The following is a 117,013-nucleotide window of genomic DNA, read 5'->3' as shown; positions in this document are numbered from 1 at the left end:
TATTGAGGACTAGCAACATTTGCAAGATAAAATGAACTATCCTACAAACTCACCTTTGAGTGAATAAACCTAGGCATAAGGTCCAGGCATGCTGACCTCATGTAAAATCTCAGCCTACCTTTTTTGGGATTATAAAAATGGATATTGCTAACAATGTCCTCATTCAAAGCTAGAATAGGGAAGACACTCTATTGCCCTGCTGTAAAATGGATCCATCATTTAATGAGAGATAGTGATGATACTTCAAGGAGAATGTCTCTTCTGATGTCTTTAAAAATCAATCCCTATTATGTCTGGGGCAAAAAGTTTATTTCAATATATGTTCACCGATTTGAAGTCACATATGGAATAATATGTTTCATGGTCAATATTTAACTCAAGTGTGATCTGTATTTGGCATTAGTAGTGGTTCAGTTTGTAATTGGGGGCATATGTCATCCTTTTTTCCCAAAAATAATCTATAAAACCTAAAAGCAGCAGAGGGAGAAGTTATTTGCCTGTTAGTTATACCTGGAAAGATATACCTGGAAAGATGAGAGGCATCACTGTGAATAGTTAACACAAAATACCATCTACCAAAAACTTTACCCAATTCTCTCTTTCAACATCTTTTTTGAAATGCATATGGCGGATGGGAAGTACCTGTGGTTCATAGTGATTGAATAAGGGTCTCTTCAGCATATGTCACAATTATTATTGGGCTTTAGCCCCAGGTCCTTTTGGAACTTAGCAATGGACTCTTATTCAATGCCATAGATAAATCTATCTCTAGCAATCGAATTGAAATCACTGCATAAATTGCAATATGAATAATACGATAAAAAGAGCACTCTACACTTTATTCCTGAGAAATGTGAATAAAATCAGATTTCTGCAGTGTTACTCCCAGATGTGAGCAGTATGAGATAATTTAGACAGGCAACATAGTTGCTTGGCTTTAGTAACATGTGTCTGATCCGGGCTTATTAATCACATTCCAGTGGTGTGCCGTTTGGCAAAAATAACATTAGTTGTGTCATTCTTGCATAGTAAAATGCTGTGTTGATTTACTTGGAGAAAACAAGGCATTTCCTAACAGCTAATCTATTGCTTTGGGGGTCTTCAAAGTTTAACTTTCACATTCCCTAGTTTTAAACACGAGTTTGTGAAGAACAAATTAGATTATCCCCATGCATGGCATATTTAAACAGTGTAATTTTGTTTGGATAATCAAAATACAAAATCACATGCAAAAATACCAAAAGAGGAGCCCTGGAGCCGCATACAGTAGGTGTAAGAGCAGGAAGGAGCAGCCTTTAAGTGGATATTGGCAAAGAGTTATGACAGCAACAATTTAGAGGGGTAGTTGGGGGTCTGGGCTGAGTATTTAAGTTGGGATGTGCTCACCCTCTTTTTCACAGCATAAGCGAAACCGTTACTCTCTAGGCCTCCACCAAGAAAAGGGAGAATTGGACTTGGAGCATGGCGGGGGGGGATTCTTCCTTATATATTTTATTAATTTTATTAATTATGAGCTTGCGGTTAATAGGTAGTCTTGTCAAGGGTAGCTGATGTATAGTTAGAGATAAGGTAGGGTTTTAGAATAGCCAAACAATGAAAGGTTTATGTGAATATGAGGGTGATACTCACACTTTTGGATAATAAAAGCACCAGAAGGCATAATTTCTGGTGACTACATAAAATGAATGCATATGTTGGCCCTGAGACTACTGCTCCTTTACCACCTGCAAAATTCTATAAATATATTTGTATATGATAATCATTTCCCCACGTACACTTGATTTCTTCCCTTCATTACTTAAATAAGTTTTTTAATCCTTTCCAATCACCAATACACTTGTTCCCCTTCAAATACCAGATTACAAGATTTGCAGCAATTGCCTAAAAGGTATACTTTTCAGAAGTCTATTATCAACAAGTAACTCTCACATCCTTACATAATTTGTTGTCATCTCTAGATGCATGCGTTCCATTTTTTCAAAAATTCCATGTTCCATGTTATTGAAAAAAATACCTGTGAATTTAGAATGGATCTCATACTTTTGGTGCAAATAACACATAAACTAGAATATAGTCTTCTAGAAAAAAAAATATCCTGCTCTTTCATGTTAAGATATCTTCTCTAAGCTATTAAATAAACATACCCTAGACCAGGGCCGGACTGGAGGCATACCGGGAAAATGTCACTTTTCTGGGGCTGCCTTACACATTCTAGCGGCAATCCGCGAGCCGCAGGCTGTCAGGACCGCGGCCGCAACAATCAGGGCCATCAGGCAGCCTCCGGTCCGGCGTGTACTTTAGTATTACTCCCCGACTGCAAAGCAAGTTGCTTGATTGGTTTGCGGTCGCTGTCTGCTCCTAGTGGGAGCTGAATAAAGTTTTTCTCTGATTGCTCCTCCCCTCTTCCTGCTGCCCGCGGACAGCCTTTCCACTCCCTCATCTTTTCTGAGGTAAGTATATATTTTTTTAGTGTACTTATTATTTATATATATATATATATATATATATATATATATATATATATATATATATGTATATTGCTTCTTGAGAAAGGCTCATTGAGGGCCGAAACGTTGGACCGTCACCAAGTCAATACATTTTATAAAAAGAAGACCCGCTGAGTGCATCAACTTTATTTGGATTGTTAGCACCCGGGCATATTGCAACTGCTTCCAGTCAAGTGAGTGCGTTACATTCTATATCTTTTGTTTAATATATATATATATATATACATATATATAATCTGCTCTGCTGTTCCTATTGCCTCTGTCCCCCACTAGGACACAGCATCTGTTACCCCACCAAATCCTCTATTACCCCCACTACATCCCCAGTTACCCCCACCACAGCCCCTATCCACCATCACAGTCCCTGCCCCCCAACACAGTCCCTGTCCCCTACTCGCCACCACAGCTCCTATGCACCATCTCAGCCCATTACCCCACCACCACAGCCCCTGTGCACCATCTCAGCCCCAGTTACCCAGACACCACAACCCCTGTCTCCCTCACCCCCATTTTGCATAGACTGAAAAAAATCGAGGCTTTCAAAAAGAAAATGGCATTGTGGACAAGTCATGTGAAGTCATATGAAGCCATATGAACTCTGGTTCAGTTAAAGACAAAGCATAGAAACAGAATGGACATTGAACATGACCTCCTCAAAAGCATCCCCAGTTTTCCCATTAGTTCTACCTCACATGTTTCAATGACCATTTGTTTATTTATTTATTGGGTTTTGCCTCAATGGCACTTTCATTTCACTAGCGCTGTGATTATTGCACAATTAATTTTCACTAGCGCTGTGATTACTGCATTATTCATTGTGCAAAGTATCCATTTGTTTACTGTTTAAAAAGTGTATGTATATACCGTATTTGCTCGATTATAAGACGACCCTGATTATAAGACGACCCCCCAAAATCTGAATATTGACTTATGAAAAAAAGAAAAAGCCTGAATATAAGACGACCCTGTAGGAAAAAAGTTTTACCAGTAAATGTTAGTTCATGTAAACTATGTGAACAATTGTTTGTTAAGAAAAGCTATGATTGAGAAAAATATTTTGTTTTTATTTCCTTTTTTTTTTTCAACCTGCCCCCCAATTATGCACATCTGCCCCCAGGCTTGCCACTCTGCCCCAGAAATGCCTTATACCCCATATATGCCACTGTGCCCCATGATATGCCTTTTAACCCTCTAAATGCCACTGTGCCCCATGATACGCCTTTTAACCCTCTATATGCCACTGTGCCCCATGATATGCCTTTTGACCCCCTATGTGCCACTCTGCCTCCAGAAATGCCTTATACCCCTGTATGCCACTCTGGCATTTAGGGGGTTAAAAGGCATATTATGTGGCAGAGTGGCATATAGGGAGGTTTAAGGCATTTCAGGAGGCAGAGTGGCATTAAAGGGGTTAAAAGGCATTTCACAGAGCACTCTGCCTCCAGAAATGCCTCACACCCCCAATTTAACACCCCCCCTCCCTCCTCCAAACTTACCGGTGCTTCTGAGTTGGGGGGGCGCATACCACAGGAGGATCCAGGTCCCCTGCATCTGAGCCCCCGGTGCTTAGTCCGGGCAGCATGTAGAGCTCCACGCGAATCGCGTAGAGCTCTACACGCTGCCCGGACTAAGCACCGGGGACTCAGAAGCACCGGTAAGTTGGGGGGGGGCATAACACAGGAGGATGCAGGTCCCCTGCATCCTCCTGTGTTATGCCCCCCCTCCAACTTACCGGTGCTTCTGAGTCCCCAGTGCTTAGCCTGGGCAGCGTGTAGAGCTCTACGCGATTGTATCGTGTAGAGCTCTACGCGATTGTATCGTGTAGAGCTCTACGCGATTGTATCGTGTAGAGCTCTACGCGATTGTATCGTGTAGAGCTCTACACGCAGCCCGGACTAAGCACTGGGGACTCAGAAGCACCGGTAAGTTGGGGGGGGGTTAACACAGGAGGATCCAGGTCCCCTGCATCGCTGCGGGGGATCTGGATCTTAGTCTCATAATCAGACCTATTTTAGGTCTGATTATAAGACGACCCTGATTATAAGACGAGGGGTATTTTTCAGAAACCTGGAAATCTGGAAAAAACCTCGTCTTATAATCGAGCAAATACGGTATATATATACACATATATGTGGAATACTGCACAAGTTGTTTTATGGAATAAAATATAATGTTTCAGAAATGAAATTATTTTTGGGTTGCGACTTAATGACCAAAGACAAATGTGGGTACACGGGTTGAGAACCACTGCCCTAGACAACTCAGTTGATGAGTTCTTAACCGTGTATCCTCCTGGTTCTAATTGCAAAATTCATCCCCTTACATTTATTAGCATTTGACACTTTCAAATCTATTTTCCAAGAAGGCCATTATTTTACATTTACAATACAGGTACAATATAACTTTATGTCATTGTGCATTTTGCATAATCTGAATTTTTATACATTTCTGTTAACTTTGTGCATTTTATCATCTAAACAATTTGTTAGAGTACACAGTTTCCCTATAGATGATATCATGTTGTGCTATTGTCTTGAACATAATTACATTTCACAAGACTTTTGTTGTGTGTTTAGTAGCAGCTAGAACCTGGAATAATTTATAGGCAATGTATTATTTTTTTACAAGGCCAAAACAATGTTGTTGGAAAGCCAGAACATTAATCCTTTCTGACCCTTTAGACATACTATTACTTCTTCAGAAACAAGCCCTAGGTAACCCAGGTGGTTTTTGCAACACTGGGGGGTACGCAGGAGACCAGGCTCTCATTAGACAGCCTAGTGCCTCCCCTTTCAGCAGGAAGTAGCATCACTAGCTTCCTGCTTACTTATCTGATGTAACTGCATTCAACACGAGTTGAATAATAGCTGAGAAATTTCTGTTCCGACATTCTCTGTCGTGAAAGCCCTGACACCGCCGGAAAAAACATTCACAGTGAAAACCTCTGATGAGCTTCCCCTGCAGGCTGATCACACGTACTGTGATCAGCAAAGCAGTGCAATGAACCAGCAGCAGTGGTGATCAAAGTCAAAAGATATACTGTAAATATTTAAAAAGAGAACAAGGTAAAAATAGTTTAAAAAAATAAAAATTAAACAAAACATAAAGAGTAATAAAGACTCTAGTGACATCATAAGGGGTGTAAGGCCCCTGGGGGTCCCCTACCTCTTCCTGCCCCATCCAAGCAAGTTCAAGTGGCACAATGATCTGTAGCAAGAACTAGTTGGTAACTGCACGTGGACAGGTACCACAGCTTGGCAATCCACAAGCAAAGTAGTGAGGGTTAGCAGGGTTTAAATAAGTCTGCATGTAACAGGCTCCTCATAGTCATTAGAGGTGATTGACTACAGGCCTGATATGTCCATCCAAACTATCCACCATAGAGAATGTTCCTTGGACCGATTGAACACACCCATCCGCAGCTGCAGCCTATTCTGCAGCCTCCATGTGGAGTTTTAATGTACTCCAGGTCAAAGATGTGACATAAATTGCCCTCGTGTCACTGGATGCGGTGTACCATCTACTTGAGGCTGGTGATGTGGCCTGTTCCACAACTGCCTGGACGAAGCAGCAAGAGGTAGTGGACCTGCAGATACATGACAACGGGTACCATCCAAGAAAGATCCTTGATGTCTTTTTAAGACATTATTTAATAAATAATTAATAATATTAAAAACAACAATAAAATATACTATACAAAAAGTGGAAGCAAGAGAAAGCCTTATCTGTCCTTAAAAAAATATATATAAAATTTGTGTGGGAACACTAAACATTGAAAAGTGGAGTCATGAATGAACAAAAATAAGCTAAAAATGGCAAAAAACCTTTTTTTCTCTTTATTCATAGTTTTCTCCCAGTGTTTTTTTTTACACAATGACATAATCTGTAGCTTTATATACTAGGATGGATATACCGTATTTGCTCGATTATAAGACGAGGTTTTTTTCAGAGCAAATGCCCTGAAAAACACCCCTCGTCTTATAATCGAGGTCGTCTTCTAATCAGACCTCAAAATGTCCGCTGGGGCCATGCTGCTTACCGGGCTTTGGTCGCGTGCAACAGGAAGCTGGTAGAGTGTCACATAACTCTGCCTCCCCCCTCCTTCCTCTGGGGGCGGGGCCAGAGAAGTTGCTCGCACAGCCAGGCCCCTGCAGAAGTCTTCGAGTGAGAGATCTGCAGTTCAGGTAAGGGGGTGGGGGGTGGGGGGGTTTGTGATTAATGTGTCAAGTATGTGTGATTAATGGAATGAATGAGTATTTAAATGTTTGTGAATGAGTGTGTGTGTGTTAGTATGGATGTGTAAGGGGGGTGGTGGTGGTAGCATGGCATAGGGAGGCTGTACTCATCCCCAGGTTCCAGCATGCACTGGCTGCCTTGGCTTGATAGGAGTGTGATTGCTGTTAGCAGAGTGCAGGGGCAGAGTGGCAAATAGGGGGTATAAGGCATTTCTGGGGGCAGAGTGGCAACCCTGGGGGCAGATGTGCATAACTGGGGGGGCAGGTTGGCAAATAAAAGGAAATAAAAAAATATATATTTTTCTCAATCATAGCTTTTATTAAATATGAAAATATTGTTTACCTGAATTAATATTTACTAGTAAAACTTTTTTTCCTATAGGGTAGTCTTATATTCAGGCTTTTTGTTTTTTTCCTAAATTAATATTTAGATTTTGGGGGGTCGTCTTATAAGCGAAAAATACGGTATTTGTCTCAATAATCACATGGCAGTCTCATCTGCCCATTAATACCTTGCAACAAGTCTTACTATGACTTTTTTACCACTTACCTCGTTGTATTGTCCATAGCAGCCACTCACCCCACACAAAAGTCTTACACTAGAAGGTTTTAGGGTGGACTTTTTGTCATTGCTTCCTGCCAGCACACAAATCTTGCTATAGAATATTTCAACATCCACCCAAAGTCATTAGTGTTTATGAAACAATTTTGGTATGATTAACTTCAGTTGATTAAATATTCAATGCAGAGAAGTCAGTTTCTGTTTCCCTGTTTTTCAAATACGACATTTTACCAACCACAGCCTTTTGAAGGAAAAAAACACCAGATCTTAGATGCCAATTTTCCAAGCCACACACTTTAAAAAAAAAAAAAAAGTTTACGTCTGCAGAACACTAAGTATATAGCCAAGTGCAACACTCCTCAGATGAAGGGTTTTCTTTTTAAGTAGGATTTATAAAGTAGCTGCTTCAAACTCACTAGTAACACGTAAAGCAAGTAGCAGCCCATACCTCCCAAATATCCCTCTTTGGGTAATAGTCACTTTTGGCCCCAGATCTCTCTGTCTCTATCAGGAAATGTGGTTAAAATAAAATAAAACGAATATTCTAATGCCTTACTCAGATAAACGGGTGAAAAAGACAAACTAAAAGTCCCCTAACCATGCATCTGTCCTAAAATAAAAAATGTTCCCCCTTTGGCCACTTCAAATGTTGGGAGAAAGGCGTATTGTAAAAATGCTCGTAGTTTGTCCCTCAATAGACATAACTTTGTTAGAAGGTATCCCCCATTATAATGTAATATACATGTATAGAAACATGCACATAATTAAAAGGCTTGGCTTCCAAGGGTTGTATATTAATGTGCTCCTTTCTAAAATTTAGGCATAAATATTTTTTTTCCATAAATAACACCGGCTATTTTTTCTCCATGTGCCAAGTGCTTAGGACATGGTAAACTCCCACACTATTTTGGCATGAAGACAAAATGTCCAGGATATGTTGAATAAAAGTGTTCTGTGTGTAAACATGGCAGCTCTGCAAATGTCTGCAGTAGAAAATGTTAATGCCCTAGATATTGTCAACAGTAATTTAATGGCAATTTTGGCTTTGGAGAAGATATGATTCAATTTGATCCTTTAGTTTGAAGTATATCACTCCCAACTCCTTTGAGGAGCACATTATGAATTTACTCTGAGGGTGGGTGGTTTATGTGGCGGTGTTCACTAATCAGTGTTAAAAGGGACATTAAAGAGACAGTTTAGTGTCCAATGTAAAAACCTTAATATGCATTATTTAATCTGTTAAAAATAACCTTAGGATAAGATGTAACGCAATGCCCCCCCCTCGTGGTCCCATTTTCACACCACTCATTGGTGAACTAAGCCTCACCTTTTTTTTTGAAAGAATGTTATATATTAATATTAAACAAAAAAAATGACCAAATGTTAATTTGCACGCTTTACTGTGTTCAGTTGGATGGGACTTTTTATTTTATTTTATATCTATGGTGCACTATTTTTTCAGTAATTAGTTTTTTGTTGGTAACTGGAAGGAGTGTAGAATATAAGAACATGAAATCATGGCAACCAAAACCTTAAAGCTAAACTTAAACTGGTGTAGAGGTTTAAATATTAACATTTTCCGAGAGTCTGAGAAACCAAAGTTATGGTAACAATAATGAAGAATCGTTGTTATAATTCATCTCCTCTTACTGAGAGCTCATTTTGTCTTTAAACATCATCTGTGGTAAATGTTTCCTGAACTCTGGTAATTCGATTTTTATAGCCCTCAAAAATGTTGGATTACTGGACTAAGAATGGAATTGGAGAAAACGTGGAAATGACACCTAGAAAATGAGCATTTACGTCAGATTTTTAATGAAACTCTCTGTTGTGATTGTCATGGAAATGGGGCCAAACACAAATCAGGATTTTCTATGCGTCCATAAGGCCTTCTAAAATTACCTGCTGTTTTTGGCTACTCTAAATCACATGAGAGTTTAGAAACAAAAAAGTTACTGTGGATAGGTTCATCATACATCATTTTTAACGAGCTTCTTTTTTTATTTTTCTTATTGTTTAGAAAACTCTATATCCCAGTTTGGGCACCTACCATAAATAGGCGCAGGAACACTATGGCCAGACTTATACATATATATATATATATATATATATATATCTCTCAAAATCCTCATATATCTGAATATACATCCACAGATAGGAAGAAATTGGTTTTCAATCAATCGTGGCTATAAGCTTTGAAAATCAACCTTTATACTAGTTTTTGTTTATCTATAATATCTAGCTGTCTGACTATTATTATTATTTATTAATTGTTAATATAGCACCATCATATGCCACAACACTGTACAACCGACCAAGCTTTCCAATTATTTGTCTATCCATCATAACTGGAGATGTCATAATTTGGGAGAACAACTGTAGAATTTGCCCGCATGACTCTGATACAAAGGAATTCATAAGCAGGTATTTTTTAAGTGTTTAATGACCATGATAATACTACTTACTGGCATTGTTAACTAGGATGTAACCCCCTTGGTGTTAGACACAGGCCAGTAACCGTGTCATACAGAACAGTGTTTTGCAATAATTCGACATGGTAACAGCTGTACACTTTTATTCTCTGCACGTGTTTACAATATCTCACAGTTTACAAGAAAGGTTATGTATAGTGTAAGCCATAGGAGTTATTTTTGTCTTGGTAATATCATTGTTGCACAATGTTCTGAATAAGGGTTCACTTTAGTGCTTTATTTAAAATGAATACTTACTCTGTTTACCCAGTACAGCATTCATGGAATTTACTAATTGTAATACAGCATTATGGAGTCATTGCTAAGTAGAGCTGGACAAAAAGTTTTGCCCCAAATTTCCCTGGCTCTGTTTATTTCTGGGTTGTTGATTACACAACTAATGGGGAGTTTCCCTGGGGAGGCTTCACAAAGCAGAAACATAAAAAATGAAGTTTTTGCAGGAACACAGGAACATATTTTCAGCTTTGGCTATGCCCGCTACTCAGGAGGTTAAACAGTTAAGTGACTAGGCAAGCATTATGGGGAATGTAGGTCCACACTGAGCTCTCCATTTTCTTGGGCAGTAGTGTCCTAAAGTGGTGGGGCTAGCCTCATACAACCTTTAGTGGGTGGGCAGCGGGAGGAAAGTAGTTGAGGAGAAGGAAAAAACTCACTCAGAGACGTCAGGAAGCAGTACTTCACCCAGAGACTCCCAATCAAACCTGGAGAGTCCCATTATGTAGTTTGATATAGGTTACTTAACTCTGATCACAGCTGTAAGTATTCCATTGGGCAGAGATGGTCTCACACTGGTGCAGTCACACCTTTTCAGATACTGGACATCTTCTGATGGGCATGGGTGTAATATACTTTTGAGTCTACATATTGTCACCCTAGTTTAGTCATCCAGCAGTTCCTTCACAGAAATGTATGTCTTATGTCGGACAGGATTGGACATTTAGTATAATACGTGTTTTGGGCCCCTATTTATGTAGGCAATACGGGTGGGTTGGCCTCCAGACCTCTTCTACCTTAACATGAGAAACCTTATTATACTATTACAAAATACTGGTACAAAGCCCACGCTAATAACTTTTTTCTATTGTGAAACATTTCTTGAGCGATTAGACAGTTGCAAACTAAATGAACATTAATCTGTCTATATCGTAACATTTTGTTTTTTGCTAATACAACTTAAAGAATTTTGGGAAACTACATCTCCCTAAATAGTTTACAATAGTTAATAATGCAAATAACTCATGTTCTGGCATGATTTTACCCCAGCTGGATTTTACTGGAACATTCCCTAACACAAAAACAAAAATTATGCAATCTACTAACTTTTTTTAATCCCACAAGATTTAGCTTTTTATTTTTATTTTTAGAAATATACATCAAATAAGAGTGGTCGTTCAATGAAGGTCTTAATTATTTAATTATTCGTGTTTTTTTTTGCTTACAGAAAAGTCTTGTTCTTGTATTGCCAAATTACTGTTACTAGAAAAAAGAAAAAATATTTCATATTACAATGTATAAATCATCGTAATCTCATATGTCATGTTCCAGCAAAGCTCAACCCAAATTATTTTTTTATTCTAAAATATGAGTTTTCTCTTATAGGGAAGCCCATGTGCTAAAAGAAAATGTGCAAATGTATGTGATGGAAAAGTTCCTTTCCTTGGCAGATATTTTATATGCTGTTTAGGATGTATGAAGTGAAATTGATTCCTCTAGAGCTTTCTAAAATGTTAAGGAAATAATTTTTTAACATGCACTTCCTAAGCAGCATATATTGTAGCAGTTTGATGACTTACTATACTTAGGTGTAACTTTTCACCATTTTGCCACCCTTCAAACCTATAAAGCATAGGTATATCACGAAGTGCTCCAAATACACTATATGAACTGTTAATGGACGCCAACATGTCATTGTGTTTAAGGTATTAAAAATAAAATAAGGTTGGAAGATATGAGCAAAGAAACTGTATGTCTTCCAAGTCTTGACTGGATGACTGCCTGCCAGTGCCAAGATTCAAACAGCTAGGAGACTGAAATTAACATTAGGACAAGTCCACAGCATTATTAATAATAAGCATTATTAAGCATTAATTGGAGTCAGATGGCAGCTGCAGAAAGGAATACCTCCCAACATATGGAGTTACATTATAGGTTGGCAAAAAGTCCAAGCCCTGCCGAGTCATCAGCTGTGCACGCGGCCACCTCTCCCAAGCATGTCTTAAGACCACATCTGTGACAATAAACAAGGAAGGAAAACGAGAAGAAAGACAAAAAGATGAAAGACAAGATCCTTCATCTAACAATCTCAGATGAAATAGAAAATTCTAGAAAACCTAAGATTTTGACAACTCCTTTTCAGCCAATACCCATCCAACTTATAATGAGCAGAGTGAGCTTCTGCGGGTTGGCGGCCATTGCTAGAGGTCACACTTGTCTCTACATTACATTACACGTTTTTGTATAGCGCCAGCAGATTCTGTAGCTCTGTGACAACAGAGTCAGTAGAATATTTTAAAATCACACACAATAACAAACTGGTACAAAAGGAGACGGACCATGCTATAAATCAGTCTTGACTTATCACCACTTACATTTGTAATACAATATAAGCAAAAAGGAAACTACAAAATCTTTATTTAAAGGGACACTCTAGCCACCATGTGCACATTAATGCATGTTATGGATGAGCGATCCCTTTAAATTATACTTTCCCCCCATCTCTTAGGTTGCAGGTGATGAGTATACCTGAGCGAATGCTTGCCATGCTAACCATCAGCCAGCACCCATACTGGCTTGTGCAAGAGTCTAGGGTCTAATTAGATGTGCAGAAATCTTTAATAAATACTGTGCTTTTGTGACTTATGCCCAGGCAAACGTTTTACTAATGACCTGAAGACTGAATGGATTACACAAAAGGCAGAATTTCATCAATCAAAATGAGGCATTTGCTAATTCAATTTCCCTTGTTACTTTGCTGGACATATTCATTCTGTGATATAATCATACTCACCTAGGTAACAAGATTACTGTGATTTCACTGCCATACATGACCTTGTGTTCTCGGTAATACAAAAGTTATGGAGATTTATTAGGTTTCATTGTGTTGTTAACACGTATGGGGTTGTCATCAACCTATGGTAACGTAATATTAGCTTCAGCCTTAGAAAGTGAGTGAATGCCTAAAGCACTATACCGTGTATAAATGAAATAGTCTTGATCATTCTTTTTTTTTTCTTCCATTTGGTATGAGAATAAATTCCATATACCTGGCTCACAGCCAAACAAGTGACCATAATGGCTACATAAATTTATTTCTGCGGTGGTTCTGACCTATTCCTCTCCTTTTGTAGCACTTCTGCTGGTTGATAAGATTCACATTTATATTTCTTGATTTGTGAATCAACATGTAAAAAAAAAAACTTTTCCAAGCAATGTGTTTGCCAGTCAAATTATAGTATTTAATAATGAATCCTTCAGATGAGAGACATTATTTTCATACAACATACATATTATTAATTATGATAAGGTTGATGCATCATCCATTGCTTGTTATTCCTGTCTGGTAAATTCCAAATATTCTGCAACAGATGTATTCTACATCAGTATACTTTGGTACATAAAAAGTGGAAAAAAAATCTCCATGGAATCCTTGATGCATTCATGGCTTAGAACATAATATGGTGGTAAAGACAAAAGTTATAAACCACTTCCTCAATACAAAATTAAATCTACAAGTAAGGCATAGTGTACCTACACAGCAAAGGCTTATGAATACACACATTTTACCTCAGTAATTTACTTGTCTCTATAGCTATTTGTAATTGTAATTTTACAATCAGATTTCTCCTTGGATCAGGAAGCTCTAAAATAGTAATGTTTATTCTATTTGTAACCCTATATGTTCTTATTAAGGACCAGTGCCCAGAATTGCAATGCATATTGAAGGTGAGATCTCACCATTGACTTGTAAATAGGCAAAAGGATATCCTCCTCCTGTGAATCAATACCCTGTTTTATACATGCCAATATCTTACTGGCCTTTGCAGCTGCTGACTGGCATTGTGCACTGTTGCTTAATTTCTCATCTACAATTATACCTAAATCCTTCTCCTTAGTAGTTTCCCTGGTAGATACTATTTAAGGTATATGTTGCATTAGTATTATTTTTCCCATTATGCATAACTTTACATTTGTATTGAATTTAATTTGTCAATTGCATGCCCAGTCCCCTACTCTGTCTAAATCCTCCTACAGAGAAGCTACAGAGAATCTTAGTCTGTATTACCCTACCTAATTTTGTGTCATCACCGAAAGCCGAGACATGACTCTCAATGCACATAGGAGATCATTAAACAAAATAAAAACACGCAGGATAGACCCCTGAGATACTCAACTGAATACTTTGGTCCAGTTTGACAATTTTCCATTTATCATGCATAACATAATAATATAACTTAGCACAACTCTATAAAATTTTGAGTATTTGGCCAACTCCACAACTTGCAACTGCAAGTTGTGCTATGTAGTTGCTCTTCGGTAGATTTAATTTAACCGTAAATAGCTTTTCTGTGATCAACCCAATACATTCATCAGCCACACTTACTTTAACTCCTGCAAGTGACACTTTTGGCTGACTCCAGAATCATAATAAATACCATAAAAGTTAACCAGAAAGGACTGACATTTTACATTTTGCAGCATCCTGAAGATTTCACTGCTTTCCTTAAGTCTATATAAGGGTTTTGAGAATAAAGACTTATAAAGTTGCCTCCTACCTGTTCCTCTCTTCCTGATGAAAGAGTCAGTCTGACAAGAAGAAACATTAATCTTTCCGTCCTCCACAGGGTAATCATTGAATGGTACCTCTTATCTTTAAGTATCCCTCTCTTTCTCTATATAATAACAGTAGCACTGGCCATCTGAATATAGAAAGTGCAGCAATTTGCGTGTAATTGGACATATTGCAAACTGAAATAAAATGAAGGACACTGAAATTGTCTACCAAAGACAAGCAGAAACAAGCTCAGAGAAAAACAGCTATTTCAGCGTTATAGAGTGATCAGCAGGTTGGAGGTCAGTTTGGAGTCGCATCTTGTCATATTCAGGAACTGCAGGCTTGGTTTGAATGAATTTGACAGGTATTTATGTAATTATTATGGAATGGCAAGAGCTGGGAATTTTTGGCTTTCCAACAACTTCCAGACTTTATTTATGTCAAGGGTGAAGCTTTAAGTGGAGAAATGTGCAATGCTGACGCTATGTCAGTCAATAACTTTGCAGGCTTTTGGACTCACTAACACAAATACTGTTCCAAGCAATTTAGAACATATACATCTGCATTCCTTTTGTATTGCTAATTGAAAATGCTGACTGATATACTGGTGTTATTTATAAAGTGAGACCATCAAAACTAGTTATGCGCTGGCATATTACAGTTTACATGAACTATAAGATTTTCAGACATAGTAACTTTTTCAATATTCTCAAGTGTGAATTCACACTAGTGACCTATGAATTGTTTTTACCTTTGAAGAACTGTTGCAGAAATTCCCACCAAGGGAGAACTAAGATTCCTGCCCATTCTTACAATGGATTATTTTTAATCTGAGCTATGTCAAGGGGTCTATTACAATTGTCTCTTATACTTATACTCTTCAGAGGACACAGGGAAAAGAAGCAAGAGGCAGATGGCCAAAGTTAGCATGCTGGACATTAGTCCCACAAAAAGGCTATGCACGGTGAAATGGGCAGTAGAACCTAATTTGAAGGTCTATAACTTCCTTACATTAGCTTTTTGATCCTACCTGGTAAAAGTGGATGACCTAGTACTGGGGTCCCACAATGGTATCTCGGACATGGAGGCTCCTTCTAGTCCAGAGATAGGCCCTTCACTCATTTCTATTTTGGACCACTCACTACACAATATTAAATTCAAATTAGCAAACTCAGTGGACCCATTAGCCTTTATGTTAGATATTAGCAGAGCTACTCTATTGTTAGGACAGAAATTTTATGACGTCCAGGCTAGTAAAATCAGTGGGTCTGGCTGATCTAGCCCCTAAGGCCCCTAAGGCCCCTAAAGCTTCAGAGTTCTCAAACTTCTCCTCATCACACCTGTTTACCCCTCATTCTATAGTAGAGGATAAGGCTCATCACAAGGCTAGAAGAGCCTTTTCTGGGATCCTCCAGGTCCTACAGACCATTCTGTTCAACACAAGGCCAAACTTCCACATCCATACTTTACTGCAGTATTAGGCAGAGTTGCTGAATGGGAGTTGATTACCACAAACAAGAAGGTACTTTGGTTATGTGCTCCTGTGATTGATAGACATAGAGTCCCCTTGTGGATTGCAGTTAAAATAGTAATATAGGTCCTATTGGTCATTCCACCTCAGCCAAAAGCCTGATTAATTCTATTATTTGATGTTGAATTTATATGAATTGTAAATTTACCAAATTTAAATTAATCGATCTGTATGAAGCCACAACAACTAGGCCAGACCCCCCTATCTAAAATCTATTGGGTAATAAGGTTCCATGATATATAACATAACTATACAAAGCAGAACATTTTACCTAAGTAGTATATAATTAAGCTTTAATACATTGATTTAGAAAGTTTTATACCTAAGGTATGTTAGGTATTTCATTTCTGGCCAAGGGAGAAATATTACACAGCAAACTATATCATATTTGCTACTGTCATTTAACCTTAACTGCATCTTGTGTTCTCCAGAAGGAATAATATGTAGAAAAAATGACTTTCTATACTTTGAATGTGCTCTAGCAAAATATAAATTGAACTACCAGCTTGGCAATGATGGATCAGGAAAAAAAATTTGTAATAACTGTTAGGACCTAAGGCATCTTTCATTAAAAGAATTGTCAAAACACTTCATCAAAAGTATGACTGAAAACCATAGTATTTTGGCCTAATTCATATATAGAAAGCCTTATGTCAGAAACCGGTACTTGAGAGGGGAAGGAAATTTATTTCGGTGCTGCAATAAATGTCGTGGCTATAAATAAAGGAAGAAAAAACATTATAAAAATGATTTGTCTCCCCCAAGCTAGCATTTCAACCCATTCATAATAATTTTATAGTCACATTACAGGATTTATTGATGATTTGCTGAAATGATTCAGGTGCAGAGTTCACCTAGAAACACAGAAATGTAGTTGTTCCAAAAGTGAGATATTGCTTTTACGTGGTGGTATCTAGTGTTTTAAATGGGAAAGCAATATATAGGATTTAAAAGCATAGGCACGTGTAAGATGCCGGCTACTCTTAAATTAGTAATGAAATTAAGTTATTACGTATTTCTATGGAGGATGTAGGCATATGAGTCTTAACTGGATTGTTGTAATGAACTGAATAATATAGTTAATCATTTCCTTTTTCGTTATTATGGTGCATTGTTTACATTAAAACAAGTATCTCTTGCATTAAAATATTTGAAAATAACTTTTAAGTGTATGAATCAGTCACCATATAATAATGCAAAGGAGCTCTAAAAGATCATCTTCCTTCTAAACTTTAGAGAGTATGTGGATACTGAAAGGAAGTCACAACAGGGCGAGAGTGATGATGCCATGGCACTTTAAGGTGGCGGCTGCCTAATGACATCAGTGTGTCTGACAGCTGCTCCCGTAGCGTGGGGCAGAGAATATCCAGCAGCCAGCAGATAACCCGATCTGTCACTGGGTGAGTATGTGGTGATACCAGCCAACAGCCACTGGGCATTTGCCCTGTGTGCCAGATGGCCAGTTTGGGCCTGAATCTGTCAGCAACAATATATATATATTTACAACCTAAACAGGTTTTCTCCTAACTACCCTCATGCAGTGGATATAACATAATACAGGTGCTACAATAAAGTCTGTCGTCTGCAGGAATAATATGGAATCATTGTTTTGGGTTGTCAGACTTCGTTATACAATGCTGCCACTGCTTAATATAATGAAAATAATAAAAATGTTTAAACCTTGAAGTGCATATGATCGTTGGAGAGAAATTGAGCGTACAGTTAATGGAATGGAGAATATTAAGGACGTGGTGCTTTTCAGTACATTGAGGAAGTAAATCCAACCTTTAACTGTTTAACTGTACAAGACAGTGAGTTTTTTTCAAATTTTATACAGCCATTTGCTTTAAAAGCAATGCCAAAAATTAGAATCAAGCTAAAAATAAAAATGGCCTAAAGGAAAATAAATACAGTGCACAGTAACCTTTTCTAAAACTATACAGCCTTAAAACATTCAGTCGGGCAGATATTCACTTGCTCAGGTTTCACAGGAAGTTTCCATGAACTAGGAGAACATTTTAGGAACAGGTATGAAAACTTCGACCAAGGAAAAATGAAAATTTATGGCCATCCTTACAGCTGAGCACGGGATATGATCTTGCCTAGGAAGTTCATTCTGCATGGGGCAAGGGATACCACAGAGGCTGTTCTCGCTAGGCACAGACCTCCTTAATGTAAACAAGCTGGTTTCAAAGGTGGGGTCCCTGACCTCTCTAACTGACCCAGTGAATGGAGGGGGCCCTAAAAAGCACAATCTCTCAATAGTTCAATCAGTCCCTGGTAATTCAGCACAGGAGTTGATAATCCCTGACCTGCCGTCTTAAGTCTAGTCAGCTTCGGACACAATACACTGCTGGATAAGTAAAACCATGAGATAAAACATGGCACTTTTAATAATGTTATGAGGAAGCTATTATTTTATCAAATAATGGTAATAGGGTATTTTTGTAGTTTCTTCCTTCTTTTCTAGAAAGAACAATAGCTTGTACTCGCCATATGTTTTTGTTTTTACACCTGGATCACATTTTTTGGGTGGATAAAAAAAGAATTGTTGTGGAAACCCCAGTGGACAAAAACAACATAAGCCATCTTCTGTAGAAGGACTCATAGGGTACAATAACATCAGGCTGTGAGCAAGAATTCACTTGATGCTAAAATATGCTCTAGGGTCATTAGCAATAAAAGTCATGCCACTAAAAATATATTAATGTAGTGTTGAACAGGAGAAGAAATTCAGGGTTAAATCCCAATGTGAATTGTTAAAAAGTCAAATGCCCCGTTTCCATACTTTATTACATACTATTATTATTTATGATGGGGACATTTGGGTTTCTTTTCCCATTAAGATAGATAACAATACATGAAATGAAATATGGGAGCCCCTTTTCAATGAAAACAGTGAAGGAGATTAAACATTAAGGAAGATTAAAAGACTTGTAGACTTAATATCTGATAAGTTTGCAGAGAGCCATAGGTCTTGCATATGGCTGCTTCTTATCTACTTTATGGTCAAATGATCATTGGACGTGCTGCAACATAAGCAGCTTAAATGAAGAAATGTTGTATCTGGGATAAAACCATAATTGAATCCACACTTTTCACTCATCACACAATGCCAGTAACTGAAATAAAATAGTTTTCTCCCTGTAGGTTTGAGCTAATTGGGTGTGCAAGGGAATCCTGAAAATGTTAAATGTTATGTTGTCAATAATACTTGTTGGGCATCACCATGACATTTGGTTACGTCTACACTATGGAACTCAGAGCCCCAGGCTGGATGGAGAGATTCTTAGGATCACACAGACTGGAGTTGATTTAATTTTATCTAAACCCGATGCTTGTCTTAGTGGTGTATCTCAGAGCTGCTATAGTTCTGTAATTACCTTCAAAGCTGCCCTTGGTCTAACCCAGGGGTCACCAGCTGCCCCCTCTGCACTACTGCTGAGTGGCATGATATAAAGTCATCTCTTCTACAAAGTAAAGCATCTAAATGTATTTCTAAGTTCCATTCACTAGTTTCTATGAGTTGGAAAGTTGACGGGTTGAAACATTGAGAACGCAGAGATTTCTGATCCTGATTAGGAAGTATAATAGGTATATGACCTCTAATGGCTTGGAAGTTAAACTATGCTGTATATTTAAATGTGTAGTTATTTAAGGGGTTATGTCGCGGGTGTTTATTTAATGTTTCCAGAATTAAAGGAATCTGCTGCAACCACCCAGTCCATGTGGAAAATGATAAAGACTACATGTGTTTTTTTAATTTTCACATTTTGATTGACATTTCTGTGCTCCAGAGGAATTATCCCTAAATTTGTCTGTTACTAGACTTTGTAGTTGTTCAAAGCTAACACATATATGAAGTTGCTGTGTAGGAGCCATTCGTGTTTGAGCTGCATTTTCCCTTTTATTTTATTTTTTATTTGTTTCTGCATGTAATATGTTGTATATAACTCAAAATAGATTTGATTATTTCAGACTTAATTGCAAAATAATAATCTAAAGCAAAGCCAGGTTTTTGTTGGTTAAATAAAAGCAAGATGTTACATGACAGACGGAAACATGGGATTACTTTTCTATCTGCCACACATTCCTTAAAGGTCATGCCAATGTTAAGTGAGATAACTATGCAATGCAACGCAGTAAGGCAGAAGGTGTCATGTTATATAAGCAGGTAGTACATATGGTCACAATGTTCCAGACATTATAGCAGTAGACATACTAAAGTCGTCTATGCACACCAGTAATTCTTATTTATCTCCTAAAAAGAAATTGTGGTATGGCAGTATCCCTTTGTTTCCGAGATCTAAAATAATCCTGGCCTATACCAAACACTGTGATGTATAATATATATATATATATATATATATATATATATATATATATATATATATATATATATGCAAACTAGGTTTGGCTAGAATGTTAAGCTGGCTGTCTGAATAACTATGAGGTTCTTTCCTATGTTAGCAAGTAAATACTTGAAGGAAGGGGAGGCTGGACAGTTTGGCTAGGACATTAGAATGCTGAGGTTTAGTACACATTGCTGGAATTCTCACCCACTTAACCTCCTCTTTCTGTTCTTATGTTATTTCTTTATTGTCACAGCTGCAATGTATCCTGGATGCTCAAGATGGTGTTGGGATGGCTGCCCACTAGAAACAGTGAAACTACTGAGGCCACAGGTGGTGCAATTATGACCCCCTGCCCTCAATTTTAAAGGGTCAGGTGAGTGCAGGATATCTGTGGTCTCCCTCCTCCTGCTCAGTGCACAACACAGAGAACACTGAGTTATGATGTTACAAGCCTTAAAAAAGTGTCATGACGCCATATACACCATATGGATAAAACTATTGGGATGCTTAACCGTTATACCAACAGGGCCTTTTATGACATTGCATTCTAAATACATTGACATTAATATGAAGTTGGTCCCCCCTTTGCCTCTATAACAGCTTCCACTCTTCTGTGAAGGCTTTCCACAAAACTTTGTGTGTTTCTGTTGGAATCTTTGCCCATTCATCCAGTCAGACACCAATGTTGGATGAGAAGGCCTGACTTGCAAACTCTGTTACAATTCATCCCAACGGTGTTTTATGGGGTTGAGGTTAGGGCTATGCGGGCCAGTCAGGTTCTTCCACACCAAACTCATCCAACCATGTCTTTATGGACCTTGCTTTGTGCACTGGGGCACAGTCATGCTGGAACAGAAAAGGGCCTTCCCCAAATTGTTCCTACAAAGTTGGAAGCATAGCATTGTCTAAAATGCTTGGTATGCTCAAGCATTAAGACTTCCCTTTACTGAAAGTAAGGTCCTAGCCCAATTCCTGAACAATAACCCAATAACATTATCCCTCCTCTACCAAACTTTATAGCTGGCACAATGCAGTCAAGCAGATAACTTCTCCTGGTATCCGCCAAACCCAAACTTGCCCATCAGACTGCCAAACAGAGAAGCATGATCCCTCACTCCACAGAACATGTTTCTGCTGCTCCAGAATCCGGTGGCGGCATGCTTTACACCACTCGCCCCAACGTTTGGCATTGTATTCGGTGTTGTGAGGCTTGCATGTGACTCCTGGGCCATGAAAACCCATTCAACTATATTCATTTTGAACCTTTCAACCATAGAATCAGCAAATTGTTTTTGACTTTTACGCACCAACCCCCTCAGCACGCTTTACATGGTCTTCCACTTCGTGGCTAAGTTGCGGCTGTTCCTAAACAATTCCATTTTCCAATAATACCGTTTGACCTATAGTTGACCTATATTCGCAGGGATGAAATTTCACAAACTGACTTATTGTAAAGGTAGCATCCTATCATAGTACCATGCTAGAATTTACTGAGCTCTTCAGAACGACCCATTTTTTTCCACAAATGTTTGTAAATGCAGACTGCATGGCTAGGTGCTTAATTTTCCAAACCTGTGGCAATGGGTCTGATAGAAACACCTGAATTCAATAATTAAGAGGGGTGTCCCAATTTGTTTGTCCATATAGTGTTGTACATAGTGTATATGTCTGAATGTAACAAAATTATATGTGTATAAGCAGCTTCTCGTGTTCTTTAAGGAACACTTGTGTCAGGCTTGGCCTGGCCATCTGGCACACTATACAAGTGCCTGGTGGTCCGCTGTCCAACATCACCTCATACTCACCGGATCTGCTGCTTCAGGCTGTATATGCATGGCCGAGCACACTTCTCGAGCAGAAAAAAGTAGCGTGCGGCCACTCATATCCAGCTGTCGTCTGCACTGTTATGAGCGATGGTCAGGCTTAAAGTGGCAGGGCCATCCGACCATCGCCACTCTGGTCCTGCTTGTGTCCTATAGAACATCTGTTCTGTTTTACAGTAAACTAGACCCTATAGTCGGACTATACATAATAATAACTATTGATATTATGTATATAGTTTATATTAATTATGTATATATTCACAATCTAGTCAAGTGCAGAGGCAGAGTTTACTCATTACTCATATTCGTTAATATGCTCATATTTATTCTTATGCTATTGGCTACCAAAACTGATATTTAACATAACCTACAGTATGTAGTTTTCTATATGTGAAGCACTCCACCTAGTGCCTGTTTCCCAGGGATTACACGTCCAACATGTTATGACGCCTACCCATTAGCCTAATCAGAATTTATTCTTCTAACTGGATTAACAACCAAGTCACCAGATAAGTAGGGACTAGAAATATCCCAGCAATTGGAACGTCTAAGTGTCTGCTTTGTAAACAGGGGTGATTTTTTCAATCGGGTAATTACTATTACTATTCATTTTCAAAATATTATATTTATGATATACAGATTATTTCTACTAGTTTACTGCAGTTTTAATTTATTTATCTTTCCTGATGGTATTAGCTTCAGGCTTCAGTAAACATATTATCTATGATTCTAACATGTACTTGCTGTTATATATTGTGTTATGTTTTTTCATTTCTGGGTAGAATTTGCATTGTGACAGCATATATCATGACCTACATAGGTGAATTTACCTTATATGCAGATTAGGCAGGTGCTTTTGGTGCTCTACACAAACCCTACCAGAGTATGAAGGGCAGATAAATTCATGTGAACTTATTATACTGTTTTTGTGTTAATTAATGTATTGTGTTTCTTGGGTTGTAAGTAATAAAATTGATTTTTGTACAGAAACAAAAGTGGCTTCATTGCTGCATGCTATTGTTTAACTTTTTTGCATGCTCAAGCCCAATGCCTGACAGGGGTCACCTTGTGGGTCCCACTACTCTCTCCCTCTTTTCCCACCTCTTGAATTACTTGCAATCACATAATTGGGGTTTGCTGCTTATAATGTACAGGAAACTGAGGGAGTTGGAATATTGACCGTAAGACCCTGTTGTCACCCCTTTCCCACGTACTGTAAATAGGGTTTACACAGCTCTAGAAGTTGAAACTGCAACTCTCCTACAAACTCTCTTTTTAATGAACAGAGCCAACAAGTTTCATTCACTATGCTATGAATCGTAGGTACATTGAAAGTGTCTCCTGCAAAAAGAGCAGAATAAGCCTTGCATAATGCTTACCTTTAGTTTCTTTTTATTTATACAGGAAGAATATGAAGTCACTGGTTTTACTAATAATATCTCTGCTATGTCTAAAACACCTACAAACGGCACCAACTCTAGAAGAAAATGAGAGCACAGACAGCAAAAAAATTAAAGGTATGGTGCACAATAAGAACATTCCGGTGAATTATCTTGAATTTTTGTATTTTGCCATATATAATATAGAAATAATTTCACTGGCATATTTAGCAGAGGATGTTGTCACAAAGAGTGTACATGTAGGGCCCGAACTGGTAGGAAGAGCTCTCCCAGGGAATGACCACTACCCAGACTTATACATACACAATAGGGGAGCAGAAGACAAGAGAGGAAGGGGGTACAGAACTCTGAAGCACAGATAGACTGCTTTGACTGCTAGTGGTAGCAGTAAAATTAGTACCAAAATTAGGAGCAGAACCTTTAAAAGCCATTTTAGTCAGAAAAAACTCCAGTGGTGATGGAGCCAAATGTTGTGGTACCACTGCTCTTCATGATTCAGAGGGAGGCAAAACAACGCTACCAATTGAGGAATTGCTACAAACAGTAACATTCAAGAGTCATTTTTTCAAAAAATGCATCCCACAATCCTGCTTCAGCTATAATGATGTAATTCTGCAACAAATGCCTTGCTATATGTACATCCTGCCCATTAAATATTTAGTGACTAGTAGACTAGTAGATTATTGAGCTAGAAATGGTGGTCCTCTGGCCTAACATCCCTTGTGGCTGGTAGCCCTTCCTATTTTTCAGTTAGACTGCACATGTTATTAACTGAGTCATGGACCAGCATGCTTTAAGTGTCCTGCAAAACATCAGAAACTATGCCTCCCGCCTTGCCGGTCTACACTTGACCTGTTCTCCAAAAAGCATTTTACATGAAACCAAAGCTAGGGTGATCCTTTAACTTTTAAGAGTGTGCAGTGTGTGATAGTGTCATTTCTACACAATGTCGTATAATGCAAATATATATAGGGTTAGTTTAGCAAGAAAAAAATAATATACTTTTGACAGTAATTCCGGACATAGATATTTAGTGGTTTGCTTTTTGCTCTGCTTAGAGGTTACATTAAGAAAAAAGTCTCTGCTTTCTCTGTTCAGTGCTAACAAAGCTTGGTGAAGAGTTTGTGGAACAGGAAGTAAGAAATGCTTTATTAGGAATTAAGGAAATGAAGAAAATCATGGAAACAAATGAGGAGAAACACAATGATATATTGAAATCTTTAAGAAAAACCACAGAAGAAAAAGTGGTAAGATCATTTAACCTCCAACATTTCAAGTGGCTTTGAAATGTTACAGTGCCCTCCACTAAAATTGGCACCCTTGGTATATATTAGCAAAGAAGGGTGTGAAAAGTTGTCCTTCACATAAACTGAACTCTCCTTCTTCCTGTACATTAAACCAGTTTCTCCTCTTCTTCTTTGGTTTGCCCAACCACATGTCCCCTCTATCCTATCCCCTTTCATCTTACCTGGTCTCATCGACAATTTTCCACTCAATAACTCTACTGGATCTTTCCCATAGTACTTCAGACACACTACCATAACTGTTTTTTAACTTCATTTCTACTTCAAGCTTCTTGAGTAACTTGTATACATCTGACTAACCAAGTTTTGGGACTTCAACTGTTTAACTGACCCTAGTGGGAGATAGACCCCCGGCTGAGAAACAGATAAGCACCATCTTAAGCAATCTGTCCCTCTATTGTGCTGCTGCTCAAAGGCATGGTTACAAAGGTGACCTCTGATCTCTTCAACCGGCCCATTTACACTATGGAGTGCTGTTCCAATTTGGTATAGTCTTCCTTAGGATGCATTATCTGTGTAGGTGGCCAACGGGAGTATTTTATTGCCTCTTTTTATTAGAGGCAGCATCAATAGCTGCTTGTTAGTCCAAAGAGGGTATATGGGTTATTCAGGTAAGCAGACCCTTTAACTTTGGCCCAGTCGGAGTGTAGCAGTCTATAAGGACCTCTGGTGGAATGCGGGGTACTCACCACACTCCTAATGAGAATGTTAACAGCTTGGTCCAGTCTAGATTGGTAAAGTGTACCTATAGTTCATTTATATGACTACATGTTACCCCTTTTTCAATATATTGCTGTTTGTATAGTATAGTAGGTTGAAAAATTACCTCAGTCCATCAAGTTCAACCTTTCACACATACCCATCTGATGAGGTCAATTGTTATTGCAGAGTGGAGCTATTTTCAAAGAGCTAATTTCTGTACCAGGAAGCCTGGAGGCTAAAACCCGGTGTGCCCATACACTGCATGAAGTGCTGGGCTCTGTGTATCTCTGCTAGCGTACTAATTAATTTGTGTTAAAATCGTGTTAATTTTAGTGGAAATGGAGTTTCTTATTCCCTTGCCGACATGGCTATGTAAATATAGTTGGCTGATTTTAAATCCACAGTTTGATTACTGCTGCACATTTTTAACATAAACAATTTATTTCAGAGGACTGCCTAATAATTTATTATATTTAATTAAACAGGAAGCAGTAAAGCTTTTTGAGGACATCAATGAAAGACTGAATGATGCAGAAATGCAGTGCAGTGAGTTGCAGAAAGATGCCTATGATGAATGCAAAGCTTGTATTGAAAGGACCTGTATTACTTTATATACAACTACTTGTTCCCAACAGGGATTGCAGTCATTCACCACTAAGGTAGGCAACTTATAATATACTGATTGTGAACATCAAGCAACATGCAACCATGTATAATAACACGAAACACGCTGATTGGTGGGATATGAAGGAATTGGGCCATTTTGAAATACAAACAACAAATCAATGTCAACTTGTTGTTTAGCATTTTTATTATTGAAAATGAAATAACTTTGGTCATAATTTTAATGCATGATTAGATCAGAAGTTTTTTTTTTAAAAGGCATAGTATCACATTTCCATTGATAAGACTTGGGCTGTTTTTAACAGTGTTGCCAACCCGATTCCTTTTAACTTTGATAGTTCCTGTTGTATTAAAACCACTGAAACCTGAATGTTAGTCACATTTTATTTGCAATCTGGTCTGTCCACATTTTCCTACCTGCTATAACCTTAAACCGTATGTGGTCCTTACAGAAATACATTCTTACACTGCATATAAACTGATGACCTTGTAATTGTAGACTATAACCTCTCCTTAAAACACGCTACCTTACTGTACCTTATTTAACACCTTTATGTATTAAATTATTTCTATTGTATCTCCTTTTCATCTTTCTTCCAAACTTTACAAGACCCATTGGTCTTTCTAGATACGTTTTATCCAGTGTTATTCAAGAGCAGCTTTGTCTTGACAGCCTCCATAAAAATTCAGTAACTGTCAATATGAAACTGCCAAGTTCCACCTTGCTGAAAGTAATTGTAAGCCCAGGTGATTCTGCTGCGGTCAACACACATGAATCATGGCCAAAGTAGACTGTGTTACATTAGCATGGTCTATCCAGCCAAGAATGAGGCTCAAGTAATGTGGATCACATGTTCCTGGGGCTACTTTTTGCCATTTGTGACCAAATGCAGGGCAGCTAAGTTTTGTAAGCTGTTAGACATTTATTCTTTTATGGTTAGGTAAGAAATTGAAATTGAATGTATTGAATGAACTAACTTTTGCTTCTTATTCAGGCTCAAGAGATGTTTAAGGAATGGTCTCCATTTACTCATTTTATGCGAATCGGTGAAATCAAGGACATAAGCAAAGCTTCAGACAGGGAGGTTGCCCAACTTTCCCAAGCAGATAAATCCTTCAACTTGATTATGTCTGATGTTAGCAACCTATTTAATGAAAGCATCCTGTTTTTAAAAAATGCCCACCAGGCCTTCAATCAATCATTTCAGAATTTCTTTATGGCTGATGTGATGTTAACAGATGATAAAGAGTCCACAGCTGAGCCTCACACGGATCCTGAGATTTTTAGTCACTGGAATATTTCTGACTGGGTCCAGTCTTTTAGCGATTTTAGCCAGGCTGTTTTCGAAGGTATCACTGATGCCGTCATCAAAATGTTTAAGGACTTCACTCACGAATTCAAAGATTCTTTGGTACCACCGGGTGAGTTTTTCATGCAGAGTTTAAACAATTCACATTAAGGACCATTATTTCAAATGAAACCTTGACAGAAAACTTTAACAATCCTTTTTGTGGACTTAAACTGCTATCACGGTAACTACAGTTCTTTAATACATAGTAAACAACAAACGTTATTACGTTTTCTTAAAGCCAAACTATTAACCCCTTAAGGACAATGGACAGTCCCTAAACCCATTGAAAACAATGCATTTTGAGCCCGTACTTACAGATTTGATGCATTTTATATCGTAGCTACTCACCTTGAAGAACAACTTTCTAACTCAAACTGCTAGATTTTTATAACTGCTGCCTTTAGTTAGACTGCCAAACTATCATACAAGTTTATCATCCCTACTGTTGAATTTACATATCGGATTGTATGGTGACAGGGCTCCTAGACCATTAATTTGTCCAGGGTGACTGACTTCAAAAGTAGTGAAATGTTTGCAAATTGGTCATTTATTAATTTAGCTAATATAATCAAAATATTGAGCCTATTCTTTCACTACTAAATGACATGTCATATGTATGTACATCATGCAAGGAAACTAGTGGCTCATAGGGGATGGAAATAATAAAAAAAAGGTTTCTGTGGATAATATGCTTAGTATGGCCAAATACAAAATTTTGACTAAATACACATTATTAGTATCAGGAAAAAAAACATACTTATAAACGCTTTATAGATCATTAGTGAGACCCCTTCTAGAGTACTGTATCCTGCTCTGGAGACTGTGGGTCAAGAAGATCTCAAATAAACCCTTAAGTAAGCAGAGAAGACATGTGAAACACACTTAAAACCTAAAAGGAGACCTAGGGGAAGTCTCCCTGCTATATTTTAATTGTTTTCTTATTAGTTTAACTTCAGCTGTTTAAGTGTCAAAACACTTAAGTTGTTGCTTGCTCTGCAGAAATCATAAAGTCAAATTGCCTGTGATAAATCAGTGTATGTAAAGTATATTTATAGAAGTGCGTGTGTTCCAGAATCTGCAAGTCATTTTGGAGTTCTAAAGTCTGAAACAAATCCATTGATATGTAAGGAACTTCAGAATTCCACGGAATGTTTGCCATTTCAGGAGAGATGTCAGCTATGCAACGAGACTTTCATGAAAGGTACTGTGCATTATAACACATTGCCATATGTAATTTGTAGGGTGTCAAGTTTTAGGGGTTAAAAATAAATGTGAATGTTGCTGGCAATTTTCATTTTGTTAAAAAACTGCTATCCAATCGTGTACAAATAAAACAGAACTCATTTATCCCGCACATACAGGAAGTTTCAGGACCTCCCATTATATTTGTGAATAGATTCCACAGCGTTAGGACAAAACCGAATCACTTGTAACTTGGTCTTAGTGTTTATTGAATTCATTGATGATAGGCCTGTTAGGTCATGCCTCTCAAGTGTCATGTTTTTCAGCACTGCCTTACTATCCCCGTTTTGGGGTGGAGAACATGAGCTTGAGATCCTCCCTGACTACCTGCTTAACTATGAAATGGATTAAGGTCTGTGCTTTTGCAGTACAGACTTCAATCACAGCTTCCACAAGGCTACCACATTGATTCATTGAAGTATAGCACTGCAAAATGGTGTCAGTCCTGCTTCAATAATTGCGAGGAGGCTAGACATGTGAGGTAAATGAATAGTCCTGCTACCAGCTTCACCTTCAACCTCAGGCTCCACTACAGCATAGGAGTTAGAGCTCCTCCATTAAACCACAAAAGGTTAAAAGGTATGGGTGAGCTGGTTGGGGATGTAGAAAACATTATTTGATAAAAAATGATGTAAACAATACAACATAAACGGTCTGCAGAGTGGAGCAATTGGAGAGCAGAGTGGGCCAATGCAATGCTCCATCCAATTTCACATTGAAAACTATGCAGGGCTTTGAAGGGGCACTCCAAGACTTTCATTAAGCCTGTGTAGGGGTGAGGAATGGACATCAAGCCTCAGAATCAGAGACTGTTGAACATGTTCCCCTGTGCCCCTAGGGCCTTGAATGGCATTACCGTCATTGACCTGTGTTTGCGTCAGCAAAGTGGAGGCCAGAGAAGGCTTTTATTTTATCTTTTTTTGGGGGGGGGTAATTGTTTCAATTAACCTAAAGGATACCTCACAATAAATATCACACACACACATATATATATATAGATATATATATATATATATATATAATACTTTTTGCAGAATAGAAGCTCGGTGAATATTCGAAACATCTGGTAGTGTACAAATCTTATACTGTGCTTGAAATGTTACATTTATTTGTCTTAAAGTTATATTGTGTCTACTCGTCTGTTTTATTACTTATATACCACCCAAACGCTTCTGTGCTTAAAATTTTCTAGCAATTAAATGTAACTGAGTACCACCTAGTACAGCACTTCAAAGCTCTTGTGAAGGAATGTTTTAAAAATATACAGAGAGGGTGGATGAAAGTGTTCTGCAAAATAAAGAGCAGAAGAACTTGACCACTAGAGCAATGAAAAGAATGACTTATTGATTATTATATATTTTTCTGCTTAGAGTTTTCTCTAAAACAGACATCTGGTCATCTTAAACAAACATTTACACTTTATGTAATTCTAAATTGGGAAAAAATATTGCAAATTGTCTTTAGAGAAAATGTATCACAAATTTTAAATGGCCGGAAATACAGCAGTCTTATCTCAGTACTACTCCTGCCATGACCATGGTATACATTTTCCTACGAGCAACCAGAAGAATGTCTCTGTTTATCATTGATTCATATGTGTTGTCTTGTTATGTTTACCCGATAAGACTGTCCTGATCTCCTGGAGCTGCATATAAAGTCTGAGGTGGCCTTTAAGCTGGTTAATATATCTACACAGCAATATGAGGATCTCATGCACATCGTTCAGCAGCACACTGAAGACACTGCTGATATAATGACACAAATGAAAGAGAGATTTGGATGGGTGGGACAGCAGACCAATACGACATATGGGACTAACCACATCTTTAGCATAGATAAGGTAAGATAAGGTATATATGAGATCATATGCATTTCTCAAGGAAAGTGCTGCTGTTTCCAACATTGAATGCATGGTAGGCTTTGTACTTTTTTCAGTGGTCAAAGTTTATATTGAAAGTCTCAGAACAATCAGGTAATAGCCCATGGAAATGGCAATATTGGCAAAGGTAATGCAAACTTTATATATCTTATGCAAGATACATCTGATTTTTGTGTTACAAGTAGACAATGGTAAAATCATGCCAGTCCCATGAGTTATATAGTTCATCAGGTTATATTAGAAACACATGATGATTCTTCCATTTTATTCATAGGGCTTGATTAGAGAAAAGTTAATTTGACTGGAGACAGCCAGGTGTTAAGTACTGCATATCTAAATGTGTGGAGTCTTGTGTGAGTATGTAAATAGTTTAGTTATTAGCTGAGCAACATTTTCACCTGAACAGATTTATTGAAATCTAGCGAGTTACCAAATTTGCTATATTCTTGCTAAAACTATAATAATAATTTGTAAATGAAATTAAAGATAACCCAATAACCACTTCTGCTAGGTAGAAACCCACATTTACAAAAATGTTTGAGAATGATTACCACATTCTGGTAGTTTTGAGGTTGTTGTTGAACTGCTCCACCTATGATCCTCACCTGGAACTTGGCAGTAGGCGTTTGAATATTTAAAGAGCTAATTGTGGGCTACTACTGGTACAAAAACTGGTGTTAGCTTGTTAACTTGGAACTAACTTTTTTTTGTTTATTTTCTCCAGGTATCTTTTATTTATAACAGTGAACCTGCCACAGTAAATGAAACCATTATAGAAGTGAATGTCTTGTCATCTCCCAAATTTACCATTAGAGTTCCTGGTGACATTGATCTAGAGAGCCCAGAATTCATGAAGTATGTAGCTGAGAAAGCACTCGATCTTTACAAACAGAATTTTTAGAGCCACCATATAATCTCTTTTCACGTTTAAACCACACTGCTAGAACGTTTGTAAAAGTTCTAAATAGATAGGTTTCCTGCATTGATGATGTAGAAAACCAAGAAGTTGTGCAATATGTAGCAGAAGAAAATCACATCAAAAGTCATTCAGAAAGCTCCAGAGTTCTTTGCCGATATTCCACAAATCTGAGACATTAGATTTCCTGGCTAAAAAAAATGTCACTCTGCATCATAACTACTGGTTACTTATTGATTGCTATTTTGGATAATTTATGGATGGAATTTTAAAACATAGATTTGTAGACACTGTCAAACTAGATGGCAGTCTGCATGGTTGAGCAGCAGAGGGACCCTGACATTGGTATAAGCTTTTCCCCTTCTCCACATGTAAAGGTGTGGGGACGTATCATATCTATGCCTATGGGAGTCCTCAGATGCACTTATCCTCGTTCTACTTCACCTTTGCTCAAACCTGAAAAATTGTCTTGGATGTCCATGGTCAAACTTTGCTGGCATGCGTAACCACAGGAGAAATGCTGCAGACGGCTTGAAAATTAGAGGTACCGCTACGCAAATTCTTACCAGCTACATGAAGGTTTCTAGGATGAAGCACTATTTGATTTTCATTTCCATGCAATATCATGACAACTCTATTAAATGTTTTTCCAGAAGTAAATACAATAAATTGTTCGTATCTATCAATCAATAAATAATCTGCTGTCCTACGTAATCTTCTGTGTGATGCTGTTTTCTCTGAATGAATGAAATACTAATGTCATGTTTAATGTTTTGTGGTATCTTTTGAAAGTGTTGTGAGGTCATAGACTAAAATGTAGCCATGAATTACCCAGGCTAACAATAAATATACTTTATTTACTTTCTGCCGAAATTAAAGGTGTAGACTCCAATAAAAAATGGGACTTGGCTCCAAGCCAAACAAAATACAGCTACTGTACGGATTTCTAAATCTGTACTGATCTATACTTTCTTAGTGACTTCCCATTGTTTTCTAGCGCATGTTTTTGACACGCATTATTATATTATGGTTTTATATAGCACCGTCATATTCTGTAGCGCTGTACAATGGGTAAACAGGACATAACAAGTAGTGTATAACATAACAATTTGACTTACAGAAACAAGCAGTAAGGAGTGCCCGGATTCCGTTGCTGTTGATAACCTAATGCTATCCATTCCCCATCATATTTTCTCTACTATACTTAATAATAAAGAATTAAGACTTCTTGTGACTATTTAAACCATTAAAGAGAACCCATTTATTCTCAGTATTTGTCTCCCTCTTCAGGCCGCCTATAGTAGGGACATGTAGAAACACCCATTATAGGCTGCTCATACAGCTTGACATTTTTGCAGGCATTAATGGACTTGAATGAGGTACAAAATGAACAATAGCAATCAGGATAATAACTTTAAGGCCAGCAGCCATCTGATGACATAAGATCGTCCGGCAGCTGGATATGCATGGCTGCAACCTTTGCTTTTCTGCTCGCGTAGTGCGCGGCTGGGCACATTCATCTCATGGCCGCACGCCTCAGCACCCATATGCTGCTAGAGCGGCAGGTTGGGTGAGTGTACGGCTCTGTCCGCCAAATCGCCAATGGCCCACTAGTCATTTGCACGGTGTGCTAAGTGGCCAGTCTAGGCCTGATAATAAAATTAACAATAACACAAATAAATGTAAGGAGAATATATGTACCCACAAACTTTTAACCCCTTCGCGACCTTTGCCGGTTGAGGACCGTCATGACATGAAGGTCGCTAAATGACCTTTGACGGTCCTGAACCGTCATAAAATTAAATAAGCTTAGAAAGTGATCAACGATCACTTTCTTCGCTTAAACGGCGTTACTGTAATGCCTCGATGTCGAGGCATTCAGTAACGCCGAGATCGGCATCGGGGGCCATGTCTGGCCCCTCCCCGGGGCGTCAACAGCCGCCATACATTGTATGGCGGCGGACGCCCGTTTTAAAAGCGTTTAGGAGGCGATCGACGATCGCCTCCTAAACTTAAATGGTGTCGCTGGAATGCCTCGATCAGGAGGCATCCAGCGACACCAAACACTTACCTTTGGATGGGCTGTGACCGCTCCGGAGAGCGGTCACAGCCGCAGCTGCCGGTGATCTTCGCCATCAAGAAAGATGGCGGCGGCCCGGGAAAATAAACAATAAAGATGAGAGAGTTAGCTAGACGGTCTCCAGACCCTCTAGAGAACTCTGGCTCCACTTGCAGGTTGAATACAGGTACTGCATTCAACCATGCAAGTCAATGGAGCCCAGCTTTCTAATCACTATGTGATTAGTAAAATATTAAAAAAAAAAAAAAAATGGAAAAAAAAAAAAAAAGTGCTAACATTTAAAAATAATTATGCAGTGATGTCACTAGATGAACCATCCAGTACATTGCAAAATGTGTAAAAAAAAAATATAAAAAAGTATTAAAAAAATAAAATAAAATAAAAAAATAAAGTTTATTATTTTGAGCAAGTGCTAAAATTTCTCAAAAATCTCAACAAAGAGTTAAAATAAAAGCACTTCAAATACCCAAGGGGTGTCTAATATATATAAAAAATGGCTGATGGGGTAAACTGGAGTGGCCAAGCTCAAAGATAGGGCATAGGTACAGACTGACCAAAATGGAGAAAAAAAGCGCACTTCCCAAATGTGGCATTTTAAATCTCAAACAACCCGACAAACCCATGCATGTCGGGTATCACTGCACTCAGGAGATGTTCCTGAACACATATTGGGGGGTTGTTTGACAGTGGCATATACCAGAACCTGTATATCTATAACTAAAGTACAATTTGTGTGAAAAAAAAATAAAAAAAAAATACTATTACAAAGTTTGACAAAGTGTAGTTCTATAATTGGTGCATGGAAAGGGTTAAAATAACAGCATTTGGAATACCCTGGGGTGTCTAGTTTTCAAAAATATATGGTTTGAATGGGTTAAATTGAGTTAACCCGCTTCAAAGATGTTCCAAAGAGGAGATGGAGGCACAATGACCAAATGACCACCTGGATTACGCATGCCCCAAAAGTAGCCTTTTACCAGCCAAACAATCTGACAAACCCATGCATGTGGGGTATCGCTGTACTCAGGAGATCTTCCTGAACACATATTGGGTTTTTTTTGACAGTGGCATATACCAGAACCTGTATATCTATAACTAAATTACAATTTGTGTGAAAAAAAAAAAAAAAAAAAATACTATTACAAAGTTTGACAAAGTGTAGTTCTATAATTGGTGCATGGAAAGGGTTAAAATAACAGCATTTGGAATACCCTGGGGTGCCTAGTTTTCAAAAATATATGGTTTGAGGGGGTTAAATTGAGTTAACTGGCTTCAAAGATCTTCCAAAGAGGAGATGGAGGCAGACTGACCAGATTTGTTAAAAAAGATTTGGAAATCATAAAACGCTGCTTGTACTTATTGCCCTATAACTTACAAAAAACAGCAAAAAAACATAAAAACATTGGGTATTTCTAAACTCAGGACAAGTAGTAGAATCTATTTAGCTAGTTTTTTTACTTGCTTTTTTAGGTGAGTAAAAGATTTTTCAAATAAAAGTCATAAAATGTGTTTTTTTTCAATTTTTCACCATGTTTTTTTTATTTTTTTTTATAGTAAATAAGATGATACGATCAAAATAATGGTATCCGAAGAAAGCCCATCTTGTCCTGAAAAAAACAATATATAACTTATGTGGGTACACTAAATGGGTGAGGAGAAAATTACAGCTGAACACAAGCACCACAATAGTGTCAAAACAGCTGCGGTCCCACAGGGTACAAAACGAAAAATGAGCCCGGTCCTTAAGGGGTTAATATAATATCTCTTTGTTATGAGGTTTTACCAGCACTGTATAAAGTTTGGTTATGATCCATCAATGCATTTTTAAGGATTAATACAGAAGCGATTATTTTCTACAAGTTATTTACATTATACAGAAAATAGTATGGGGTTCTGAGTCCAAGTGGTGCAGTCACCATGGCAATGGATGGAATTTTCCTGTTCATATAGCTCCACTTTGTATCAATTTTCACCATATATCCCAATTTCTGGTATGGGGGGGGTCACATAAGCACATTTAAGACTGTTGGCAGGTGTGCCCACATGTGAGATGCCTAGCAAAGGGACGCCACACAGTTGGTAGCTACAACACACATGAAGCATAATTCACATGTTGCCAGCATGGCTGTATGTTTTACATATGGAAAAGCAAGGGTACCTGAGGTGCAAATCTAGTTCCAATTGCTATAGAATCTCAGTTTTAATTTAAAGGAAACATCCCTCAACTATAATCCCACATTAAGTTTTGTTGAAATCCAGTTGCACGTCACAAAAAGGGGGATTCCGTCCTAAATTAGAAGTGTTAAGAAATATTATTTTGATATATCATATAGTATAACACTAACGCATTTTATATTTTGCACAAACAATATGTGCACACAATAACCACTTAATAGGTAGACTCCAGCGAGGGTATTGGGGGTCTCAGGATCTGCTATGTGGTTGAGGCAGCATAAACAGTACAAACATAACGTTACAATTATATGTTATGCATAGTGAGTCCATTTATTTAGAGGAGGAGGCTCTCTCTTCCGTAAACACTAGGTCACATGACCATGAAAAGCGGGATAATTGAGCGGGATGAGTTACGCGCCATAATTTTAGACGAGTCTTGGTGCTTTAAGTGAGAGGAGGCAGCAGCTGCGACCATGCCGGCAGTGTTTGAGATCCCCACTCCCAGCACGCAGGAGAAAGTAAGCATTTCTGCATTTAGTGCGTGGATGTGTACCGGGGCTTTCTGTTGTTACGGTGTTTGCTCCGGTATAAATGCAGTTTATTTAATGGACCGTCTTTGCCATCTAGGGGCCCGAACAGGCTGCGCAGGATGCTCCCCATGATGAGGTGCAGTATCTGGATCAGATCAGACACATTCTGGAGCGCGGACACCGCAAGGAGGACCGTACTGGCACGGGGACCGTGTCTGTATTCGGCATGCAAGCCCGGTACAGCCTGCGGGGTGAGCCACAGATTGGTCCAGCTAGGGCTTATATTAGGTGATGTGGCTAACCGGGAGATCGGATCAGCGCTCGTTTTAACTCCTCAAGTGCCAAAGCGTGTAATATACTGCTAAGCTTTACAGGGAGGGAATGAATAAAGTCTTGTCCCTGATGGCATGGGGTTATGTGCAGCAATATCTATACTATTTGGCATGCTTTTCACATACACTCCACTGGTGGTCTTGGCAGCCAAGTTTGGGAACTACACTTACTTTACACAATTATAGATATTTTTTCCTCCATAGGGGACCATCACTGCACACTTCAGCCTGCGATTAGGTACCGGACAATCAGTTGTGTCCCTGGGTATCTTTTCGAGGGCAGTCATGGGCAAGTATTTGTACCCATGAAGCTGCCTGAAAGAACGCCTTTCATTTACCCATTAAGTATCGCCAAGACTGTAAAGAAAAATCCTTTAATACGTTCATGGATGTGAAGCCGCTTATATGTGGTGCAACCGTATACGTGCATACAGAGACATTGCCACGTAATATATACACACACACTAGCTTGCATACGCTAAACGAAGAGTGAGCGGAAGAAAGTGGGAGTCTTGCTGTGTCTTTGAAAAGAAGTTTAATAAAATCACTCTGCTTTCAATTGCTTCAGCTCACAGAATAACGCAGAGTTCAAATGGGTGACATGGGGGGACATTATACAGGGCTAGTCAAGCTAGCACAGGCTTGCTGGTGTTGAGCTTTTGTAACATATAGTAAAGTAAATAAATCTACACCCCAAAGATCATACCAGTTCAGGATATCTCTGCTCCTGACACAGTCACTGTGAGCCTTACATTTTCTTTTCTGCTCTGTGATGGCAACACAAGACTCCACAAGCAGATTCCTGTAAAACCTAGCGAATGCTAAGTCATCGTGTAGCATGGTTTAAAGAGGGACTTTTAAAAGGTGTAATAGGGCATGTTACAGTAGTTGTCCTTGGTACTGTATTCAAGATATGCCTTGCCGCCGCTTCTTCCATTAAGAACCTTCATCCCTTTTTGACATTTTGCCAAAGCGGAGTGAGAAAAAGATGTCTGATCGCTCATTGGGACGTTATATTAAGTAATATGGTAAATTATCGAAAACTAATTCACTTTCCTCTACTTGTTCCTTCAGACCGGTTCCCATTGCTGACAACAAAGCGCGTGTTTTGGAAAGGCGTGTTGGAAGAACTTTTGTGGTTTATTAAGGTATTGATATTATAAGATTGCATATGTGATAGATATGGCATACTTACAACCTGCAGCACTGGCTCGGACACATTAGAAGGTACCTTTTTAATGCCAGTAAACATGAGATGTTTTGCGATATTCCCCATTTTTGTAAAGCTCTTGAGGTAGAGTATTTGGCTTAGCCGTAAGACCATACGATCTTAAAGCTGTATAACGTTTTTAAGATACTTTTTAATGCCTGTGTCTAACGTCCTTAGATGCAGTTCATCATTTTTTTTCCTCCTTGGATTTAGGGCTCTACGAATGCAAAGGAGCTTTCTGCCAAAGGTGTAAAGATCTGGGATGCGAATGGCTCCCGGCAATTTCTGGATAAACTAGGATTTGCATCCAGAGAAGAAGGTGATCTTGGACCTGTATATGGCTTTCAGTGGAGGCACTTTGGTGCAGAATATAAAGATGTTCATACTGGTAAGCGATAAACCAAGGGCACTATAAACTTCAAGAGCTCGACCAAAGAGGATGCCACATCCAAGATGGCACCAGACAGTGGGTGCAACGGCAGATCCAACTGGCAGAAATATCTGTAAAAATTTACCGCACACTCGTTGAGCTGATGAAAAGGGCTATTCATAAAGACTTGTTTGTCATAAATAACGTCACAAAGATAAGTGCTTAATCTTAAACTGGATATAAATTAGACCAAGGTTTTACGTGATGAGCAACTTTGGCATTTAGTCACTTTTTCAACAACAATCTCCCATTCCTATTTATTGTAGCTATAGCATTTGGAGTTTAACCTATGAGAGAAAGGTGTTTGCATCAATGCTCTTACATGGATTTATATACAACAAACGTTGTGGTGTTAGGTTTATTCCTGTACTAACAGACAGCTGATTTAATAACGCCTTCAAAAGAGGAATAATTTCCCTTACCCAGATAACCATCTAGAATTGTGCCTAATTGTACTTATTTTGTTTTGCTGCTTTACACAGATTATAGTGGACAAGGAGTGGACCAGTTACAGCAAGTCATTGATACAATCAAAAACAATCCCGATGACAGAAGAATTATTATGTGTAGCTGGAATCCTAAAGGTACAGTACAGAAAACATCTCTAATGTATATAATCGATTACACCGTGAAGATCCTTTTTAATAGAATGCACTGTTGTATTCCCACGACAGACCTTAAGGTAGCCTTAACGCTGCAATCGATATAAGAATGCTAGGAGGGATAGTGGATAGAAACTGTCCAAAGCAATTCTCAACAGACTTAAAAGTGCTGTTCCACAGTTTTTCCCAACATTCCTAGATTTTCACATTATGTACTAATATGGAATGCATTTAAAAAAAATATATGCAATTTTTGTGTATTTTCTTGTTGAAAACATTTCAGCGGGGCCTCTGAATCCTTTCTGTCTTTCTCTGACATAACCAGAGGGGCGTTAAACTTTAATCTCTTCCGACAACTCTCATCAGACAACACCTTACTCAATCGCGCCTACTGGTCATCACCTTGTAAACGCGGATCTGTAAAGCTGTGCTGTTTATACGCAGGAGCATGAAATGGCCGTTGGCTACTGGTGTTCGGACTGCCGCAGTGTAATACACGTGGGAGGGCTTTGAAAGAATGGCAGGACTCTGTTGCTAGGCAACTGTAGTATTTCAACTTTTAAACACAATTGTACAGAGAAAATCAAAATGAGCGCTTTCTTTTACCTCACTACATGATGCATAACTTATCTGGAGATATTTTAAGAGGTCCCCTATTTTGAGCAGCACCTTTTAATTGTGAGGTACTTAAAAGGGGAACTCTCACAACTTCTTTATGTGGCATTTGCAGTGTTTGGGTACCCAGGTGTGTGCTTAAGACCATGGGTCATTGTATAATTACATGAAACAGACATACATTATGTTTACTATTTAATAACAAATGTTGCTCTCATATTCCTCAAACAATAAGAAAATGATTAAATGTGGTGGATGTTACACTTTTAAAGTGTATTGTAAAGCTGTACTATGTCTGTCCGTTATGCATCCCCCATGTAAACTCAGCTCGTGGGGGCTTATCGCAATGGCTGCCTGGTTAGGGCCTAGAACATTCCTTGTATCCATACAAAATTTGCTGCTGTTTGTGACCAAATCCTTTACTCATTTTAAGGCAAGCTCCTACCTTGTGCAGAATCCTGAAACCCTCTTGCAGATTTTTTTTCTTTCTTTCCATTTTTGTATTGTTTTAACATGACTGGAGCATCATGCTTAAATTAAGTAAAGTTTCTTTTGCTTTCCTCTCGTGTAGACATCCCGCTTATGGCTTTGCCGCCATGTCATGCACTTTGCCAGTTCTATGTGGTAAACAATGAGCTGTCGTGCCAGCTGTACCAGCGATCAGGAGACATGGGCCTGGGAGTGCCATTCAACATTGCCAGCTATGCCTTGCTAACATACATGATAGCACATGTTACTGGACTTAAGGTATGATAGATTTTTTTTTTCTTGCTAAATTGGACGCTGTGTATAATTGTAGATTACAGGCTAGACAAGCGTGTTTAGATAAAATTCAGCCAGGTACTGAATTCTCACCAAAAAAAAAACGTATTAAGAAATGCTGAACTCTATTTATCACTAACTTCATGGTTCTTTTTATTTGTTCAGCCTGGTGACTTCATACACACTTTGGGTGATGCTCATATTTACCTAAATCACATAGAACCTTTAAAAATTCAAGTAAGTACTTCTAGGCATCATATTGCATGCATTGTTCTATGTTTATTTTGTGACACATCAGAAAAACAACTGTGGTACTTGCGCAGAAGTGTCCAGGATTGTTGCAAATTTAATGTGCAAGCTCAGAATTTTTTTTTTTTTTTTTTTTTTTTTTGTCTTCGTTGTATGTAAATATTTTCCCTTGGCATATTTTAAACATTTCTTTGCAATCAGTTCCCTTGGCGTAAGACTTACCATGTCAACTATATATTAAAAAAATAAAATAATAATCTGCAGGTCATTACAATAAAGTTGTTCAACTTTCAAAAATATACCGTTTTGTATTTCAGCTCCAAAGAAAACCAAAACCTTTCCCGAAACTAAAAATCCTCCGCAAAGTTGAAAACTTAGATGACTTCACAGCGGAAGACTTTCAGATTGAAGGGTATGACCCTCACCCCACCATAAAAATGGAAATGGCTGTATGAGTACATCTGTTGTACCATGACCTGATAATTGCGGTTTGTAACTTCAAATGACTCTGCCCAATGCTTCAGGCATTGCACGTTTTGTGTGTGTATATAAAAATATGCTATGACTAAGATGTTTTATGTATTTGAGAAAAGATGTACTCTTGCTTTTAGAATAATGAAAGCATTAGTTTTCTTAATGTCTCTTTTTTTTTTTTTTTTAGAAATTTGTATTAAATTATTGCCTAAATAAAATGTGTTAAGAAAAAAAGCCTAACGTTTCTAAGGGAGATATACCATAGTGCAACTGTATGCATCGCTCCAGTTTTTCTTCTTTATGCAATCCATTAATTTAATAATCAACCTTATTATTTATTGTACGCCTCTCTAGACATAGCAATACAAATGTCACCCTCCAGATATTCCAGTGTCTGTTCCCCACGACTCAAGCCTTCACCCTATTATCCTGAATTAGCTTCTGCCAAACAGCACCATCTGGGAACTGATATTGTAACACAGACTCTTCTTTGATTTCTGTTGAGTAACCAGGATCCTTTAAAGCAAATTACAAAGATTAATATTAATTTGGCATGTAAAACCTTAGACGTCTATTAAACTTTTCCTTACCCTATCCACATACAGGCGCGTCCTCAAAAGTTGCGTTAAGATTTCCTTTACAGCATACTTGTTCCTGTTGCTGGCAAAACCCATTTGGATTCCCCCGGGAGAGCAGCCTCACAGGCTTCCTGCCAACTGATTGTGTGTAAATTGCACGAATTGCAGCTTTGCTTGTTGATCGTGTGATCGCGCTTTCCTTATCTAACAGTGTACTGAGTGCCATTGCACACAATCGGTCGGCAAGAAGCCAGCAATGGGTAGAGTCCAGGGCCGGCGCGATTTCGCGTATAGCGGCAGGTAGGCGTGTGCCTGCCACCGCAACCAATATTTATTATATGGAAATTTATAGTTTTCTCCTGACCTGCACAAAAGGTTTCTGTGGTAAAGAGGAGGTCATCTGTGGCTGAAGGAGAAATGGAGGAGTAATAAAACATATTGATGTCGCTATCTTTCTGAAAACTATTTGGATACCATACTCTTCTATAGTATCGATAGAATAGTTTGCATCATGATATCTCTACACTACGCTTGAGTTAGCACTGAACTATACATATGGAAATGTTAAATGTTTCGATCTCCCCAGGACAAGCCCAAAGAGCAACAAAGTATTTCAATCACAACTTTAGGCAAGGCACATGTGTTCAGTTATGTGGGATTTTTTTAAGCAATTTGAATTACCTTTGGTGGCATGTAAGCAGCTTGGTGGATTACTACTGGATATTTGAAATGCTCATGCAGGTGATCCACATATTCGCACATCCTGGAAGCAAAAACAGTTCATATGAACTGGTTAAAAGAGACTTAAGCTGTGTAACATGAGATCATTCAGCTATTATCAAACCGCATCTTCCATGTTTTCCAAGCAACAGGAAAAATATTTGTTCATATTTATTTAAATATGTAATCTACAGTACCTTGGAAATGTTGCTATGGGAAGGCTATCCAAAACAAACTCCATCAATTGGGCAGGTTTACAAGGTTTTTGAAATGAGACCACAAGGATTGACTTAAAATGGAATAGTAAAGGCGATTATAAGTAAATGAGACTGAAGGGATGTAGTAATGGTCAGACAACCACAAACCATTTTTTTGTGGAATCATTGCATTTAATCATTCAAGAGGTAAGTGGAAATTGCTTTATGGACTACATAAAAAAAAGAATGAGATCTGTGAAGCAAATCGTGTTTGCATCACAGTTCACCATTTTTTGATATTGTAGTTTATGGATAACTACTCTTCTCTTGGATGACAGCATTGTCGATCTACTGCATGTGTGTGCTGAACTAACTATGCCACAAAGACATGTAAGCATGGTAGAAAAAAAAAACCTCATCAAGCTTCAAGTTCTATATTTTATGTAACAACGTGCTGACATCACATTACATGCTATGTATGCAAATCCACTAACCTGTTTTCCAGACTTCCTGAAACCGAAATATAATCAAATATTATCAAATGTTGTACCAGTTCACAAAGTCCAACACCACCAGCATGAGGGCAAACAGGAACTGAATGCAAACAAAAAAGGAAATTTCTATTAATGAAAAGCAGCAGTAGGTGATTTATTAAAGTATAATTACTTAACCTGCCACAAAACAGACGTAGGAGTGCTGTTCCGCTAACAAAAAGCATTAATTTCTCTTCTATGCTAGAAAAGTAAATCTTAGCATTTCTGTCCACTAACTGTCCTTTCGAGGTTGAATCACATAAGCAACTGAAACTGAAACCTTAAAAAAGTTATCCTTTCTATGACAAAAACCTAAGTGTTCTCAGCAAAAAGATGAAGGAGGCAACGTGATACACAACTAATCTGGGAATGTAGCAATGGGTTGTAAGTGTTAAGGTTTGCACTACTTCTAATATATATATATATATTAGTTTTATTGTAGTTTACAATGTAGCCGGATTATAACTTGTTTGCCATTTAAAAGTACTGTTCCCCTAACATATCAAATGGTCCTGCCGGGATGGATTTGGCACTACAACTTGTAATCTTGCAAGAGCAGGGTCAGCATGTGTGTGTATGTATGTTTATGTTCTTTATAAATTGTATATTGTCAGTTTCAATGTCACATTTAATTGTCATTCTTCCTATATTGTAATAGCTCTTTACGGGCTCTGCTGGCGCTCCAAAAAATGCAGTGCAAAATAACGTATTGGAAACCTGGAATCTGATAAAACACTAGACTTTAGATTAACACAAAGGCTTTTACGTGAATTTAAAGTGTATCATACTGTGTGTGTGTGTGTATATATATAAAAGTATGTTTATGGGATACTTAAGGTCCAGTTTATTGACCCATTTAAAATGAGTTTATTTTCTAATAGTTTCATAATCAAAGGATAGGAATGTAATCTTACTATTAAATTTCTTTGCCATTAGTAGTACAGACAGGTTTTCATTCACACTTCCCAGCCTGCAACTGTCAATCTGAAGATATTGTAGGGCTTTCGCCTGGAGGAACTGTTTAAACATTACTCTGTTGTGGCACTATACAAAAGAAAAAAATGGATTCAATGACTGATGCAGGATGAAATTAACACAATAAAATAAAGAATTAACATTCTTTATGGAATTAATTTAAGAACGGACAGTGATGAAATAACATATGGGAATATGGCATTAATCCTACAAAATTTCCCTTCTGGAGGGGTTCTTTAGGCAGTATGTTGTTTTGTTCTAAATCTATTTTAGAAAACTTCAATTTAGGAAACCTAAGCACATCAATGTTCCACAAAGACTCACCTGCTCTCCTGTGGCGACACCAATTCCCAGTGGTGATAATGCCTAAATAAATCACAATCACATATGTTAAAATGTTATGTAGTCTGGGCCATGGGTGACAATGTAATATGCTGCCAATGCACACAGAGGGGTATATACATTAAATGTAGAGACAAGTAGAGAAAATCTTAATTACAACAACCATTCTGAAAGGTTACCATGAGAATAAACACAGCAAGATATTGAGATTGCTCATCTGTCTAGTACCCTGAATAAATAGCAAAGCAGTCCAACCATGCATTATGTACGCCTTCTATTCCCCACACAGCCCTGTCTGAGCCCCTATAGCAGAATGCCCTCTTTTATAAACAATTCATACCAGTTGTTACCAGATAACATGAATGGGTTAATTATTAACATAGTAGCACAGGTTCCTGTGGCTTCACGGCATGAGTCTGCTGTTGCTAGAAGGGTTAAGAAATCTCTAACCAGGACTCACTTGATCTGGTAAATAATAGCAAAGGAAGGAAATTTACCCAGGCCAAAGACAGTGGGGGTAGTTCACTAGGCTATGGTTATGCAGTGTCTGCATTTCAGAAGAACAGGAAAATAGATTTGCAAAGCATTTAGCTTTATTAAAGATACCCTGTATAATAAAGCGATCTCATTAAAAAGAATATTCTGCTCACCATGTATAATAACTTTTTATCAAGAAATACATGCCAGTCTGCCTCCGGGTGGTAAAAACGTGCTCGTGTATTTATAGAGGGAGCATTAAAGCACTACCTCACATCATTATTTTAGAATGCCAACACTATAGAATACAGGGGAAGTCCCCTGAAGAAGAAAAAAACCACTGTGTACGGTAGTGTAGGTCAGCCATGTCTTTATGGACCTTGCTTTTGCGCACCACCAAAAGGAAATGTCCCTATTCATGCATGACACACAGAAATATAAATGTGTGTCGGATCAGTTTCTGCACCCTGATGAATTGTTTTTTTTCTTGCCTCCTCTGTGCTATTGGGTTCCTTGAGTTTTATAAGCCAAGGATGTCTAATGTGGCTGATAAAACCCAGGGATGCATTTTTGAGATCTTACTGTGTACACACAAGGAGCCAAATGGTCCTAACCTCCTGGCCAGCTTTTATGTAGCCAGTGCTAAGATGAAACATTTCTTTAATGGTTGCCTTTGCATGCGGGTCCACGTGACACAAGTGTTGACTAACAGAGTTTGGAATAGCTAACACTCTATCACAATGGCCACCAGCCTGAATAGTCTCATTCTTGAACTTTGTAGATTCCAAGTATGAGTTGTATCACAGGATGCAGTTGTATTTTTGTGCAGCTATCAATTCAGGTTTTTGGTCACATAAGTGGCCAACATATTACAGATGTCACAGAAAAGACACACAAAAAATAATCTGAGAGTGATAAAAAAAAACAAAAACTGATGACATCATCAGAATCTCTCGCCTCACAACCTAAACGGCAATGGATGGTTTTTAATGACACAGAAGAACCAACTCAATACACAAGTCAATTATTAAAATAAATATCAAAGAACTGAGTCTGATGCCATTATAAAATTGAGCTACCTTTGAAATAGTTGCATGGCCAAGGATGTCATCCGGTGATGTAGGTTCCTCGATCCATACAGGTTTGTATACAGCTAATTCTGATACCCAGTGGACGGCTTCATTTACATCCCACCTCTGGTTTGCATCAAGCATCTAAAACAAAACCCACTCATTAAACCTGACCTTCCTTTTTAAATATATCTTGGCAACCAGTACTTGTTACCTTAAGATATGCACACATATTACCATTTGGTTGTCAGGCCCAATCATGCTTCTGATAAGTTTGCATCTCCGCTTGTCATCTTCTAAATCTGCCCCAACTTTTACTTTAAACCTGCATTGATCAGTTTGCAAAACACGGCATGTGTTAGAAGCAGCAGAAATGCCCTTCTAAATTACAAAGATGATAAGTGACTTCTGACCTGGCATTTGCAATACTAGAATGATGTGAATATTTTCACTTAAGATCTGGAAGCTTTTAAAACTTTTGAAATGCTATGCTTTGGGCTATAATGTATATCATTCGGCGCAATAGGCTGGGGTCAAGCTATATTGACTACATGATATAATGGAAGAATATGCTTTTCAGAAGAGCTAGAGATCCTTAAAGGGACATTCCGGTGTAGCCGCACCTACTGAGACTGCTTATTAAATACTTGTTCATGCATTTGCAAGGGATTAAAAGGTGTTATTTTTAAGGAGCTAAAATTTGCATTGAACTACATATGATCCCTGTAGTGAAAAAAATAAAACCATTCAGAATATGTATTTTTTAAAACTGTTCCTAGAAATGTAGAGAGACAGATAGATTCACAAATAGAAACCAGTTTCTGGCTTTTAGTTTGACTAATATGTAGTATGACATTAAATATTACAGCTATGTCCTATAAAACGCATGAGAAGACAATTTTCATATATCCGTGTTGGGAAGATCATCTTAGGAGATAATAACAATAGTAGTTGAGTGGCATTTGAACGAATTGAATTGAATTATTGCGCTAGCTGCATGTGGCATTGTTGAAACCTTAGTGATACATTATTCAAATGGTGTTACTACTCACTTTGTCCAGCCATCCTTCAGTGCGTTACTGCATAACTAGAATAAAATAATAAGCAATAATACAATTAAAAGGGGTGCCTCTTTTTATTTGGTATTGGCTATAAATAATTATAAATTCCTTTTGCCTGGCAGGAGAAAAGGCATGTTCTAGAAGATACTAGGAAAGAAGATTTTCTTTAAAGCCAATTTGATCAGGTGGAAACTTATTGCAAAGAGTGTTCTACAGCGCAGACTGGTGACGTCTAAGGGGTTAATTGGAGTTACACTCTGACTTCCATATGAATTATCCAGGACCAACCCCAAAGAGCAAAGAGAATATATGGTTATATATATTTTAAACTTGTAAGTGCTAGAGGGATGCGTAGGCAGCTAACAACAAATTTTACATACCTTTATACAAGACGGGGGCTTACTTATTGCTGCCAAGTCAATTCTCAAACCACGTAGCAGTCATAATTCGGGAATTTACGCTCTTGTTAGGTATTTTGGTTTTCATGTTATTTTAATCTAAAACTAAACTAAATGCACACTTACGTTTTGTAATTGTTGGTCTGAGTAGCCTAGCCAGGCACATGATGTGGTATAAGCAGGGTATCCAAACTTTTCCATGTGCTCTTCTACAAATCAAAGAAGAAATGTGGTTCTCATTCATTCAAAGAAATGTTTGAATAAACATTCTGCTTTCACGTTTGAAATGGTGTTTTTGGGAATACAATTAATTTAAACATATATTTACCATGTGGTGTCATACTTAACATAATTCATCATTTTGGCTACCTGCAAATCTACTGTCACCCCTCATTGCAACAGTAATTCTGGAGAATGAAATATTCTTATGGCTATATCTTAGTTTTGTAACTGTTAAATCTCTGCTCATCATTACAGGCTGTCGTCTATCAACATATTGTTGATCAGTTGGCATTTCACTGATTTAGATCATCAGTACACATCACAACATAGAGAAATGTGTGATGTCATCAAAGACATACACTTGCGTCATAACAGGTGTTATACATGACTACAATATTTGTTATATTGCTGATCTAGATCAGAGGTTGAGTGATGTCATTAAAAAGATATACTTGCTTTGAAACAAATGTTGTACACGACTACAATATTTATATTTTATGTATACTTATAAGCCGCAGAGATTTTATTGTAAAACGCCTCAATACATTACCTCTTGCTTTCTGTCCCAGTTTTCCATTTTGAAGGATTTCTGCAAAATAATGTTACTATAGTTACTCAGTTGATGAAAACTCATCTGTATTTTCTTTTCTTTTTCTTGCTTTGGGAAGAACGTGACTCACCAAGAGCTTCTTCCTCAGTCAGCGCATCAGTTATATATCTGAAATCTATGCATGAGAGCAACTGATTGGGATTCTGGTGATAAAAATGTGAGTTATTATATGCAGCTGTAAAAACGCATTTCCAACAATCACCTCAAGGGAACATAATATTCTAGATTGTGATTCCATGTTAGCTGTTTGGCTAGAAAATGAGAAATGACTGTAGATTTCTGTTAATGCGCTATTTGTGCTTCATCATTATGTTAAAGTCTGCTCTAAACAAAAACAACCCAAGCTTTCACGTTGTGGTTCAAGCGACAGAATTCCATGGGATGGTGAACATACCTCCCAACTGTTCCATTTTCTGAAGTCTCAATTTTCAGGCAATGGCCCCCAAGTTGCCCAGCTATCCCACTTTTGCAGGCAGTAGGGATTATGGGCTGATGATGGGATCTCCTGATCTTCCCAAAGTTGTAAAATCAATTAAGATCCCAGCCCCCATCTGCCTTCCCCGTGGCACATTGAAGCTGTGCGTCAGTATAAGTCATACCCTGGTGTTCTGCCTCAATACCATAAATACAACGGTACTAAGGTAAATCCAAAATCCTACCCCTGGCCCTACCTCTAACCCTACCCACCTCTACTAAACATGCCCCTGTCGGGCTCCAACCATGCCTTGCAAACATGGAGTAATTTGTTATAAAAAAATTTTTGCACAAAATCTATATCATATTTAGCGCTTTTGTCTGAAAAATGACTGTGCTTCTATTGCTCCAATATCTCTTTTGTGTTTGTATGTCACAGCGGCAGCTAGTTTATACTGTAGATTTTCTCAGAATACAAGAAACGCTATATATATGCATGCATAATCACATTATTACCAAGTGTTCCCTCTAGAATAGATTGTGATAAATCAGGCAGAGTGTGTACAACAAAAGTATAAGGTCAGTTAAGGTTCTACATAGTGATCAGCTAGAAACACCAGATAATGGTTAGAATCCTAGACCACCAACTATTAATTAGAAGACGGTCATTTTGAAGTTGTTAGGGGAGATTGATGGGATTAAGCAGTGTCTTTGTACTTGTTAAAAGTATCACATAAACACATGATACATTAAATAAAACCAAACCTGCCAACTGAAAGAGAGACAGTATAAGGAAAACAATAGCAGACTAGATGGGTCAGACTAGATATGCCATCATATTCTATGTTTCTATGTAACAGAGCCAGTGTTAGAGCAGGAACAGCTGAATGAACAGCTGAACAGTATAACATATCAAAAAGCAACCAGAAGACGCGCAAATCTCTTGGAGAACGGTTGTCAAATAAAACTCTCGGATGCATGTGACCATAGCAAAGATCTCACTGACTTGATCAGAGGTGGGCCTTGGCAATAACCCCAGACTGTTAGCAGAACTTGTCTACCATACGGCATTCACAATAACTGTGTGGTTCAGTACACATAACATATACATGAGAAATGTAAATTTGACTTAAAGCAAATAAATTAATATACTATGTAATATATATTGCAGCTGAGCCTTGAGCAGTTGTATCATAAGGAAAACGGAAATTAATTGGAGGCTCATGACATCATGGCTAAATGTGAAAAGAAAGAGAAACACGGTCTTACCATGTCAACCAACAGCTTCCATAGAGGCTGAAAATAAGAAAGAAGCATTTTATATCCATTGGATATATACACTAAATCATGATACAAAACACGCTTAACATATAATGGAAATGTAGTACTAACATAAAAGATATTAAAGCACGGTAACATATGGGACCCACATTATCAAATGTGTAAGGCAAGCACCAAAGACGGCTATGAATTGTTTCTAATGTAATTCTCTTTTTAGGTTGGTTTTCTCTCCTCCATCATCTTGTTGGATTTCTTAATCAAAATGAGGAGAAACTGGTCCAACAGAAGAGTATGGAGGAAACCTATTAAGGTACACATTGTGCTAAACAGGTTTGAAATTAAAATATGCCTATAACTTCTATAACTATAACCCTCCAGGTAGGATGGGTTGTCCATTATGGCAAATTGTTTACTGAAGGGTATGTGGTTAGGTCAAACACTGACAGTGAGTTTTAACTTGGAAAAATATTGATGGCACCAGTGTAAAATGAAATCCCAGTCTAGGGGCCACATCCAAGAAGATCCTATGCAGAAGAGAGAGAGAGTTGTTTTCCAACATTAACATTCATTTTGCTGCCTTTACTGTAAATTCCCTTTAACAAACCACTGCCTCGACAAAGCTTAATGTGTGACATTTCATACATAAGCATAAAAAAAGCCAATGTACCTTCTTTTCCTTTTTGGCCCATAAATCCCACACAGCATTGAGAACTGCAGCCGTAGCCAGATGTACCACTCCTTTTTCTGGGCCTATCTATAAAAATAAAAAGATTTAAACATTTTGATCTGCCCTCTGGCACCAAAAACAAAATATTGTCCTTTAGTATTGATTTGATTGTATTTGTACTTTTTATTCTTGGTTTTCTCGGTTACCTCTGTTGGTATTTTGTGCTGGGTGTTTATTTCTTAGCCTCGCAGTTTATAGATAGACATTGTTGCTATGAACGCATCCATTTTAATAATACTGAATACGTCAAAGAAGTGATAAACCTTCAAGAGGCTTCATCACCAGCACTTCATCTAAGGCTTTTCACTGATAGCTCTGAAGGACCACTATAGTCCTCTAAGAGTAATATTTTCAGAGGCTCCAGGTATGTGGGGTCGGAAGCCCAATACATCACGCAGTATATTATAATTAATAAATATTAAGTATATTAGAAGTCAACAGTGCCAGCAGTCTACAAATTGTAACAGGTTTGAGGACATCCGTTACTGGTAACATCTTTACTAGTTTTTTAAGGTCTGATTCACAGAATTACCCTAACTTTTACATTATCTTCGGTCACATCGTTTGTACAGGTTTCCAGACTGCGTCATAAAAGTGTAATTGACATAATGGATAAAGAAATATCAGATTACAGAAGAAAATGACATCAGAGGAATGATTCAGAAAATAAGATTACCTTACAAGCACTATTTATAATGTAATAAAAATGTTGTGAGCTAAACATCCAAATATTATAGTAGATGATTGATGATATATAATGTAGTTTAGTGTAAAGAAACGTCACCTGACATTATCCATAGAATGTATGTGTACATTGTTAATAAACAGAAAAAGACCAGAATTCAAAGAAAAGACACTTGTGATGTTGTTAAGTATACCATACCCATCTAAGTTGTCCGTCGCTAGTTAGTTGCCTGTAGAACGCTCTGAAGTCACAAATGATATCTTCCAAAGAACGGCCCACAACATGCTGTGAGAGAGCTTTAACCGCGCACACCACTTAAAAATAAAAGTTACATTTAGACCAAAACAATACACCATAATCATTGATACTGTAAAAGAGACAATTCTGCCTTCTTTTCACTCATTAGCCAATCTTCATTGTTAATATTATCAAGTTCCCAGTTAAGGGTATGAGCTCGTCAAATGCCTACAATACAAGTTTTAATGAGCAGTGTTTCCATTATAAAGGACAAGGGCTTTATTTTGTTTGGTTTCAGGGCCGGACTGGGACTGAAAAGCAGCCCTGGAAAAATTTGGAGACCAGCCCCATTTTGGAGAAAAGCCATTCTTTTTATCTCATTATTTGTATTAAAATGCCAGAAAGCAAAAGTGTTAAAAGGCCCTAATAAATGAAATACATTACACATAATGGGATCAAAACATTTACTACTGCGAACATTTTAGATGAAAAAGTTCAGTGGAACAAAACAGTGATCACATTATTCTTCACGATATTCTGGTAAGAAACTTTTGTTTCTTTATTAATTCATGTAGACTATTTTTTTCATATTTAATAAAAGCTATGATTGAGACATGTTTTTTTTTTTTTTCTTTTATTTGCCAACCTACCCCCGAGTTATGCACATCTGCCCCCAGGCTTGCCACTCTGCCCCCCTGATATGCCTTCTAACCCCCTATATGCCACTCTGCCTCCAGAAATGCCTTATACCCCCTATATGCCACTGTCCCATGATATGCCTTTTAACCCCCTGTATGCCACTCTGCCATATAGGGGTCAAAAGGCATATCATGGGACAGAGCGGCATATAGGGGGTATAAGGCATTCCTGGAGGCAGAGTGGCATAAAGGGGGTTAAAAGGCATATCATGGGGCACTCTGCCTCCAGAAAAGCCTTATGTCCCCCTATATGCCACTCTGTCCCATGATATGCCTTTTAACCCCCATATGCCACTCTGCCTCCCTGATATGCCTCAACCCTCCTATATGCCCCTCTGCCCCGTGATGTGCCTTTAACCCCCTTTTTGCCACTATACCTCCAGATATGCCTTTTGACCTCCTATATGTCACTCTGCATCCAGAAATGCCTTATACCCCTATATGCCACTCTGTCCCATGATATGCCTTTTAACCCCCTATATGGCAGAGTGGCATATAGGGGGTTAGAAGGCATATCATGGGACAGAGTGGCATATATGGGTATAAGGCATTTCTGGAGGCAGAGTGGCATAAAGGGGGTTAAAAGGCATATCATGGGGCACTCTGCCTCCAAAAAAGCCTTATGTTCCCCTATATGCCACTCTGTCCCATCATATGCCTTTTAATCCCCTATATGTCACTCTGCATCCAGAAATGCCTTATACCCATATATGCCACTCTGGCATATAGGGGGTTAAAAGGCATGTCATGGGACAGAGTGGCATATAGGGGGGTAAAAGGCATTTCTGGAGGCAGAGTGGCATATAGGGGGACACACTTACATACACACACATGCCGATTTTTTTTGTTTTTAACACATTCAAAAAAATATTATACATTTTGTACAAAAAAATACATTACTTTACTCACCTTCTACTTCTCTTGACTTCCAACCTCTGATCTCTTCTCTCTAATGACAGGATGTCACTGACCTGACATCCGGTGCTGCAGCAGTCTGAGTGCGAGGGGCGGAGCTTCCACCCCTCACGCTGCTCCCATCACTATGCAGCCATCAGACTGCTGGGAATGTAATCTAAACGGCCGGTGCGTGCTGATGCCCCCGGCTGGAGCTACTTTAACTTGCCATATAAAGTAAAAAAAAAAGTATTAAAGCAGAGCCGGCCAGCGGCATCAGCACGCATTGGCCGTTCAGATTACATTCCCAGCAATCTGATGGCCGCATAGTGATGGGAGCAGCGTGAGGGGTGAAAGGTCAGTGCGAGGGGGCGGAGCTTTCACCCCTCACGCTGCTCCCATCACTAAGCGGCCATCGCACACGGCTGCTGGGTGTCGATGCGGCCGGCCGGCGATACTGTAATACATTTTTAAAATTTAATATGGCAAGCCGGACCAGCTTGCCATATTAAATTAAGAAAAAAGTATTATAGTAGCGCCGGCCGGCCGCATCAGCACCCAGCGGCCGCTCAGGTCCCAGCCCGCCCCTGGTCCCAGCCCACGGACCTGCCGGCCCACCGGGAAATTTCCCGGTATCCCGGTGGGCCAGTCCGGCCCTGTTTGGTTTCATACCGTGCCATTAGCATCTGCGTGTTCTAATTGCTCATTAAACCATTAAATCCAATGTCATAACCACAACGTACAAAGGACACTATGCTAGTTGCACAGAACAATATAACCTCTCCTTCACCTTCATGAATTTGCCCCTTGACACCGAGGTGAGTACTTGGAAGGAAGGGAGACTTGCATCTTGCTCCTATAGGTCTTATGTTTTGTTTTTAACCTGGGGTTCTACACACAATGAGGTATAATGGTCAACTGGGCATACATGTGAACATCATTGGTTTGCTGCTCTTACTAATTCTCAATTAAGCAGTTGGGGTTCTGCTGTCCACGAATGTTCCATCTCTTGTATCCCCATTCCCTGGTGGAGGATCTGTCCTCTGATGGTATTAATTTAACTTCATCTCCTCCCACAGTGGTCCATATCAGTAGATGTTTTGTTACAATACCTTTTGCCTACCTTGCTTTCCATCTAGCATAATATTTTGTACTTTTTTCTAAACTCTGAACCACAATTACTGATAAATATCAAAGCAGGCAGGCTTAAAGGAAAAAAAAAAAAGAAGGTTATTATGAAATAAGGAACATTGACTGCACACGAATGTGGACATATAAAGAAAAAATAAACAATAAAAGAGAATAATCAGGAAGGCAAAATACATATTTTCCAATAATATTGAAATGCCTATTTGCTTTCTTTTTGACAGGCCGTCAGATATCTAAATATTCTTATATTACAAAAGACTGTAATAGTCCAAAAATAATACTATAAAAATGCCAATAACCTACCGATTTCAGTGCCTTTTCCCAAAGTGAAGGTTAGTCCGTAGCCTTTTAAGCCATCGTTGGCATCGGTTTCAATCACAACATATGCTGCAGAGTAGTCAGGGTCTGTGTGCTTAGAAGAGAATGTATATATATATATATATATATATATATATATATATATATATATATATATATATATATATATATATAATTGTTAGGGTAACTCACTTTAGAGAAAAGTTCTTTATATTTAAAACTGAACAGCACTTTACATTAAACAAAATGTACCATGAAATGTATCAGGTCCCCTAATTCTTTTACTAAATTGTAAGCTCGTTTGACCCTCTGTGTTTCTTTAAGTCCAATTGTTATGTTATATACAACTTGTTATGTCCTGTACCGAGCAGCAGAATATGACAACGCTACAAGAAACAATAAATGACATTAATAGTTCTAATAAAATCACCGGCTCATGCCGCTAAATTAAATCCTGGAGATGCAGACTGAAAGTTCAACTGCAGGTCCAGAAAACTAGGTCTCATTTTCAGTTCTATATGACTGCCCATGGCTTAACGGTCTCCCCAAACATGAAAGCATATGAAAGTACTTAGTAAGTACTGTAATATGCATGTCATGTCAAATGTATATAGAGGATTCAGAGGAATCCCCTCATGTATTTGCTTGAAAAAATACAAAATGCATTTATTATATAAGACTCAGCTGTCATATGCTTTAAAGTGTATATAAAGGCTGAAGTGTACCTTCACTAGTGATATACCCACTTGAGCTTGACCAAGAATACCCTTGAAATTTGCCCCAGTTGGATGTAAAACCCAAAGATCTCAACTTTGGTTAATTTTAATAGTTACGCTTGTAAAAGAACATCCCTTTTGCACCTAATTTAACTTTCTTGCTATTAGTAAACCCTGGTGCAATTATAGCTCTTGAGGACCACTCTGGATCTCCAAGCAAGCCTTGTCTGGCAATCCCTTTTGTAGGTCCTGCCAGGAAGACATCAGACATTTTTCTGCAGAAGTTGGTTTGGTTTGGATCCTTACCATGGCATCAGAACCGTGGTGGCCCAGAGATGTTGGGAATCGGACATCAGTCACTGTGAGGCCAGTGATCTTTCCTGTAATCATGATGATTTTTGGTGACAGACACTGCGAAAGAAACTGTACTTGTTAACAGCTTACTTGGCATTAGTGTTCCAGCCTTGTGACTTAGTGTTTTGCTTCCTCATATGCAGATGAGGTTAGCAGTAGAGCGCCACCCCCTGCAGCTGATTGGTTCACTTTCAGCTATCTTAAAAAAATCCTGTAGCGTGTTTAACCCTGATTTCAGCAATGCTAAGTTAAATGAAACTGTAGAACACTGTTGCAACTTTACACATGATTTAACCTTTATTTAACCTTTATTGTTACAAAGCTTGTTTGTATTAAAGACTCTAAGTCTAAGGGTAACCATAAAGCTTAATGTTATTAAAGTTGATGTGTTACTTTCTCAAAGTGTGTATTTTACAGTTTAGTATACAAAATAAACCTGTGGAATGATTTTAGGTTATAAGCAGCAATATACTTATATGTATCACAAAGCATTTATACTCCGATCAGCCATAACATTATGACCACTATGACCATTATGACGAATATATTAGGCAGCAAGTGAACTTTTCATCCTCAAAGTTGACAGGGTCATGGGCGGCCAAGGCTCATTGATGCACGTGGGGTTCTGATGAACAGATCAGCTACTGTAGCCCAAATTGCTGAAAAAGTTAATGCTGGTTCTGATAGAAAGGTGTCAGAACGCACACTGCATTGCAGTTTGTTGCGTATGGGGCAGCATAGATGCAGACCAGTCAGGGTGACCATGCTGACCCCTGTCCACTGCTGGAAGCGCCTACAATGGGTATGTGAGCATAAGAACTGGACCACGGAGCAATGGAAGAAGGTGGCATGGTCTGGTGAATCACGTTTTCTTTTACATCATGTGGATGGCTGGGTGTGTTTACGTCTCTTACATGGAGAACATATGGCACCAGGATGCATCTATGGAGGCCCCACCTTGCAACTTACAGGACTTCTAACGTCTTGGTGCAGATAATACAACACACCTTCAGAGAATTAGTGGAGTCCATGCCTTGATGGGACAGGGCTGTTTTGGAAGCAAAAGGAGGACCTACACAATACTAGGCAGGAGGTGATAATGGTATGGCTGATCAGTATATAGGTCCAGTTGTGTGGTTTCCAGTGTCCTAGGCTATGCTATGCCTCCAGCACCCTGCTCCTACATGCATTTTCCCACTTAGGAAAATGGCTTGATGGCAGTGCCCCCTACCAGTAGCCATCTAGTTTCTATACAATAAACATTTTAGAAAACCCTGGTGTGTATATCAGAGGAAGCATTTTCAGCTTCCTGTTTTCTGGATCTACATGATTACCGCTCCCCTATAAGTTATTGACTTTCTGGGTGAATGATTGGCTTCTGTTAAACAAGCATTGAACTGAGATTAATAATTAATAATAGATTTAAGATTGAACAAAATGTCATTAACAAACAGAAGCGACATAAAGTAATAGGGTGCATATCTCAAGAAAATGGAACCCCCCAACACCTTCAAATACTACCATATAAAACCAATATGGAGTCGCACGCACAAAAGAGAAAAAAATACCAATATGTATTTGGTGCAATGTAAATTTAATATTGAGCTCAGGGGACATTTATATTTGCATTGCACCAACATATTTTGGTACTATTTTCTCTTTTGAATGTGCAACTGGATATTGATTACATTAAACTGAGATTTACAATCCCATGCTTTTAAATGTCTCAAGTGATTACCCCAGTGAGGCTGTGATGTGTGATGTGCGTTACTCCACTCCTCCTGGCCATTGTAAAAAAAAAAAAAGTATATTACAGTCAACAAAAAATGTGGATATTGGATGTTTCCTATCCACTATATATTTTTTTACAATATAAAGTGATAATGTGTTCTGCGGGCTCATTCGACACATTATTGCTGGTTGTTACTCAATTTCTCTTTTAGCACCTAAGAGTAGATTAGAACACTTCAGTCCATGGACAACACTCTAGCCTTAGAAAACACTACACGTATTGTTGGATCAATGTTTAACATTCATATTGTAAGCTTATTTTTTGGATTCTTTTTATTACAGCAGAGGGCGCTGTAACATATGATATTTATGCATGATGGAATAAAATGCACCTTGGTCACCAAGGTTAATTCATGCTCAGGAGTACCTATGTATCTGGATTGCAGGGAAAGACATTGATGTGATCCTGCTGAAAATCATCTGCTGGATAAAAGGTTGTACATGCCTTTACAAATGGACCAAGGAATGGACCCAATGTGTGCAATAACCCTTAATCTGCACTACAAATGAAGCATATTCCAATTGGAAGCTGCATAAAAAAAACAGTTCGCGGAGATGTTGATTGTTAAAAATAAATAAATATGATAAAACTGTTGTTTTTTTTGTTACAAGACACACATTGCTTAGACAAAACAACTAAACCAAACAAGGTCAAAATTCAATAACTGGTGTAAAGTAAGTATTTTAGTATGTGACTATAACCAGTGGTGTATTTACCTTGGCTCAGGGCAGCACCCTCACTGCTTGGCTCTGTCTCTTAACAGCATTTAACCCCTTAAGGACCAGGCTGTTTTTTTATTTTTTGTACCCTTTGTGACCAAGGCTGTTTTAACAGTTTTCCAGTGCTCATGTTTAGCTGTAATTTTCTCTTCTCCCATTTACTGTGCCCACACACATTATATATTGTCTTTTTCAGGATGTGAAGAGCTTTCTTCACATTCTACTATTTTTTTGATCATATCATCTAATTACCTATAAAAATGATGATGAAAAATTGAAAAACAAAAAAAACCTTTTCTCACTTTTATTTCAAAAATCTTTTACTCATCTAAAAAAAGCCAATGAAACAACCTGCTAAATAGATGCTACTATTTGTCCTGAGTCTAGAAATACCCAATATGTTTAAGGTTTTTTTTTGCTTTTTTCTGCAAGTTATCGGGCAATAAGTACAAGTAGTGTTTTGCTATTTCAAGACCATTTTTCCAAATCTGCTCATTCTGCCCCATGTGCTATTTTGGGTTAAAGCTGTGGAAGTACTGTCTTGCATCATGTAAATGGGTGTCAGGATTGGGTTTGGGGCATAAGAGCGGAGGATAGTCCAAAAAGATGTCAGGAACAGTCCAATAGGTCAGGGGCCAGCAGCGATCAGAGAAAATGGTAGTCCAAGCTTGGGTCATGAAATAGACAAACTGGGTAATCCAATAGGAGAGCCAAAAGTCAAATTGTGTAGCAAGGCTACTTAACCATTGTTCCACAATGCAAGAAGGAAGCTGATAGAACAACCTTCTCATACAGAGCTCTATAAAAGTGGTATTCCTAAAAAACTTAAATTAAAAGGAAGTAACAATAATTATTGAGGTTATCATTTTACGGTACGTCATTCCTTTATATTTGTTGACATATGTAACCTTGTTATTATATGGCTGTAAGTGCAAATGTTTTTCAGGACATACAAGAAAACAAGATAATGTGTTTTTCCTGGTAAAATATTTCCTAATTAAATAAATAAGTTTATGTGAGGGATTATGGACAGGATGTTAAGCATTCTGGTAATCACACATAGAGACAGTTGCTTAACGTCAAGGTGGAGGAATAGAAGGAAGTAATATTCTGGCTTGTCCGTCAGAGCATGATGTGGTGTACTAGAGATAGCATGTAGCTGTTTTCTCTAGATGTAATCACGGCAGCAAATATCCAAACATGCAGACACCTACCTTAGATTTGATGATTGTATCTGAAAAGTAAATATGACATTTTGGGAAATATATATATCCCATACTTGTTATCCATTTACTAAACTACAATGTATGGCTTGCAACCAGGGGCAGTCTTCTGCTTGTAACACAGAAGTGAAGGGAAGTCTTGTGGAGGGCTCCCAGGGCAGAAGATGCCCTGCATGGTCATGTCATGTAAAGGGGGTATCAAAGGATAAAGACATGACAAGGCAGAGCTGCCACGATGGTGATGTTCAATGAATGCGAGATGGTAAACAGATTAGATTCTCACCCTGATAGTTAAGTCTCAAAAGTGAGATGAAAAATCTAAATCAAATCAATATTTGGTGTAATGTTTCTAGGTTCTTTCCAGGGATTTTGTACAGTTAAGTGTATGATTAAAAAATTATATCAAAGAGGTGCTAATGATCATCAATTTAATATGTAGGTTGAAACACAATAATTAACTAAAACAGAAACAGCTGTGTATGAGGAATAAAACTGGGCGAGGAACAGCCAGACTCACTAACAAGTTTAATGTCAAAATGCATACACCATGACAAGACGGAGCAAAGCAACAAGACACAAGTTATATTGCATCAGCAAGGCCTTTCCCAGGCGGAAATTTCGAGGCACACCGGAGTTTCCAGATGTTTTATCCAAGCTCTTTTGAAGACCCGCAAAGAAACAGGCAAGGTTGAGGACCACAGAGACCGTGGTCAGCAAAGATGAAAGACACATCATGCTTACTTCCCTTCAGAGTAGGAAGATGTCCAGCAGTTTGGGGCTGCATTTCTGCTAATGGGATTTGTTCAGAATGAATGGTCTCCTCAATGCTGAGAAGTACAGGAAGATATTTATTAATCATGCAATACCTTTAAGGAGGTATGAGATTTTATCTTGCGTGACAATGGCCCCAAACATACAGCCAAAGTCATTGAGAGATATTTTAAGTGTAAAGAAAAACAAGGAGTTCTGAAATGGATGGTATGGCCCCCACAGAGTCCTGATCTCAACATTATTGAGTCTGTCTGGGATTACATGAAGAGAGAGAAGCAACTGAAGCTGCTTAAACCCACAGACGAACTGTGATTATTTCTCCAAGATCTTTGGAACAACCTATCTGCTGAGTTCCTTAAAAAATGGTGTGTAAGAGTACCTAGAGGAATTAATACTGTCTTGAAGGCAAGGGGTGATCACACCAAATGTTAATTTGATTTATATTTATACCCTGTTCATTCACACTGCATTTTGTTAAATTAAATGTGAAAGCATTGTTACTTTAACCCCTTCAATCCCAGGGGTTTTTGGTACCTCAAAGCCCAGAGCAATTTTGCCATTTTTGGGGTATGTCGGTTTAGCGATGATTCTCTTTTCCTGTGAATAGTGTACCCATGTAAACTATATATCGTTTTTTCAAGGAGAGATAGAGCTTTCGTGTGATACCATAGTTGGATGATTAGCTGGAAATTTAGAATGAGAAATTTAGTAAAAACTAGCGAAGATTAGAAAATTAAACTAATTTTTTTTTACATTTTCCCTCTGAATCCTCACAAAATTAGATAAAGTGATGGAAAATCCCCTCCAAGTTTATTAATTCAGGTGTCCTGATTTCAGAAATACCTAATTTATATAGATTTTCCAGACTTTCCCAGCACCAGGGAGCGTTCTATTAGGTGTACAATTTTGTAAAATTTGTATGCCTATGGCTTAACGGGTTTGGGGGTTGTGAACGGGGGCAGGAGGGTTATACTGGCTAGATGTTATGCTAGGGCAATGGGAAGTAAGGTTTTTTAATAATTTTTTTATTATCTTTTTTTATATATTTTTTTTTAATTTTTTTTTTATTTTAATTTTTTTACATTTTTTTTATTTTTTATATATTATTTTTACACAGTAATGGTTAGAGGTCCTCCTAGGGACCTCCTGAACATGCCAGTGATGTCACAATGACATCACAGCCCACATTATAATTTTTTTTTGTATTATTTATATTAATATTTTAATGATTTTTTTAATATTATTTTTTAAATCACTAACCGTTTTTTTTTTTTCAGCTTTTCTGTTACAGGACGGGAGGGGGAGTGAGAGAGATGGTCTCTCACTCCCCTCCCCGCGATCCCCCTGCACCGATCACACTGTGATCTCTATGCAGGTCCTCACAGACCTGCATAGAGATCGCAGCGTCTCTGTGCCTCATCGGAGGGCAGGATATCCCCGCAGGGGATATCCTGTCCTCCGATGACCTTCCGGGTTACGTCAGCAGTGACGTAACCCGGAAGGGAATGCCCGATCGCGCGTTTCAACTGCGCGATCGCGCGATCGGGCACTTTCAACCGTAACAGCTTACCGGCTTTCATGCCGGAAGCTGTTACGGGAGATCGGGCAGCAGAAAGCCGGCAATGCCGGCTTCTGCTGCCAGGGGGGAGTCCAGGCTGTCAAACGACAGCCTGGTCTCCCGTGCAGCGGCAGGGATGTGTCCCTGACGCTGCACGAAAGGCTGGACGTACCGGGACGTCCATAGGGGTTTCTTTGTGGGCGTTTTTTGGACGTCCCGGTACGTCTATAGGGGAACTAAGGGGTTAAAGCATTTTTTTCACACCTGCCTAAAACTTTTGCACAGTACTGGAGATTCAGAACGATCTATTTCACATGTAAATATGGAAGTGGAAGATGTCGGAAATGTTTTGCATCCCTGTGCTATAGTACCTGACCCACGTGGTAAAGGTTGACACGGGGAGTCTTAGGGATTCATCTTGTCACAATATCAGTCATTCGCTTAACCAGTTTAGTGACAAATGCTGACTGTTACTAAAACGTAGCTAGTCCAAAGTGATTCAAGATTTAAGCTCATGATATGAAACACACAGGTGTTACTGTTTTTTGTATTACTCACTCTGTTTTCTGTTCCAATATATTTTATTGTACCTAAAACGCACACCCAATAATTATTTTATTGTCAAATTAAAACTGAATGTACACCCAGCTGACATTTGTCTGGTTATGCTCCTCCTTTGTTTTTTTGCACAAAGACAAAGACACGTAGACAAAGTTTGGTAGGAAGCCCTGTCACTATACTGCATGCTACGTCCTATAAACCCCAGTCCTGCCTTGTGTACTCTCAATTATTACTTACGAATTAGTAGGAGACAACATTCTTCTCCACGTGTTATTAGCTTTCTGTTTTCCAATCCAATACCAAAAGCACATTATGTATTATTATTATATACACATATTGTCTATGATCTGTCATGCCCTTTGTCATATCTATTGTATCTGATTTTAGTATTACACTGCAAAAACTGCTTCTTTTTCCACTTCTAGTGGAAGTTGTAAGACATTTTCAGTCTGCTATAGGGGTTAACTCCAGAATGTGTAGCCCACTAAATTTGTTGAATATTTGATCTATGTTGATTAGAATGTACCCAGACAACCATTATTTGCTAATTCTATAAATAAATCATTATACTATGTAGCCGTGGTCCCCTAAAGGTAATTTTTTTTAATTACCTGCAACCATTCTGTACTCTGCAGAAGTGGGATTCATGATTAATTACGAAGTCATCTGCTAAAACAGGTTATTGATTTGGGCTTCCAGATCTGTTTAATTGGAGAAATGAATGTAATAGGAAGTACATCCAATTTCATTACTTTGTTATGGTAGCTCTGATGAGACAGCTGTGTTGTTGTGAAAACCATTTCTTGAACTTCTTTTTGTGCGACAAACATTGTAAATTCAATGACACTGGCAATTAATGTTAACCCAACTAACACTCTCTTAATTAGCCTCTGAAATAAAACAGCATAGGGAGATGTTATCCTCCAACCTCCTACGGGGTACAGCATACTGAGACAATAGTGTTATACAGTACTGCGAATAATTTCAGACTGGTTTAGAAAAAAAATAGTACAAGACAGGGATGACCATTATCCCCTAACCCTGCTGCCCTAGGCCTACACCTAATCTGCCTAGGCCAGAATACATTGCTGACTATAATGCCCATTGCCAGAAAATGGAAATCAAAACATATTATTACATGGCAAATGATTAAAAATCAGGTACGATTGATGTATTATAGAGGTATGCCTCATTTCATGACCTGTATGTAGGCTTAACCTATTGACCCATTTATTAGACTAAGTATGCCAATTTAATAAAAATAATAATAATAAATAATTCATCAGACTTTAGTGGATTTTTATAATATTTTGACCCATTGGCTTTCAATAATTAGGAAAATGACAATGTAAGCACCTTCTTTGGAAAATGTCTTATCTGGTGATGTAAGCAGTGTTGGTTCACAAATAAAACATGATTTTAAAAAAAAGAGTAGTCATGGGCAATGCAATAATCATAATCTTCAAAGCCTTCAGGGTGAAAATTTCCAATTTACCCCTTTTAAAATTATATTTTTGATCAGTATTTTTGACTTTAATATATATCTGTAGCTGTTGGTTGGGGATTTTCCTTAATCATGTGCATTAAATGGAGATTTCCAATTTTTTTGGAAAGACAGAAACATTAGCCTGCAATTTAACTTCAAGTAAACAAGAAAAAATATTCCAAGAATTAAAAAGTGCTCAGATCATCAAAATACTAAAATATTCTAATAATGATCTGTCTGAGGTTAGTATGCTGAGAGGTTCCAGAAAACCTGGGCCAAATACCAGGCAGCCAAATACCAGGCAGAAATGTCCTGATTTTGCAAGATACGTTGGAATATCAGTATTTATTTGTTCAAAAGGCTTGCGGTAGAAACGTTGGAGCTGTACTTGTTACATACTCAGATTGTATTCAAGACATCCTTGACCTGAAACCTCAATAAAGCCAAATGCATTGAAAAATGTAGTACATTTTCTGCCTCAACCAGGAAATAAGGCATTTATTTTAATCCTGCGAGGAATCCCACTGTAATAAAGCTATGGAAATCTACTGGTATGAAAAGGAAAATGTGAAGCGACCTGGTATTTCCTGGATCAAATTCAGAAGCCACATCAGTGCCCACAGAGTCTGCTTTTGCAATACATTAGAACTTAACTATTTGAGTACCCAATGATGCGAGCATTTTAGTATTTAGCGAGGGAAGTGAAATCGGAAATTTGTTTTAAGATGCAGAATGAATTTACGCTAAATTTGGCACTAATAAAAATAACACTAATAGCGTAATTTTCACCTTTTGGGATTATTGCTCCTGTTTTCATGGAATATAACAATTTAACAATTTTGGAATATGCCCTTCAAGCCAGAACTAGTACAAAGTGCTAAATACAAAGCAATAAAGATTTTATTCTGTCGATTTATTGCTATTTGGTGCTTTGGTTCTGTTCAAGTGTCTTTTACTTTTGATAAAAGTCTATCACTATCTGGCAAAAGCTTTCCACACTATCCACCTAGTGATAAATGCAAAAACTGAGATATCTACTATTTTCTAACACAAATACTTAAATGAATTTAACTTAATCAGCCTTGATTTCTGTAGGGCTGCATATATTGAAAGCGGTTCAATTAATAGTTAACTGGGATACTATAAATACAATATTTACAGAGCATAAATATGGTATATTGGGTTCTACCATTGGGTTCTAATGCAGTAAAACTGCAGTAAATGTGCAGTAATACTGCAGTATTGCAGTTTTTTCATGTCCAAAAAACTGCAGTATTACTTCAGAAAAACTGCAGTAATTTTTTCGTAAGGGCCCCCCTGTAAACCATCTGCCATTTTGGCAACCATATAGACAATAACCACCAGGCCCAGACAGGCTCACCTGGCAAAATCCTGGTTGGCTGCTGGTCGACAGTGTCACACATTGACCTGATCTGCCATTCCAGACAGCGACTGCACTTACGGCAACAGGTCGCTGCTGGGCGTTATATTGCATGATACCGCTAAACAGAATTAGGACAAGTTAAGCTAGTCAAAGAATTCTAGTGAAGGACAAATACTATGCCATAACAATATAATGGTTAAACAAATTCCACATTATATGCCAAACCAAATAGAAAAAGTGACACGAATTTCAGTTTTCCTAAAAAAGTTCCTTACCCCAATAGTAAATTTATCCAATAGGCAAGGTTGAACATACAAAGCACACGTAGGTGACAGTATACAACATATCAAATGCTAGACATACACAAGAAGGGGGGTCGTTATATTCACAATTAAGCTAAAGAAACAAGAATATAGAATGTATAAGAATACATCTACAACCTTTTTGCAACTCTCATCACCATTCTGACTGAAGGTGATTTTTCAATCTGCAACTCGAAAAAATTAATCTATTACATTGGAACAGATTTTCTGCAATAGCTACTGCATACGAGAAATCACAACCGTGGTTGGCAATGGAAGTGTTTTTTGCGGTTCGACTGTGTGAAATCTTAGTTGGCTATTGATAAAATGTTTTCAGAACATTTGGGCAAACAGAAATGCGAGCTGCATCAGCAAAACTTTATAGATAATACAGGTAAATACAGTGAGATTTAAAAAAAATGCATGGGATAAGCATATGGTTATATTGAATATAAGACCAGGACCAAATAAGGTTTGAGGTTTTTACAGGAGGAAAAACGGGTTGAACCTGCTGCCAAATCCTGTTTATTCTATATCCGAGATGCTCTTCAGAATAACATAGGTGCTCACAAAAGCAAGTTACATTTACCCATCAATAAACCATCCGGATTAGGGATCGACAAAACAGTGGCTACATTTTTACTTATGGCTGTTTTTGGAGCATTTAATGCAGATCTCTACGGGTGCGAAAGATTACAGAAAAAAAAAAAACATTGCCAAAAAATATTTTTTTTTTTTTTTCGTTTCTACATACCGATATCCAGTATGAACCCATAATCTACCATTTTATTAGATGTGTATTCGCGCAATCATTTAAAATAAACAGACTCGGTGTTTTATTTATTTTTTTTACTATACAAGTGTTATAACATGACTCTATAGTATTAAAAACACGGCCGTCATCTGTTCTGCCCAATAGCGTGCTCCTCCTTAATTGAATTTAATACACAAACTTACACAGATTTAAATTGGCTTGAAAAAAGATTTATAAAAAAGATACAATTCCCTAGTGTTCATATAAAGCCCTTTTAAAAACGACTTGTTTGTAAGTCGTTAAAAGTAAAACGACAGCAATATTGATGAAGAATGGCACATACATTAAAAATGTTCACTCAAAAGGGAAAATAAAAGTCCGTGTAAACAGAAATTGTTTTCAGTTACCCATCAAACCCGAGATTGTTCGTAAGATCATAAATTACAATATCAAATGTGTTGTGGGTTTAGCAGAGCAGAATTGATATTTTATTGTCAAATGAGCATATCATTGAGAAAAACAATCAAACTAAAAAATATATTGCCCGATACGTTTCAGATGAAATTAGGAAATCCTTTACGAGACGTGATCAGCCAACAACCTTTGAAAACAGCCTAAAAAAGCATTCACATTTTATTTCCAAACACTCCGCACCGCAAGATATGTTCCAATCCATGTTTGATCAACCAAATACCAAAGTGCTATTTAAATGCATCCCTGATCTAGTGGCCATCAGCATCAGCCCCTTGATTGTATGCATCTGCTACTTAAACCTTTTTTTCCCCCCTTTAATTTCCAAAAAACTAAAATAAAAAAATACTTTTTGATTGCACTTGGGGGATTTTTTTTTTTTACTGTGACATACTGTCCATAATCATGTCATTTGATTATCCAAATTGGAATTTTGATGGGGGAGAGAAAGAAAACAAAAACAAAAAATCCCTCTAAATTATATATAAAAAATAGATGACCACAAACTCTATATTTTTATGTATTTTTAATGAAAAACCTGAAATAACCTACAGTGGATGAGAATTGGAAAAAAATAATAAAAATACAAAAAACGCCCTTCACTGACAGTTTACCGTATCTGGCAGTGAAAGGATTAACATTGTTGTGCTCCATGTCAGTCATCTTTATGGGATTAAAAAGAAGGAAAAAAAAAACGCTCTATGGAACAGGAATGAAATGTTTGGTCCCACCGCGTTTTGTAAACCTGAAATGGTCACTCACAGAATTAAATGTGGGTAGCCCATCCCCGGGCTGGCCCACTGCACGTTTTAAGCCTTTGCAAATCCTCTAACAAACTCTTTGTGGGACATTTGCAGAATCACATTAATTTGTCCATTAGGTTACAATACTTTAAAAGTGGTTTTGTGCAGCTGCACTTTTTTCCAGTTTGCCGTAAGCATGCAGATTGATTGTAACTTTCCTTTCACACTCTTCTCCCTTAAAATAGGCCCGTCTCCTCTTCTTTTGGCAGATATGTGTATTTCCTTTAGTCTTTATAGATTGTCTCCAGGCTGGTACTGTGGCTCTGTGGCAGTAAAGTAGTCTTCTAAAAAGGACTGAATATACTCAAAAGTTGGCCTTTCATCAGGGTCCTTCTTCCAGCACAGCTTCATTAATTCATGCAGAGATTCTGGACAACCTTGAGGGCATGGCATTCTATACCCACGCTCCACCTGCTCCAGAACCTCACGATTAACCATGCCTGAGAAAACAAACGCCACGTCATGAGTCCGAGTAATTATGTATACATCAAAACAACAAGGAAATAAACAAAACAATTCCTCTAACTTACATTTGTATGGCATCTATCCCTTTTTGCAAAAATAACTTGCCAGGGGATGGCCTTCAAAATTAAGTTGATGAGCTGGAAAAAGTTTCCATTGACCTCAGATCACCCAAAACCATTTGTCTGGTTTAGACCCTTTCTGTAAGCCTCGCTACTTCCGCAATCGATGTTTTTGCAGTCGTTAAAGACTTGGCAGGGCTGTGAATGTATTTCTGCCTAGTGATGCCTTTGTCATAGATCCAGAACAGAAGTTTAGTACTAAACTAAATCTACTAAATACATTTCCAGGAACAACAATATTACAGAAACAGCATAGAACTAAAACTACAAGGTCAATATTGGATACCCACAGATTGCAAATAAGGTATCTTAAATCGAAGACTCAATGAGGCAGGTACTTCCATAAAAAGGATAGTAAAGTTAGGTATGAAGACTTTGTCAACTAACGTGATACCTGGATATGGCACTCTTCCTTTGGTGACCAGCTCTGTCAGGAGTATTCCAAAGGACCATACGTCTGATTTAATAGTAAACCGTCCATACAAAGCTGCCTCGGGGGCTGTCCATTTGATTGGAAATTTTGCTCCTATAATAATAAAATTATAATATAAACAGGGCAGCGTTCATAGGATATGACGTGTCTAGAAGGGACAAATTGGTCATAAAAAAAAGAAAAACAAAAGTTTTTACAGGTACCTTGTCTAGCTGTGTATTCATTGTCTTCTATTAACCTTGCCAAGCCAAAGTCAGCAATTTTGCACACAAGATTATCCCCCACTAAGATGTTTGCGGCTCTGAGGTCTCTATGGATGTAGTTCATTCTTTCAATGTAAGCCATACCATCGGCAATCTAAAAGATAAGGATTGTGTTAACATGACATTTAGTTAGTCCTCTGGAAATGTGGCACCCGGTGCCCAACTCTGCTTACCTGTGCAGCCATATCAACAAGCTGTGGCAGCTTTAAATATTTCCCATCTCCCTCTTTTAAGAAGTCAAGCAGACTACCTGTTGAAAGTACAAAAATTATTAAGTCTTAGCTGTTATTCCATGTACATATTACAGCAAACTGAATATATATTATATATATAATATATAATATATATATATATATATATATATATATATATAAAAAGCAAAGGACTTATACCATTTTACATGAAGTGCATGTATCTGTAATGCTGGTCGTAGGCGAATAGATGCCTCACATTAGAGTGATCTCTAGGATCTCTAGCTAGCTTATGATTGTTTTGTAGACACTGAAAATGCCAATGTGCAGTTTTGTGTATATTGAGATCACATAGTACAGGGGCGTCCAACATGCGGCCCGCGGGCCAAATGCGGCCCGCGAGACCTCGAGGTGCGGCCCGCGTAAGATCGGCAGCCAGGGCAACCGATCTTACGCGAGCCGCACCTCAAGCCCTGCTACTTACTTGTGGGAGGGTCTTCTGGACTGCACACAGAGGAAGCGGAGTTCACGTGACATCCTACTTCCTCTGTGCTTTAGCAGAGAAGGCAGAGGGAGGCCGCGCCCCCTGCTGAAGTCTGTAAGCGGCATCGAGGAGCTGCAGAGCAGGTAAGGGGGTGGGGAGGGTGTTTGAATGAGTGTGTGTGATTGAGGGAATGAATCTGTGAATGAATGATTATATGAATAAATGAGTGTGTGTGTGTGTGTGATAGCATGGATGTGTAAGTGCTGGAACCTAGGCATGATGGGACTGTGATTGCTGTTAGCAATCACACTCTTATCATGCCAAGTCAGCCAGTACATGCTAAAAACCTGGCCAGCTGCCCTCCTTCTGTATTGATGCTGCCAGAAGTATGGGGTCTGCACTTACAGCCACCCTGTACCAGCATGTACTGGCTGACTTGGCATGATAGGAGTGTGATTGCTAACAGCAATCACAGTCCCATAATGCCTAGGTTCCAGCATTTACTGGATGGATTTGTAAGTGCTGGAACCTAGGCATGATGGGACTGTGATTGCTGTTAGCAATCACACTCCTATCATGCCAAGTCAGCCAGTACATGCTGAAATCTGGCTAGCTGCCCCCCTTGTGTATTGATGCTGCCAGCAGTATGGGGTCTGCACATCACTTACAGCCACCCTGTACCAGCGTGTATTGGCTGACTTGGCATGATAGGAGTGTGATTGCTAACAGCAATCACAGTCCCATCATGCCTAGGTTCCAGCATTTACTGGATGGATGTGTAAGTGCTGGAACCTAGGCATGATGGGACTGTGACTACTGTTAGCAATCACACTCCTATCATGCCAAGTCAGCCAGTACATGCTGAAACCTAGTTAGCTGCCCCCCTTCTGTAGTGATGCTGCCAGCAGTATGGGGTCTGCACATCACTTACAGCCACCCTGTACCAGCATGTACTGGCTGACTTGGCATGATAGGAGTGTGATTGCTAACAGCAATCACAGCGAGCACAGTCCCATCATGCCTAGGTACCAGCATTTACTGGTTGCCTGGGTTGCCAGCATTTACTGGTTGCCAAGTCATATTGCTAATTTTGTCCAGTTGTGTGTTACCTACTTTTATTAAAAATGTGAGTTTTTATTATTATTTTTAAAGGTGGGGGCCATTTTCGGTTTTGGCTAAGTGAACCCTGAATGTTTTGGTCCAGAATTTTCATTGTAGTTCATCCCTAGAATAAATCTAGGGAATCCTGAATTTGTAGTCGCAAAACTTTCTAGGCCCAGAAATCAGTGAGAGGAAGAGTAAAGGTTTTGTGTCATTTTACTTTATTTTAATCTGCATATTTTATTAAAGGCCATATTTTTTGTCACAGTGAAAAATGAGTGTGGCCCGCGCACGTATACAATTCTGATGAAGTGGCCCACTGCAGAAAAAACTTGGACACCCCTGACATAGTACAATAAAATCCACTGGCCAAGCTGCAAACCACAAATTCTTCAGTTAAAAAAAGGATGGACCAAATAGATATCTGTACACTGTAAAATCATATGATGTCATATACACAGTAAATCCCCCCCTAGTGTCTTAAAAAGAACAAAAACAAGGATTCTACTTGTCTGGAACATGGCTACTGCAGGATGGTCTATAAAACCTTCCATTACGCATATGAATTACATTATTTATTGTTTTATATAGCACCAACAAATTCCGTAGCGCTGTACAATGGGTAGACCGGACATAACAAGTAGCATGTAATGTAACAAATTGAGACAACAGGTGAGGAGGCCCTGCTCAAACTAGCTTACAGTCTAGAGGGATTTAGGGTGTATTGCACATAGACAAACACCTTTTCAAACCCCATAAATTTACCTTTTGTCATGAATTCCGTGACAATATAGATTGGCTCTTCGGAAACAACTGCATATAGAGGAACCAATTTGTCGTGCCTCAGTTTTTTCATGATTTGTGCCTCTTGTAGGAAAGCTTCAGGCATCATAGTTCCAGGCTTTAGTGTTTTAATGGCTACTTTTGTTGTTCCGTTCCAAGTTCCTAAGGGGCAAGGCAATGACTAATGACACATCATGACATGCAAAACATTGTAATTTATTATTTAAAACATGGAAGCCCCAGCATTACATGGAGGGTGGACATTATTTATGGCCATATGGTGCCGGAAGCTAGTTCAGATGTGTAAGGCGTGGTTTTGAATACAACAAAGATACAACACAAATGTTTCTATGATCCGTTTTGTTTTTTATTTTTTTTTTTCAAATTTCCATGTCATAAAGCAGCACACAATGTTGCCATTATTATTTTACTGAAATTTAAAGTTCAGACAAAGAATTTACACTTACCCATCCACACTTCACCGAAACATCCTTGTCCCAGTTTAACTTCAAGCCGCAGCGATTCTCGCGGAATCTCCCAAGCATCCTTTGCTAGTCCTTGAGTTTGTGGTTTTACAGTAGGACAGACTGTTGTGAGTCTATAGCACAATCCATCGGCATGTTCTACAGTAAAAATAAAATGTAAAATACGTAAGCCAGTGTATATAAACAATTAGCTAAAAGAATATGAATTGCATGGGTAGAGAATTAATAAATGAACCTACATGCCTTATTCAGCGCTTGCAATTCAAGCAATTCAAGAATTACATACAAGCATATGCCTAAAGCTTGTGAAAATGATATCGTTGCCATGGTTAAGGAGTTAAGTAGGCGTTAGGAAACTGATTTCTTGGGAGAAGCATCGCAAGGTAGATGCAGGAGAGACTACCTCTGCATTATGTTAGACTGCCATTAAGTCTGAGACCGACACCAACGGAGGGGAGCGTTTAAAGGCTAAAAAGGACAATGCTGCTCGTCTCCCTGTTATCATAATGAGAATACAGGGTTGGGTAGTTGCAGGAAAAGGTATAGCAGGTTAAACTAAAGGGAGATGTATAATACCAGCACGTTAAAGCAGAACCAAGGATTGCAAAAACCTACAAGAAAACCATTGTGTGAAGTAAGCGTACGGTTACATCTGATCACGTGTGCGATTATGTGAAAAACATTTCACACGTCACTCATTACACACTTCTTTTTAGGGCAGTAAAGAAAGTGATTTACTTAACCGAGATCTAACGAGACATATCTTACCAGAGTAGTGTTTAACCAGTTTCTGTAGTGAGTCAAACTGTGCTCTTGTAGTGATATAGTATCCTCCATTGTCAAGTTTTCTGATCTTGTAGTGTTTCACATTATCGCCTCTTGCCTCATCCCAGTCACGAATGGAAAGGGAATATGCACCTGCAAGGAAAACGAAATTGTCCGATTACTAAAGCATTTAGTTGTAGCAACGTTATGTTTCTGGGATACAAACAAAAACAATGTGTTGTACAATCATTTAATAATCTCAAATGAGGCCATTTTGGCTGATGCACCGGATTAAATCAATGGAGGGTCCACGGCTAAGAGGCCTTTTATACTACATATGCGATAAAGAAACTATTCATCCATGATGAATCCTGCCGATTGACTATAACCATTTTAATAGCCTTCGATTCTGTGTTTCTAGCAAGCTACGTTTGTCATAACTAGTTATACTCTGGCAGTTAGATTTAATTTTCCAACAATATTCTACTGCTCTGTCTATTAATGCAATGTCCATAACATTATTTATGAGCCACAGATATACTATATGTTTGTAAAGGTAGAACAGTGGGATAGGTATAGAGTACCTTTAGTGGTTTCACTTTCACGAACTAGAAAGGTTCCTCTCTGGTTTCCGGGGTTTAGCAGTAATCTCTCGGCATCCTTCCTACCCATTTTTCCAAAATACCACCTGCAAATACAAGAAAACTATGTAACTTTTGTGCATTAAACTGCTCAGGCAATATGGGGAAAGAGTATGGACACATGGTATTTTTGAACATCCTCCTCGTGTGCAATCTGGACAGGTATGATATGTAGACTTATCACCGAATGGTGGCTCAAATAGTGTTGAACAGCCAAATTTGAATAACTGAATATGAATGTAGGCATATGTAACAATATTCCCATCAGATATTAAAAGCTGGTTTAATAAATGATGCCTTACTCTTCAGCTTGTATGGAGTCTGCAGGGGCTACGTAATTACTAGGTATGTAGCCAGTTTTTCCAGTGGCGATGGATCTTGCTTCCCACCAGTCCCCTTCCCTGCAAAAAACAAATGCATATACTGTAGTATCCTTTACAAAGCATCAACGTTTCAACAGTGCCAACTTCACAATAGATTTCAAGCCTTAACAGTTTGTACACAAAAGGTAGTAACATCAGGAATTTATTGAAACTAAGTCACCAGGAAATAGCTTTAGCACAGAAAACCTCAATATGAAATTGTAGTCCACCTTGTTTTACATACTAGAACTGCTACTCAGAACAGTGTCCCAGAGGGATGTGACGACATTAGGAAGTAGACCAGCGCCAAAAGAACTCCAGTTCTCAGGAAATAGAGTATCTTGGCTAGTTGTCAAAGTAAAGTCAAAATCCCTATTGCTCACATGGAACCCATAGACTTGGATTTGTGGGGTATAAAATATGACTCACGTGTTGTTTATGATCTGGAACCTTTCACCTTTTCGAAATGAAAGATCTTCATTTGTTCTAGCTTCGTAATCATATAAGGCCACGAAAACAGTAACACCACCTGGAAAAGGGAACAAAGATAACTCACAGCTTTAGTCATATTACCAGTGATATCAAAAACATGACAGATAGACATTATAAAGACATAAAATACAGAACAACATTAATGTTGTATTGTAAAATGTGGAACATGCAATGGCAAGCCTCAAACAACCATTATGTTTTAGTTAGAATCCAGAATATGACATGTTTATGTATACTGCCCAATGAATAATTAAATAAGCACTCATAACCTCCGCAGAGTATTCCTCTGTGAAACACTGTGCACTCTTGCTAACCCCATTTCCTTTTCAAGACCCATCATGTTAGTCTGCCTAAGGTGCCCACTGCACAGACTGACTTCAGGGTTGAATGGATAGAAAAAGAAACTAATATATAATATTATATATTACACATATACATATATTATTATTTTATACATATAAAAGGTTTACTATGTATTGATCCCTAACTACACTATTGGTTAATCACCTTGAAGTAAGAGTCTGGAACTTCTAGTTGTAATACTCGATCATATTCTGTGATTGTAACCGTACCAGCGGCCAGACTACTCTTTGCACTTATAAACCAAAGTGCAAGAACAAGTGGCATTTCGGTTCACAATTTGGAAGTAGTAACAACAAATAATTTAAAAAAACACCAAGAAAAAAAAAAAAGAGTCCAGCAATAACTGTTTGTTACGGCTCAGATGCCTCAAACGGAAGCCACCAGCGGGAAATAGTCTCTTGACCCATTAGCACAGCTGCTTGTGTTGAACAGGATATGGCCACCGCCACAGCTTTTAGCGCAACTAAATTCATTAATAAAAAATAGAAATTGGTAATGGTTTTGGACACATTAACCCCACAGAAGCAGAGCAGAGATCTGTGTGAGGAAGGACAGAGACACATCAATGGGGAGGAATAATCGTACAGATCCTCTCCCTGCTGTGTACATGTGAGGTGGGTTTTATTTTAATATGGGTTTACCAAGTGTATGGAACTGCAAAGTAACGTTTTGCCTGACTAGACCCTCTGATTGGGAATTGCCACGTAAAATTTTTTAGCGGTCACTCAATTTTTAGAGCTTTATGTAACATCTTCGACTGGTATTAATATTGAATGATTTTTTTTCTAGGATTGAATAACGTGTATACTATTTCCCCTACTGCCACACAGTAAATTACGTTTATATGGCGTCAGCAGACTCTTCAGCGCTATTACTATACGAGAGTAAAAATTAATATTTACACACAGTGAAACATACTAGCACAAAAGGACAATGGGCAATCTATTATGTAAAAATAAACATGCCAAAATCTCTAAGGCACAGGGAAAGTAAAGCAGAATTATTAGATACCTTGGAAAAAAAGAAAAATGACAGGCCTAACACTTTCAAGGGCATCATTAAAATGCATATCAAATTGTGGGCAGACGAGTGAGTTTTCCATCAAACTGTAAGGCATAACATGCAGACTGTTTTCACAATTAAACACAAGGTCATTATTTCACTTCGAGAATAAAACTGACACTTGAAGCACGGCAATTATTCTGCCCTAAGCCTTTAGCTGGGCAGTCGAGACACAAAAAATGTGTTTGTATAAAAAAATTACAATAATAAAGCTTTTTACAGCAATATTCTCCTGAGCTGACCAGCAGCTGCCCAACTTCCCCCAATGGACGTTATACATGCTGAACTATATACAAGAATTCTGCTAAAGAGGAAAGTCTCGTCTTTACAGATAAATGTTGAGGCTTCCTCTGTAAAGAAGAGAATGCAGATGATCGGTCTGCGACCAACTGGCACCTTCTCTCAGAATAAAAAAAAATAATAATATCCCAATATAGCTGCTTGAAACCATGGTGACATATGAAAAAATGGGAAATAGGCAGCCTCTATTGAGCGCGCATGCTGGGGGGGGCCCTCACAAACTTTAGCTCCGCCAACATGCTGACAAGGTTTAATAAAACCGTTGTTAAAGGATTTATACAAAAGTATATTTTTAATGTTGTAAACAAAACTGGGTTTATGAGCTTCTTCTTGTATTAGCAAGCATGAGATTGCAGAAGGGGGACCCCGCGCATGACTCACCGAGAACTGGCGCTGCTTCTAGCCATGAATCATGTGGCTGCTTAATTTGAATTACTTTACACAACCATACCTGGATGTAGTCTTTAGAAAACTAAGCAACATAACGCACATTAGAGCTTACCCGTTAATCCTCCTGGATAAGGAACGGGAACAGGTGAAAACAATGACGATGCTCCCCCGAAAGGCGTCATCCCCGAAGAGCCTCCAAATGGCGTCATGGAATGACTGTTAAAGTTTGTTGGAGGTCCTTTAACCGCAGGAGACTGTGTCATTTGTGTCGGGTCAGCTCCATATTGGCCGATTGGGTCTTGTTTAGGTTCTGGCCTGTATTTTATAGATGGCCCTTTATCCTCTTTGCTTTTAATGCAGCCCATGATACCTATATGAGAGAAATGGTGTACATGAAAACAAAGAAACACAGCCATACAGAACAGAACAAAACGCTGAATACATTCCATGTCGAATGCACTGTAAGCATGATATAGTCTTGCTGCTCGTACCTATGCATGTTACAGAGTATTTAAAGGGGAACGGTTGCCTTTGTGGCTTTTGGCAGAACTTAATTCATATATTAAGAGTATATCTTATGTTTTTCACTTAGTGTAACTGACATTTAGTTTACAAGTACATGACTAATTTCCCCATCGGTGGCAAGAGCTGGCAAAACACACATATCTAATATCATCATCTCCTTTAATACCCTTGAAGTACAGATTGCCCAGACCCGTGGCATCAGTAGAAGTTGACATATTAACTGGTGAGCACTACCATGTGTCACGTTTGTATCGCATCCCAGTTTGATGCAGTCTTCGGGAATTACTTGATCACTAGGACTGAAAACTCAACCCAACAGTAATGTAAAACATCTGCCCTGATGTCACAGCAGCTGAGCTAAACAAGTCTGCACAATCTCTTCCTAACAGTTCAAACTTTCAGGGGACTCTAAAGGTTGGACTATTCTCCCAATCAACAAATTTTAGTCATTTTATTGTCTCCATATTTTGCATTTTTAGAAATCGCTTCAGCCTGATTAGGTTTAGAAAATATCTTCACGGGTCTGTACTTACATCATGTTTCTCCCACACAGTCCACAGCTGCTGGGACTGTATGGAACATTTCTGATGAATTCTAATATAGCAATAATAAAAATATAGAAAAAACCTTTAGTCCACAACCTAAGTATTGGGTCTGCGGTAGGTGCAGTATCCCCCCCCCGGGGTATACTGACTAATGACCTCTAGCTGGGTTCTTAAAGGAGAACTTCCACCATTTGTTTCTTACTAGTATGAGATTAAAACCACGTTTTCCTAAAATAACGTGGGGTTTTCAGGTTTCCAGAGAGCTGCATGTTAAGCACAGAGCCTGCATTTGTGTGCACCCAAGACGGTTTGAGTTTAGGTTTGGCGCAGCACTTAAGAAAAGGATTTCAAGACTTATCATTTAAGGAGCTTACTTGTAATCAGAAAAGCTTTCTACAGACCTCTTTGCATGAAAGATGGTATTGCCAATAAACACATACGCTATAGCAGCTTTTTTGACAGAACAGGCAGAAAATGATATATAAACACAAGTATTAAGATCACTTTGGATTTTAAAGTAGTTTATTACTGTAATGGCCGGCCTTTTTCTTGGCAGTAGTAGGCAGAAGCCTTATTCTCCTCGATAAAATGAAATTGTAAAGGGTGCCTTACTCCACAGTAACGTGACCAAAGCAAAAAAAAAATCCAAGAAATTCTTGTTCTTCTATTCAAGAGGACATTTACGAGTATAGCATTCTGTAAAGCAAAGCACAAAGGAGATGCTTTAGTGCCGGCAGGTGATAGCGTAATGAGGTACTCTCTAAAGCAGTCTTCAAAAGCCGAGGGCATTAATGATACTTCTGTTAAAAACGGAGCTATTCCTGACAGCGATAACAAAATACACACAAACATTGTGGCTTCAGCCATACAAAACAGGCGAGTAATGCTAGACCTGGCTTTCAGAGGGTGAACACCATATATCACATTGGATTTGGAGATCAGCCCACAAGAAGGAAAGCATTCTTCCATCGTCATTTAGACAACTGTTGTCAGGAATTTCAGCAGCAGGTGTGAACATACCATATTATACAGTGCCTCCTGCTGGGGAGGAATAGGCCACATTTGGAAATACCACCTGGCTGCATCATGGCCATGTGTTCAAGAATAAAATATATATGTATATATGTTATGTAATGAATGCTAGTTGTTGTACATTGGCTTTGTTAGACTGCAACTCCCAGCCTACATATGTTGAATGGAAGATAGTTTACTTTTATAGTACACAACTATGTTAGGGGGCTAAAGGGTTCAAGCTCCTTGTTTTGTGAATATACAGCCTTTATGTACGCTAATCTCATTTACTCAAGAAGCTCTTCCCCGTCAAAACAGACCTCTCTGCACGTAAGGCAGCATTGCCAAGAAACACATTTGCTATAGCAGCTTTTTTGGGGTTGTTTTTAGACAAAACAGGCAGTAAAAAACCAAATATATATATATATATATATATATATAAAATAATAGAAACCAGAAGTTTCTTTTGATACAAATGTCATCTCCAGATAATTATATCCAACTGCTAGACTAAAAGGGACGCATCATAAATATATATCGCTATTATAGAGGGTATAATACTTTTGCCTTGGGTCTGTTCCTATAATTCATCTAGTGTGTTAATGAATGCTCCTCTCTCACATTCACAAACCTGTCCGGTCTTACTTTAACCTTTACTGCAATATACTATAAATTATCCACACCAGGGAACGACAAGGAGGAACGCGATTCTGAATATCTGTTTGGTAGGGTGAGCATGGCAATTCAGAACGGACTAAATCTCCTTCATAAAAAGGAATAGAAACCTGTTAATAGCTGTTCCTTTCCGAGCTGTCGTTTACCTATGGAATAAGTAAAGGTTTTAATATTACACTTCTATGCACATGTTTGGACAAAGGATAACAGATCCTATGCAGCGATCAAGATAAAAACTTGACACATCTGCACATATTTTAATGTGCTGCAAATGTAATGGCCAAATCCGGGCAAAACAAGCACGTTTGCCAGGGTAGCCCCAAATTTTCACACAGCTACACATTAATTATCTCAATAAGATTTTTTCTGCTGTTTTGCATTTTCTTGTTATATTTGGCAGATATGTATAAACAAACATTTTCTTTTGGTGTTATGGTTGGCTGAACTGCAGAGGAGTCTCGTGGGGGTCGGATAACCATTGCAACTAGAACTGCAACTTTTTTTCCGGCTTCTACTACAAGGCTAAAATATCATTCACATAACTAAAAAAAAAAACTTTACTGAATACCGTTTACTCCAGAGACAAGGCGATCACAATTACCGCATTACAACAAGGACAACAAATAATGGTATCTATAAACTGAAGGCCAACAAAACTGTTACAGATACTGATCACATTCCCTAATAATTCACTTTAGACATGCAGACTTCTGAACATCTGGACCATGGGGTTATTTTCAGCCTACCTTAACGTCCAGGAGAAAAAGTCTTGAAAGAAGACTATTAAAAACAAAACAATGTACAATTCTGCTGAACACACTCTGTTTATTCATTTTTCATTAACTAAAATCTATAAAATAGTAATATGAGAAGGGCATTGGTGACCACTAAATGGCTCACCTAAAGTCATCACATAAAGAGTAAGACTACGTTTCTTCCCTTCATATAACCTAAAAACGGAACACAAGCTGATGAAGCTGTACCCTTTGCAAATACACCCCAGGGGTATGTTTGGTTTTGGATTCCTGTCCAAGTGCACCGCAGTGATTTTAGGGCGGTTTCACTATCTGTTCCGCATTGTGTTTTAGGCTAGTTTCAGTATGTGTTATCGCTAAATACAGTCCTCAGTTTGGTCCTGCTCCCATTTCTTTGTTGTTTAAAGTTATACTGGCTTTGTCCTTCATTTTCCACTTTAGATTTTTTTTTCTGTGTGCGTAGGATTAGAGTTTTTCCCTCACTGGTATACTAATACGTAAACATAGTAGGAGATTTCGCACTTCTCTTTTGTATATGGGATTTCATTCTGTTTTTCCTATGTAAATACCATTTTTCAAAACGTCATTTACATCTCAATTGCCTTAGATTGGTTCTATTACAATGCGTAGTTATTCTTTACAAGGCACAATGCACTCCCCAGTGACTCACAGGCTGAGTCACCTCGGTTCACGTGCATTTCAGTAAGTAAGCGCACAGAGCCCAATCTCACTACTTGAGATGGAAGCGACCAAGCAACTGCAGAACATATGCCAGTTAAAGACAATCCTCTTGACACTGCATATGACATGGTTACATAAACGACAGCTGCAGTTCACTTACATTCTAGATCCCCCCCCCCGATTCTCGATGACCTAGACAAATGGGCAAAAAAGTAAAATCACATTAAAGGGGCAGGTATTTGGTTCCATGAAGAATTTTCTTCACTGGTGGTGCACAATTCATAGAGAAATAGTGAGGAAGTATTTTGCCAATCTCCCCTAGAGGCACGGTTCACCATTGAACCTTGGTGCAGCCATCTGATATAATGATCTGATAAACAGGCTACCATATCATCAAGACAGAAGGAGCAGGACTAAGTGGTTCTTGGTTTTTCTCTAAAAAAAGCACTGTGGATAACAAGGACAAACAGTGGGGACACAGTTATGGGAACTATCAAAATGTGTTACTATTAAAGAAACAGTCCAGTCCAGTCTTGAACTCAACATACATACTGGAGTCTAAACGGACCACTGCACTTCAGAGCAAACGCTGGAGCTGATGGTAGGTGAGTAGATCATGTGCACAGAGATGCATAGCTGTGGGGGAGGGGAAAAGTGGCAAATGCAATTGGAGGATTCTGCAGACCCCCCCCCCCCCGTGGATTAGAGAAAAAAAAGGACTACTCCGCTATCATATGCAACAACGTGCTAATAATGGTTGGACTGTCCCTTTAACATTGTCCCTATATTTGAAGTCCAGCGTTGACCCACGAAAGTTTCCTTTTTCTATAATATTTTTTATACTAACATCTGCTAATGGTTAATGTGAAACTCCAAATACAGCTGACGCTGGTCTTTTTTTCACTGAGTGGTTAGAGTTTCATCCACAACAAAAATCAAAACATTCAGCAATAAAGGAGGTGGTTAATTTGCCTGAACATTGCATTTTTTTCATTAGAAACGTAGCAATTAGGTTTGTTTCAACTGAGATAAAATAAGGAAAAATAGCTTAGGAGGAATAGCAGACATTAGAATTCCTTGTAAAATAAAGGACCCTTGGCAGACCTAAGCAGCACACTGGTACGCAAACCGCGTGACAATTGTTTTATACCTTTAACAAATAATATATGACATAGATGATATATAAGAGTAGATATCGCATCTTCACATAGCAGCTGGGGATTGTCCATGGAAGTTATATTTGGCAAATGTGTATAAGATTTGAATTCCATAAAAAAAAAAAAAAATGACATCAAATATTTTCCTTATGCATTTGAACATTATACATATTCCTGGTTGAGGATAGTTTACATATTATTGGATTTTTCTAAGGAAGATTACAGAGAACCAAGACTATCCACATCATTCAAATATATATAAAAAAGACCTGAATCCATTTGTATAAATTGTTTTGTTATTTAAGATTTGCAGTTTTATCACACTACTTTCAGACCGTCAGTACATCAGGGGGATACCTTCCAAAGGGACACTCTAGTTCCTATTTTGTTTGTGTCAAAGGACAGTCTACTGCCTCAAACAAGCGAGTAAGTACTCTAATGCTCATTGTTAATTTAACGGAAAGAAGGGACCCCCCCCCAAAAAAAAACACTGCTCCGGCATTTTGCAATTTCTGCAAATTGTAAGTACTGTCATAAACACAAAGCAGTCATAATTACATGCCGCACCTCTACAAACATATAACTGAACTTAATGAAAATGAATCCCCATGAATCTTTGTAAGCACTCATATTCCTTACGTAGAATAATTAAACCCTTGTTTCACTAGAACCGGCACTATAAATTTTCTGTATATAGCTTCAGTCACCTTCAGTTTCTATATGTGTTAGTGTGTGTGTGTGTGTGTGTGTAATGTTGAACTTGGCTCCCCCAAAGCTAAACTTAAGTTAAATTAGGTATGGGTCATGATCGAAAATTACAAAGGCTGGACATGGCATGAACAAAAAATGACCGTCTCAGGAAGGACCAGATAACAGGTCTTCTTTTGAAGCATTTGATTAATCAGCACTGGTCCTTTGAGACCACCGTGACCTTAAGATGCCCCTGCAATACTGTATGAATCGGATTCAAATTGCTTTCAATAATTACATGACTGTAGTTTTTGTTTTTTTTTTTAAACCAAATTATTGAAGAAAAACAAAGTATCTAAGATCTAACACCTCACTTCTTAATAGCAAAAATATTTTAATATAATGAACAGAAGAACGTTCCCTCTGGAGACACAAAATGCACAGCTTGAGAACTGCTAGCCAAAGCATTTCTCATAGCATCGTCCATCCCGACTGTTCACTGTTCATACCTTAAGAAATAAAGCTAGAACCACTTAATTTTGGTGAAAAAGTAATTTGGAAGTGCCAAGGCTAAGAATACGGGTGTAAAAATGCATTATTTTATGACCTTTTTTGTTTTTCTGCTCAAGCAAGATCAGACGACATCTCCCCAAACTGGACACTGCCAACGTGTGACCCATTAGAGTAGCACTCCGGGGACAAGTATAAACAGGTTACACTTTGCATCGGAAAAACTATACCTATATTTTTTCAGGGCAAGTTAAGCCAATCACGCGATACAGGGGTAAAAAAAACAAACCACATCCTTGTTATTTCACAATAAATGCCAAACCCAACAGCAGAAGTAATGAAAACCAAGTCATGGGTTAGATGCAGTCTAGGACAGACTGCAAAACCTATATACTGAAGGGGTTAAACCCTATCTTTCCATTTGTTATTGTATATGTGGAGTTCTCTCCCCACCAGCACCAACAAAACATCTCCAGACAGGATGCAGCTTCTTCCCAGTCCATCATAAGAATGAATGTCACCATAAAGTTCATAAGCAAGTCGAAAGGACCATACAAGCTACATCCACTATACAGGCTTCCAACGAGTAACTTCTATTTTAAAGAGTTCTGAATTCAGATTACCAAACGCTGAATTGCAGCTGACAAAATACACTTGAGAAGAAAAAAAAAAATAAAAAAAAAAAAAACATAAGTGCCTTTAAATGCCAAAGGAAACGTATGTTAAAAGTTGCGGTAACATTTCCCTTGTATTTAAAATAACAAAATAAACAAAAACATAAAAATAGCAGAATCTATACTTTGCACAGAGTTAGCAGCAGCACAGCACTTAACTAAACCTTTCGCACTGCTAATTATATAGATTATATAATCGTATCCACCTAGATTGTAAATTCCTGCGGGAACAGAGCCCTTCATGCCTCTTGTATCTGTATGCCATTTGCTGTATTGTACTTGTCGTTATCCGTAACATTTTCTTCTTTGTACAGCGCTGTGGAATCTGTCGGCGCTTTATAAATAAAGTATAAGTATAATAAAAATAATAATGTATAATAATAATAATAATAATAAATATATAGAAGCATGCCCACTTGTTATCACAGAAGAAACTCTATTACTTCTAGTTCCATCTAGCTTGCCTCCTTTGTATTATTTTAACCTCTTAACAGATTTAAATGTTCTTGTCATTTACCCCCTTTCCACTTTCTAACCATCTAAAGTGTTCCAACATCCGCTGCTAAATATTTGTCTCAAGGTGTGTTAAACCCGTATACCGATAGACTTTCCATACACCCACAGTGCAACGGTTGTCCTATGACTCGGTTGACAGAAGCCACATTTATCCATCAGCATAAAATTAATAGCTAGCTTGTGTCACTAAGCTAGCAATTGCACAATAGATGAAACTTCTTTCCCTACAGAATGTCACCTTGTCATTTTTAACCTGCTCTTGGCAAACGGTAATCCCACACACAAACAGGCTTCGTTTTGTTTAACCAATATATCCTTTATCTCAATCCTTTTAGGTCACTAGTTAAAGTTGCACAGCTCAGTTTCCCAACCTAGTTATTTTAAAAACATGGTACCTGGAAAGTTGGTTTTCCAGTTATTAGGAACAATGAAAGTATAAGTCGATAAAACGCAGGTTTTGCTTGTTCAATCTATTTACTCAAATGTCGGCAGAAGCAGATTGTCGAGCGTAGGTTCCTGCTGTTGGATACAATTCCGTTTCCAGGACATGGACCACACCTTATTTATTTTTGGTCACAAAGCCTTTCGAAGCCTTTTAAATATCTGAGAAAAGCAACCCTGTTTGTTTCTACATTTAGATTTTTAATGGCACAGACACTAGGAACGCATCTGAATCAAACATCACTACAGAAACACTTCTTCAGACGCAAAGCCGTATTTGAAGACAAAGTAAATTTAAAACAAAAAAAAAAGGCACAAAAATCTGAAGTATCACATAAAATTTCCTGTAATTCATAGTAAAAAAAAATGTTAAGCCATTGAAAATTTTCTTAGTTTTTCTGTCCCTTTAAAGCTTTAGGGCTTCTGCAGCAAGGGGAACGGTTACATGGATTTAAAGGACTCCGGTATTAAACAGTCCCTTAGTAGACAGACTAGATACCTTAATAAAAGGATTATATATGTGAATGTGTGTATATTATGCATTAGGATATGATCCCGTTACTGTATTATCAGTTATGGTATTCCTGCTATTATAATTATATCGTAATTATAGACTGCAGTTGTGTTACTCCGATAACCCTGCCTGCGCTCATGTGAATCTCTGTGGTATCAGTATGGCCATGTTCATATTTCCAATTGAAGTTGTAGGGACAGTTCCAATTAGTCACCACCTTTAGCCCCTATCCATTCAGAAGTCCCTGTGTCTCACCTTCCCACATTCAAACTTATTAGCCAAACTAAATTAATTCTCGGCCTTCATGTTCAAACTACTACTAGAGGTAGAAGCAGGCAAATCAATGTATGTCCCGTGTGGTTAATCAGTGTTCCCATTATTCACCTGTCCTGAAAACCCCAGTGTTTTCCCAATAAAATCTGTGTGTCACTAGCATCCTGACTGGTGTGTCATGTCATTACTGGTGGCAAGGTTCTTTGGGAGACTTTCCTAGAGAAGCATACTTTACTCGGAGAACCGGAGCCAATTTATACTATAAGGAAGGCAGCAAGCAATGGTCAGAGACGCTCCAGTCCATCCTGGTTCCTGATACAATGTATTTTGTGCTAAAAAGGTTTTAGCGATTTAAATGTTTTCCAGTAAATGTTTCATTCCTGCCTAGAAGTAATTCCATTGGAATTCACTTACAAACCAAGGTATGCAAAAGGAAAAGCAATCAAGAAAAGAGATAAGGAGAATACATTTAGATTATCCAATGCAATGGAAAGATTCTACTGCTAAAACGCCTGAAACCAAATACCACCAATTTAAAAGTTTTACTTATTTATTGTTTAAGTTTTAGTGATTAGTGTAAGGTGGTTTCCTGGTGGCAGGCCTGGCTGAATGAAACTGGTCAAACCCTGTTTATCAAATGCGACATAGCATGATAATTATCTTGACACTGAGGGATTCCATGTATATTTGTTGGCAGGCATCTGTACTTTAAAGGAGGGCCATATAAGACACTTGCACTACTATGACAAACTTATGGAAAATACAGAAGAATGTGTTTTTCCCCTAATGGTTTGTATTCAGGTGGCCTCGCTGTAAGAATAGGTGTAGCTTTCAACAGTAAAGAACGCAGCTTCAAGAAGAACTGTACACCAAGGCTTGGCGGTGATTAACAAAGTACAGAGGTCTAAGTCTGGTATTCTATTTTTCCATATCACTGGTAACCCAGACTTTGTATACCCCCCACAGCTTCAGACACTTTATTCTAGAATGGAAAGCACACCTTAAATGTGAAGAGCTGACTGTTGTTGGGGGCATATATCACATTTTGTGTATAGGTTGTTTCAGTCTTGGATGTCTATCCTCTTCTGACCCTTACTACATCGGGTCACAGTTGAGTGATTTAGATGGATCTATCTGGATCTATCAATAAAAACATTTAGAAAGCTTTTGCATATTACTCAACAGGTCATGCTATGGTCTTGTGATGCTTCCCCAATGCCACCGACAGATATGGGAAGTGCCAGCCCTCTCGGGCAGACTACCTTCATATATGGTTGTCTTGCCCAAATTACATTTTTTGGTCAGCTATTACTAGTATTTCAGGGAAACAACAACAACAACATTTCCACCAAGGCTAAAGGTGTGCCAGTCGTTTGTGCTCCTATTATTCCTTATAAATGTAGTGCTTTTTGTATTCTCACCAAAATCCAAGTGTTCTTGACTTCTCTTTTTTGTTGCACAGAGATGCAACAGGAGAGGGACTGAGCTCTACCCAAAATAGGTTCAAATCATATTAAAAATCTCACTTCAATTACCATGTTTCATTTTTTTGTAACATACAATGTATTTTGTAATGTTAACATCTGCAAAGTCCCATCTCAATAGGAGGCACAACCCCTCCTGTGTGTGAAACAAGCTGTGTTGCTCATACAAGAGCACCTGGCTCATAAAACACATCCCATGCAAAGGGTTCAAAGTGTTTTGTTGGGTTAACCATTTTGTTAATTATTCAGAATACTTTTTGTACATCGTTCCTGGGAAAAATGAAAAATACTATTATATTCTAGAAGCAGGGCCCTCTTTACCAAATGCATCCAATTGTCTTAAGTCTGTCAATTTTAGTTTTGTCATACTCTTTGAACGTATGTATTGTAAGATACGCTGCATAAAAAAAATATATTCTTGACTTAATATTTGTACCATGTCCAGCTTCTGCATAAGCAAGTGAATCAAATATACTTTTGAATGTTGTAATCAAAAATAAGGAGAACAAGTTATTCAGATTAATAAATCAATTTAAAGCACAATCTAAATATCATATAATATATGCTATACATATGAGAAGAACCTCTTGCTTAACGGCTTGGATACGGTATAACTGCATGCTCATCTCACATCCGTACAAGGGAGATGTACGTGGCTCTAACAATTCGGACCGCTTTTATTTCAGTAAGAAGGAGCACGGAGTCTTAAGTGAGAATACATTTGTATATTCGCATTTCACTCTGATCTTAGGAGAGAGGCATGAAATACATCAATACCATCAGTCACATACTTTTGGCGGCCAGCAGAAAAGTACATTAAAGCGTCAGAGAAGCACAGCTTGTGTTATGGAATTTCCAGCGGCAGAGACTGAAGAACTACCTTACAGGAACTTCTATTGTTTGTTTAATCAAAGAAAAAAGCCTGGAAGAGGAGAAGGGAGGTTCCTGCAGTGGAAAGTACAGATGATTTCACAGGATATCCCACAGTCAGTCTTCTCTTACATTTCTTTTTTCTGCTGTTGTGTTTTACGATCAGTCTTTACATGCTACCTCCAACGTTTGATTACATGGCAAGTCAATATAGCCTGTGGCTGCTTGGGAACCGATGAAAAATTGACCAGCTGGCTGGTGTTCCTTCTATTACAATACAATTTCCAAGAGGTCTTCTTGGAACAAAGTAAATGTATTTTCAAAACAATTTCCTGAATCGTGAGAGGATGGAGAAACGCAGCAGTCCTATTTAGGAAAACCCCTGGCTCAGTCGGGTGCCGAGAGGAGGGGGCCGGAGGATCATCAAACCGAGCTACAAGCTGGTTTAAATCAGTGCAATAAATGGAGTTGTTAGGTAATCTGACTTTCCATCCATTTTATGGACTTTCTGTTTTAGTGCAGAAGAGAGGAGAATGACAGTGTATCCATCAATCATTAAACTGAGATAGGATAGATTTATAGATTGATTGTTGGATCAAGGTTGTGTTATAGCAGGAAAACGGGCAAAAATCAACACGTGCTGATTGAACGGCGTGAAATAAATCTAAAAATGTTTGGAAATGAGCCTTAACAGTTGTCAGTCACCATAGAAATTCAGTAAAGATCACAGATTATCTAAAGCATACATCCCACACACGAACATATGTACATCACGGAGCTAAGAATCTAGTTCTTAACCCATGGTTGGCCATTCCTATGGCCTACAATAATTTGTATTAATACCTGTTTTGATATTCCACTATATACGATAATAAACGATTACTTTTCACTTCAACATAAAGCCACATAGGCCTAAAGTATGTAGTTGACAAATTTATTGTCATAATACTGTCATTCTGAACACAATGCTGAACCAGTGAACCAAATTTTTATATTTTAATTTGGAAATTTCAAAAACTTACCTTTATGCATTTAAAAATTAAAGATAAAGGAGTGAACATAAGGCCGCTTCAATAAATAGAAAGGAGAAAAACAAGTGCAAAAAGCTTTAGTGAAAAGCAATACACTGAAGAAGGGGAAATCTCAAGAAAAAGAATAAATAGAACCTGGGCGGACACAAACACAAAGCCAGATATAAACAAGGTGTGTAACTGTTTCTCAGATGACAGCAACTATAAAACGCAATCAGTCAATACACTATATAAAAAAAAAATTCTGGCCCAGTTTAAGTTGGAGCAGAAAAATAATGTGTTTAGAAGTCACATGGAATGCAGTATGTTGCTTCTATGTAAAACAAATATGAGAATAGAGTTCCAAAGCAGGAAGATGTTCAGGAACTCCACACCCTGCCTGCGTGACGGAAACAAAATCTCATATTTAAAAGGTCTTTGCTTTGCACAATGATCTCCATATATCACATAGAGATACAATATGCTTTAACCAATGTTAAAAGGGTCTGCTATATAAAAGAGGAAAAACAAACATAGAACAAAACATCATTGGGCAGGTGCATGGGGGGAAAAAAAAAAAAAAAAGTCTATACAAGCACTGTCCGTGAACCTACAGTGAAAAGACATTGAGGAAAATCATATTTAACAAAAAGCGAAAACCATGAAGGCTCAAGAATGTGCCATAACTGGTAATGTCCTTTGTAACGGGCACTAATGAGCAATCAGGCTCTCTGATGAACCACTGTTCAATGGGCCAGCAACAATGGAGATCTCTGATCTCCCCTACTGGCCCACTTACACTGTGGGGGGCTGTGGCTAGTTGGCAAGCCTTCCACGTGTCCCTTAGAGACCAAGCAGTAAAGAGGACAGCTGGCCTTAGTCAGGCCAAGGACAGCACCCAACATAAATACATTGCTGTTTACGTGGTCAGAAAAGACAACTTGGGTCTTTTCTTCAGGCTTGTTACAGAATTAAGTTGAAGAGCGTCCTAAAACGAAATCAAACATTTTTGGACTTGTGATATTAGCACTGCCATAAAGAATCAGCTTGGTGCTGTGATTCAGCAGAGAAAGTCACCCAAAATATCACATGGCTGAAAACAACGGCAGCCTCCAGGTACATGTAAAGTTTTTTTTTTACAGCCTATATTTCTGTATATAGTACTGTATTATATGCAGAGGGAGAATATTTTTTCCCAGAACTTCCCCTTCTTTTACATTCCATTCAGTCAATATAGATATCCTTATGCGCCTACGTGTCTTCTGAATTCCCACAGATAACACAACACCACTCTCCCCTCCCCTTTTTATAATACGGTCACCCTAAAGGCAGGTAAAGAATATATACGACACACACCGACTATAGAGGCAAGCAGGCAATTAAAAAGAGTTACTCTCACATTTACCCCCGTTACAGATAAAAAGTAGGGTTCATAGTAATACTTCATTCCAAAACAGATTGTTAGTGATGACGATGACGGGAGTTCCCCCTCTACGGTCCAATTTGGCCATTTGTGTCACAAGGATACTTTAATCTAAAGTAAATCTAAGGCATGTTACTTAACAGGTTTTTAAAATTCTTAATGTTTCCCTTTATCACAGATCCTTAAAAAAAAGAGAATGCATTTCCTTAACAAGTACAAAATAACATTTATTTCCTGCAGCTTAAAATGTGCATGCTTAGGAGAAGCAGAACATGGGCAGATGAAATTGGTCATACTCTAGATATCTGCGTTGCCTTAGACCTAATAGAAATAGTTTTTGGAGCTTAACCATATTGTCAATGTGCAGGAAAATCTGTTTTTCTATTAATCAGGGCCAATATGAAAGTTTTCTCTAATTGTTACCCTAGTGGTTTAGTTATGCTAAATGTGAGGCTGGTGAACGTGAAGTGTGGTATGAAGTCCAAGCTAATGTAGACTCACAAAAAAAAGAATTCATCTCAAAAGATAGGTTAGTTGGCCTATCTTCTCCTCGGGTACACAGTCCTCATCCTGAGAGTCTAATAAAAGGTTATATAGGTTTCCATCTCTATTGTGAGATTTTAGGCTTTGATTTGCAGACAATTGTTTTTCTCTGACTCACACACCTGTCAGGAGGCCATAATGCAAAACTGAAACTTAATCCGGGATCCTCTCCTGCAGGTGTATGGTAAACAAAGATCTGTATCAGTCGATCTATATCTCCCAAAGTTAGGTTTGGACTTAAAGCAAGTAACCTGAACATTTCAAGCAAGGCATGATATAACAACAATGGGATAACAGGAGAAAGAGTGACTAACAGGAAGTACTTCCCTTCTACCGGTAACTCATCGCAAGTAGGGAAAGGCTTGTAGCCACATCCTCTTACTTTATAAACATGATCCATACTATACAGGTCCGTACAGTGTACCTCACTGTGACAGAATACATCATATCTGCGCTATGAATCTAATGGGCGTTAAATATAACAATCCCATTAGGTGTACTAGTTTCATCAGTTTCTACCGCAACATTGGTACATACAATAAAAGTGTTAAAAGTTTGAAAGGACAACCCTAGGTAATTAGAGAAATTTATTGGCAGAACCAGTGTCTGAAAGAACTGCTCAAACTTATTTGGGACTTCCCTTCTCGCATGATTTAACTGAATCAACACAACTAAGGGAGATGAAAGAAGAGTTTTGGTTTCCACACCTTCATTAGACGTTATGGGGCCAACCGCAATGAGCCTCTGTTGCAGGAAGTCCATGTATGATGTTAAATCAGCGAGTCTCCTCACCCATTAAATTACTCAGTCCTTGCTGGAAAACTTGCCATTCAACAAATAGTAAAGCGAGGGATTTCAAACCACAACTCTCATGCAAACTGTCCCTTTAATGAATAAACCTAATTGGGTCGGCAAATGAGCAGTGTTCTAAATATCCTCATACATCTTTACATTTTTCTTTGGACACAGAACCTGGATTTATTAATTTTTTTTTTTTTTTTTTTTTTTTTTTTTACAGGTATTAAAATCAGCTGCTGGATGGACCAATCCCACTTTGTTGGGGATCGTGTCACAACAGTGATAATCATTCATCACCCCTCCTGTTATGTCCTTTTCAATCAAATCCAGAGAAGAAAAAAGCCACTGATTCTTTCTAAACAGTTGTTCTCGGCTATCATCAGACAGGACAGCAGTTCACTTGTATGAAAAGAATGAAGGAGGGGGTGAGGGTTTGTTATGAATGAATCCCCTTCCTCCTCCTCCTGTATGACTATTCATGTGGAAGGGGGTCAAAAGCAAGATTACATGATTTATTTCCTCTTTTGCGGTAGAAATGATTAACCTCTTAGAAATAGCAGCAACATCCTATGAATATATATTTATATATAATCTACATACACAAATATTACACACACAGAGTGACTATACATATCTATAAAGTATCCAGATAAGCTACATTATTACCCACGTATGCCTGGTCACTAAATAAAAGTAAACATACATTTCATGTTAAGGTTAGTTCAGCATTAAAGTGGAGGATACAGCCATACAATACAAGGTATATGAAACACAAGACTTCAGACCATGAACTGCCTGTAACACACTTTAACTCCGAGGACAGGTTGATATTGCACAGCCAACAAGGAAGCAACACTGATCTGGGACACTAGTTGCCCTTAAATTTGTACTAAAGCACCTACATATTCGGCAGCGTCGTACAAAGCACATTTATCGCTAATCTAAAACAAACTGAGGGTGGGAGGGAAGAGCGGGGGCCCAGCTGGCTTCATTTCACAAACTGGACTACAGGATCCACAGGAAAGCCCGTATGGCCTTGGGAGGACGTTTGTTCAGGGCCACAACGAGGAGGAATAAGGAGGAAGGGCTGGGATGCATGGCCTACTCCACATCGTGATTTCCCGATACAGGAAGCATATAGATGGGGATCCAGAAGCACGGCAGCGCTGAGATTATCACACACGCCGAGCCTACACACGAATACACATACAGCACTAGAGACGGGGCATAGGGGAAGAGGGGGCTCTCACCTGTGTGCGCTCCACACCCGTCACATAAGTTACTTGTCCCTGAGAGTAAGGAGACCCGCTTGATAAGGAGCACGGAATCTCTACGCTTCCTCAGTTAAACTAGCAGGGGCTGAGCAGCCATCGGAAGCGCTGGAGCGGGGCTGTTGCGTTCACTCCATGTTGACCAGGAATCCCTGGCCCGTGCACTTTGATCTCTTTTCCTCCTCCTCCTCCTGAAATCAGAGGCTGACACATCCAGGGTCCGGTCTTGTAGCCTGATCCCTCTCCCACCCTCTCCTGTGCGGAGGATCACATATCCCGGGGGGCGGGGAAGAGGACTAACACCGGGAGGAAGGGACACTACGGGAGAGCGGGTGGATCACTCGTAGTGGACGCACCGAGTGCCGCGTGCAGGGGCAAACGCTAGCAGGGCGCAAACTTGCCGGGCGCTAACGCAGTAGGGAGTGGGGATTCCAGATCCTCCTCCTCCTTTGCATGGTTTGCTCCCAGCTCTCTGGGAAGAGAAGGAGGGGCAGCGGAGCTCGATAAAAGCATGCCCTGCAACATGGCTGCCTGTATTGTGCCTTACAGCCTCGGAGATAAGGGGAAAGTGCTCACGGAAACCCGAGTTACAGCGCAGGTCTGTGTGCAGGACTGCTGTTTATCACCAAGTAGTTACATGCAGCCATCGACTATAATCCACTGGAAGCGCCAACAGTTGGATTACTGGAGTTTGTGCCATGATTTGAGCTACTTTCAAACTTTGCATATACTTTCCATTACAATTAGTTTTGCTTTGTGTATTCAGGAACGTTAAAAAAACCTGTAATTATACAGTACTGTGCAAGCGTTTTAAGCCAGTGTGAGAAAATGCCATTAAGTAAGAATACTTTAAAAAAATATTTTTTTATCCTTTCACAAAATAAATTGCCTGCTTTCAAAGAACTTAGCAGACAAGCACCGATGCCGAGGCATTCAGCGACACTTAAGAACCCACCTTACAGGACGCACCATGACCGCGCCAGAGAGTGACCACAAGCACCATAGTAAGCATACCTGGGAACTCTCCGGGTTTGACCTAGAGATCTCCAGGTGAAGCACCACTTCAACGGTTCTCTGGGCCAAGGCCAGAATCCTCTAAGCCCCTTTAAATGGGGGTGTTTCCCATGATGTCAGTGGGCGTTCCTGCTCAACACCCACTGACATCACGGGAAACACCCCCATTTAAAGGGGCCTAGAGGATTCCGGCCTTGACCCAGAGAACCGGACCTCCCGCCGACATCAGTGGGCAGTCCTGGCCGCGTCCCGCAAGGGAAGGTTCCGGGTAGCTGGAGCTAAGAAGTTCCCAGGTATGATAGTAAGAGATGTTGCCTCTTGTAAGATGCCCTCTAAAAAATACATGAGTTCCCAAGAGTAACTGCATTCAACCAAGTCAATGAAGCCCAACTTAATAATCACAACTGGTAATCACAATTTTCACAGCAGCAGCGTCATTTTGGTGAAAGTTTGCTTAGATGCAGACGAAGACACAAGATTTTGTACGAATCACCGGATTTACTAAAATGCACATGCAATTCAAATGCAAAAGCCTATTCATTTAGTGGGCTCTGTACCGGTGAGCTGGTGCAACAACAGTCTTAGGCCTGAATCCTTGGTATAACAGGGTATGATCTAGATCAACGGCTCTTTTCTGCAGCCAAACCCTGTGCAAACTTACTTTCTTGGGTGACTGAACTATTGTAGCCCAAGGTGCAGTGCTCCAAAGTCAAGAAAAACAAAGGCGTGTACAGTGCTGATGTTCACACAACGAGATCAGTCCTTCGTGCAATCATGAGCCACACTGAACTAAGCCCCAGCCTTCTTCCCTGTCCAACTCTAACTGATAGCCCTGCAAAGAATGCCAAGTTCTTCAGCTCTACTTGCTATTGGTGCTGGAGCCGAAAAATGTCTGCCCTTCCCCTGCCAAAAGGTTAGCAGGAGGTTTAGAGCTTCATGAAACTCCTAGACTTTACTCGTCGTCTTCCGAGGAGGGAAAGGCCCAGAACTATTAGAAAGTGGTAGCCAAAAGGCCCAATCCTAGCACTCACACCAAAACAAGTATTTATTTTTGGGCAAGATGCCCTAGAACTCACCGCATGCCCCCCCAACTGCCCCGATTTAGGCAGGACAGTCCCGATTTTCAGTCTCTGTCCCGCCTATTCCTTCCTCTGTCCCACTTTGCAGGGGCAGAGGAAGGGTGAGGTGAGAGCGATATTCACCTCAGGTGCAGCTGCAGGGGAGGGAGGGGCCGCCCCATAAGCAGCTGCGGCCTGCAGACTAGTTGGGAGATAACGATCTCCCTCTAGTCAGCTCAACATTAGGGAGCGCGAGGGCAGTGTACATGTATATGTGCGTGTAAGGGCAGTGTACATGTATATGTGTGTGTGTAATGGCAGCGTACAAGGGCAGTGTATGTGTGTGTAAGGGCAGTGTATGTGTATATGTGTGTGTAAGGGCAGTATACATGTGTGTGTGTAAGGGCAGTGTATATGTGTGCGTGTAAGGGCAGTGTACTTGTATATGTGTGTGTAAGGGCAGTGTACTTGTATATGTGTGTGTAAGGGGAGTGTACATGTATATGTGTGTGTAAGGGCAGTGGATGTGTGTATGTGTGTGTAAAGGCAGTATATGTGTGTTTATGGGCAGGTGTGTGTAAGGGCAGTGTATATGTGTGTGTAAAGGCAGTGTATGGGTGTATGTGTGTGTTGAAGGGCAGGTGTGTCTAAAGGCAGTGTGTAGGGGTCCTGGGAGGGAGGCTAACATTAGCCTTTTTTTAATTCTGTGGACTACTCTTCCAATGATTCTCAGCATTATGGTGGACACCTGGCTGGCTGAGAATCATGGGAATGTTAGTTTGCAGCTAGCATCTGCAGCTTTACTGTTGCTGCACTTCCCATGACACTCAGCCAGCATCATGGAAGTAGTATACCTGACTGAGCCTCATGGGAATTCAATTCAATGTGTTGGTTATTTTTTATATGCATGACTGTGCTGATAAAAATAGCAAGCGCGACATTTTAACCCCTTAAGGACAATACTGTTTCTTACTCATAGTATATTGTGGGACAATGGCTCTTTTAACATTTTTCAGTGTTGCTGTTTAGCTGTGATTTTCTTCTTTCTCATTTCGTGCTCCCGCACATATTATATATTGTTTTTTTCAAGACAAACAGGGCTTTCTTTAGATACCATTAATTTTATCATATCATCTAATTTACTATAAAAAAACTTTTACTCATCTGCAAAAACTAATGAAAAAACCTGCTAAATAGATTCTACTATTTGTCTTGAGTTTAGAAACCAAAAAAAGAGTTTTTATGTTTTTTTGCTTTTTTTCTGCACGTTATGGGGCAATAAGTACAGGTAGCGTTTTGCTATTTCAAAACCATTTTTTCCAAATCTGGTAATTATTCCCCCCATGTGCCATTTCGGGTATCTTTGAAGCCGGCCAATGCAATTTACCCCATCAAATCATATATTTTTAAAAACTAGACACCCTAAGGTATTTAAAATGCTCGTATTTTAACCATTTCCATGCTCTAGTTCTACCATCAGCCTTTGTCAAACTTTATGGTAGTAAAAAAAGTTTGTATTTTTTTTACACACGTTGTACTCCAGGTATAAATTAACAGCGCCTGGTATAAGCCCCTGCAAAAAACATCCCAATATGTGTTCAGCAACATCTCCTCAGTGCAGTGATACCCCTCATGCATGGGTTTGTAGGGTTATTTGGGAGGTAAAAGGCCGCCTTATTGTATTTTTTTGCCATTTAGACATCTGATCCCGGTCGATTCAATTTACCCCATCAACTCATGCATTTTTTTAATACTAGACACCCTATGGGCATTTGTAATGACAATATTTTAACTCTTTCCATGCAGGAATTTTTGTGAAGATAAAGAATTGTAGGACTTGCTCATTAAAAACTTTTTTTTTGTGACAGTGGGGATTTTTACATGTTACCATATTTTGTTAAATTTTTTAAAACATTTTTGAACATTAATTTTTTTTTTTTTTTTATAATCACTCTGGTGAGCTGGGCTCCATTGACCTTACATGGTTGGATGCAGTACCTGCATTCAACCTGCAGGAGGAGCTCGAGAGTTCTCAAGAGGGTCTGGATAGACCCTCTGTGAACTCAGATCTATTGTTAATGCCATTGTGTGAATGACAGCAACGTCATTTACAGGATGGCACTTGTGGTTGCTCTTCGGAGCAATCACAAGGCTATCGGGGTAGTGTTGCTGACGTGCCTCGATATCGAGGCACGTCAGCAACACAGTTTATGCTTAGGAAGGGATTCTGATCGCTTCCTAAGCTGTTTTAGCCGGGACGCCGCGATCTTTCATCATCGGTGCGGCGGCGGCTATTTTTCTTCTGGGGAGGGCTTTCCTCCCTGGATCCACGGTCAGCCTCGTGAGGCTTCCGCGGATGCTGCAAAGCCGCCGATCGCGGCGAAAACGATGCGGCGATGCAGTATTTAACGGCAGCTCGTACGTGTACATACTTTGTCATTATCACGTTGCACGGCAACCCCGTACATGTACCGGCTTTGTCGCTAAGGGGTTAAGGTGCAATTGCTTATATCGGTGAGTTCCACAAGATTTTTTTTTTAAAAGTGACCTATTTATATAGTGCCAATAATTTACGGTTCTTATAGTGCTTGCATTCAAAGTGTATGACAAAGCAAGAACTGCCAAAGAGGAACCCATATAGCAGGTAAAGAGGGCCCTGCTCGCAAGCTTACAATTTAGAGGGGATGGGGTGTAGAAAGACACAAGGTATAGAGAATCACCTACATGAAAGATCTGAAAGGCTACTGTGGTTGATCGACTTTTATTAATCTGCATAGATATTTTGCTGAATAAAACACATAGCATAAAGCCATTCAATTTATAGGCAAGATGAACAAACAAGGCACTGCACACTACAAAAGTGTTGTATACAATATCTGCTGACGACCTGGAAAAGTATAATAAATATAATATATTGTAATCAACATTTTCTTTAATCCGTATGTTTAAATATTTAGCATTTGTTTTGCTTCAAAAAACAATTAAAAGTGAATCTTATAATATAAAAGCAAACAAAAAAGCCTAGAAAACAAAACATAAGTAACTAAAGGTAACTATACACCCATTTATTTTAAAGTCAATTTAACACTTTATTTTACACTGTTTAAGCTCTAGGCAAAGCATGAAACAGCGTTCAAATTTCACACTGCCTGAAGCAGGTAATAACCGTTAATGCACCTTGTCTGAAATCATAGGATGTTATGACCTTGTACCTTATATTCCTGCTTACTCTTTGTATGGAGTCCTGGCCCCAAACCTATTTGGACAGTGACCCCTGTACTTTCTTATCCTACCTGCCCCTAGAAACGAACTTGACATTTGCTGAAAACAAACTACATTAAAGCTTTCCACCTAGACGCTTTGGATCTATTTGTGCTAATGAATCCATCACAAAATTCAATTTGGTTATCAAAGTTAAGTGCTAAACATTTAAATGTTTAAATCCTAAATTAATGTCCATCTGCCTTATACTTCAAAATTCAGCTGTGAACTACTATACACTGCTAGGTTTAAGCATCTAGATGTTATTTATAGAGAAACAGATTTTTTTAGTCAAATTACACAAATTTAACAGCAACATTTTCTCTCAGTAACATTTGCCAGTGCAAATCTATATATCGCGCATATGTTCTACCAGGATATTGTGATGTTATTATTGCTGTCAATTTAATATTATCCTCTTTACAACAGGTGTTAAATGCTTATTATTGTGTGCCTTTATGATTTAAATATTTAGGGACTGATACTTTATATTGCAGACTGTTGGCAGGTATGTAGTATAAGTATTGTGGTTTGTGGTAATACCGATGTCCCAAGGAATTTATTTTTGTTCTTTAGTATAAATGAAATGCTGTATAAAGTTTATTTTATCTAATTGTCTAAGAATAAACCTCCTTTATCCAAAGACCTGTAGGCCTTCATTGTTGTCAGTTGTGATATTTTGGGTGACTTTTCCTTCTCAAACACTGCACTGAGCTGATGCTTTATGGCAATGATAATGAAGTCAGTTCTTCCATATACTTTATTTAGTCATAGGGTGAGACTGGGCGATTAAGTCTGGGTCATTCTATCATTTCCCATAGACAGTATGATAAGGTAGGCAGAAATACCAGTGCTAGGACATATATAAATGGCTAATATGGAGCTACCAGAAAACATTATATGATGAGAAAATAATCCACAAGTGTTAAAAAAAACCCCCACAAATGTTAATAAAAAATACTATGCTTTTGAAAACTTTGTTTTTAATCTGATAATTGGTAATAATTCTGTTTAAATCAATCATTGTTTAGTATAAAATGGCCTTTCATTACTTTCTAATTAATAATGTTAAAAAGACTGTGTGATTCTCATAAAAACATTGTCTATTCTTTTGGTTGGCTTTACATGTTTGCTGCTGCAGAGCTGCACTGAACCCCCACCCTGAGTCAGCTCCTGCGTGTTAAAGCCAAAGTGTTGTTCCAGTAAGTGTCTCAGAATGCCACTTATAACAATACACAGATATTGTACAGCCTGTCTTTGGAATCAAATTTTACTTTTAGTATACCTGCAAAATGACGTGTTTTTGTTGTGGGACAGTCCTAATTGTGTGCAAGTCACCAGCTCCCAGAAAGTAGCCCTCAACATCATGTAACTTAGTGGACTTTAGTAATGACTAATAATAAAGATCATAAGTAATACTTATTAAAATAAAAAAAAAAGTTAATCAATTAACACAAGTTAATACAATTGTAGTTGGCATAGTTGTCCAACAAGTAGCCAGTGAATACTGAAATTGTTTGTTAATTAAAGGAATTTTTTTGGGCTGAGTAAAAATATATCTTTCAAAACATCTTGTGCTCCATTATAGTGAGAAATATGTCTGCATAGGCATGTCAGTGCAGCAAGCGTTTTTTTTTTTTCTTGGCATCGCAAATGTTTGCCGTTGGGAAAGGTGTCAGGAGTTTTTATCTTTAGTTCTGACATACATCTAAGTGCATACACCAGTGTTGTTGTCTAAGCAACTATGTGGATCCCCCGTACCTCATCCAGCTTTATTATGAACAAAGGCGCATGGAAATATCTTAGCAACATGCTGTACTTGTTCTTCAGCCAATGTACTCATTGGCTGTCATACTGAGAACTCTATTTTTAAAGATGAATTTATTTATTTTTAAGAGGAATTTAATAATTTTACCTTTCCATTTTTAAAAAAGTCTACTCTTAAAAGTTAAAGGGCCAATAAACCTTAAAATTCTTCCAGAAACTGTCTATAGCTGGGTAACATTAAAATCAGAGCATCTCTGGTGAAAGAGCCACGTGGTCACCCTAGGAGAAGACATAGATTTCTTTCCATGCATTGTGTAGAACTATGTGTTGTAGCTTTTATATTACACGCTTTCTATACGTTTTAGATAAATTTGTAAGATAGCAAAAGTTAACTTACAAAAAAATTGTGAAAAAACATTAAAAACTTTAAATGCATAGTAATAATGTGTTAAGTTTGAAAAAGTGTTTTGTAGTAAGTTTCCTAAGCCTTTTCCTGTCCTTTTAAAAACTGGTCATACCACACCTTCTTCATAAAGTACCTGAAACCTGAAAAAAATAGCAATGAATAATATTACATATCTTGTAGGTGTGTGTATGGAGGACTGTATCTACCTCCTTTATTTTGAAATGAAAAAAAAAGTCATTAATATGCCAAATTGTACCCAAAGTTTTAAATAACTTTATTTTTTGCTGGCTCATAGAAGTAGCTGCACTGCCCTGATCTTTCTTGAATCCATTCTCTCTACCTGTCTGAGAACCTCCAATGCAAATGGACAGAAAGGTGTTTTAATTTACTCTTTCTTTCTCATCAACTGAAAACAAAGGAGTTTTGGATGAGTTTTGGAAGAAAAAAGAAAGAGTTTTTTGTCTTCAACATATAGAAAAATTGTATCCCGTAGAATGCATGAACAATTTTATACATGATCTTTAAAAAAACTGCATGATTCAATAGCATTACACTGATTGCTCATAGTCATCTACCGCATGTAAGCCAGATTTTAGGATGATACATAGTTGACTCATGTTCATCCATTTACGCTAAGGATTTCTTTATATCTAGAGTACCTTGGCAGAGTTACACTGACAGAATTTTCTATATGATATTGAAGGGCTATTTATGCCTTTTTTCTTTACATGGATCGGTGAATAAGTGTTCACACTTCTTAATAACACAGATCTTTCAATTTCCCTGCAGCTGCTCATACAGGCAGATTACTAGGTCTGCATGCACAGGCATTGTGGATCCCAGTATTAAAGCATTATGCGTGACTAGTTCTTGCAGAAGATGCTCACTGTGGGTCAACCCTTACAATATTTAGTATGGTCATTGTGTTGATACCACAACTCTCCTACAAACTTTAGTGAATAAACTCACAAATGTCACTGTAAACAACAAAAATGTTACCATCAATGATTTCTGCATTTATAATTAATGCTCAAGCATTTTGAGTTTTATTCAGGGGGGGGGCAGAAGTGTTTCAGATTTATCTCACAGATGTTACCTTATGAAGTGCCAACTACTGTGAGCTTCTGCTCCAAGACTAGTGAGATTTCTGGAAAGTCACATCACTAATTACACATCAACTATTATAATGGTTAACTGGATGTGGAGGAGATCCTTTCAGAGGAGATGAGCCAAACACTAGACCCAGCCCTTCACCTTCAAATGCCCCTTTCCCCAAAGGTTGAGCTCTTGGGTATTCTGGGACTGTCGAAACATGGAAGCCAAAGTGATAACTATCTATTCTCTTCAGCAGCTCTTTTTCCTCAGAAGTTAATCCCTTGGGTACTCTGTGGTCACCAGGACTTGAAAGCTAAAGCACTGTACAGAAGAAGAAGACAATTGAGAAACCAGAGACAAGCCAGGCAGAGTTCACTTGTAAGTCTAAGACATAGCTGGGGATTGGTACATGATCAGGAATCACACAATTCTCTGAGAACGAGCTCATAGAATGAGCGGCGACATACTAGTGAATCGGGAATACATATACTGTGGATGGTGACCAAATTTGTGTGCATACTGTGCAAATTAGTGCTGGTACATGTGCAACTTACCTACGTACACAGCACCTACTACCGTGTTTCCCCGATAGTAATACACCCCCGATTGTAAGACGTATCGGGGGTTTCAGAGGGGTCGGCTAATATAAGCCGTACCCCGAAAGTAAGACATATGTCTTACTTTCGGGGAAACACGGGGGATTTGCCGGGTCCGCCACTCTAAGGGGCCGGGAAGTCCCCACCAAGGCCGGCCTTACGTGTCTGCGGCCGCACAGGATTTAAATTAAAACATCGGGGTTTTTTTTTAACTTTATTTAACATCCTCCATGTTAAATAAAGTTTTTTTAACTTTATTTAACATGGAGGATGTTAAATAAAGTTGAAAAAAACCCCCGATGTTTTTATTTAAACCCTGTGCGGCCGCAGACCCCTAAGGCCGGCCCCTTAGAGCAGGGCCGACCTTTGGGGTGTGCGACCGCACAGGGCGCCACACTCCAGGGGGTGCCAACCTGCGGCACCCGGCACCCCTCCAGAGACGGACAGTAATGTCCGCCGCTGGAGGAGCAGGCTCGCAAGGGAGCGGTATCGGAGGTCTTTAACAGACCTCCGGCTCCCTTGAGTGATTTTAACCCGGCTTAAAATCACTCAAGGGAGCCGGAGGTCTGTTAATGACCTCCGATACCGCTCCCTTGTGATCTGCGCGGCAACAGCTGTTGTGCCCCGGGGTTTCTTGTCAGATCCCGGCGCACAACACTGAAGCCGCGCCCACCGCTGTCCGTGCCCTCTGACCTGGAAGGAGACAAGAACTGAAGAAGAGGAGCGAAGAGGAGGAAAAGAAGCTGAAAGAAGAAAGGAAAGGTAGGAAAGCATTAAGTGAGAGTGGATTGGTGTATATGTGTGTGTGGATTGGTGTATATGTGTGTGGATTGGTGTATATGTGTGTGGATTAGTGTATATGTGTGTGGATTTGTGTATACGTGTGGATTAGTGTATATGTGTGTGGATTGGTATACGTGTGGATTGGTAGGTGTGTTGATTGGTAAGTGTGTGAGAGTGATGGGTGTTATGCTGTACCATTTCCAATGTCTTTTTCATGATCTAATTATGCTCTAAAAGTACATCATAACTCCCATCACTCTCAATTTTTTCCCAATATAAGACATACCCCGAAAGTAAGACATAGTGGGGCTTTTAGGGATAAAAAGAAAGTAAGACACTGTCTTACTTTCGGGGAAACACGGTAGTTAAAATGCTTAATTTGAAAGTTGGAACCATTGCGACCATGTTCTACGGTCTTCTCCACAAGGTATTAAAGAGAACTTGCCCAAGGGACTCCATTCTGCTGCTCACTAGTATGGACATTGCAACTATGTATTATTCAGGGCATGCTCAACTCTTTTTACAGAAATAACTGCCAAGCACGTCTGTTTTTAATGTTTAGTGAATTCAAGAAGTTGAAACCACAACTTTCCTTCAAATTCTCATTCTGCTTCCTGCTTTAGTGAATAAAACTTATCCAGTTTCAGGGCAAAAAAAATCTCATTAAACTGTAGTACCCTGGTCAACAAAAACAGGAAGAATGTAGATGTGTATTCCTAATGACCAACCCAGGTTTTAGGATGAGTGTGATGTTAGCTATGCTGGAATCTGGGTATGCCTGGGCATGATAGGAGTGTTATTGCTGTTAGCAATCATGTATATTTTATATACCAATCACACTCCTATCATGCACAAGCAGTCAACACATGCACATCACTTTCAGACTCCCTGTGCCCTGCCCCCCTACTTACACATCCATGCTATCACACACACATATTCTTTCATTCCCCCATTCAAGCAGACTCATATACCCTCCCCCACCCTTACCTGAACTGCAGATCTTAGGTGCCGCTTGCAGACTTTGTTTCCCTCTGCGTTGCTCAAACTCTGAGTGAACTTCGCTTGTCCCGGCCAGGGGGGCAGGAGCAGGAACGGAGCGGAGTCATGTGATGTAAATTCACGTGACTCCACTGGATTCCTCGACGGAACAAGAGATGCCGCTGAGCAACACAGAGGTAAGCGGGGAAAAAAACTAAATCTACAACCACATGGGGAAATACGGTATTCACACAGATTATGTTAAATGTTTTTTCCAAAGAAAAACAAAGAACATAATACATTATTATATAACAGTATTAAAACTATTTGTGTGGGTTTAATTTGTCTAATTAACTACTCACTCTCTACGGAGCCCTTTACCAGCTTTAGAAGTTAATTCAGTTATTAACTGATCAGATGCATTATAGGAAACAAAGGTTTATGGCACAAAAAAGCTTAAGGCTAACATAGCTGGCAAGTGGGACTGCATCATTGTAATAGTAATTTTGTAATAGCTAACCGTACCAAAGGAAGGATTAATTAATAATTATGGCCCCCCAGTCATTCTTCATCTGTATACACTTAAATTGTTTCTCTGATGGTTTTATCCACTGAGTGCTATCAAATGAAGTTATTTGACATAATTTAAGTTTGTTTGCATTCTACCAGGACCATTATACCAGGTCGTTATACCAGTATACCAGTGGCTAAAAGTAACACACTCCAATGTACACTGCATTCATGGTCTCAAGTGACAACAGAGCCACACCATACACGTTGCTCAATGAAACAAGATTGCTAGAGGTGCACTACAACCATTTAAATTTAAAATTTGTTAAACTTTTTTTTGAGTTTGTTAAACTAACAAGATAAACACGATGTGCCCTAGGACTTGCGCATGAAAAATCAGCCATGTGTGCTGTCGTCTCTACATGATGGCTGAGGATTGTGGAGCTACAGCCATGAATTGATTTTTCTTTTTGTTTGATAGCCTTCTTTTTATTTTGTTTTATTTTGCTTTAGACATTGTTTTTTACTGACTCCAATAAGTGTAACACATTTTAACGTTAAATGGTTGAAGTGCACCTTTGAGAATCTTGTTTCATTGAGCTCTGTTGTCAGTCTTCTGAGTGTTGAGGTCACAGAAGAAGTGTACATTGTGGTGTGTTATGCAAAGCCACTAAATAACAACCTGCTGGTAAAATGCAAATTTAATGTTGAAATAAAATAAATAAACAATATTTTTTCATCTTTTTGAACACTAATCTTACAGAATGACCCTTAAAAGCACTTTTACATTTGTTATTTTATCATAGTAAGTTAGAGAATTCACAGGAACTGAATAAACTAGATAAAGGTTAACCACATGAAAGGGGTTACCTGCTAAAGGTCAAAAAGGTTGAAATGCCTTCCAGCTAAGAAGAGAATGATATTAATCTTGGCCAATGGGAAAGACAGAAAGCAAAGCCAGATAGTAAAGGTTACCTTTTGAAGGATAAAGTGAGAATATGACCTTAATTTACCCTTTGTAGGGTAAGAAGAGAATATGATGAGTAAATATGTTTTGCTTCTTTTTTGAAATTATAGATCATTTTGTAACCAGCAGGTAGTGTTCAGGAATAGGACACATCTGTGCAATGTTGAAAAGAAATCACAACATGGTTTTATGAGTCAGAAAGCAAAATAAAATATGCACATATTTTAGAAAATTACCCACCTCTTCTACCCTATACTAATGCCTTGGTTGTTTTCATTCCTCTTCAATCTGGGGTTTTAGCCAAAATGCACATTACAAGACAGTATAAACATCTTTCTGTGTTTGACTAGTGTATATCTACAGAATATTTTTTACACAGTGATGTTTTTTTTGTTTGGAAGAAAATGATATTTATTTAAATTCATTATACCTATAAATATGATGATTTATGCTTATATTTTTTTCTCCCCCTACACTTTCTTTAGTGGTTTTACTACAATAATATCAAAATAATGTTTTATACGCAGCAAGACTTATTTTTAACACACTTTTACATATTTAACCGTTTGCTTTCTTGAAAGGAAAACATTGCATTTCAATAGATAACACCCCAATTTGGCCCTTGGACGCGATTTACTATATACCTGCTCACCTTGCTTAAAAAAGCTAAAGAATTTGATAGTTTGTCTCCAATTCTGCTCCTGTCTGGTTCGAACATTTCTGTGCTTTACGATTGGATGTGCTCCTTGACTTGTCCATGGCTATCAGTTTTTTTTTACCATGTACTTTGCTTATTTGGTTCAGACCCGTGGTGTGTTTCTTGACCTGTCCTTGGCTACAATGCTTACTTGGCTTTGACTCTTCACATGCTTCTTGGGCTGACTTCTTGTCCTGGGAACCCATGTCCTGCCTTTAAGCACTACCACCAAAGCCACAAAGGGACTTAGAGATAATAGGGCAATCTATGCTACTTCATAATACTCTTCTGCTAACTTTAGGTCTGGAAAGTATGGTGAGTTATAGATAATAATAATACACTTCCATTTCAATATAGAAATCTTTATACATAACCTGTGTCTTCAGTTTCATTTTTAAAAGTACTTTGTGAATTGTCTGCAGGTATATAAAGTCATAAAGTACATGTTCTGAGTCAATGGAATGGGTTTGTAGCTCATACCTGTACAAATCATTATTATTTTGTAAAACAACACATTGAAGGCATTGAGATTTATTAAAAGGAGAGTGGACAGAAGAGTTGTAGTTTTAACTCTCTAACTTCACTACTCAATAAGGTAATAGGCTAAGTTGCCTTCTCTTACAACTCCCAAATATTAAATAAACAAAAAAACCTCAAATCATCCTACAACTTAAGATCTTTGACACTGTCAGTCTCTTTGGTTTTTAGCATCAGAATATCAAGTGACATAATAATTTACATTCAATCTTACAATATTCCCCTGTATTTGTTTTACATATATAACCCAGTACCTGTGTTACTGTAATTGTAAATGCTCTCCAGAATATATTTGAAAATGAGAGAAATGTCAGTGCATTCCCCCTGGAAGACTATTTTATATATACACAACAAAATTCAATGGGATCCATTAATTTTGATGCAGGAAGTTGCTATCGTGGCTAGATTTAATGTGCAGATTTGATGATTTTATGTTCCTTATTAAAACATACAATAATACAACTATAACAAAGCATGAGCCATTGTAACTCTAAATGAAACCAAATTGCCCATACCCTCAATCCATACATGGATTATTTATGTCATGGACTATAAACTTTGTCAGGCTCCAATCTCTCAATATGGATCTTGAGCAATACTTTACATCAAGGCAAATCCATATCAAGCAGTTAAGACACCAGCAGTGATGGACAAAGTGTCTGTACTTGAAACACAACAGTGTTTCTGATAAGGTTTGTAAAAGTCCATGGTTAAAGCGAGGCATACTGGTACAGCGCACAGTATGGTCAGATTGAGAAATGTTAGTCATATTCATGGTAGTGATTAATGCTGTAAATGAGACACACAAATATTTGACAGAAGTAAATACCTGTAATTTGCTTTCCTTGCATGCCAAAGGTTAAATCCATTATATTCTAGCGTTATCCATAATAACGCTTCCCTTCTTCTCTCTTTGTTTTATCACTTCACAGTTACCTGTCTGTTATTAGGGTTCAGAAGTCCATGTCCAATTCATTCATTGTAAACAACATATGATATCATAACTTTATGTCTTGAAATCATCAGTCCAGGCATATGACAAAAATTTGTGTGCCTATGACTCTTCACCCTTTAACTTTTCTCCTGAAGCTTGCATATACTGAAATTGTCTGGGTATGGTATAACTCCTAATGTTACCAGTAACTGGCACCATAGATCCTCAAGTAAGAACATGGAAATGGACATCAGTATATAGACCTCACACCCCTTCCACAATGGATACCGTGGATTGCGAAATCTTATGTAAGGACAGGTGAGCAATGGCAGGGAAAAATAGTGTAGTCATGGTGGGGTTCTAAAATGCTCCATCATGGAATCATGTGATCCCTAGTCTCACAAACTCTTTGTAACTAAATCATTTTCTCTTCAAGGAATAGCATAGGCAAAGCATAGCTATCTGCAACGTAAAGATTTATTGGAACACACTGCATGTTTCTATGAGTAATAATTATGAGTAAGCTGGCGTGAAGGAACAGTTTCTTTGATAGGAAGCAGCAGCACACTTTCTGAAGACGCAGCGTTATAAACACTAAGCCAAGAAAAATGATAGAATTCCATATGTATATCTGACGTTCTATATTTGAACATCACATAGCACTTAAGAAACTCTGTACTAAATTACAAATGTGTGTGACAGATGGTCTGATTTAAGTAAAATGAACAAAATTATTCTTGTATTTATTTAATCATAATAGCTTTCCAAGAAACATGATTCATTACTAGCTAATTGATAGAGATTTCTAAGAGCATAAATGGACAGGATGCATCAGACAGGGAGCAGGAGAAAGCAAACTAGGAGTCAGGAGTTCAATACTACAGTCAGTGAGGGAAAGAGCAGCAAAACTAAGTCACCGGTCATGAATGGCGCAGAACTGGAGCAGAACAATTGCTTGTATCATAGGGTTAATAGATTATTGTAAATGACCTACATTGCAAGGATTAAAAGCCTAGTCTCTGAAGGCATTTGGTGTCTGATACAGAGGAGAGAGGAGGCAGTTAAGCCCTGATACCTTTGAAGGGTACTGTGTGGAAACTTTGTTTAAACCTGCTGGTTTGATGTAATTTGAACGAGGAACTGGATTAATTGACCAGCGGCTATACTGTCTTCTCAGACTCCAAGATGGAGTAGGATTTATGTTCTCATTTGATTTTTGCACTGCTCAGAAACACAGTACTGTTTAATCTGTGAATAAGCCACTGTAATTGTATTTTTTTACAAAACGCTGGCCATCGTTTCAACTAGCCTTATAGAATTGTATAGAAAGTTAATACGTGTTGTATTGTAATGGAGAGAAAAGGATGTAGGGGAGTGAAATAAATAATTTATTGGCTAGATACAAAACATTGTATAATATCTTCAATATGCTTACTTAAACCTAGCTACCACGCTTAAACTTTCAGCAATAATAAATCTCTATTCAGAAAGGTTGTGACACTAGAGGACGAGCTCAGAGGGTGATGAGCAACATCTTGATTTTCAGTTTTTACCTGAAGACTAATTAAATTGATGGCTTCTTTGTTAGTTTAGGTATTATCTTAAAAAACAGAACTATTCGTGCATATATTCTTTTTTTCACATAATGATTTATCTGACCCAATCCCAAACATTCAATAATGGCAGCTATAAGTGGTGGTGTCAATCTGTTCTACAGTGATAATAGTACATGTTTATACAAATTCGAAACCAATATTATTTTATAGGGGGATGAAAGAACGCCGAAAATCTGTGCCACTTGCAGACATAAAGTCACGTGACTCTGCTGGTTTCCTGCTGGTCCTGGGTGGAACAAGAGATGCTGCTTGCACAGTGAGCAACGTACAGGTGAGTGGCAGGGCGTCTGTGGAAGTGACCACTGAATAAAATGGATTTTATGTTTTGATTCCATTATGTCTAATGTGTTTCATTTATTAGGGCCTTTTAACACTTTTGCTTTCTGGCATTTTAATACAAATGATGTGATAAAAAGAATGTTTTATAGTTATTTGTATGAAAAATAGTGTGACTCGGGTATGTATTAGGGGTGCGTGTGGGTATAAGAGCTCGACCACGAGATAAACTATATGGGGCTGGTCTCGAAATGTTTCCAGGGATGCTTTTCATTCCCAGTCCGGCCCTGCAGTAAAGCCTAGGTTTATGGAGTATAATAATTGTTACATGCACAGTGAATACATTATTTTTTTATATATGAATCATTTTGTGAAATACAGACCTTTTGTAGAGGTAAGTGATCTTCCCTGATTAAAGAACTGTTGTATAAAGAACATTTGAGCTAAACACTTAAATTAGTTCAGAGGTTGTCAGAAATTTTAAATGAAAAGGTTTTCTGGTTACTCACGGATCTGCAAGTTTTATTATGACTTCGCAGTAACACTTCATCATAGATGAGACTACTTCGACTCCACGTCATACCAATTTATACGCAATACTTCCAGCATGAAATGTTTATTTTGTACCGCCATCTAGTGGTAAGTCAATGTTACTGCTACCTTACCTTTAGTTGCATTCATTGATCATTCAAGGCAATCAACTATAACGATTGAAGTCGTGAGATGAAATTAAAATGTTGATGCTGTTTTAGAAATCATTATGAAGCAGTAACATTGATCTATGTGTCTAATTAAATGCAAGTCTGATACCGGATGAACTCTTTATGAGAACAATACTTTTCCTGTCATCTTCACATAATTTAAAAAATCTAAATGCCTATTATATTTTATATTTTGTACTAAATATTCAAATGTGTCTGTTTCAATATGAACTAATGACATTTTCTTTTACCTGCAGGGACAGATTTCTAGCTTTTTTCAAGATGTGCTTCTAGTGCCCTCTCCTATATGCAATTTCCACCAACATTGAAAAGAACATTATGGTGACCAGTCCACTACCTTCTCAGCATGTTAGGCAGCTGCCTTGTTTGCCAAAATGATAAGGCTGGCCCCAGTTATCTAAATCTCATTTGTACCTCCTATCAGTGGATTTATCTGCATCTTGTTGAGTCCCTTGTTGAGGGACACAATATGTATATAGGTTGAACTTGATGGACTTTGGTCTTTTTTCAACCTTATGAACTATGTTACTATGTTACTATGTTACCTTCTGTATATACAAATATGTCTCTCTGATCAGGTGGGGTACCTGTTATAGATGGTTGATTTTCTAAAACAAAGAGTACCGGACAAGCAATTTGGGGTACTCTTAGAGTTGCATAAGCCTAGGTTCAGTGCTTGCTTACTAATGTCCCCTGAGCCCCACAGTCTGATACACCATGAGGGTATGTTATCCTCCAGTTGGGTTGCAAGGAATGAGACTGATTACAGGTAGTGAACCAGGTTTCCAGTCATGTCATGGTGAAAATCAGCACAGCTGAATCTAACAAGACCCATTGTGTGCATGCTCCGAATTGCTTGAAATAGGAACGCTTTCCTGACGTTCATTGGCTGCTTCAAGCAGCCAATCAGTTGGCGAGAATGGTTGGACCACGTAGGAAGTTTGGAGCTGCAGCTTCTGCCTAAGGTAAGTATTAGTAGCTGCAAGCATTTGTTTTGTTTAAAACCTCTTTTAAAGAATGCATATTAAAGTACTCACAAAGTACTTTCATATTTATTCTTCTTTGGCGAGGCAGTCTGGGAAGTAAACTTGTCCCTTTAAGCTGGATGTATGAGGAATAATTGTTACATATGTTCTCATAATATAATTATTTGCATTTAGGTATACATTGGTCACTGAATTTTGATATTTATGTTAATCATTCAATGAAGTAATTATCTACAGCTAGCACCAAACCCTCCAACGGGTTTTATGTATCGCCTTTTATTGTATGCAGTATAGGTTGGCAAATAGATTTTAAAAAAAGAATGGATGACATAGTAAATACGAAACCTGAAAAATTCCTTACCATCACTTTTTATGCACGGAGCTCCCTCTTGTGCCATAAGTGAGTTATAACATATTAAGTTTCCCTTTGCACGAGATTGTAATTAATAATGTAGAAATAAAATGAACACCATGTGAGATGAACAAATATAGATTCGTTACATTTTATTATTAGAATGGAGCAGTACACATTTATAGCTACAGGTATTAATAATGATACAGCACACCCATTGCGTCTTCTACTCTGGAGCCTAAATTACAGCAAAACATACAACACACTGCCATGCAATGAAGAGAATCTAGAATGTATATTCTAGAGTTATACATAAGATTTGTTCCCAGTGTCTATGTAGCTGTGTGTGTAACGAAAATGAGTATGGTCATATTAGTCCCAAATAAGATTGAGTCTTTAGTCAATGGTACCGTATTTCCTCAATTATAAGACCACCCCCCAAAATTTGAATATTAATTTAGAAAAAAAAGAAAAAGCCTGAATATAAGACTACCCTATAAGAAAAAAGTTTTTCTAGTAAATAAAAAATCGAAATGTAAACTATTTTTATTATTTAATAAAAACTTTTGAGAAAAATTTATTTTTTTGTTTTTATTTCCTTTTAGTTGCCAACCTGCACCCATATATGCCTTTTACCCCCATATGCCTTATACCCCTATATGCCACTCTGCCCCGCTGATATGCCTTATACTCCCCTATTTACCGCTCTGCCCCCTGATATGCCTTATTCCCCCCTATATGCCTCCCAACTTACCGATGCATCCCTTGACTTCTCCCCCGTGCTTCAGACCCCACTGCTACCCGACACTTCTGCTAGACACCAGGGAGTCTGGGGGCGCATTGGTAAGTCGGGGGGGGTGGCACTTCTGGGAAACAGAGTGGGATATCGGGGGTGGGGGCAGAGTGGCAATTCTAGGGGCCATAAAGCATGTCTAGGGGGCAGGTTGCCATTTCTAGTGGGCATAAAGGTGGGCATTTATAGGGGGCATAAAGCATATCTGGGGTGTCAGAGTGGCATATCTGTGAGGCAGAGGGGCAGATCAGATGCATTATGTAAGGTGCATTATGAATTAATGGGGGGGACCTTAAAATGGCAATTGGTTTTCTGTCTGTATATAAGATATGCTGACAAAAATGTTAAAATACATGTATTTCTGTTCATTTATTAGACAAAATACTGTTTTACCATTCCACTAATGTGTATTTTGTCTTTAAAATATTTTTTTCTTTAAAATAGCACCAAACTTTAAGGGTGCGGCCTATATTCGAGCCAATATGGTACCTTTCACTAAATACACCACTTAGCTTATGGTAAGATACATATGCCCCCTTCTCAGTGGCGGAACTACCGGGGTCGCAGGGGTCGCGACTGCGACTGGGCCCTGGAGTTCTGCCAGTCAGGGGGGCCCAAGGGGTGCCGAGCGGTTGCTGAAAACGATCGCTCGGCAACTCTTGGGCCCCCTGACTGACAGAAATCCAGGATGCCTCCGCTCCCCGCCGCTGCCGCCTGCCTCAGCGCTACCCAGAATGCAGTGTTGGGAGCGTGAGGCGTTTGTCTCGGGTGTCGGCATAGGGAGTGGAGTGGGTAGATCGTGAGAAGGGTGGGTAGATCGTGAGAAGGGTGGGGGGTAGGGAGGGAGAGGGTAGATCGTGAGCAGGGGGGGTAGGGAGGGATAGGGTAGATCGTGAGAAAGGGATAGATGGGTTGGGGGTGGGGGTGGGGGTAGCCCTTAACAGATTCTCGCACCGGGGCCCTGAGGTTTCTAGTTACGCCCCTGCCCCTTCTAATCTGTTTTTTTTTTCCATGGAATACATAGTTAGATAGGCTGAAAAAAGACATGCGGCCATCAAGTTCAGCCTTTCCCATATCTGTTTATTTCTTGCTGTTGATCCAAAAGAAGGCAAAAAACCCAGTTGTGGCTCTTTCCAATTTTGCACAAACTAGGGAAAACAAAAAATTCCCTCTTGACCCCAGAATGGCAGTCAGTTCTCTCCTTGGATCAAGAAGCTGTGAACAGACAGCCTTGGAACATTTGTGCATACATCTCTCTCAAGACCTTTACATTTTATATCATAGTGAAATGGTATACACAATAGAATGGGTGAGTTTTAACCTCTTTTTCAATGGCAGGCACACCTTGACATCCAACAAACCACAGCAGTTTTTCCAACTGTTTTTCAAAAGTCCAGATTTTCAAACCATCATGTGTATTGTAATCAATGTGATTGCATGCCAAATTTTTGTATTGTCTGCATTTGAGAATTCTCCAGAATCCCTCCATGTGCATTTGCCCATCCCGTAATTCCCCATCTATTTGTTGTGCATGAGATGTGCTTTGATTGCATCTCTCTGAGCATCATACGCTCAATTCCAGTCATCTCCAGCGCTGGCTCACCAAAAGCTGCTCCAGGGGTCCGTTCAGAGCTTTTTGGAAGAACAGATAGTAAAGTACTCACCGAGTACTTGATAATGCATTCTTCCTTAGAAGGGGTCTCAGGGACATTAGACTGTCCCTTTAAAAGCACTGTAGACCCAACCAAAGAGTAGACAACCCATTTATAAGTAGTGAATAAGAGGAGTTAAAAGCTTGATGTTCCATAGGAAAGAACATGTAGTTGAACGTATGTATACATTGGAGATGGTATTGCTGATGCAGGAGAACAGGATGGGTCAAATTTAACACATGGCTTAATAAGGACAGCAGTGGGATATATTGTAAATTCAATCCAGCATTTTAATTCTCCATGCTAACATAAAAGGATTGCTTTCATTTTTAAAATGTCTCTTAAATCCAATTATATAGCTAAATGTACAATTAACTGTAAAACCTATTTGCAGCTACTGATACTGAGATATAAAATGTAGTTTTATGGACAGGAGCAGAAGGCAGCTAACATTCATAGTGGTCCCTGAGAGTAATCTGTTTAGCAGGTTATGTGATTAGGTGATTTATTATTTATATTATCTCAGGGAGGCTTATATAGGAAGTGTAAAAGATCCTAGTTGGATTCTTTTCTACAATTAGCGAAGAGGCTATTACACTCAGGGTGTCAATAAAGTATCATTGATAAAAAATAAGGGTTTTGAGCAAATCAATTGTTCATAGTTTGGTTAATAGCCTTAGGTTTCATTGTGACCAGGCTTCAGCCGGATCTGAAAATCTTAACTTTCAAATTGACTGCTAGGATAAATTATGGTCAAAACAGCATGCACATATCTGGAATCTACTTCCATCGAACGTTCAGCTTTCACCCTCCCTCCCAACATTCAAGAAACATCTCAAAACTCACTTTTTCAGAGAACCATACCATCTTAGCTGCTAGAACTTCCCCGTCACCGATACAACCCCATATTACCTCTCACCTTTCTCTATTCCTTATGTTTGTCACCCCATTCCCTCAAGATTGTAAGCTTGCGAGCAGGGCTCTCTCCACCAGATGTATCGGTTTGTCTTAGTCTGTCAATTCTCGTCTTGTCATACCCTTTGAATATATGTGAAACAACACCTAATGTATTTTGAGCTATAGGTATATAGTCATACGCATAAGGACATGACAGCACGGCTAAGCTTTGTGTGAAAAAGGAAAAAGTTCCTTTCACATAGTGTCATTGTATGACCCCGCAGGAGTAGTATATTAGCTTGCCAGCGTCTGTCTGGATATCCATGTACGGATGTGTGTCTGTCTGGGTATGTTTGCTAGGTATGTCAATATGGCTATAAAGTGTGACGAAAGTCCTAATATTTATGCCTTAGTTTTTGAATGGTATTCACTGGGTACTTGCTAAGGAGGGAGCTGGTGCTCAGAGAATGGCTGATATTCTCAAGGTATTGGTTGTATGTTGATGGCATTTAAATGATCCTATGTCATTGAAGTCATGAAAGAAGGTGCTAAGTATGCGCTCCATTCTTGCTTTTTTATGTTAATATATGCATCTACGTGTGCTAGTGTAAACGTTTATGGGCATGTTAATATGTGTGTGTGACTATGTTAGTGTGTGTGTGGGTATATTAGTATGTGTGTCTGGGAATGTCAGTATGTGAACATGTATCTTTGGGTATGTGTGTGTTTTGTGTGGGTATTTTAGTGTGTGAACATGTGTCTGGGTGTGTAAGCGTGTGTCTGGGTATGTTAGTGAAAGAGTGTGTGGGTATATTAGTGTGTGAACGTCTTTGGGTATGTTAGTATGTGTGTATATGTGTTAGTATTGAGTGTGTGATAGTGTCAGGGTCTGGGTGTGTGCTAGTGTCATATGTCTAGTTGTGTTGGTGTGAGTGTTTGTGAGAGTGTGTGTTAGCGTGCATGTATGAATGTGTGTGTTAGTGCGAGTGTCTGAATGTGGGAGAGTATGTTTGTTTGAGTGCCCCTCCCAAGGTCATACCCTGTTTAGATTTAAGATATTTGTAACTATTAGAAACATAATTCCTATAACTAATGAATATTCAACCTCTTCCCATAAATAATTATTTAACCATGTGTCATTTAGTTTCACTCACTGACATAAAACAAGCACATAAAGCAGGTACTTAAAATTTAATTCACGTTTTGTTTTACTAGATCAGTGCCTTTTTTCATTTTTAGAAAATAGAAAATTAACATGGGTTGGGTAGCAATAGTATTTTAGATTATACTAAATTAACTAAAGGCATTAGTTCTTCATGTGTAAGCCAAATTGTAATAAAAGAAAAATGAGCCAATGCTATAAAAGTTATAATTTAGACACAATATATGGTATTTCATTTAAATTAATCACATTACTTATTAGATTAATGATTTCAATACAACACTGTTTTGAAAAATGCATTAGTAAAAAAAAAGAACAAATTAGGAGGCTGCTTGCATAATTTATATGGTACATTTTGCTTAATAGCCTTATTCCTGGGCTATCAGATAATCACAGTCTCTCTGTGGATTTACTTTTGTAAAATCCCTAATAAATGCGTTGACACCCAAAAGGGAGTAAAGTAAGTATCCCAAATTCCTCTTTCTTTCCCTGATCTGTCTAACTCTGTTTTGTAGGACCTCTGAATTTTCGGAAAGTGTCACGTCTCTTCAGAAAGCAGACTAGACAAGCCTGGGGGAAAAAAAAAAATAATAATAAAAAAATAAATAATAATAATAATAAAAAAAAATATATATATATATATATATATATATATATATATATATATATATATATATATATATATATATATATGCATTTAATCCAATGTGGAGGTTCCATTTCACAGAGACCTTTTCAGTTCCAGTACTTGAAATGGTGGTCACTTGTGTAATACGTGTATATATATATTGTAAATTATCTTCAGATACTCAAAATGAAGGAGTTGAAATGACTAGGGCCTTCATTTCCTGAGCCGAGTATAAATTTATCTGTTTGACATTAGTGGGTGTTAGGAGGATATAAGCTCTAGACCAGCTCTTCTCTGCATGTTGAATAGGTCTCTGAGTGAGTTAAATCATTTGATAAATACTAATATTGGTCTGAGAGACTTTACACCTATTTTCCCTCTAAAGTATTGCCAGTTTCTAATGTACTATGGTTTCTAGTCCTTTAGTCTAACCACTTTGTTATTAACAAAATTCTCTTGGGTTCTTTGCAGACATGGTTCTACTCTTCCAGCTTCCTTGTGTTCCAATAGAGCAATTATGTGTTTCATTTTTTTTGACAGGGTGGTATTAATTACTATGGTGTTCCACAAAAGGTTGTAGAAGGAGAGCAATTTGTAGAGCAGTGGCAGAAAACATTAGGTGGCCTT

General features: G+C 38.5%; 4 protein-coding genes across 4 annotated transcripts; 2 read left to right on the top strand and 2 right to left on the bottom strand.

Annotated features, from left to right (window-relative positions):
* Window positions 1-22,776: 22,776 nt before the first annotated feature.
* Window positions 22,777-31,810, top strand: CLUL1 (clusterin like 1). Its single transcript, XM_053467069.1, has 8 exons — window positions 22,777-22,865; window positions 23,681-23,793; window positions 24,775-24,923; window positions 26,168-26,341; window positions 27,302-27,728; window positions 28,731-28,859; window positions 30,526-30,740; window positions 31,504-31,810. Exons 2-8 carry the CDS (start codon window positions 23,688-23,690, stop codon window positions 31,678-31,680), a joined length of 1,377 nt encoding a protein of 458 aa, XP_053323044.1. The 5' UTR covers window positions 22,777-22,865; window positions 23,681-23,687; the 3' UTR covers window positions 31,681-31,810.
* A 4,542-nt stretch (window positions 31,811-36,352) lies between these two features.
* On the top strand, window positions 36,353-41,346 carry TYMS (thymidylate synthetase). The gene is made up of 8 exons (XM_053467072.1): window positions 36,353-36,468; window positions 36,578-36,731; window positions 37,887-37,960; window positions 38,236-38,410; window positions 38,935-39,036; window positions 40,241-40,416; window positions 40,597-40,668; window positions 40,998-41,346. The coding sequence occupies exons 1-8, from the start codon at window positions 36,424-36,426 to the stop codon at window positions 41,133-41,135; spliced, it is 936 nt and encodes a 311-aa protein (XP_053323047.1). The 5' UTR covers window positions 36,353-36,423; the 3' UTR covers window positions 41,136-41,346.
* A 27-nt stretch (window positions 41,347-41,373) lies between these two features.
* On the bottom strand, window positions 41,374-55,932 carry ENOSF1 (enolase superfamily member 1). Its single transcript, XM_053467070.1, has 16 exons — window positions 55,763-55,932; window positions 54,726-54,834; window positions 51,643-51,758; window positions 50,700-50,786; window positions 50,021-50,047; window positions 48,408-48,480; window positions 48,278-48,316; window positions 47,632-47,714; window positions 47,099-47,133; window positions 46,284-46,371; window positions 46,056-46,190; window positions 44,482-44,523; window positions 44,097-44,226; window positions 43,144-43,243; window positions 42,414-42,495; window positions 41,374-41,670 (listed from the first exon to the last, which is right to left on the bottom strand). The coding sequence occupies exons 1-16, from the start codon at window positions 55,844-55,846 to the stop codon at window positions 41,563-41,565; spliced, it is 1,338 nt and encodes a 445-aa protein (XP_053323045.1). The 5' UTR covers window positions 55,847-55,932; the 3' UTR covers window positions 41,374-41,562.
* A 10,508-nt stretch (window positions 55,933-66,440) lies between these two features.
* YES1 (YES proto-oncogene 1, Src family tyrosine kinase) lies at window positions 66,441-93,128 on the bottom strand. Its single transcript, XM_053466144.1, has 12 exons — window positions 92,679-93,128; window positions 76,446-76,703; window positions 74,156-74,255; window positions 73,667-73,765; window positions 73,308-73,411; window positions 72,727-72,876; window positions 71,941-72,096; window positions 71,456-71,635; window positions 69,088-69,164; window positions 68,855-69,008; window positions 68,613-68,744; window positions 66,441-68,074 (listed from the first exon to the last, which is right to left on the bottom strand). The coding sequence occupies exons 2-12, from the start codon at window positions 76,696-76,698 to the stop codon at window positions 67,866-67,868; spliced, it is 1,614 nt and encodes a 537-aa protein (XP_053322119.1). The 5' UTR covers window positions 76,699-76,703; window positions 92,679-93,128; the 3' UTR covers window positions 66,441-67,865.
* Window positions 93,129-117,013: the final 23,885 nt, after the last annotated feature.

Source organism: Spea bombifrons, chromosome 5, assembly GCF_027358695.1.
Source record: "Spea bombifrons isolate aSpeBom1 chromosome 5, aSpeBom1.2.pri, whole genome shotgun sequence".
NCBI lineage: Eukaryota > Metazoa > Chordata > Amphibia > Anura > Pelobatidae > Spea > Spea bombifrons.
The sequence above is the reverse complement of the archived record's forward strand: the minus strand, read 5'-3'. Positions and strand labels throughout refer to the sequence as shown.

What these genes read in the sequence shown, in the direction of transcription:
- YES1 (XM_053466144.1), bottom strand. Translation starts at nt 76,698, where the DNA reads ATGGGCTGCATTAAAAGCAAAGAGGATAAAGGGCCATCTATAAAATAC. An exon ending in GACTCCATACAAGCTGAAGA is followed by an intron (nt 73,412 to 73,666) that starts GTAAGGCATCAT and finishes TTGTATTTGCAG; the next exon opens with GTGGTATTTTGGAAAAATGG. An exon ending in TGAATACACAGCTAGACAAG is followed by an intron (nt 68,745 to 68,854) that starts GTACCTGTAAAA and finishes TTATTATTATAG; the next exon opens with GAGCAAAATTTCCAATCAAA.
- ENOSF1 (XM_053467070.1), bottom strand. Translation starts at nt 55,846, where the DNA reads ATGATTACAGGAAAGATCACTGGCCTCACAGTGACTGATGTCCGATTC. An exon ending in GCGACGGACAACTTAGATGG is followed by an intron (nt 50,787 to 51,642) that starts GTATGGTATACT and finishes TTATTTTTATAG; the next exon opens with ATAGGCCCAGAAAAAGGAGT. An exon ending in GTGTCGCCACAGGAGAGCAG is followed by an intron (nt 44,227 to 44,481) that starts GTGAGTCTTTGT and finishes TCTTTTGTATAG; the next exon opens with TGCCACAACAGAGTAATGTT.
- CLUL1 (XM_053467069.1), top strand. Translation starts at nt 23,688, where the DNA reads ATGAAGTCACTGGTTTTACTAATAATATCTCTGCTATGTCTAAAACAC. An exon ending in TGCAGTCATTCACCACTAAG is followed by an intron (nt 26,342 to 27,301) that starts GTAGGCAACTTA and finishes CTTCTTATTCAG; the next exon opens with GCTCAAGAGATGTTTAAGGA. An exon ending in AGATTCTTTGGTACCACCGG is followed by an intron (nt 27,729 to 28,730) that starts GTGAGTTTTTCA and finishes CGTGTGTTCCAG; the next exon opens with AATCTGCAAGTCATTTTGGA.
- TYMS (XM_053467072.1), top strand. Translation starts at nt 36,424, where the DNA reads ATGCCGGCAGTGTTTGAGATCCCCACTCCCAGCACGCAGGAGAAA. An exon ending in AGCCCGGTACAGCCTGCGGG is followed by an intron (nt 36,732 to 37,886) that starts GTGAGCCACAGA and finishes TTGTTCCTTCAG; the next exon opens with ACCGGTTCCCATTGCTGACA. An exon ending in CACATGTTACTGGACTTAAG is followed by an intron (nt 40,417 to 40,596) that starts GTATGATAGATT and finishes TTATTTGTTCAG; the next exon opens with CCTGGTGACTTCATACACAC.